Source organism: Ochotona curzoniae, unplaced genomic scaffold, assembly GCF_017591425.1.
Source record: "Ochotona curzoniae isolate NIBS_2020 unplaced genomic scaffold, NIBS_Ocur_1.0 contig_1014, whole genome shotgun sequence".
Classification (NCBI taxonomy): domain Eukaryota; kingdom Metazoa; phylum Chordata; class Mammalia; order Lagomorpha; family Ochotonidae; genus Ochotona; species Ochotona curzoniae.
Genome location: NW_024464920.1, coordinates 2,643,844 through 2,782,823, shown reverse-complemented (window position 1 = coordinate 2,782,823; position 138,980 = coordinate 2,643,844). Strand labels below are relative to the sequence as shown.

At 52.1% G+C, this 138,980-nt stretch overlaps 5 protein-coding genes across 17 annotated transcripts; 4 read left to right on the top strand and 1 right to left on the bottom strand.

The window, feature by feature from the left end:
- The first annotated feature begins 2,700 nt into the window (after positions 1-2,700).
- On the top strand, positions 2,701-40,343 carry GALNT6 (polypeptide N-acetylgalactosaminyltransferase 6). Of its 4 annotated transcripts, none has more exons than XM_040979319.1 (12): positions 2,701-2,752; positions 9,905-10,101; positions 15,452-16,001; positions 17,367-17,539; positions 27,835-27,984; positions 28,422-28,656; positions 32,565-32,682; positions 33,820-34,020; positions 34,334-34,465; positions 35,027-35,128; positions 38,160-38,312; positions 39,021-40,343. In XM_040979319.1, exons 3-12 carry the CDS (start codon positions 15,511-15,513, stop codon positions 39,132-39,134), a joined length of 1,869 nt encoding a protein of 622 aa, XP_040835253.1. In that variant the 5' UTR covers positions 2,701-2,752; positions 9,905-10,101; positions 15,452-15,510; the 3' UTR covers positions 39,135-40,343. The 4 variants fall into 4 exon arrangements, with proteins under 4 accessions (XP_040835253.1, XP_040835239.1, XP_040835232.1 ...); XM_040979305.1 differs by having other exon boundaries at positions 9,905-10,146; XM_040979298.1 differs by having other exon boundaries at positions 9,905-10,180.
- A 4,936-nt stretch (positions 40,344-45,279) lies between these two features.
- CELA1 (chymotrypsin like elastase 1) lies at positions 45,280-56,794 on the top strand. Its single transcript, XM_040988728.1, has 8 exons — positions 45,280-45,328; positions 45,994-46,076; positions 47,640-47,740; positions 48,742-48,867; positions 49,565-49,701; positions 51,115-51,260; positions 55,452-55,601; positions 56,641-56,794. Exons 1-8 carry the CDS (start codon positions 45,289-45,291, stop codon positions 56,656-56,658), a joined length of 801 nt encoding a protein of 266 aa, XP_040844662.1. The 5' UTR covers positions 45,280-45,288; the 3' UTR covers positions 56,659-56,794.
- A 3,089-nt stretch (positions 56,795-59,883) lies between these two features.
- Positions 59,884-97,595, top strand: BIN2 (bridging integrator 2). Of its 5 annotated transcripts, none has more exons than XM_040979283.1 (12): positions 59,884-59,997; positions 69,230-69,310; positions 82,216-82,270; positions 82,495-82,589; positions 83,125-83,220; positions 84,900-85,007; positions 85,310-85,395; positions 87,167-87,242; positions 90,161-90,243; positions 93,262-93,973; positions 96,134-96,205; positions 97,170-97,595. In XM_040979283.1, exons 1-12 carry the CDS (start codon positions 59,917-59,919, stop codon positions 97,197-97,199), a joined length of 1,575 nt encoding a protein of 524 aa, XP_040835217.1. In that variant the 5' UTR covers positions 59,884-59,916; the 3' UTR covers positions 97,200-97,595. The 5 variants fall into 5 exon arrangements, with proteins under 5 accessions (XP_040835217.1, XP_040835193.1, XP_040835183.1 ...); XM_040979259.1 differs by having other exon boundaries at positions 96,134-96,217; XM_040979249.1 differs by having other exon boundaries at positions 59,885-59,997; positions 93,259-93,973; positions 96,134-96,217.
- A 7,651-nt stretch (positions 97,596-105,246) lies between these two features.
- On the top strand, positions 105,247-127,356 carry LOC121155818 (small cell adhesion glycoprotein). Of its 2 annotated transcripts, XM_040979246.1 has the most exons (4): positions 105,247-105,567; positions 106,179-106,246; positions 126,052-126,138; positions 126,697-127,356. In XM_040979246.1, the coding sequence occupies exons 2-4, from the start codon at positions 106,216-106,218 to the stop codon at positions 126,873-126,875; spliced, it is 297 nt and encodes a 98-aa protein (XP_040835180.1). In that variant the 5' UTR covers positions 105,247-105,567; positions 106,179-106,215; the 3' UTR covers positions 126,876-127,356. The 2 variants fall into 2 exon arrangements, with proteins under 2 accessions (XP_040835180.1, XP_040835179.1); XM_040979245.1 differs by lacking the exons at positions 105,247-105,567; positions 106,179-106,246 and having other exon boundaries at positions 125,866-126,138.
- DAZAP2 (DAZ associated protein 2) lies at positions 126,741-132,563 on the bottom strand. 5 transcript variants are annotated; one of them, XM_040979218.1, is made up of 5 exons: positions 132,473-132,563; positions 131,478-131,596; positions 131,035-131,093; positions 130,848-130,968; positions 128,643-130,024 (listed from the first exon to the last, which is right to left on the bottom strand). In XM_040979218.1, exons 1-5 carry the CDS (start codon positions 132,483-132,485, stop codon positions 129,896-129,898), a joined length of 441 nt encoding a protein of 146 aa, XP_040835152.1. In that variant the 5' UTR covers positions 132,486-132,563; the 3' UTR covers positions 128,643-129,895. The 5 variants fall into 5 exon arrangements, with proteins under 5 accessions (XP_040835170.1, XP_040835152.1, XP_040835147.1 ...); XM_040979236.1 differs by lacking the exon at positions 128,643-130,024 and adding an exon at positions 126,741-126,751 and having other exon boundaries at positions 130,844-131,093; XM_040979213.1 differs by having other exon boundaries at positions 130,848-131,093.
- Positions 132,564-138,980: the final 6,417 nt, after the last annotated feature.

The window sequence follows — 138,980 nt, the reverse complement described above, 5'->3', positions numbered from 1 at the left end:
TAAATAAGTGTTTAAAAGATGTATTCATTTTTATTGGAAAGGCAGACTTACAGAGAGAAGGAGAGACAAAGATCTTCCATCCGCTGGTTCACTCCCCAAGTGGGCACAACAGCTGAAGCCAGGAGCCAGGAGCCAGGAGCCAGGAGCTGCTTCCGGGCCTCCCACACAAGGTGCAGGGTCCCAAGGCTTTGGGCCGTCCTTGACTGCTTTCCCAGGCCACAAGCAGGGAGCTGGATGGGAAGTGGAGTAGCCAGGACACAAACCAGCACCCACATGGTATCCTGGAGCTTGCAAGGTGAGGATTTAGCCACTAGGCTACTGTGCCAGGCCCTGAATAAATACATCTTAAAAAGAAAGAAAGAAAACAAACAAACAAAAAGTTGCAAGTTCAGACAGACTGAATAGTCAAATTCTCACATCCGCCCATTCATTCGAGCTCTAACACAATCCTAACTCATTTTACGGCAGCAAGGAGGTTAAAGCGCCTTGCTCAGTTCCTGCAGCAGGAATGGAGTTGTGGGTTGTGGGCTGCAGGCTGTGGGCTGCGGGCTGGGCCCCCTACCCGCCATCCCAGCAAGCTCAAGACCTCCTTCTGTAAACCCCAATTTAGCCAAGTGAAGCCAGCCCCTCGCCCTGTCCCACCCAGCAGCAGTGCGGGGTGAAGGGTCTCCTCCCCAGCGATGGTGTGTGGCCAGAGCAAACGGCACCAGCCCCTGGTTTTCGGTACAACCTTGGCTCACCTGCCTCATCTGATCTGCCCCCCACCACGTTTCCTGCCTTCGGGTGGGGAAACCCCACCCCTCCCCCCTGAAATACACAGATACCAAAAGTCCAACTGGGCACAACTAAAAACAGCCCTGCGATGGGCGGAGACACGAAAGCTCGCCGGGGTGGGGGATGCAAGCCGCAGGACTTCCTGAGAAGGGGCGGCCTGGGTCTTGGCGCCAGAGTCCAAAGCATCTGCAAAGCCCCGAGTGACGTCAGGAGAGGCATGGCTGGGGACGGAAGGTGCCTGCAGGGGGGCAGTGCAGGGGCATCTCTGCACAGTGCCTGTTCCTGTGTACCACGTGTGTGTCTGACTTCTTCACAGAAACCATTTTAAGCGGTCTGCCACCAGAGGTGGCTGGGGCGCGCCCTGGCTCACCCTCCTGAGACCTTCCTTTCTGTGAAGCCAGAACTGCTCAGAACTGGATGACACCCTGGGGCTGGGTGCGCCCTTCCAAGCAGGCAGCTCGCTCTTCTGACGACTCCAAGGCAGGCCGAGAATCAGAGTCAGCAGCTCGAGTGAACCCGGATGAGTCATTTGCTCCCGGAACATACACCACACAGCACAAACGGACCCTCTTCCTGGCAAGAGGGCCGGGGCAGCAGCCTCCTGGGCCGGGGGCCTTTAGCCATCACAGTCCAGTCCTAGCAAAGAACGGAGGCTGCTCAGCTGGGTCAGGACCACCACACACCTGAGGGTCTCGGGACAGATACAGAAGGGCAGGTGGAAGCCGCACAAGGGGCCCCCAGGCGGGGTGACGCAAGGGGCAGCAGCGAGGCGGGCCAAGAGGCTGCATAGGGATCCGAGGGGAAACTTTCCAGAAATTTCTGTGGGGGCGGCTGTTTGGCACAGCTTGGGCCACTTGCATCTCTAATCAGAGTGGCTGGGTTCAAGCCCCAGCTCATTCTTGAATCAAGCTTTCTGCTACAGAGCACCCAGGGAGGGTGCAGGTGATGGCTGCTGAGCTTTGTTTTCTGCTGCACAGACACCCAGATTTGAGCTGCCAGCTCCAGCTGTTGGGCATATTTGGGTGGTAAACCCAACAGATGCAAGATTCTCTCTCCCTCTGCCTTCGAAATAAAATTTAAGAACCAGATGAAAGAAAAACAAATTGGGCAGCTGAAATTCTTTATTATTATTATTATTATTATTATTATTATTATTATCCTAACAAAATTCTTACCAATTACTGGTTGTTGGGAGTCACGCTACTTCTCAAACACCAAGGGCCCCGAAAGTGCCACCTCTGAACTCCAGCACCGCCACAGGCCCCGGCAGGTGATTCAGAACCAGGCTTGGGAACTGAATTCCCCCAGATTCTAATCCCAGCCCTGTCCCTACTTGTTGAGCAGTCCTTCAGGTGGAGCACGCACCAGAATCGCCCGAAGAGCTCGCAAACCCATTCCCAGAGTCTGGGGTTACTCAGGGTCTCAAACTTGGCATGTCTAACAGCTAAGGCGGATGCTGCCGGGTCCGCGGACCACACTTGGAGAAACACTCTCCAGAACGCAAGAGACGATGACAGCAAGTGCCGGCGGAGTTCTGCCTACCAACTCTGGTTGCGTGGGGCTGGAGAGGGACCAGAGCTTTGCTCTAGACCACCTCCCAGCGTGCGCCAAGCAGGACAAACCTGGGGACCCCCGGGGCTCCTCGGGCGCCGTCCAGTGCGCCGAGGCCCGGGGACCCGGAGCGCTCTCGCCGCGCTGGCCCGTGCGCGCGTCGCCGGCGGCCAGCTGCGCTCTCCGGGAGGTGGCGAGGGTGCCCCTCGAGCGTCCCCGGCGCCCAGTGTGCGGCCCCGACGGCGACGGCGTGGCCCGGGGTGGACCGCGGTGGCCCGGGGCCGCACCTGGCGGCGGGCGGGGCGGAGCGGCGGAGCGCGGCCGGCGGTGCAGGGCCCGCCCCGGGGTCCGCCCCCAGCCGTCCCGTCGGGACCTCGGCGCGCGGCCCGCCCGGCGATGAGGGTGCAGCTCGGCCACGGCGTCACAGGTAAGCCCGGGGTCCCTGCCCCGCCTGCGCGCCGGGAGTCCCCTTCCTCGCCCTGGCTCCTCGGGTCTTCCTTGCCGTCCAGCGCGGCGCTGACAAGCCCTCGCGCCCCACCTGCACCCCCAACGGGCCGGCTCCTCCTGCCCCGGCTGCCTGCGGATCGCGGGGGCCTCCAGCTCCTCCTCCTCTGGGCTTCCCCGACCCGGCGCCGGCGCCTTGGAGCTTCTCAGAACTGGGCGATGAATGGGGCAGCCCAGACCTCCGGGATCCGCTGGGAGGAGGGGAGACGATGGCGAGGTGGGAGAGCCGGGGTGGGGGCTGCCCGCCCTTCAGGGCTCACACCCTCTTCCCCTCACTCATCCTGTCTCCTGTCCCCATATACCGTGTGCTCGTGGCTGCGCACGTTGGGTCACCCCCACTCCACGTGCCCTGGGCCACGAAAGTCTTGCTTCCTCTGGGTGCCACGCTGCTCCTGGGCAGAACAGAGCCTGCCAGGAGGAGTCATGGTGCTTGCTTGAGCTGCCTTGCGGGACCGTGGGCCTTTGAGGTACTAGGGCTGCTTGTGCAGCCGTGTGGGGGAGGGAGTCAGATGGGTGTTCCTGAGTGTGACTGTCGCCAACTTCCTGGTTTCTCTCATTTGTTCCAAATCCCAGGCTGACAGAAAAGAGAAACAGCAGGAGGCTGCCCCCCGCCCCAAGGACAGTCACTGAAGACCCAGAGGGTCTGCGCTGAGGGTAGATGCAGGACTAGTGGCCATCTAGCTTGGAGCAGAGCCTGCCATTAGCCAGTGCCCCTGGGCCACCCCTGCCCCGAGGGCAGGTGTGCATCTGGGGCACCCCTCAGGCTCCAAGCCCCTTGTGCTTGGCTGGGTGAGGCTGCTGGCTCCAGACACCAGAGAGCATGAAGACACAGGCTCCCTTTCCCATAAGGTGTGTGTGTGTGTGTGTGTGTGTGTGTGTGTGTGTGTGTGAACACTCTGCACTGCCTGTTCTCTCCAGCCCCCTGAGTTGTGTCTTTGCCCCTCAGACGGCCACCAGGAGGAGACAGACCAACCCCTGTGATGAATGGAGCTAGGTAAGATGTACAGTTTGAACTGCTGTTGGGCCCAAGTTGCCCAAAGTGACAATGTGCATCGCGCAGTGTCCTTGAGGATGCCATAACCCCCGACACACACACACACACACACACACACACACACTTCTTTTTTAAGGTTTATTTATTTAATTCGAAAAAGTTATAGAGAGAGGAGGTGAGAGATCTTCCATCCACTGGCTCACTCCCCAAATGGCTACAATGGTTGGAAGTGAACTGAACCTAAACCAGGAGCCAGGAGCTTCCTTCATGTCTCCCACATGAGTACGGGGGTCCAAAGACTTGAGCCATCCTCCACTCTTTTCCCAGTCCATAAGCAGGGAGCTGGATGGGAAGTGGAGCAGCTGGCACATAACTCAGGGGATGTCAGCGCTGTGGGTGGAGACTTAGCCTTCTATGCTACTGCGCCAGCCCTGATGCCGTACGCTGTAAGGGCACAGTTACAGGAGCCATTTCCAGGGCAGTGGGTGGACAGTGTTGTCAGAGCAAAGAGGGAAGTGTGGGGCTGGTGACATGTGTGGCACGCTGGGCACTGAGGAGTCACTCTGCCACAGCCGGCCTGGCACACAGCTGCCTCCCAGACGGGGTGGAAGGGCTCAGGTCGGAGGAGGGGAGGCACCATGCATGTCGGGTGCCCCCCTAGATCAAAAACACCCTGGCCTGAGACCAACAGGGAGAAGGAATGCGGGCAGAAGACAGAACCACGGGCTTGAGAGCGTGTAGCCATTGCCTGGTACAGTAGTCAGGACCAGGAGCAGCCGCCGACCGCGGAGCAAGCCCATCTGAGTCAGCTCTGTGGCTCGATTAGCAGTGGGGAGCTATGGCCAAATCACATAAACACTCCCTGGGTGGGGAGCAAATGACACGGTGTACATGGGAGTACCTTGGCCCAGCTCCAGGCACCGGCCAGCCGGATGCGAGACAATGAGGTGTCATGGGTAAGCAAGCAGGCTTTGGAGACACCCAGGCTTGAGTGCAAATTCTGCCCCTGCTGTTTCATTGGCCAAGATCTTTAACTGTCCCATCTCCTGGTTGTCTCTGTCTAAAACAGAGAATCCAGCTGGAACTTGCTAGGGTAAGCAGTCCTGTTAAAAAAAAAAATGACCATGGTTTTATGCTAACCCTCCTGGGACTGCCCCCAGCACCTCCTGTCCTGTCAGTGACGCAGAGGCTGGGGTGGAGGCAGGACAGAGAGCCAGGAGATGGCCCGCCTGCCCATAAACTTGGGGGAACTCTGATCTTCCTACTGCTCTCTGCGCCTTTGGGGAAGCCCCAAATGTCAACTGTTGCTGGAGGAGATGTGAGTGAGGAATTGAATAGGCAGGAGGTCAAGTGCGGGGCAGTGCCTGTCTCCGAGCTGAGCTCAATGCTTAATTGTGTGCGAAGGCATGTAACAAGCCGGGCTCAGTCCGAGGTAGAACCCAGGGTTAGCAAGGCTCTTTGATGCCACCTGACAGCCCTAGGGCAGCGAGTGTTTCTCTTGGACCCTGCGCACCTGTTCCGGAGTCCCAGGGAGAGGTATGAAGGAAGGATGAGAGCCAGCGTCCCCGCTCACCTCTGCTTGTGAGGGACAGCTGAGGACAGAGGGCCAGCAGTGACATGGCATGGAGGAGGCTGCAGACACGGGGGGCCTGGCAGCTTGGGTGCGAAGTTGAAGTTCAGAGAACAGGATTTAAGGATCAAGCAGGAGAAGGAATAGAGGAGACAAATGCCTCGGCTTGCTGGTTGGTCCTTCCTCTATAGGATACAAGGAGGAAGCCCCGCCTGGGGAAGCCAGATAAATAGGTCTGGGTGCTGCTTCGCGTGGCCTGCGAGAGCTGATGTCAAAGAGGCAGAAACGGGGCTTGTCCAGCGGTCCCGTAAGGGAGAGGCTTAGAGGAGGAAATGACAGCCGATGCCTAGATGCCTAGCCATCTGCTCAGGCTTGGGGGCAAAGAGCAAACAGGAAGCAGGCCGCCCAGGCCAAAGGAATCCAAATGGGAACAGGCGCTCTCCCGAGATTGTGAAAGGAGGTGCGGGGGAGCCGCCCGCCAACGGCAGCTGCTGCCAGGCCTCTGGATGCGATAAGCAGGAGGTTTCAGACTAGAAAGAGGAGCAGGGCGTGAGTCAGCAGGATTTGGGGGTGGGTGGCGTGTGGAGTGCCCTGCAGTGAGCAGCCGTTCAAGGCCTCCCGCCTGGGAGTGGGGCAGGGACTGTGTGGTTCTGTGCCCTGGCCGGCTGTGGGGAGATGGGGAAGGCTGGCTAGCGAGGGGCTGGGCAGCAGCATCGCGGACTCCCCTGTTTGCAGTGTGACTGTTGCGCAGAAGCCTGTCCGCTCCCCAGCTGTGGCAGGTGTAGCAGCCAGTTGTCCACCTCTGTCCCACCCAGGGCCAGCAGGGCAGCCAGCGAGTACCTGGTGCGCTGATGAACTATGCCTGTTTTGTCGCCTGTTGTTTTGCATCTCAGTGACTTTTCTTTGGGGCAAGTCAACAAATGCTTAGTGAGTGGTTATCTTGATGCCAGTCACTGTGCTCCGTATGCCGTGGAGAGCACAGACAGGTTGATTGTTTTCCACTGGGGAAAGGAGAAAAAAATCCCCGTTCGATTTCAGCCTGACATCTTGCGCACACGTGTACTGAAGCGGGCTGTGTTGCAGTTGAACTTGCACATGGGCTCCGGAAAAAAACCTGCAGGACATCTCCCTGGGAAGAGAAACCACAGAGGATGCAGTTGGCAATCTTGGGGGGGGGGGAAAAAAAACAACTGAGGTGTCTTAGAGGGCAGTTACAGGCAAGGGGCGAGCATCCTGGGGCTCTGTGACCCATGGGGTCAGAGTGGGGTGTGGGGAGGACAGCAGGAACATTCCTGTGTTCGTGGAGTGAGCGCAGAGGTGAGAAGAGGGCTGTGTTTCCTGGGAGCAAGCAGCGGGCCTGCACCTGCAGCCCCGGTGGGAGCTGTGCCAGCCAAGTCACTTTGGGAAGAAACCTGTAATTGAACCGTCGCCTGGGGAACCTGGGGGGGTGGGCTGTTGGCTTCCTGCTGCCACGTGTCCCTCCCGGAGGTAAAAGGCCCTATTGGTAAACAGGAAGAAAGTGGGTTGCTGGGAGGCCACCTGGCCAGGCAGGGAGTGGGCCCTGGGTGGCTGACCCTGACTTTCTCAAAAGCTTGCCTGTACCTCATCTTGAAAGCATCTGTGTCCTTAGGTAGGTGACGGTGGAGGGCGGGGCCTGAGAGTGGGGCGGGGCTGCCCAGGAAAGCAGCGGGGTTCAGCTCAGCCTGGGGATGGGGTTGGTCTGCAAATCAGTCCCCTCTCTGGTTCTCCAGGATGGGAGGCGAGCGTGGTGAACCGCGGGGAAGCCACTAGGTTAAGGTTAGGATCACCTGACCGCACCGGCCTCACCCTGCACCGTGAGGGCACTGGTCTCAGGCACACAGGCCTGGTCAAGATGGCCGGTGAGGAGCGGGCACTTGGCGTAGCAGGTAAACTGCCGATTGGGACCTCAGCATCCTGCATCCAGGTCTCTGATTCAAGTTTCCTCTTTGCAAGGGCACTCTGGGGAGGCAGCAGGTGATGGCTTAAGGGAGACCCAAATTGGACTCTAGGCTCCTGACCTCAGCCCCGCCCTAGCCGTTGTGAGCATTTAAATGCAAAAAAGTGGCAAGCAAATCTGTCACAGCAGACCATCACATAATTCAACTCTTTGTGGGGGGGCGTGTCTTCAGGCGCCGTTAAGGGAAGCCGGTGCTTGCGGTTGAGGTTAAGCCCGCTGACTTCATGTCGTTAGCAAAAGCTTATGTAGCATCTGTGGGGTCCAGATGTGAGCCAAGTGATAAAAAGGTGGAGACAGGCTGGCCTTTCAGCTCCCCATAGGTTGTCTTAGTGGGTGAGGGACCAGTGACACCTCCAACCCAAGGTGAGGCAGGCTGTGAGGCTGGGGAGCAGGCAGGCTGGGCAAGGAGCCTTCTTCCTGCAGGGAAATCTAGGAAAGCTTCCTGGAAAATGCTAGAATTTAACCTGCTGGAATTGAACTGTATCTCTGGCTGTCAGACGGGTGACAGTTAGACCTGCTACCTACATCTGCATCCCAAAACTTCAACATTGCAAGTATTGATCCCACAAACTGCCCCCCCCAAAAAAATCCGTTGACATTTTAATTATTTAAATGTCTTTTTACCTCTAGCCTTATGCATTTTACATCACAAATCTTGAAAGGATTTATTTTATTTTTAAAGATTTATTTTTATTTGAAAGTCAGATAAAGAGAGAAGGAGAGAAAGCTCTCCCATCTGCTGATTGCCCAAATGGCTGCAATGGCCAAAGCTGTGCTGATCAGGAGCCAGGAGCCTCTTCCAGGTCTCCCACACCGGTGCAGGGTCCCAAGGCCTCGACTGCTTTCTCAGGCCACAAGCAGGGAGCTGAATGGGAAGTAGAGCTGCCGGGATTAGAACTGATATCCACACGGGATCCCAGTGCGTGCAAGGTGAGGACTTTAGCCACTCGGTTTTTAACCATTGGGTTTTTAAGTTTTCATTTATTTATTTATTTTCATCCTATTTCGACAGAGTGAAACAAAGAGAGAGAGGACTTTCTTGCACTGGTGTAGCCTTTTCAGTAAAAATAAATAAATCTTATTTTAAAAGATTTATTTTTATTATAGTTGTTGAGGAGACACACAGAGAGATCTTCCATCTGCTGGCTCCTTGCTTACATGGCCATAGCGGCTGGCACTGGACCAATGTGAAGGCAGGAGACAGGAGCTTCTGCCGGGTCTCCCATGGAGAGTACCCGCTGCTCAATTTTGAATAATAATTTTAGTTTCATTTTGTATGAGGCGATGTTTGTCAATGAGCTGAAATAAAAAATGAAGATAAAAATGTGTTCAACATTGACAAAACTACATGAAAGCATAATATATTTAGTAAAACTTGCCTAAAAAACATTTTTTTAGGGACTTACTCAGGTGGCCGCAACGGCCAGAGCTGAGCCGATCTGAAGCCAGGAGCCAGGAACTTCTTCTGGATCTCCCACACAGGTGCGGGCCTCTGCCGCAAGCAGGGAGCTAGATGGGAAGTGTGGCAGCCGGGACATGCACCGGCGCCCATATGGAATTCTGGCATATGCAAGTCAAGGACTTTAGTTACTAGGCTACCGCGCTGGGCCCAACAACATTCTTTAAGTCTATCGCATTTATACGTCTGAAGCTATTCAAGCCCAACGTGCTCTGAGACTTCAGGTATTTTCTCTGCGTGTATAAATAACAACTGAAATCAATACTAAAACTAAAGAATATCTGTCCAGGTGTCCTAAGACAGCTCGTGATGTTTTCTGTTTCATTCTGTTCTATACTAGTCTTAAAGAACTTTTGGGGGGCTGGCGTTGTGGCATAGCGTGCTAAGCCACCACCAGCATCCCGTATGGGTATGGGTTTCGAGAACCGGCTACTCCACTTTGATCCAGCTCCCTGCTAATGTGCTGGGGAAGGCCTTGAGCCCCTGATGCCACATGGGAAGCTCGGAAGAGGCTCCTGGCTGCTGGCTTTGGGCTGGCCGAGCCAAGGCTATTGGGGCCATTTGGGAAAGATTTCTTTGTCTCTCCCTGTGTGTAACTCTGCCTTTCAAATAAATAAATCTTTCTTTTAAAAAAAAATTGTTTTTCATCTGAAAATTTGTAGCACTCTAAATTTATTTTATAGCACCATAATGATTTATAGTCGGCGGTTTGCTGCGGCCGGAAGAGCCAGGATGAGGTCCAACATGTTCAGTCCAGGAGGGCTTCTCAGAGGAAGGGGATTTGTGATAACACCTCAGCATTGGGAGAATGTGGGCTGGCGCATTGCAGGCCCAGGGCTGACTGTGGCCGTAGGGAAAACACTGGGAGTGATGGCTCGGTAGACGCAGGAGGTGAGCGAGGGGGCCGGTAGGCGCCCCAGCCCGAGCGCCCCGCGCTGCAGGAGCACAGAGAACAGGAGCCCGTGGCTTCTTGTGGTCCGTGCCTGTTCCAAGGGACGCTCGCTCGTGGCCCTGTGTGCTGAGCAAACAGTGTCGGGAGCGCGCACACTAATTGCAGATCTCCTTTCTTTCCAGGATGTGTCCTGTAGCTGGAGGTTCTGCAGATTATTCCGGAAAACTGGCTTGAACGCAGCCAGGCTGTAGGCCGGGAAGAGCTCCTCTCAGCTCTTGCCTTTCTCCAGCAAACATCCCAGAGGAACCTCACCGCCTCCGAGAGAAACCTCCCGAGGCAGTGCCCGCTGGCCGAGGATGAGGGAGTAGGGGTGATCCAGGCAAGTGATCTCAGCTGGTCAGTCAGGGAGGCCTTCCTGGAGGAGGTGAGTCTGAGCAGCGTGACAGCGAGTGACTAAGGTACCTGTTCCTTTGTTTGTATCCGGGCTCGCTCTTTCTTGCCAGAGCAGGGGTAGACAGAAAGTTTTCTAGAAAGACCCAGCTGCAGGAGGGTGGGGCGGGCCACGGCAGGCACACACGCCACCTCTCCTGCGTCCCATCCATTCTGCAGTCTGGGCAGAATGGATGCGATGAGCTCAAGTGGAAGCACCTGAGCTGGGGGCCTAGCTGTGAGCTTGACCCCTGGGATAGGAAGCTGCCCCTCGGCCGCGTCCCCTCTGCCTCCTGGAGCCTCCTTTGCAACACGATCCTTCTCCATGGGCCCGAGAGACGGACAGCTTCTCTCCAGGTCTTTTCCTGCCCCGTCTCCTCCCACTTCTACTTCTTGTACTTTTTTTTTTTTTTTAAGATTTATTTATTTTTATTGGAAAGTCAGATATACAGAGAGGAAGATCTTCCGTCCTCTGGTTCACTCCCCAAGTGGCTGCAGTGGCTGGAGCTGAACCGATCTGAAGCCAGGAACCCGGAGCTTTTTCTGTGTCTCCCAAGGCTTTGAGCCGTCCTCGACTGCTTTCCCAGGCCACAGGCAGGGAGCTGGATGGGAAGCGGGGCCGCCTGGACTAGAACTGGCATCCATATGGGATCCTGGGCGTGCACAAAGTGACGACTTTAGCCACTAGGTTACCCCGCCATGCCCGGCCTCCCACTGATTGTTCACTGGTGAGATTTAAAGCTTCTCTAGGGAAAGGAATTGTATGCCAAGCCCCTTTGTTTCCCACTGTGTTCTAAACCGGGGAAGCCGCCTCATCCTGTCACCCACGAGCATCCTGCATGTACCGCCACCTCCTCCACCAGCAGCACCGTGGCTGCTCTCTGACTTCCGGCCCCCGGCCCCACTTTACCAGACCTCGCAGCTTCCACGCAGGCGCAAGCCCTGTGTGCTTGCCCCTACCTACAGCCCCCTTCTACAGGGCCGGCTCTTCCTTTGCTACTCTGCTTACCCGAGGTCAAGGGCAAATTCCTTGGCACAGCGAACAAGGCTCTCATGACTCGCCTTCAGTCGCTCTCCGAGCTCACCGTCTGCTGCTCCCGTGGTCCTGAGCCAGGTGCAGCCTCTGGCTGGCCATGCCAAGTGCCCCCTCTGGCCTCTGCACGTGCCACCCCGGGCTTGGCCTGTACTCACTTCATCCTGCCTAGCCCTGCTCCCCTTGCCACGCTTATCCACACACATCGCCCTCCCCACGTTTGCTTGGTTTGTACCACCCCCATCCTAGAGCACCCAAGGGCGCCTTCCTGGGCTGCCTTCTTGCTGGGTGATCCCTGTTGAAAGTCTGACTTGCCATCGGTGTGTGTGTGTTCCCAGGAGGCTGGACTTGCTCATTGTTGCATTTCTCATGTCTCACCAGGGGCCTGGCACTTAGCAGGTGTCAAATACATGAGCAGGTGCTGGTGGAGTGATCACGTCTTTCCTTCCACCACTCGACAGCGAAAGATGCTCAGAGAGAGCTCTCTTACTTGCCTCGTGCTGTCGATACTGACGGGAGAACGTGCATATCCCACCGCGCCCTCCAGCCAGCCCAGAAGGAGGCCTGCTGTCCACCGAGGTCAAGACCTTAGGGTTGCTGCAATGACTCAACTAGCTAATCCTCCACCGTCAAGCGCCAGCAGCCTATATGGGTGCCGGTTCATGTCCCAGATGCTCCACTTTCCATGCAGCTCCCTGGGAAAGCAGTGGAAGATGACCCAAAGCCTTGGGGCCCTGCGTACCTGAGGGAGACCTGGAAGAGGATCCTGGCTCCCTGTTTTGGATCAGCTCAGTTCTGGCTGTTGCGGCCATGTGGGGAGTGAACCAGTGGGTGGAAGATCTTTTTCTCTCTTTCTGTAAAAATGCCTTTCTAATACAAATAAATAGATCTTAAAAAAAAAAAAAAAGACAGCAGTGTGGTGCCCAGATTCCAGGGCGCCAGCATCAACTTCCCCAACTTGTGCATCTAAGAGCTCCAGCGGAGTTATTGTTGAGCAAAATGTGCAGAAGAGGGTGAGTGGGGTGCCTGGGGAGCCCTGGAGGGCCTCTGAGCAGGGCCTCATCCTTCTAATGGAAACCCTTGCTGCTTGCTCCAGGTTCCCATGTCAGACAGGCACTCTGCCGAGGATTGTACTAATGTTCTCCAATTGGCTCCTTGCCACTGTGAGATAGGTTCTAGTTAAACCCATTTTATAGATAAGGAAATTGAGGCTTAGAGGGATTAAGCTAAGCACCCAGGGATTACCCAGTTACAGATGATAAGGACAGACACCTTCTGAGGACTTGCTTTGTGCCACTGAGCTCTGGGCTGCTTTTCCAAAGTTCGTCCTTGTGACCGTCCCAGGAGGCAGGCCAGCGCTGATACTGTAGGGGGCAGCCCTCTTACCATCAACCCCAGGGCTCACCCAGCATTCTTCTAGAATGTGGTGTAGCCACTTGCCAATAATCCCTTGAACTTGGGCAGCCCAGTGAACACCCCTCCTGGAAGGTATTGTCGTGGAATCTCAGATTTTATAAAAGTTCTCTCAAATTTTTTAAAGATTTATTTACTTTTATTGGAAAGGCAGATTTACAGAGAGAAGGAGAGACAGAGAGGAAGATCTTTCATCCTCTGGTTCGCTCCCCAAGTGGCTGCAACAGCCGAAGATGAGCTGATCTGAAGCCAGGAGCAAGGAGCTCTTCCAGGTCTCCCACACGGGTGCAGGGTCCCAAGGCTTTGGGCTGTCCTCGACTGCTTTCCTAGATCACAAGCAGGGAGCTGGATGGGAAGTGGAGCAGCTGGGACACAGATGCCCATATGGGATCCTAGCACATGCAAGGCAGGGCTTTAACCATTAGGCTATTGTGCTGGGCCTGAGATTTTTAAAATTGTATTTAAAAAGCAGAGTTACTTAGAGAACGAGACATCTCCCAGCTACTGGTTCACTCCCCAAATGATCACAATAGCCAGACCTGAGCCAATCCAAAGCCAGGAGCTAGGAGCTTCCTCTGTGTCTCCCACACAGGTGCAGGGTCCCAAGGACTTGAGCCAGCCTCCAATGCTGTCTCAGGCATGAAGAGAAGCTGAGTCGGAAGTGAAGCAGCCAAGACTCAAAAAACCAGCACCTCTATGGGATGCCAGCAGCACAGGCAGAGGCTTAGTGTGATGTGCCATGGTTCCAGCAAACAAAATTCTGTTTACTAAATGCAAGGAAATGCAGAAGAAGGTGTGTACCGTACACGTGGTACATGAGAACGAAGGACAGCATCAGTAGGCACTGTCCACTGCAAGAAATATGCCTGGGCCCAGCGTAGCAGCCTGGCGGCTAAAAGCCTCGCCTTGCATGCACAGGATCCCATAGGGCCACCAGTTCTAATCCCGACAGCCCTACATCCCATCCAGCTCCCTGCTTGTGGCCTGGGAAGGTAGTAGAGGACTGCCCAAAACCTTGGGACCCTGCACCTGCATTGCAAACCCGAAGGAGGCTCCTGGCTTCTGGTTTCAGTTTGGCTTAGCTCTGGCTGTTGTGATCACTTAGAGAGTGAATCATCAGACGGAAGATCTTCCTCTCTGTCTCTCCTCCTCTGTATATGTGACTTTTCAATAAAAATAAATAAATCATAGTTAAAATATATATATATATATATATGCGCCTTACTTCTAGAACTTTTCCTCACTCTTCAGAGACTTTAGTTGTAGAATTTCTTTAGAGATTGTATTTTTTTTTTTTAATTTTGCCTCACTTGAAAGGCAGACAGAGAGATCTTCCATCACAGGTTCACTCCTCTAGATAAATACCACAGCCAGGACCGCGTCAGGCCAGAGCTGGGAGCCAGGAACTCAGTCCTCATCTCCTGTGTAGGTGTCAGGGACCCAAGGGACGGTCACCCGCTGCCTCCCAGCATGCACATCTTCAGGAAGCCGGACCAGAAGTGGACCTGCATTTCAGCTCAGGCGCTTCACTGTGGGCGGCAGGTGTCACCCGAGCAGCATCTGCACTGGTCAGCTGGTGCGCCAAACACCTGCTCCATCCTCTAGTCTCCTGGCGTGTATGTGCAGTACATTGTTGCACTTCTGCAAGCTTTCCCATTCCCTCTTAAATGAGATCATCCTGTGTATCTTTCTGCAACTTTATTTTTTTTTTCCCTCAGCCAACCTCGGTCTGCATCGCTACAGGGAGAAGTGGCTTGTTGTGTGTCAGGGCTGTAGGGAAACCCAGGGTGCAGCTGTTTCACGCATTCTCCCGCTGGCGGATTTACGTGTGGCCCATCCCCATCCCCTGGTTGCCCGGTGGTGCCACTTCAATCCGCGCTGTCATAGATATTCTTATCTGTGCCTCCTGGTGTACAGGAACCACAGTTTATCTTGGAAATGAAACTTGCATTGGAAATACTGGTTCATCTGACTTTTTACTTGCTAGGACCAGGTTGTTTTCCCAAGTGGCTCTGTCGATTGAATTGCTTCCTGTCGGGGCAGGTGTTTAGCTGAGCCTGCCTTTCTACGCGGAGATAACCCCGGCTCCGGCTCCCAGCTCCAGCTTCCTGCAAGGGCAGATACTGGGAGGCACAGGTGATGCTGTCACCCACATGGGAGACGTGGATGGAGTTTTGACTCCTGGTGGCAGTCCCAGAGCATTTGCAGAATGAATCGGCAGATGGAAGCTCTGTCAAATAAATAATTTTTGTATTATTATTAGAAGAAACTTTTCATGGAGCCAGTGGCTTATCCGGCCTATCTTCTGCCTGTGCACCAGCACCCCATGTGGGCACTGGTTCAAGTCCTGGCTGTTCCACTTCTGATCCAACTGTCTGCTTATGGCCTGGGGAAGCAGCAGAGGATGAAGTCATTGGGACCTTGTGCCCAAATGAAGGATCCAGAAGAAGCGCCTGGCTCCTGGCTTCGGATCAGCTGAGCTCTGGCCATTGTGGCCATTTAGAGAGTGGACCAGCAGATGGAAGATCTCTCTGTCCCCTCCTGTCCCCTGCCTCCTCTCTTCTTTCTCTGGCTTGCAAACTAAATAAATGAGGTTTAAGAAAATGATTATTCACATAGAATTTCAGTGTGCCAGTGATGTAAGTCTATTGCTGTGAGAAATAAAAAACACTGGATCCGGTGTCCTCAATTTATAGAAAAGGATAATTGAGGCCTAGGGTGATTGTGGCTGTGTGAAGCAATGCCACCAGGCAGGCAGTGACAGCTCCTCTGACTGGGGTCCCCGACGACGCAGCACCCCATGGACCCTACCCCGACCTCGGCTCACTGCTGTCTCACTCCGCTCCCTTCTCAGGCTGAGGCCGGCCGGGACAGAGCGCGCCGCTTCCAGGGCCGGACTCCCAGTCCTGCAGCATGAGGCTGCTCCGCAGGCGCCACATGCCACTGCGCCTGGCCGTGGCCGGCAGTGCCTTCCTGCTCTTCCTCTTCATCATGCAACGGGACGTGAGCAGCAGGGAGCAGGCCACCGAGAAGCCGTGGCTGAACTCACTGGTGGGCCAGAAGGGCCACATGCTGGACCTCATGCTGGGCGCCATGAACAACCTCCGGGACTCCATGCCCAAGCTGCAGATCCGGGCTCCGGAGCCCCAGCAGACACAGGCTCCCACCAACCGCTCCTGCCTGCCCGGCTTCTATAGCCCTGCTGAACTGAAGCCCTTCTGGGAGCGGCCGCCGCAGGACCCCAAAAGCCCCGGAGCGGACGGGAAGGCGTTCCACAAGAGCGAGTGGACGCCGCAGGAGAAGCAGGAGAAAGAGGAGGGCTACAAAAAGCACTGCTTCAACGCCTTCGCCAGCGACCGCATCTCCCTGCAGAGGGCCCTGGGCCCAGACACCCGGCCTCCAGAGTGAGTAGCAAGCAGCTGGCATCGGAGCAGGGAGGCCCGTGTGGCAAAGGCCCCGGGCCCAGTGCCAGGCAGAGAGCTGCCAGGCTGAGAACAGAGACAAGGGTTGCTGCTGAGCCCTCATTGCTTTCCTTAAAATATATATATATATTTATTTATATATATATTTATTTATTTATTTGTAAGGCAGGGTTGCAGAGCGAGATGAAGAGACAATGAGAGAGATGTTCTATTCACTGGTTCACTTCCCAGATGGTTGTAATAGCCAGAACTGGATTGGCCCAAAGCCAGGAGCTTTTTCTGGCTCTCCCATGCGGATGCAGGGGCCCAAGCACTTGAGCCATCCTCCACTGCTTTCCCAGGGGCAGGATCAGAAGTGGAGCGACAAGGACTTGAACTAACACCCATATAGTATGCCAGTGCTGCAGACAGAAGCTTAAACTACTATGCCACAGTGTTGACCCCTCTTTTTTTTTATGATTTTATTTTGTTATTTGAAAGACAAAGTTACAGAGAGAGGGAGCAACAGAGAGAAATCCTCCATCTGCTAATTCACTCCCCAAATTGCCACACCAGCTGGAGCTGTGCCAGGCTGAAGACAGAAGCCTAGGATCCCACGTGGGTGGCAGGGCCATCTTCTGCTGTTTTCCCAGGCACATTAGCAGGGAGTTGAGTGTAAAGTGGAGCAGCTGGGACTTGAACCAGAGTCTGTACGAAAGCTTAACCTACTACACTGCAGTGACAGCCCCCATGGGTCTGGAGAGCTTCACACTGGAGTGTTTTTGGGTCTAGAATGAATTGTCCCTTGGTGCCAGCAGGAGGTCTTCACAGAGAAGGGTGCTAGGCAGAGAGGAGGCCCTGGAGCAAGCAGGGGACTCCCTGGGGGGGCCATGAGGGATCTCACGGTCAGCAGAGGAGCCACGTGCTACCTTCAAGTCAGCATTGCTCCTCCTCCCACCCCATGGTGGCAGCATGGCCAAGTGCCCCCCGAGGGATCAAGGAGAGGTCAGAGGAGATAGGTAGCCATTGGTGACTGTACCATCAGAGTGCAGGGAGGTGCTGAGGAAGCGGGGAAGAGCCTCTCCTAGCTCCCCGCCATGAGCAGCGGCCACTCTGCTCAGATGGCCAAGTCTGCCCGCTGGGGCTCGGGGTCGGATCACACTCCGCCATGCATACATCACAGGGCTGCTTGCTCCCTGCAGAGAGCCCATGGGGCAGGGAGGAGCTGGGCCTGGGCAGAGGCCAGGAGCAGGTGCAGATGTGAGGGGAGCTGGGGACAGGGAACAAGGCCCTCCCACGTCCCTGCTACCCCACCTGGACAGGGTTCTGGACAGCTGTGCACATCTGCCCATCCTCTGCTCCTTCCAGATGTGTCGACCAGAAGTTCCGGCGCTGCCCACCCTTGCCCACCACGAGCGTCATCATCGTGTTCCACAACGAAGCGTGGTCCACACTGCTGCGGACGGTGTACAGCGTGCTGCACACCGCCCCTGCCATCCTGCTGCGGGAGATCATCCTGGTGGATGATGCCAGCACAGACGGTGAGGCGAGACGGGCCCCAGGCCAGGGCCTGCCACGGGCGCTCTGGGAAGGTGGCAGCTTCCCTCGAGGGAGCCAGGTGCCGGCTCCTGACCAGGTCCCTGGTGTCACAGCCCACCAGAAGGTCCAGGAGCAGTAAGGAGGCAGGTGGGGGATGGGAGAACAGGCACCTTACATTCCTAGAACAAGCTTGGGTTTTGTTGCACTCCACTTTCGCCTCCAAGCTGGAGACTAGAGGTAAGACCAGAGGGTAGGAGTCTGTGAGACCATATTTCTTGCTTGAAGCTCTTTATATATATATATATATATATTTTTTTTTAAAGATTTATTTTTGTTATTTGAAAGGCAGAATTGTTGAGAGAGAGGTGGAGACAGAGAGAGAAATTTTGCATCTGCTGGTTCACTCCCCAGATAGCCGCAGTGCCTGGGGCTGTACCAGCCCAAAGCCAGGAGCTTCTTCTCGGTCCCCCCATGAGTGCAGGGGTCAAGCACTTGGGCTGTCTTCGACTGCTTCTCCAAGATGCATCAGCAGGGAATTGCATTGGAAATCGAGTGGCCTGGACTCGATCTGCTACCCCTATCGGATGCTGATGCCACAGGTGAAAGTGTCTCGTGCCACGCCACGAGCCGGGCCCTAAGCATTGGTTCTGTTATGTTCCTGGCCATGGCTGGGACTGGTCCACAGGCCTGGTAACCTTGGAGCTGGGCCTTGGATGGGGAGTGCCCCAGAGGGCATTCCCAGAAGAGGAGAGGGCAGAGGCAGGGTGTGAAGGCAGGCATGCTTTGTTGGGGTCTCTGGTGCCGCTGGGGCGTGGGTTTGTCTCAGGAGGCGGGACTAAAAAGAGATTGAGCTGATGTTTGTCCTTCATGCCAGGTTAACGTGCGTACTGAGAGATGAGGGGTTGTGGGAAGGGACTAGGCTGCAGTCACCCCAGCTCAGACTGTGGTGGCTTCGTTCTGTTTGGCTGGTTTACTTATAATTTAAGTATAATTATTTGGTAGATAGAGAAAGATGGATATGCACAAACACCCACACACAGCTTGCAGCATTTCCCAGCTGTCCACACTAGGCCTACGGGGCTTGGCCAAAGTGGGAGCCAAGAACCTAAGGTGCATCTCCCATTGAGTGGCAGGAACCCGACTTCTTGGGCCGCCATCATTGCCTCCCGGGTTTGCCTGAGCATGAGGCTGGAGTCAGGAGCTGGAGCTGGGAATTGAACTTGAGCACTGCGATGTGGGACCTAAGTGTCGTGACCTCTGGACCAAAAGCTGGAGGAAAGGAGATGGGCCAGAACAGAGGCCGAGGACTCAGAGTCCAGAAAGAAAGTTCTTACCAACACTGGGAGCAGGCTGTAGGGGCCATGACTCAAGAAGAGGCTGGGCACAGCGGCTGAGGCAGGAGTAATGTGGGCGTCTTCCTGCAGGTGGCATCTGGTGCCAGCTCTCTCCTGCCCTTGGGCATGCGGTGCTCTGGAAGTGGGGCCGAAGCTGTTAACAGCTGAATGAGAGCCCCATGAAATCCCTGTCCTCAGGGAACCCCCATCTACCCAGGGAAGGAGGCCACTGAGCAGCACTTGCCACGCCAGGGCAGGGATGCAGTGAGAGGGTGTGGTGGACAAGTGGTGCCAGCAGGAGGCCCCCAGAAAGGGGCATGGCCTTCAGGGCATCTTGATGGCCATGGCATAGGGGCAGGTATACCAGTTGTCCCTCCTGTCACACCAAGCCCTTTCACACCCCCACCCCTGGACCACAGGTGCTAAAGGGTTCCAAACTGCTGGCCCTCATCACCCAGAACACCCCGAGGCCACAGGACACAAGTGCCCGACCAGGCAGACAAGAGCCACATGGCAGGCTGGCAGCAGCAGCAGCCTCGGTGGGGCAGGCATTTGATGTCCCTATCAAGATGCCACCCTGCCATAGATCACAGTATCTGGGTTCGGGTCCCCACGCTGCTCTCGTGTCCTGCAAATTCAGGCCCCAGGAGGCAACGGTAATGATTCAAGTAGTTTGGGTGCCTGCTCCCCACGGTGCAGATTGGGACTGAGTTCTTAGCTCACACACAACTTGAGTTCGGGCTCAGCCTCAGCCATTGGGGAGTGAACAAGCACATAGGGGCTCTCTCTGTTTCTGCCTTTGTGTCTCTATGCCTTTGAAATAAATAAATGAACTGTAAAATTTTCACTTAAAAAAAAAAAAGCCAATCTACCCAGAGGAGAGCAGCCTGCCTAGGGTAGACGTGGTGGTGACCCAGAAGCCTGAGATGGTGTGCTGTAGTTTAGGCTTGTCTCTTCCCTGCCTCCCTGGCTTCGCTCGCAAGGGCCGCTTGCAACATCTCAGAAGCACCTGTCTGAACAGGTGTCTCACACACCAAGTTAAGATGCTGGTTAAGAGCAGGCTCTGTGGAACTCCAGGCACCCGTATTCCATGTCAGTGCTGGTTCAAGTCCCGGCTCCTCCACTTCTGATCCTGCTCCCTGCTCATGCACCCAGGAAGGAGGCAGAGGATGGTCCAGCTGCTTGGGTCACTGCCATGCATGTGGGAAGTCTAGTTGGAGCTCCTGGCTCCTCCTGGCTCCTCCTGGCTCCTTCTGGCTCTTCCTGGCTTTGGCCTGCCCAAGCCCTGGCTGTGAACTTGGAAGTAAACCAGCAGACGGAAGGTCCTTTTGTGTCTCTCTTTCAAATTAAAAAATTAATCTTCTTTTTTTAAAAAGAGATTTACGTATTTTTATCGCAAAGTTAGATATACAGAGAGGAGGAAAGACAGGGAGATTTTTCATCAGATGATTCACTCCCTAAGTGACCATGGTGGCTGGAGCTGCGCCTTTCCAAAGCCAGGAGCCCGGAGCTTCTTCCAGGTCTCCCACGCAGATGCAGGGTCCCAAGGTTTCAGGCTGTCCTTGACTGCTTTCCCAGGCCACAAGCAGGGTGCTGGATGGGAAGTCAAGATATGAACCAGCGCCCATGTGGGATCCCAGCACGTGGAAGGTGAGGACTTTGGCTGCTAGGCTACCGTGCCAGGCCCAACAAAGACACTGGTGCAGAACTCCCGGTGTGTCACATTGAAGTGTCTGGGTTGGAATCTCGGCTCTGCTTCTGATTGCGCCTTCCAGCTAATGAGCGCTGAGGAGGGAGCAATGTGGGATGGCCGGATGGAGCTCTGGGCTTCCAACATTGGCTTGGCTTCGGTAGGCCTTTAAGGGAGTGAACCAGCTGATGGAGAACGTGTCTCTAGCTGTCTTTCAAATAAATACGCTTATAAGTAAATGAGTTTCATAAATAAATGTAAATGAACACCTCAAGCAGGCATGCTTTCCTCTTGGGGCCTGGCCTCTGTCTGTGTCTGTTGAAAACGGCACTCCCCAGGCCTAGTGCCATGGCTCAATAGGCTAATCTTCCACTTGCGAGTGTCAAAATCCCATATGGATGCCGTTTCGTATCCCGGCTGCTCCACTTCCCTTCCAGCTCCTTAGTTGCGGCCTGGGAAAGCAATTAAGGGAAGCCCAAAGCTTTGGGAACCTGCACCCACTTGGGAGATCCAGAAGAAGCTCCTGGCTCCTGGTTTCAGATCAGCTCAGCCCTGGCCATTGTGGCCTTTTGGGGAGTTTCCTAGAGCATGGAAGATCTTTCTCTCTGCATCTCCCTCTCTCTGTGATTCTTCTTTGTGATTCCAAGAGTAGTAAATGAATCTTAAGAAAGAAAAAAAGAAGGCTGTATGCCCCTTGCTACAACGGCACACAGCGATCGGCAGCCCCCACGTGTTTGCGGGAATGCCCGGGATTTGTCGACCCTCAGAGAGGCCGTACGTGGATGGCCTGCAAACTGCGAGATGCTTTTATCGCCGTTCAGTGTGAAGGGACAGAAATCCGGGCAGCCCAAGGCAGGATAAAATTTCCCACATCTGACTGTTTGATCAGATTAACCGGCTCTCATTACAACGCACAACAAGTGAGGACTGTGTCCCCGCCAAGATACAATGTCCCCGCTCTCTGTCCACCTGTCAGGGCAGCTGGAGGTGGCCCTGGGACCGTGAGTGTCTGAGCATTTGATCCCATGGTCTGGGGTGGGGCGCAGACCCGTGCCAGGCCCTGGGCCTTGTGTGTCTTTCCTCCGAGTCAGAACCGAGGGCACAGCAGCCAGGAGTCAATCCTGGTCTGGCACATTCTACCGGCTTCTGGAATCAGTCCACGCTGGCCAGAGGAGCGCTTGTGCCCACGGGGATATTCTATGTAAAGCCCTGAGCTGCCCTGGGGAGGCTGTGGAACCTGGAGCCCAGGCCTCCCTCCTGCGGGAATTCAGCAGGTGGATGGGGGCTGGGCGGGGGGCAGGCATACTCCTTAGCTCCAGGAAGAGGAGCAATGTGACCAGGCCCCTTGATACGCAGGCTCCTTGTGGAACAGAGAGGAGGTGGGACTGGTCAGGGGATGGAAGGGAGACAGCCATGAGATCAGAAAGGATGCTGTCTGTGGGCCCTGTGCCGGGGCAGGGGACATGTGGGAACATTTCAGGGTCTCCCTGCTCCGTATCCCCTGGTCAAGACTGGGAGCAGCAGTTCCCCTCAGGGCCTCCTGAGGCTCCCGCGAGGCGTGAGGGGGCAACAGGGCTGCAGGACGTTCTTGAAGAGTTGTGCCTTGCCCCCACTGTTGCGAGGCCCCCCTTTGTGGTCCAGGAGCCGATGAGGGGCTCTGATTCTAGCTGGATCCCAACTTCTCGGGGTCTGTTACACAGGCACAGTGGCCAGCACACCTCTCTTTGTCTCTGTATGGGCTTTGTTTTTCCTTAGTAAGATTTATTATTATTATTATTTGAAACATTTGTAGAGACAGAGAGCGAGAAAGAGAGAGACCTTCCATCCTCAGGTTCACTTCCTAAATGGTTGCACTGACCAGAGCTGGGACAATCTGAAGCCAGAGCCAGGAGCTTCTTCTGGATCTCCCACACAGGTGCAGGGTTCCAAGGCTCTGGGCCGCCCTCGGCTGCTTTCCAGGTCACAAGCAGGGAGCTGGATGGGAAGTGGAGCTGCCAGAACGCGAACCAACAGCTACATGGGATGTCAGCATCATGGACAGAGGCTTGGTGTGCTCTGCCACGGCACCAGCCCTAGCTCTGTGTTTGGGTTATAATACAGGAGACTGCCTCTATTAACCGTGTGTCCTCAATTTAAAAAAAAAAAAAAAGTTTCTTCAACTTATTTACCTTTGCTTTTAAAAAGATTTATTGACTTATTCAAAAGATAAAGTGACAGAAAGAGGGTAAGAGAAAAAGATCTTCCATCTCCTGGTTCACTCCCCAGATAGCGTCAATGGTTGAGGTGCAGCCAGGAGCCTGGAACTCCGCCCGGGTCTCCCGTGTGAGCAGTCTGCTTTTCCAGGGGCATTCTTAGCACGGTGCAGGATCAAAGTGGAGCATCTGGGACTCGAACCGGCGCCCTGATGTGGGATGCTAACATGGGCATCCTAAGCAGCAGCTTCATTCCCATGGCTTAAATTTTATGTAAAAAAAAAAAGTTTCCATTTCCACATTTTTTTTTCACTTCTCCCCATAAAGTCTCCTATTCCAAAATGTCATTTCATCTGCCAGTTTGCTCATGACACTTACAAATGGAGAGTGACCAGGAATGGGTCTGAGACTATGGACCAAGGCCCAACCCCTGAGCCGGGGCCGGCGGATGGTAGATGAACCCCTCTGATGTGTTTGTTCTTTTACCCTTTTGTGGAGATTCGCCAAAAAGTTCCCAATTGCAGTTAGGTTTGAGGCTGGACAAGATACGGCAGGTAGGGACATAAGACGAAAGTAAAAGAAAAATGAGCTGGGAAGTCACCCTGACGAGGAAAGATGCTCTTGTCTCTAGATTTCCAGTGCCAGGGAGGAAGGGGACAGCCCACCACAAAAAGAAAGTCCATGAAGGCAGGCGTGTCTTGATTTGATGCCTCAGCATTTGTTAGCCACCTGCTGCTTCCCTGGGTCGGATCCCGGGAACGCTGTCCTGGTCCGTTTGGGCAAGCAGTCTGTCTTCTTAGAGCAGACATTTATACTTGGGAAGACAGAGTGAATAATCCCAGATGATGATCGGTGTGAAACTCAACAGGGGCGGAAGGAGTACGGAATGCAGGCTGACAGGCCATGAATGGGGAAGGTCTTCCTGAGGTCCACGTAGCCAAGCGAAGCTATTCTGAGTGCCCAGAGGGCAGGCAGTGTGTGCAGAGGCCCCAGGTTCGCTGCCAATGGGGCAGAGAGGCCCGGTGCAGGTGCAAGGGGAGATGAGAGAAGTGCCAGGAAGGGATGGCCCCGCCGTATGGTCTTTACATGTGTCACCAGTTTTACCATTTCCGAATGCTGGCAGCACGGTCCAGTGGCACTAGATAGATTCCTGGGCTTGTCCAGCCATCATAACAACTGTCCTCCGGAGAGATTTCTCCTTTGCAGAGAGGGGAACTCCATGCCTGCTGAACAGGAGCCCTGCCCTGCCTGCAGGCCCTGGTACCCGCTGTCCTCTGCGTCTGACCACCATGGGGCTTCGCACAAGAGGAATCTTGAAGCTTTTGCCCTTTGTTGTGGGGCAAACCCTAAGGGTGATGGCTTTGGGTCAGCCGCGTCGTGGTCTCTGTCACAGTCTGCCTGCTGATTGAGGCTGTGTGACATTCCGTAGTGTGGCTAGAGCAGGGCTTGGGGATGCCCGTGTCCGTTGACGGGCATTTGGGCATTTGGGCTGTTCCCACCCGTGGCTGCCCTGAGCAAGGCTGCCGGACACGTGGCATGCTGCTGGTCCACCCAGGAGTGCAGTTGTTGGACCATGTGGTCATTCTGTTCGATTTTTTTGGTTTGTCTTGTAGGGAACCATCCTACTATTTGGACTGTTTAAATACTTAAATATTTATCTGAAAGGCTGAGTAATAGGCAGGGAGGGAGGGAAAGAGAGAGAGAAAGCGTGGGCACTTTCATCCTCTGGTTCACTCTGCAGATGCCCACAGCAGCCAGGGCTGGACCAGGCCAAAGCCAGGAGCCTGAGACTCCGTCTGCATCTCCCCCATGGGATGGCAGGGGCTCGGGCCCTTTGGTCACCATTCCAGCATCACAGATGGCAGCTTGACTCACTGCGCCACAACACTGGCCACTGATTTTTCTTTATTTTTATTCAGGAGTCAGAGACAGGTGGACCCACACAGACAGAACTTCCATCTGCTGGTTCACTCCCCAGATAGCCACAACAGCCAAAGTTGGGGACTCAATTCAGGTCTCCCACATGGGTGTCAGAGACCCAACTAATGCTTTCCACCAAGGTCTGCATTGACAAGATGCAGAGCTGGAGTCTCCCATGATACTTGGATATAGAACCCAACTGGTCGACCAGATGGCTGCTCCTGGCTTGCCGTGCAATTAGAGACCACTGTGCAGGTGTGGTCTGGTGTGTAGTTCAGATCTGTTCCCTGCAGCAGCCAAGTCAAGAACAGACTGGGCACACTGATGTGGAACTGAGGCCAGGAGGCGAGGGTGACGGTGGGGAGGGGAGAGGACCAGGCGGAGCGGCTGGAGGGAGGAGGGACGCTGCGGAGGGCAGAGCGAGGGCACAGATCTGGGCCGGAAGTCCTGAGTGCGGTGTAGTGCGGACATTGGGTTGTGGTTCTGTTAGTCCAGGAGGAGACCTGGGAGCTACCACATGTCAAACCACTTGGGTGGTGTCGCCCATGTGTCGCCAGAGGGCGGGTGTGTGTGTGTGTGTGTGTGTGTGTTGGGTGGGGGGGTGCTGTTGAATGACTCCCACCTGGCACACGTGTGGAAGGCTCATCCGTGGCTGCCTGCTCAGCTCCGTGGCCCAGCAACGGGTGCAGTAAACCAGCGAGCCAGGCAGGCCTTGGCACTCCGCCTTGCAGGCCCGGGGGCTGGCAGCCTTTGCAAAGCAGCTATGCCACCTGGGGCTGGAGGGAAGGTGTGGGCGGAGGGGCTGTGTCAGGGTTCACAGCATAGTACTTCAGTCTCTCACCACAAAAGCCACTTCCTCCCAGGGTTATCATGGCTGCCGTGAGCTTCCTGTTCTCTGGACAGTCCTGCGGGGGCTGCTCCCTCCGCTCCCTGGGGGAAGAAGCTGAGCTCTTTGCCAGCAGGGGGCTGCAGGCCCTCGGTGCCCAGGGTGCCAATGCATGTACAGATGCATACTGAGACCCCCCCCCCCCAAGATGCAGACGCCTGGTGCTGGGGAAGCTCATTTTAACTCCTTATGTCATGGCCCCCAGAGAGACACAAGACCCCATTCCTGCAGGAAGTGGGGGTATAGGTGACTGCCAGGTCAGTACCCATAAAAACTGAGGAAGACCTGGAGTGCCCTGTTCGGGAGAATTGCATCCCTTGAGGGTACCTGAGCCATTGTTGTCCACTGTTGCGTGCTAGGGTGCAGAGCAGCAGAGCCCAGAGCGGAGGGGTCAGAGCGGGGACTCAGATGTGGGCATTCCAGCTGGTGCCAAATCCCTCCCCTTCCCGAGGTCTCACACGTGGCCAGGTCCCAAGGGCCTGGTGATCGAAGGAGACGGCAGACTGCCTTGAAACCCAAACTCCTTTAGTCCTTGCCAAGGTGACCGCACTTTAAGGAGAAGGTGAAGTCAGAAGCCAGCCTGCAGGCCACCCCGGTTCGGCCCCTGGCACACGGGTGTTTGGAAGCAGTGAGGACACACGCAGGAGCAGGGAGTGAGTGGGATCCCCGAACACGCATGGGATCAACAGTAACCGTGAACTTGAGCTCCAGATCTGCCAGTGTGCAAAACCCTGCGTGTAGCGTAAGACCATGGCTCCCAAAGCAGGTAGCCACGCTGGCCGCCTCCATCCTGTGCCTCTGCAGCCGCAGGCAGCCTGTTCTGCTGCTGCTGCTCCGAGGATTGCACGCTCAACTCCAGGGCCCGTGGGGAGTTCCTGGAGTCAGAGGTGCCAAGAGGGGCTCTCGGGGTGTCCCCCCCAACCGCTGTCCAGGCCCTGGGGCGTGGTGTCCTTATGGGGCAGAAGGCAGGCCAGTGGGGCTGGATGGAAGGGGCTGCAGATCTCAGCAGGGACTCCCCACCACTACCTTCTTCAGCAAGCTTTCTCTGGGGGCCAGCCCTGTGGCACGGCTGCTTAGACCACCCTTGCCGGGTTCGGGACCTCCCTTGCAACCCACATTGGCAGGCCTGCCTGGGTTCAACACCCGGATCTTTGCTCATCTCCTACACGAGCACCGGTTCAAGTCCCACCTGCCCCACATCGCACCCAGCTCTCTGTTGATGTTCCTGGAAAAGCAGCAGAGGATGGGCAAGGGCTTAGGGGATCCAGAGGCTCCCTGGCTCTTGGCTTTGCACTGATCCAGCTCTGGCTGTGGTAGCCCTCTGTCTTGGGTTACCCTGCTTATTCAAATAAATACGTAAATGTTTAAAAAATATTTTATCTTGAAAAAGCTTCCCCTCCCCGACTCAAATGCAGGAAGGTTGGCCTTTTCACAGCCTTGGCTCTGCAGGCCCAGCTGCAAACGGTTCGTTCCTCAGCCTGGCACCCCGATCCCCCTGGGCCGGGCCTGGCTGCAGTAAGCACTTGGGATGCATTCTTGTTTTAAACATCACTGAAGGAGCCGCTTGGCGGGTTTTCATCTTTTTGAAGAATCCCTTAGGCAGAGGGTTAGAGTCAGACTCGCTGCTGCTGGAACCGCCAGCCAGAAGTCAACCCTGGTGTGTGCGTCTTGCTCGTGCAAACCCACACGGAGGAGCCTGGCACACGGGGAGTCACTGTGACATGACTGGCTATGTGGCCACACCTGTGAAGGGTGGTAGAGCCTGAGGGAGGCATCGGAGAGCCTCTGCCAGGCGTCTGCACTTGATTCAAGACCAAAGACAGTTCCAGGGCGCAGTCTGTGAATAGCAGGGGCAGTCCCTGGGGCGCCCAGCCAGGTGGGTGCGGCCCCAGCCCCATGCCCTCAGCTGCAGCGGAATGCCTAGGGCAGTGGAAGTGCCAGAAAGTTGAGGCTGCTGGGTGGGAGCCAAGATGCTAGCCCCCCGCATTGGAGGGCCTGGGTTCAGTACTTGGGCTGCAGTTTCCTGCTGATGGAGACGCCAGGAGACAGGAAGTGAGGACTTGGGTGACTGGTTCTCTGCCACCGTCGTGAGGCCACGATGGAATTCCTTGCTCCTGGTTCTGACTCTAGCCTAACCACAGCTGTTGCAGGAGTGATCCAAAAGATGGAAGCTAGCTTTCTCTCTCTCTCTCTCTCTGCTTCTTATGGGCCTTGTACCCACGGGATGGGGTCTGCCAGCCCACAGCAGCTGCCAATGTGGCCCCTTCCCTTCCAGAGTACTTGAAGGAGGAGCTGGAGCAGTATGTGAAGCAGCTGCAGGTGGTGCGTGTGGTGCGGCAGCCGGAGCGCAAGGGGCTGATCACTGCCCGGCTGCTGGGGGCCAGCGTGGCGCAGGCGGAGGTGCTCACCTTCCTGGATGCCCACTGTGAGTTAGCAGTACCGGGTACAACCTGGGGCGGGGTGGGGGATATCCCCTGGTGGGGCACTGGGTGCTGTGGGCACCACCCTGACAGCCTGACCCTCCCCCTGGGGCGGTGAGGGTAGGGACTTGGGGGGCTGCAGGCACCACTCTGATGGCCTGACCCTCCCCCTGGGGCGGTGAGGGTAGGGACTTGGGGGGCTGCAGGCACCACCCTGACAGCCTGGCCCTCCCCCTGGGGCGGTGAGGGTAGGGACTTGGGGGGCTGCAGGCACCACTCTGATGGCCTGGCCCTCCCCCTGGGGCGGTGAGGGTAGGGACTTGGGGGGCTGCAGGCACCACCCTGACAGCCTGGCCCTCCCCCTGGGGCGGTGAGGGTAGGGACTTGGGGGGCTGCAGGCACCACCCTGATGGCCTGGCCCTCCCCGCCTGGGGCCCCACAGGCGAGTGCTTCAACGGCTGGCTGGAGCCGCTGCTGGCTCGGATCGCTGAGGATGAGACGGCGGTGGTGAGCCCGGACATCGTCACCATCGACCTCAACACCTTCGAGTTTGCCAAGCCCGTGCCGAGGGGCAGAGTCCACAGCCGTGGCAACTTTGACTGGAGCCTGACCTTCGGCTGGGAGGCCGTTCCGACCCACGAGAGGCAGCGGCGCAAGGATGAGACCTACCCCATCAAGTAAGCACCGGGGGTCGAGCAGCCGCCACCTGGGTTTCTGTTCCGGGTCGAACACGTGACTTGTGCTCTTTCTCTCTCGCTGCTGCTGAAGTGGGCGCTGCCATCAGCGCATTTGCCAGGTGAGAACACGTGGTCTTGGTGATAAACAGCTGATGTTAGGCGTGTAGCCGGCACAGGGTGCATCCCAGGCTGGCCCAGAGCACGAGCCGCCCAGCCTGCCACCTGCTCTTTAGCCACTCTTGCTGTGTGCCCATGCTGCGCTGCCAGCCTTGCCTCCTTGGTCTCATGCCCCCTGCACGTAGAAGGACATGGCTACTGCCTGTAGGCACTTATGGGGCACAGTGGCCACAGGACGCTGTTGGATAGCCGTTGTCCTAGGAGAGGGCAGCCTGGGCCAGAGGTCACTGATGTTAGTTGGAAAATAGATCATCATTGAGGGATTTTCAAGTGTGATGTCTGTGGCGGTTGTCCAGAACTACATATATATATATTTTAAGATTTATTTTCTTTTATTTGGAAGGCAGAGTGATGGAGACACTGAACGTGATCTTTTCAACCTGCGGGTTCACTGCTTAGAGGGCCACATGGAGCGTGCTGGGCTAGGCTGAAGCCAGGAGCCTGGAACGCCGTTAGGGTCTCTCTTGTGGGTACAGGGGTCCAAGTGCGGCCCAAGTGTCAGCAGAGGGAAAATCTCTCCTCTCTTTCTCTTTGTCTCTCTGACTTTCAATTACACAGTTAGGGTTCTACAATATGGACATCTCAGAATCCAGGGTGGGCATTTGGGACACTCACATCCTACAGCAGAGAGCCTCGGTTGGTTCCTGCCTCTGCCCCCAGTTCCAGCTTCATGATTGATGCCCCTCCTGAGAGGTAGCATGGTGGCTGAAGTGCCTGGCATCAGCCTAGGCCAGTCCCGGCTGCTGAGGGCATCTGAGGGCGTGAACCAACAGCTGGCCAGGTCCTGCCCTGAGGCTTGAGGGCCCACCTCCCACTGCAGGTGGACAGGTGGCAAGGCAGCCCCTGTCTGATGCCCACGGCTTGCCAGTCCTCTCCCACCCACCCTGTCCTTCCCTCCACTGGCTGCTTGTTGCTGATGTTGCGGGGTTTAACAGCTGTCACCCATGGACTGAGCGGGGCAGTGGCTTTTGGCGCATGCTACACTCTGGCTTCTATGCGCCACAGATTTTTGTTCTGGCCAAGCGCTGTAAAGGTCAAACTGGACCATACATCTGGGATGGGGGACAGCAGAGGTTGGGGATGGAGGGAAAAGCTTGAGATGGGGAGAGGGTTGGCTCTCATGCCCCTCCACTTGCTCGGAGTCCCACAAAATTCCATCCAAAGGGCTCAGGTGTGTGTCCTAGGCAGGAGGGCCCCTGGTCGGCCACCTGCTCTGTCCCTGTTAGCAAGAGAGGGAGAAAAGAGAGGGCAGGAGGAAGCAATGGCACCTCCCTCCTTGTCCTCGGCTGGGTTCATAGATGCCTTTTGTTCAGTGTGGACACTCACAGACCCTGTCCCTGCTCCCAGCGCCAGGCACACAGTGGCACAGCCAGGGCCTCTGTCTCCTCCCCACCACTGACATCCATGGCCTTGGGGAGTCTCTGGATTTATCCTAAGCTCACTGGGCCATGGCTTCCCAGTGTGGGGGAAATGAGCCCAGGGGTGGGCAGGTGGCCTGGGAAGACTCCCACATTCCCCTGGGAGGGAGCTTTATTCCCAGCTCTGGCTCCTGACTGATCTCCTGCTGGGCCATGCCCTGAGAAGCAGAGATGGCGACAGCAGTGGCGGCTCTGGGAGTTGGGTCCCCGCCACCCTGCTGCAGCTCAGATGCGATTCCAAGCTCCTGCCTTCCGCCTTTTGCCTGGTCCACACCTGACTGTGATGGGCATTTGCATGGGGTTGGGGAGGTGAATGAATGAGTGATAAGAACCAGATGTGGAAGGGAACTCCCTCCAGAGGAGGTCGGGGGCTTTGGGGCTCTCATTTGGATACTCAGAACCCCCTTGTCAATCTCTTAGACTCTTCTTGGGCTGCCTTGGGATCCCAGGACAGGGCCACAGCTGAGCAGGGGGACTCACGGCTCCAATTCCTTCCAGCAGGCAGGTGTGTGTGGGGTGTCCTCATGGGGGCCCAGCCCAACCTTCGTCGGCTGCTGTTGGGCATCCAGGGAGTGAGCCATCTACCTTTCCAATAAATAGAATAAATATATACATTTCTCCCAGAAAATGATTGCCCGGAGTAGTGACAGGTGTCCAGAGTCAGGCTCCCAGACGTGGGGACTGGCCACCTCTTTCAGCACCCCGGTGTGTGTGGGGCACCTCTGCGGGTGCTGGGGTGACCCGGTGTGTTGTTGGCTTCTGCTCAGTGGTACCACGTGAAGCCACATGAGGGCAGCAACACGCTGTCCAAGGTGGCTTGGCCTAAGCCCAGAAGCCCAGCAGCCGCCGTTGTGTTCTGCTTGGGTCTCCCCAGCCCTGCTCTCTCTCTCTCAGCTCCACCCCTGCCTTGCATGTTGCATGCATGCACAGTTTTCAGGAAGCTTGTGGAGAATGGAATCCAAAGGCATTTATTTTGATGCCAGAATTTTTGGAAACCCAGGCAGAGGTTTTTCTTCTTTCTGTATTTATTTGCGAGGCACAAAGAGAGATCCCATGTACCTTTTCACCCCTCAAACGCCTCAAGGGACCAGAAGCCGGGACCTCAGTCCAGGTCCCCGACACAGACTGAGATGTTGAGGCATCAAGGCTGCCTGATGAGGTCTGTGTGAGATAGCTGGGGGCCCGGAGCTGGAGCAAAGCGTTGAACCCAGGTACATCTGTGGGGTGCAGATATCTTAGCAGCGAGGCTAAACACCTGTCACCCGTCTTTTCATAAGGTTTTTAAAAAGATTTATTTCTGTATTTTATTTGGAAAGCAGAGTTACAGAGAGACAGAGATCTTGCATGCACAGGTCACCATCCACGTGGCTGCAATGGCCAGAGCTGAGCTGATCCGAAGCCAGGAGCCAGGAGCTTCTTCTGGGCCCCACCGGGTACCGAGTCCCAAGGTTCTAAGCTGCCCTCGACTGCTTTCCCAGGCCACAAGCAGGGAGCTGGATGGGAAGTGGAGCAGCCGAGACTCGAGCCGGCGCCCGTGTGGGATCCCAGCGCTGTAGAAAGTGACTCAGCCTGCTACATGGTTTCAGGGACTTTTTGAAGACTTCTCATGATGTGGATTTCAGCCTTTTTTTTTTTAATTGACATCAGAATAAACTTTCTTTTCCATTTTCCACAAGCATCTTGTGCAGCTGAAATGAGCAACATGGAATCCACCTTCCCGGCATGAGATGCGTCTCTCTGGACCTGAGCCTGCGCCCTCGCCAGCCTCCTGTCCTAGCCTCCAGACTCTATCCTCACCTCACTTTCCACCCTGTTTTGGGGTGTCCTTGCCCTAACCTTTGTCCTTCTCCCTCCCCAAACTTGCAGCACCAGCAGCTCGGCCCACAGACAGGAAGGGGCCAGCCCAGCTGAGACCAGTTATTCTTCCGTGGTTGGAATCCCGCTTACTTTGTGGCAGGCTGCATGGCCCCTGAAGGTCGGGTTCCTGCCACGTTCTCCTTCTTGTTCGGGGCGCTCTGCTGCCCACGCCCCAAGTGCCAGCAGGAGCCTGAGCAAGCCCGCCTTGGGCTTCCTGGCTGCTGGGCCTGCAGCAGGAGCAGGGTACCCGAGATGTCCCTGGATGAGGGCATGAGCGAGCACCTTAGCCAGGACAGGGATGGTTGCCTGGTCCTGGAAGGAGACAGCGGGCACACTAAGTGGGCAGAAGTGGCACTGCGTGTCCCGACGGAGGAAAGAGGACGGGGAGCCCAGCGGAGGGGGGTGGCAGAAGGCAGAAGGCAGAAGGCACACACACGGTCTCCGTCTCTCTCCCAGGTCGCCGACGTTTGCCGGTGGGCTCTTCTCCATCTCCAAGTCCTACTTTGAGCACATCGGTACCTACGATAATCAGATGGAGATCTGGGGAGGGGAGAACGTGGAAATGTCCTTCCGGGTGAGAGTAAAAGGCACTTCCGGGGTGGGGGCAGGGTGGGTGGGGGTCTGGGACGCTGTGCCCATGGGTGTGCATGGTGGCAGCCCAAGCGATGTCAGACACAGAGCTGGTGAGGGTGGGTGTCCATGCCGGCTCCCGCCTCCTCTGCCCCCCGACGGTACTGTGATGTATGCCTTGAACCAAGTCACTGGGCAGAGCTTCTCAGCTGGAAGTGACAGGGGAAGAAGCGGAAGGACGGGACATCGGGACTCCTGTGGCGTGTGTATGCCTGTGTGAAGAGGGTTAGGCTCAAGGTGGATCAGTCCCTGTCCTTCATTTAGGAAAAAAAATGAGGTTCCTCTTTCCAGGTCAGAGGGCACGGCCCTGGGAGCCAGGACAAGCTCCCGTCGTAACTGTGGGAGCAGGTGGTGGCTGCTGGAACTCCGGGGGACTCCGGGCGCAGGCTCCTCTGCAAGGGCTGGAGCTCCACAAATCCTCATGTCCCGGGGATCCTAATGAAGAGGGGTGCTGCCTTGCCCACCCGCCACCCCCAGAGTCCGGCCCCGAGACTCCACCCATGCTGGCTCTCGCTATTCCCATCCTGGGGGCCCTAGGGTGTCTGCTGCTGCTGCAAGGAGCAGCACAGGGCTCCCAGGCAAAGATGCCAGAGGTGACCAGTGCGAGGATGAAGCCATGGAGGGCCCCAGCCCGTTACAGCCACTGCTCATGTTCTGGTTCTGGGCACCACCTCCAAATGCCAGCCTTGGGGGCCTTTACCCTGCGCCCCGCATGCCTCCCCAGGAAGCTTGTGTGCTGAGGGTCCACATACCTGCCACAGGCCACCTGGGGGTTGGCTGGCTGTGCCATAACAGCACATGCTACTCTGCCATTGGCTTTTCAGGAGCATCTGGCTGAGCTCGCCTTGGCAGGCCTACGGGCTAAACGGACACTCGCCTCCAGGATGGGCCCTGCTAAGCTCGGGGCTCTGTCCATCACTGCTGCTTAGGCCGGGGTGAGCCTGCAGGCATCTAGGCACAGCCTGGGCAAGGAGCCCTGGGCATGCTTTTCTCCAGCACCTGCCTGGGTCCCTTGGAAGCCCAGGGGCTGGGAGGACATCTCCCCGCCCTGCTGACGGCTCGTCCTGTGTCCTTGTGGCAGGTGTGGCAGTGTGGCGGCCAGCTGGAGATCATCCCGTGCTCTGTGGTGGGCCATGTGTTCCGGACCAAGAGCCCCCACACCTTCCCCAAGGGCACCAACGTCATCGCCCGCAACCAGGTGCGCCTGGCCGAGGTCTGGATGGACAGCTACAAGATGATTTTCTATAGGAGGAACCAGCAGGCGGCCAAGATGGCCCAGGAGGTAAGAGGAATGATGGGGACCGGGCAGGGAGAGAAAGTTCAGGACCCTGGGCCTCTCCCCGCTCTGGCGTGCCCCCATCCCCCAATCTTGGAGAAAGAGGGGAGGAGTCCTTGTGCCGTCTCCCTGGAGGGCTCCCCAGAGGACAGGGCAGTGAGAGCCCCTTATGGGGGACTGGCCCAAGGGTCTCAGAGGACGGGAACTGGAGAGCAGTAACTGGGTATCTCAGCGGGTGAGGGAGCTGTGTGGTGGCAGGGAGGGGGACAGGAAGGTCAGAGCTGGTGACACTGCCCCTCGGGGACCGGCTTGCCCACAGAAGTCCTTTGGGGACATCTCGGAACGGCTGCGGCTCAGGGAGCAACTGCACTGTCGCAACTTCTCCTGGTTTCTACACAATGTCTATCCCGAGATGTTTGTGCCGGATCTGAACCCCACCTTCTATGGAGCTGTGAGTTTGGGCCAGGGACATTCAAGGCTGCCCACCTGGCGGATGGAGTAGCGGGGCTGACTCTAACCCTGCTGCCCTGTTCCGTCCGGGAGACAGTCCATAAGCAGTGGTTCTCAAACAGTGGTGTGCACCTGACTCACCCAGGGCCGGTGGGCGGGGGGTGGGGGGCGGGAAGAGGGAGGAGGGAAGGAGACAGGGAACGGGTGGTTAATCAGGAGGGGAACAGGATGCTGGCCCCATCCCCAGAGCCTCTGCTTCAGGGCTGGGCTAGGGTCTGGAATTCTGCATTTATGGCAGGTAGTGCCCCGCCCCCATCTGGGATCACACTTAGGACCATGGCTGCCAAGAGGGCTCCCATGTACTGGCTGAGGGCCTTTGTGGGGACCTGCCTCACCCTCCTCTCTAGCCCCCAGCCCCTGGAGGCTGCCCATCCTGGGCTCCCAGCATCCTGGACTCTGTACCCTGTTTGCTCCGGGAACATTCATCCCCTTGGGGGGAATTCATCCTAGGTAGGACGCTGCTGACCATACTAGCCTGGCCCCTCTGCTTGTCCTCCTGCAGATCAAGAACCTCGGCCTTGGTCAGTGCCTGGACGTGGGTGAGAACAACCGAGGAGGGAAGCCCCTCATCATGTACCCGTGCCACGGCCTCGGTGGCAACCAGGTACCTGGTCCTGCCGCGCCAGGCAGGGCAGAGCAGGGGGGCTGTCCTGTGGCCTTCCCTGAGCACCCCTGTTCTCAGGAGGCACCCAGGCTGAGGGGGGAGGACCTGGGGACATCCAGGGGGTGCACAGGCATCAGGGCTAGGTTCCAGAGACAACCAGAGGGAAGCCTGTGCAGCAACAAGGCTGTGTGGAGGAGGCCAGCCCTTGGGTGACTTTGGGGATGAGTGGACGATGGCCGAGCACTTGTCCTCGCCTGCTATCAGCTTCTGCCTTCACTGTGTATACCCTCTGTCCAGGAGTGACCCCAAAGCAACAACCTCCTCCTGACCTGGCACAGCTAAATAATGTCCTAGAGTTCCCCCCAAGCCCCACAGTGTCCGAGCTCTTCCCCAAAGAAGCACTGGCAACCTCCTGTCTCCATCCCTCTGTTTACCCTGGCACCCACAGCGGGATGCAGGGACAGCGGTCGGTGGGGGGAGGGCACGGGAGGCCTGGCAGTTAAGACGCTGGTTAGGATGTTGTAGCCCACGCCATGCCGTAGCATGGCTCCCGCCCCAGCTCCATGCTCATGCAGAACTTGGGACCAGGGGACAGCATTGGGTCCCCGCCACGCAGGTGGGGGACCTCAAGTAAGTTCTGGACTCGAGCTTCAGTTCCACCCTGGGGGTGGCAGATGCTCACAGGGTGAACCGGCAGAAAGCCTCTCTCCCCGTGCCAGCCCTGGCTACCCTCACTTCTCAAATGTCAAAACATATTTTTTTAATAAAATGAAGGGAACAAGTAGACGGCAGATGCCTCCATCTGCAATCAGAGACAGACTCCTTTAGAGCTGCTTCCTTTGGCCGTTGGCCTGCAAGATACTTTCAGGTGATATGTTGATGGGCAGGTTTTTTTTTTAAAGATTTATGTATTTTTATTGGAAAGGCAGATTTACAGAAAGAAAGAGAGACAGAAAGATCCACCATCCACTGGTTCACTCCCCAAGTAGCCTCAATGGCCAGAGCTGTGCCGATCTGAAGCCAGGAGCCAGGGACCTCTTCCGAGTCTCCCACGTGGGTGCAGGGTCCCAAGGCTCTGGGCCATCCTCGACTGCTTTCCCAGGCCACAAGCAGGGAGCTGGATGGGAAGTGGAGCTGCCGGGATTAGAACCGGCGCCCATATGGGATTCTGGCACAAGCAAGACGAGGACTCAGCCACTGAACTGTCATACCATGTTCAATGGATGTTATTTTAAGATTTATTTATTTTTTATTGGAAAGTCAGATATACAAAGAGAAAGAAAGACAGGAAGAAAGATCTTCCATTCGCTGGTTCACTGCCCAAGTGGCCACAACGGCCAGAGTTGAGCTGATCCGAAGCCAGGAGACCAGAGCCTCTTCTAGGTCTCCTACGCATGTGCAGGGTCCCAAGGCTTTGGGCTGTCCTTGACTGCTTTCCCAGGTCACAAACAGGTACCTGGATGGGAAGTGGGGCAGCCGGGGTTAGAACCAGCACCCATATGGGATCCTAGCTTATCCAAGGCAAGGACTTTAGCCACTAGGCTACTATGCTGGGCCCAATGATTTTTATTTATTATTAAAAAAATAGAACTAGTAGAGCAAACACATAGTTTCCCAGATGTTGCTTAAGATGGAACTACAATGAACTTAAAAGAAAATTATTTTTGCCAGTTGGGGGACATTTAAAATTTTTATTCTGTTTATTTTTTTTATCTTATTCAAAAGGTGCCAGGAGAGTCTTCAGCTGTTGTTCCCTTCCCAAGTGGCCGTAATAATCAGGGTCTCAGAACTCCACCCGGGTCTCCCATATGCAAGGAAGGGACCTCAGTGCATGAACCATCAACCCTGACCTGCTGTTTCCCAGGGAGCATGTCAGCAGGAAGCTGCAGACAGAAGCAGAGCCAGGACCAGCCAGGCCAAAGTCAGCATACAGGAAGTTCATGCCAGTCTTCCCGTCTGGGCAGCAGGGGCCCAAGCCTTTGAGGCCACATCTGCTGGTTCCCGAGTGCATGGGCCAGGAGCCAGATCTGAAACAGAACAGCCTGGCGGTCAGCGTCGTAGAGCAGTGGGTTAAACCTCTGCCTGCAACTCCAGCTTCCCACATGAGTAACAGTTCAAGTCCTGGTTGTTCTGCTTGTGATCCAGCTGTCTCTTTGTGCACCTGAGAAAGTAAAAGAGAATGGCCCAAGTGCTTGGATTCCTGAAACCCACGTGGGAAACGCGGATGAACCCAGCCCTGGCCATCACGGTGGTTGGAAGATCTCTATCCTCTCCCCTACTCCATAACTCTGCCTTTCAAATGAGTGAATGAATAATTCTTTCAAAAAGGTGGAGTGTGGGCCCGGCGCGATAGTGTAGTGGTTAAGTGGCACCGAGATCCTATGTGGGCACCGGTTCTAGTCCCAGCAGCTCCACTTCCCATCCAGCTCCCTGCTTGTGGCCTGGGAAAGCAGTCGAGGACGGCCCAGAGTCTTGGGACCCTGCACCCGCATGGGAGACCTGGAAAGAAGTTCCTTGCTCCTGGCTTCAGATCGGCAGCACCGGCTGTTGTGGCCACTTGGGGAGTGAATCACCAGATCAAAGATCTTCCTCTCTGTCTCTCCTCCTCTCTGTACATCTGCCTTTCCAATAAAATAAATAAATCTGAAACAACAACATCAACAACAACAATGGTAGAGTGGCCAGGACCCAAATTGGTACACCAATATGGGGCACGGACACCTCAAGTGGTGCCTTTAACAACCATTCCACAACCCTGTCCTCCCAGATCTTAAACAGATTTCAAGAAGATAATTTAAGGAACTGTTATTCCATTCTGAAGCAGATATGATACTCCTCCTGGGGGTGGAACCCTCGTCATGGATCTTTGAAGGTCCGCTGGGTGGTGTTCTAGGGTCCGGGGTGGGGGGGCGCACCCTAATCACAGAAGCTTTGGAGATCTGACGGGTGGTGTTCTGGGGCAGGTGGCTTGGCCAGGGGTCAGGGATACCTCCACCTGCCACTCAGACTTCCTCTTGTCTCGACTTGTCAGTACTTTGAGTACACTACACAGAAGGACCTACGTCACAACATCGCCAAGCAGCTGTGTCTACACGCCGGCACGGGCACCCTGGGCCTCAGGAGCTGCCACTTTACTGGCAAGAACAGCCAAGTTCCCAAGGACGAGGAGTGGGAACTGACCCAGGTGAGGCCAGGACCCAGCAAGATGAGAGCCCAGGGCGAGCCGACCTGCTGCTCCTGCCATGCATTGCCAGGGGGGCTCAGGTCCCAGCGCGAATGCAGCAAATGTGTGTTGGACCACAGGCAGGGTTCTTGGGGCCTGGGGGATGGCAGGTGCCAACTGATGGGAAGGTAGGCTCATTGTAGGGAAGGGTGGCAGTCCCAGCCAGCCCTGAGATGGCTGAGCATTTGGGGGTTGGAGCCAGATAGAAGAAGGTAAGGAATCCTCTGGGGTTCTTGTCTGCCCCGTGTGCCAGACGCCATGCCAGGCTTGCCCCTGTGTCCAAGTGGGTGCGCCTGCTGAAGCCAGGTTGGCTGTGAGTGGCAGGCATGGGGCACAGAGCTAAACAAGTGGCTGCGTGCACGACACCTCCCTGCTTTAGAATGGGCCCCCGATACCTCCCATCACCCACAGTGCTGAGCCCAAAGCATTGCCCCTCAGGAACCTCCACCTGCAGCCTGTTCTGACCCCCAACTTGAGATAACAAGGGCCTGGAGCCCAGAGGAGTCAGAAATAGGATAGCCAAGGTGGTCCCGGGCCTCCTTTGGGCCTGCTGCTGGCCCTGTAGAGCAGGAGGCAGGCAAGATGTCGCTCTGCCCGGGAGCCCACCTGGACTTCCTTTGTCCCAGCGTGGTGCTCCCCATGCTGACTCTTCATTCCATCGTCTTCCAGGATCAGCTCATCAGGAACTCGGCATCTGGCACCTGCCTGACGTCCAGGGACAAGAAGCCAGCCATGGCTCCCTGCAATCCCACTGACCCCCACCAACTCTGGCTGTTTGTCTAAGCCTCGGATTGGCCCCAGTTGGGACCCCTGCACCCCAAAACCCTGCGAGCCTCTCCAGAAATAAGGTGCTGTTATTCTTGGTTGTGGATGAATTTCTCAACCCAGTCTTGGCAAGGCGGTACCTCCTGGTCCTTGCAGCAAGCCTGGGCCTGTTTGCTCCTCTCCACCTCTGGGGTTAGGAGGTTTGGCTGGGCAACGCAGACAGGGCAGCTGGGAGAGAGCTCAGCTGACCTCAAAAGGGATGCCTGCCCAGCCGCACCCTCCATCCCACTCACCTGCACCAGACAGCAGGGAGCCAGCGTGTTCAGCTGAAGTGGCCCCAGCTCCCGGGACCTGAAGTCTACTGAACCATGCAGACAGAGGGCAACCATATCCTCACTTGCATGGCACACCTGTGAGAAAATCAGAACAGGATGCTGCCAGCCCATTTCACAGATAGGAAAGCTGAGGCTGAAGGACTGTGGGTTTGCGACCACAGCCAGCAGGGGAGCCGGGGCATTTGGGGCTAGCTCTTTCTAGCGCACCACAAGAGAACTAGCCCCCCTGCCTTGCTCCACCTGCCTTGCTGCTCACGGCCTGCCAGCTGGCTCCACAGAGCCTGAGACAGTAGGCCCTGTTGGGGCAATCCTGGGATGTCTGTGTTGCAGAAAAGCTCTTGGGGCCAGTGATTGTCAAGGTGAAGTCCTAGGACCTCCCCCACCCCTTCAACTCCCTTATTTAAAGTTGACAGAAAATAGAGAGATGAGGAAAGGGCAGGGTCCCGCGCAGCCTCTGAACTTCTCATTCGAAGGCCGTCTGCCATATTCTCATGGCGTGAAACCACAGCCACTGGATTTGTCCCATGCCAGCACCAAGAGGTGGGCAGCTGGGACCTCGGGAAGGGCCAAGGAGAGTCCTGGGGGCCTGTATAGAGTGCCCGCATCGGAAGAGCTGTGCCTGCAGCTCTTCCTCAAGCAGTGAGCCTGGCTGTTCAAGAAGTTTCTCCAGGAGGCTGCCTCTGACGTCAGCAGCAGCAGCAGTCTTCGCAAGGGGGGGGGCGCTAGGACCACAGCGGCCCCCTGATGGGGGTGGGGGGAGACACCGCCTCTGCCGTCCCCAGACCAGGGCCCTCAGGATGCTACAGAAGGAAAGGGAACACTGTTCTTGCAAATAAAGGTTTCTGGCGTTGGTGAAGGGAGTTTGTGTCCCTCGGCACCTGCCTTGTGAAGACCCGTGGGTCATCTAGACAGTTCTGTTGTAGCCACTGTTGTCATCTCCACACGTCCCGCAGCCCTATAATCGAGCGTGTGAGCACAGGAGGGGATGGAATAGGACGTCCCTCTGCCCGTGAGATGCCCGCCCAAGGGCATGTGGAAGTTAGGAGCCTGGAAGCATGGAGAATGAGTTAAAGCAGTTGCTCCATCCACATGGGGTTGTCAGGGTGGGTTGCTTGGCAAAGCAGTGAGGTTGGGCCCGAGCCCCCGTAATGCAGGAAGAAGAGATGGCACAGCAGCCACGGACAAAGGGACATTGGGTCATGGGGATGGGGGCGATGGCTGTGGAAGCCACGGAATCCTGGGCCTTCTGCCTTCTTGGGATCCCACGCTCCATGAAGAAGCATCCAAAAAGCTATTTCTCTTACCTCTCCAGGTTTTTAAAGAGGTGAGAACAGTGCTGGAATGCGGGGCATTTGCCCTGAGTTAGAGTGGGCAGGGGCCCGCCTGAGTAGGCCCCCACACCCACACATCCTGGTGTTCATTCCATGCCCAGCAGCAGGCTTCCACACAGGAGCCCTTGTGCCATCTATAGCACCCCCGGCTCAGCTAGCTTGAGAGCCTAGCTGAGGCACCCCAGTGCCAGCAGGTGCCTCCCAAGGGGCTGCCCCAAGCACCATGCATCCCTGGGAGCAGCTGGCTAAGAGCAACTTCCAGGAGAGAGAACGTAGGCCACCCAGTCCAGGAGCAGGGCTGGTCAGCAAGAGGGGAGGGCACAGCAGGGGGCATATCCAGAAACTTGGCCCTACCCTCAGCCAACACCTGTGCCCTACCTTGAAACCCACCCCTCTGGGCTTTGTCGGTGCCAAGTGCCAACCTAGCACCCCCTGTCTTTCCACAACCCAGCCACCAGCCCAGATAACCAGGTCATGGCTCCAGGAACCCCTGAGGGCTGGTCCCCACTTGAAGAGTATTGCCCCTAAATAGCCGTCACCCAGAACTTCCATTTAATTTATTCCAAGTCAGACTGACAGATAGAAGAGCTCCTATCCGCTGACTCACACCCTTTCCCCACCCCATCTCCTTAAAAAAAAAAAGCAGCTGCAAAGACCAGGACCCTGTCTAGGTGTCCCACATGGGCAGCCATGCCCTAAGGTACCACCTGCTGCTTCCGGGGTGCAGGAAGCTGGGTCCGAAGTAAAGGAACCCTGACTCACAGTGGACACTGTGGTAGCGGATGGGACCATCCCACACTGTCTCTTGACTGCTACATCACATGCCTGCCCCTTATTTTTCATCGTAAAAGTGCTTCTGTGAAGAAAAGCCCAAAAATAGAGAAAAATAGGTTTTTTAAACCTCCTAATTCACATCATGATCCCCGTTGGGCCAGGCGCGATAGTGTGGTGGCTAACGTCCTCACCTTGCAAGCGCCAGGATCCCATATGGGTGCCGGTTCTAATCCCGGCAGCTCCACTTCCTATCCAGCTCCCTGCCTGTGACCTGGGAGAGCAGCCGAGGACGGCCCAAAGCCTTGGACCCTGCACCCGTGTGGGAGATGTGGAAGAACTCCTGGCTCCTGGCTTCGGATCGGCGCAGCACTGGCTGTTGCGGTCACTTGGGGAGTGAACCGCTGGATAGAAGATGTTCCTCTCTGTCTCTCCTCCTCTCTGCATATCCTCCTTTCCAATAAAAATAAATAAATCTTAAAAAAAAAAAAATCATGGTCCCTCTTCGTCGTTGCCTCAGCTTGGTGAGGCCCCTTTTGTTCCTTTTCTAATGACCGCCAGAATGAAATCACGCAGTACCACACTGCGGGCAGCTGGCTCGGGTCACTTAATAGCTCCAGGACATGTTTGTATGCCCCTTCATTGAAGTTTAACTCATTAAATTAAAAAAAGAAAATGCCGCATGGTATTCCATAGCAGTGTAAAACCCCATTCAAGTAACCTGCTCTCCTTAATGAATTCCCCAGTTATGGGACAAACTTTCCTATTCTGTATATGGTGTCACAAACTAGACGACTGCCCAGGACCTTGTGCACTTAGAAAAGTCTACATTCCGTGGCGCTGGTGTTGTGGTATAACAGGTGAAGCCATTACCTGCAGGGCTGGCATCCCCTATGGGCACCAGTGTGAGCACCAGCTGCTCTGCTTCTGATCCTGCCCCTTGCTAATGCTCCTGGGAGAGCAGGACAAGATGGTCCAAGTACCTGGACCCCTGGCACACACGTGGGAGACCTGTCCAACCCTGGCCGTTTCAGCCACTTAAGGAGTAAGCTAGCCATGGAAGGTCTGTGTCTCTCCTCTTTATCACTCTGCCTCACATTGGAATCTGAGTCAGAAGAAACAGAAAGAGGCTGACCACCCAGGGAGACTGGGTATGGCTGTGGAGGTCTCAAGGGGCAATCCCAGGGCCTGGGCTCCTGGGGACCCTCACTGTGGAGTGTGTGTCTGCCTGGGCCTCGGGCTATCTGCTTATGCTCCAGAGCAAGCCAGGACGAGGAAGGAGATGAGCCGAGAGGGGCCACAGAGGTGACAGTGTGGGCTCTTTGGGGATGGGGACAGCCTCTCCTGGGCCCACCCACGGGGAAGCTGGGATCCTGGAGCCTCAGCGGACAAAAGCTCCACCAGGGCCATGGCGCAGTAGCCTAGTGGCTAAAGTCCTTGCCTTGCATACGCTGGGGTCCCATATGGGTGCCTGTTCTAATCTTGGCAGTCCCGCTTCCCATCCAGCTCCCTGTTTGTGGCCTGGGAAAGCAGTCCAGGACGGGACCCTGCACTTGCTTGGGAAGAGGCTCCAGGCCCCAGCTCTTCCTGGCTTTGGATCGGCTCAGCTTTGGCTGTTGCGGCCACTTGGGGAGTGAATCAACAGATCTTTTTCTCTGTCTCTCCTCCTCTATGTATATTTGACTTCCCAATTGACAAACAAAACAAAACAAAAACTCCATCAGGCAAATCAGAAGTAAACCTGCTTCGGTCCAAGCACCCTGGCACACCTGCCATTAAAATACCATGGTGCACAATCCGGGAGTGAGAGACCTGGGAGGGAAATAGTGGGTTCCCCCCTCTTGGGTTACCACTGCCACGGGAAGGCACGAGAACTAGGACAGGGGCTGGGGTAGCTAGACAGAGAGGCAACCCAACCACACCCGTGAAGCTGGACTGTATGAGCTGGGTAGATGGATCCAAGTCAATGCATTTGCCTGTACGACAACCGGGGGATGTGGGTCAGATTGGACTGGTCTGCCACCACATATTGAAAACCATGTAGGGGGTTGGCATGGTGGGGCTATTGTGGACGCTCCTCGATCAAGGATGCAGCTCCCACTGGTTAGGGAAGACCAAGTATGTGCTGTACAGAACCGGCTGGACTGCAACACCCATTGGTTCCATAGAAGAGGGGGCTGAAAACAGAACAACCTAGCACTTGCAAATACCAGCTGACCGGGAGATGGACTGTGCTGGCCCGTGCTTGCCTGGTGCATACCAGTATCTGGCCTGGGAACACCTCAGACAAGTTTCTTGTGATCCTGCCCAATTGAAATGCCAGACTCGTAAACAAACCATGAAGGACAAAGATGAACAAGTTAATCACCCACCTCAGCAACAAAATACCGGGCAAAATAGAACGCTATGATGGACATGTAATTAATGGATTTTTCACAACCTCATCGTGTTTGGAGAGGCAAGATTAGCAGCATTTCATAACTGGTGACCTATGGAAACCACTTCAATGAGTTCTCGGAGCATGCCCACAATGCGGGACTTGGGTGGGGGGAAATTCAGGGGGCTCTCCCTCAATATCCCCTCTACCTCAGATATATGAAGGAAACAGTATGGAAATAATAGTCTTATCCACTTGCCTGTAGCCCTTGACCCTTTTTACCCAAATTAACCATGTAAAGATTGTTAAAATAAAAAATATTAAAAAAAAAAAAATACCATGGTGCAGCAGTGTGCCCCCTGCCCTACCCCACACCTCACTGCCCTCTGTTCTGCGCCAGCAGGCAGCTCAGAGCCTGTGACTCTGGCTCCCTGTTCCTCCTCCACTCTCCACAATCACAGCCCTCGGGCTGCCGGCCTTGACTGAGGGCTCTTTCTCCTGACGCCCCAATCCTGAGCCCTGGGCGTCCCCCCAACACTATTTCATAGTATCTTCAGTACAGTCGCACCTTCAAACTCTGCCCCTCCTCCCAGCTGCTCCTGACCATTGCTTCCTGATAATGTACATCTTGGGGAAGAGGTGGGGATGGGAGTGGGGGGCTGCAGGAAATCCCTGCCCCCCCATAATGGAGACCCCCCGGGTTCTTGGCTTCGGACTGGTCCAGCCCTGGCTGCGGCAGGCATCTGAATAGTAAAGTAGTATTATGCAAGTTAATCTTTTAAACATTTAAGGGGGAAAGAATTCCCTCTACTCAACCTTTTGCTTTCATGACGGCGCTGACACCCGTGTCTGAATGCCCTCCCCACGCCCTCCCTCCTCCCCCGGTCGCCCTGTCCAGCCTGGACGCCTCCCTGTTATCTCGCCTCCTCTTGCTGACCGCTGTTCCCGCCTCCTCCACCACCTCCACCTCCTGGTACACACAGAGCCTTGAGGGTGCCACTGAGAAGAGCCCAGTGGTCACAGACGATGTGGGCAGGACAGGGGAGCCCCCCAAAGGCAAAGCAGTCTGGCTTTCCATCCCATTTCTGGAGGGAAAAAAAATGCATGTGCTGGATGCTTTTCAACCAAAAGTGCATGATTAATTCGGCCCTGACCTTTCTGTCTTTGAATAACAGATAAATTGTGTGTACTTGAAAAGAAATCTTTTCATTTGCGTTTCCATGTCACCTGTGCTTTTCCCTGCCTTCCACCGGCAGCCCTGCCAGCTGGCAGGAAGAAGCCAGTGGTGCGGCTGATAAGAGGAGTATAAAGAGGTCCAGGGCTCATGGCTAGGGTATCTTGGGCATTTCACTGGCAACATGCTGCGTGTTCTGGTGCTCGCTACCCTGGTCCTTTACGGTGAGTGGGTCCCTGAGTCTGAGTGCGAGGGAGATGGGAGCAGGAGGGTGGGAAAGCCCTTGCTAAGCCCCCAGCCAGCTCCCCAGCCCTGGGCGAGGAGGGAGGCTCAGCCTCTGAGAGTCCCAGACAGGAAAGGTCAGGGCCACCAGCCACGCAGGCCCCTCTGAGCAGCAGGGCCCTGTGCCAGGATGCAGAGAGAGGCCCCTTCCATGGGGAAAGGGGGCTCTGGCTTGCCTTGCTGCCCTCCCTAACAGCAAGACATCTTCAGCAGGCGACTGGCTGGGATATGCCCTGTGGTCCTTCCTGCACTCCCCACCGGGTGGGGTGGGGGAGCTACCACTCGGATCCAACGGTGGCCCCGGGAGCAGGCTGAGACCACAGGGAGCCCCTGCGACTTGCATCCCAGGGACCTGAGCTGGTCCTGCAGAGCAGGCCGGGCTCTGGAAACAGCCGGGCAAGCAGAAGGCACCTAGGCCCCTTTGTTGCTTTGCCAAAGTGGCTCTGTGCGCTGCCGCTGCCGGATGGGAGAGAGGGGCCTCATCAGTCAGGGAGGAGCTGTGAATTTGCAGACAAGGCCTCAAAGCGCTTGCTGCCAGCCACCCCCCCGCCCCCACGGGGCCTGGCCCTTGCTTAGTCATCACTCACTTTGCTTCTGTCCCACAAAGGACACAGCACCCAGGACATTCCGGAAACCAACGCCCGGGTTGTCGGAGGGACTGAGGCCAAGAAGAATGCCTGGCCTTCTCAGGTGGGTGTGCCTCGCAGCAGAGCTCCTGAGAGCCACCGTGCACTCACACGCTGGCTCGCTCTGCTGCCTGCCTGGGTGGATGGAGCCTGGGGTTAGATGGGCTTTGGAAGAAGGGTTCTGGACAAGGCACACTTTTCCCATACACATTCAGACATGAGCAGCAGCCGTGCTCCCAGCAATGCCACTTGCACCATACTCAACAAGCTAGACGCACACCTCAGACGCTGCCTATACCTGGAAACATATATGCACTGTGCAACACACACACACACACAACAAGCGTGTTCCTTTTTTATAAGATTTATTTATTTATTTAATTTTTATTGGAAAGGCATTTCAGATTCATAGAGAGGAGAAACAGAAAGATCTGGTCCAACGGTTCACTCCCCAAACGGCCACAAAGGCCAGAGTTGAGTCCTATCCAAAGCCAGGAGCTTCTTCTGGATCTCCCACACGGGTGCAGGGTCCCTAGGCTTTGGGCCATCTTCGACTGCTCTCCCAGGCCACAAGCAGGGAGCTGGATGGGAAGTGGAGCAGTCGGGATTAGAACCGGCGCCCATATGGGATGCTGGCGCTTGCAGGTAGAGAACTGGCTCATATGCAACCGGACTCTACTGATGGACATGACCATCCCACTGGGATGCCTGAGCGTCCCCCAGGCGGGCAGCTGGGGCTGACGGGGGAGCTCTGCTTGTGGGGTCTGAGTGAAAGCAACGCCTTAGCTGCATTTACTTTCCAGAGGGAATGGAGGAGGAACCCGGGCTCCGGGCCATAGGTAGTAACCAGCAGCTAGGGTGCCAAGGATGAGGAGGCTCCCAAAAGCTCAAGAAAAGCAGAATTAATTGGGCAGTAAACCTGAGGCCAGCACTGTGACACAGTGGGTTAAGCCATTGTTTCTGATATTGAACTGGTGTCCATGTGGGATTCTGGCATGTGCAAGGCAAGGACTTGAACCACTAGGCCACTGTACTGGGATCAAATAATAAACCATCTTTTTCAATCTGCTGGTTCCTCCCTAAATTCCCACAGCAGCCAGGTCTGGGCCAGGTCAAAGCCTGGAATGCAATGTGTATCTTCCACATGGGGGGCAGGAATCCAGCAGCCGCTGCCTCCCAGGGTGCACGCTAGCAGGAAGCTGGATTGGCAGTGGAGGAGCTGGGACTCAGGCTAGACAATCGTAACACAGAATGCAGGTGCAACTTAACTATCGCATCCAATGCTTGGTCCTGAACTTTTTGCAATCTATGCATGCATTTCCCATGAACTTTGCAAAGACCCTCATACACAACGTGTGTGTGTACTCCTGTTTCATGTTCAGTGTGATCATCACCAAACCAGGTAGCTCTTCCCAGCAGCCCACAGAGATGTGCACCCTACTCTCCAGGCACCCCCCGTAAGCCAAGGCACAACAACCAGCTGGCTGAAGGAAATCTGCTTGCCATGCTAGCCCAGGATCCTGGAGAATGTTTGGAACTTAAATGGTGGGGTGGGGGGAGTGGTAACCAGCCTCGAAATGGGCAGAGGAATGCCTAGGGGAGGTGCCAACCTGTTCTCCCCCTCCAGATTTCCCTCCAGTACCAGTCAGGAGGCTCCTGGTATCACACCTGCGGAGGAACCCTCATCAGACAGAACTGGGTGATGACCGCTGCCCACTGCGTGGACTCGTAAGAAGCCTGTCAGCTTTCCTGGGCCCCGGGAGGGAAGGGGCGGGTGCTTCTGCAGAAGGACCGAGCTCTGAGCTCTCAGAGCAAGACGTGGTGCGATGGGAAATGAGTTGGGGCTCTCCAGGGAGGCAGCACCAGCATGATGAAGAGGACAGATTTTAGAGTCAGGCAGGCGTGGGTTCCAGTCTCATTTCTCAGTCTCTGAGCTGTGCAACTGTGAGCACCTTGGCGTCTTAAAGTTCCCACTCCCTTAGAGGGAATTACCTTCTTGGTAGTTACTGTGAGAACTGAGTAAATATTTATGTGCCTAGTCAATGTCTGGCTGTGGTTATATATATAGTATTCACCATGAACAATGGTTCTCAGTCTGCAATTATATCAGACTAACCCGGAAGGCAGATTGCTGGGCTCAAACTGGCAGAGTTTCTGATGTGGCATGAGAATTTGCCGTCCTTACAAGATTCTGGGTGCTGCTGCCGCTGCTGCATCCAGGCATCGTGCTTTAAGATCTAGGAGTCTGGAGGGTTGAGGGCAGGAGAGTAGGGACAACAGGTGTTTACCTTAGCAGTTAAGTCATCTGCATCCCAAGTTGGAGTACCTGGGTTCGATGGCTGGCTCCAGCTCTTGTCTCCAGCATCCTACTAACAGGAAGGCAGCCCTGATGGTTCAAGTTGTTGAGTCTCTGCCATGCGTGCAGGTGATCTGAACTGAATCCAGGGCTCTCAGTCTTTATTTTTAAAATCCCTCTGAAGCTAGAAGCCTTTACTTCATTTATGCTCGCCAGCCTCTCCTGGCCTTTGATATTTGGTTTAATAAGTGGTGCCTGTGGTGTTGACAGTAGCTTGCTTGTTTTCCCCAAGTTAGGAAACTAGAGAGGCTGCCACTCTATCAGGGATTTCCATGCCTACTTTTCTGGGGCCGGGTGAGGGGGTGTAAGCAGGAACAGGAGGAGGAGGAGGTCTGAGCCCCTCGATCACTCAAGCCTTCTCCTCTCACTCCAGCCAGCTGACCTTCCGTGTGGTGGTCGGGGAACACAACCTGAACCAGAATGATGGCACGGAACAATACGTGAGCGTCCAGAAGATTGTGAAACACCCCAACTGGAACAGTAACAATGTGGCTGCTGGGTAGGGGGCGCGGCCAGGCTGGCCTGGGTCGGGGGGTGGAGGGCGGAGGGGCGTGGGATCCACTGCTTGTGGACCAGTCTTTGGCTGGGAGGCCCAGCGGAGCCTGAGCGCTCCATGCCCTGCAGGGAGCATTGAGCTGTTGGCTCATTCAGCTAGCAAGATTTTTTATGCTAGAGGGCTTGAGAATTTCTGAAGATCTTTGGCATTTGCATGGCATAAGCTGGTTTGCATGATGGGTTTCCTTAAAGCTCCTCTAGGTAAAGTTCGATGTTTCCACTTTTATCGTTGGTTTTTATTGATATTGGTTTTATTGATATTTATTTCTCAACTTATGGAAAAGACCGTATCCCCGAATGTAGATATGCTAAGGTACATCTCCTGTGGGGAAGCCGCAAGGCCGCGGCTGTAAATTTTCAGTCATTGAAATGGTGGTTAGTTCTGCAGAGCGTGGGAGGTCGGGAGTAGGTTCAAGCCGCTGGAACAGTCGCCAGAGCTTTCAGAACCCAGCGGGCTTTGAGAACGCTGTCTCAGAATCACGCCCTTGTCCCAGAACAGACTGCAATATTAGGCTCTCACCAGCAGGTGCTGCTGTTAAACACAGAATGCTCCACCACCCTACTGCACAGGGGACGGCAGAGCTGGGAGGGTCAGGGTACTTGCTCGACTCCCCTCCATCTTTTTTTCTCCCCTCCTGCAGCTATGACATCGCCCTGCTGCGCCTGGCCAACAGCGTGACCCTCAACAGCTACGTCAAGCTGGGTGTCCTGCCCCAGGAGGGCTACATCCTGCCCAACAACAACCCTTGCTACATCACAGGCTGGGGCAGGACCAAGAGTAAGTCGCTCACCTTGGGCGTCACCCCCCTCAGCGACCTTAATTTAGGCAGCTCAGCTTCTGGAACACATACTATTCCCCCACTCCACCTGCCAGGATCCTGGTTGGTTAGAGCAGAGGCCAAAACCGGGAGGACCTGCGGATGAGACAGCTGACTGTGCGGTCATGCTGAGAAGGGGCTCTGGGGGAGTCAGGGAAGGTTGCTAGGCTACTAGAACTAGGACTGACCTCAGAAAAGACTCCATCCCTGGCCCTCATTTTTTAAAATTTATTTATTATTTATTTATTTATGTGAAAGGCAGAGTTACAGAGAGAAACAGGGAGAGAATCTTCTATCCACTGGCTCGTTACAACAGCCAGGGTTAAACCAGCCTGAGTTGAGGAACTTTATCTGGATCAGGGACCCAAGTGGTTGGGCCATCCCCCACTGCATTCCCAGGTGCAGCAGCTGGGATGTGGATCTTAGTAGGAGAGCACCTGGGAGCAGGAATTGACACCAGCGTGGAATGCTGGCATCGGAGGAAGCAGCTTAACCCACTATGCCACGATGCTGGCCCCCACTTTCACCTGAGCACACAGAGGCTCAAAGAAACCCAGAGCCTTGATCACATGGTTTGTTAGCACAAAACAAGCTGGAAGCCGGACATCCCAGCTGTCAGTACCATGGTGCTGCCCCCACAGACAGGCACCAGGCAGTCCAGGGGGTAGCTACAGACCCAGACAATTCAGCCGAGCAGAGGCCTCAGACAGCCTGGAAAGGCAGGAAGCCGTGAACAGGGAGAGTTAAGAAGGAAAGAAGCCGATGAGCTTGACCCAGAAGTCTGTCCAACCCCAGGCAGTATTTGGGCCTCTGGAGGCAAGGCGGAGCCTTGCTGGGAGCAGCCAGTCCCCTGGGAAAAGCTGGAGCAGAGAAGGGTATACGCATCTCTCCTCAGCTCTGCTTTCACCGCATTTGATGTCCCTGTTCTTGATCTACAACATGAAAGGGTCGGCGTGGCCAACCCAAGAAATAACTCCTGTGCAGCGGCTTTGAAAAAGAGCCGAGTCAAGGATAACGGCACCAAACCCTCAGGCAGGGGAAGTGAGTGTGCAGAGCCGCAGCTGTGCCTCCTGGGGCCCACAGTGTGAGGAGAAAGCAGAGAAGCAGGTGTGTTTTCAACAGACATCCTGAAAACACCACGTTGTCCAGCAGCGAAGAGAAGCAAGCGTGGGATTGGCGGTTTGGCGCCTAGGACAGCAGGCTGCGATGCCTGCCTGAAGGAAGGGGGTTGAAGCTGCTGCTTAAAGAGAAGGAGGGCATGGCACGTGACGGGCAGAGAGAAGGAATTCGCCCGAGGTTTAGGGGGTGGTGGTGGTGGTGCAGAAGGCTTCTCCGTGCGACACCACACCGGAGCTGTTGTGTGTCCTGTGCAGCCAATGGGCAGCTGGCCCAGGCCCTGCAGCAGGCCTCCCTGCCCAGCGTGAGCTACTCCACCTGCTCCACCTCTTCATACTGGGGCTCCACCGTGAAGAACACCATGGTGTGTGCTGGCGGAGACGGAGTTCGCGCCGGATGCCAGGTGAGCCCACGCAGGAGGCATTACGGGTCGTCCCCCCCCACCGCCTTCCTCCTCCGTTATCTCATACCCAGCACAGACTCCGTTTGCTATTCTTGGCGTCTGAATGAATGGCCATCTATGCTAGCCACAGAATCTGAAAATTCAAAGGCAGCTCGAAATTCATCTTGCCCCATGCCACCACCTCAAATGCATGTTTTTGGCCCAACAGCTGTGTGTGTGTTGTTGGCGTGTGTGTGCGTGTGTTCCTTGGAAGTTGTTGTGACCCATGTCCTTTATGGGAGCAGTAGTGGTGGTCTGAGGGGTAACTGTAATTGGCTGTAAGGTGATGCCAGTCCCCTTGATTCCCAACTGGTCTCAGAGTTCCTTCACTGCTACCCTTTTCTAGTATTCGGTATTTATAGCAACGTGTCAGTACAGGAAGGGGGAAGTACAGAGAATAAGATGACAACGTTTTATAGATAAGAGAGCAAGTTGTCAATTTAGATGGAATCAATGAATATACTTTCTCACAGACTTCCTAATGCAGTTCAATAAATGTTCGCTGCCTACCTGCTTTCCGCCAGGCACGGTGCTGACTGCTGGGGGCACAGAACGAGCCGGGCAGACAGGGGATGCAGGAGCAGACACACAGGGCAGCCTTGCGACCAGTGAGGCTCTGTGTTAGGATGCAGAAGGCGGAGTGAGAGGACGCCAAACAGCTGCTTCTCTCTCCCTGCTGCGTGAGAAAAGGCACATTCCTTTAGAAAGAGAACTCTGTCCAGAGTCCTAAAGATTAAACGGGAACAGGTCAGGGGGGAAAGGGGCGGGAGGGTCAGAGGGCAAGAGCGTGGAGAAGGCATGCGGCCGACCACCGAGGAAGCCCCCGAGCAGGCGAGGGCAGAGGAGGAGCCCACCAGGCAGGTGCAGCCCACCGCCCGCCACGGGTGCGACCCGTGCGTGAGCCTGCAGTGCTCCGTTTTTCAGTGGTTAGGAGGGGAAAAGTATAAAGATATTTCATCACATGTGACAAATCTTTAGAATGCCAGTGCTCGTAAAATGACATTGTCCTGGAACGCAGCCACTTGTTCACTTACTGTTTATGGCTGCTTTGGCACCATAATACAAAGTCTGTGACAGACCACACGGCCCACAGAGCTTATCGGTACTCTCCGGGCCTTTCCAGTAGTCGGTGCCTGGTCCCGGCCCACAACCTAAACTCTTACCACACTAAGAAACATCAGGATGCGAGGCTAGAGAGGCGGGTGGGAGCCTGGCGGCGTAGGGCTACCAGTGCTGTGTTTAGGACACGCACTTTCTCTGTGAAGCTTTTCAAACACAAGAGTATGACCAGAAGAGAGGCAAGACAGCTGGGCAGGCACTATTGCAATGACCCGGGCAAGGAATCACAAGGCCTCTTGTTGGGGGATCCCAGGTGGCTTCCAGGCAGCTGGCTAAGGCATGTGGATAGCAAGTTTCCGCTTCCACTGAAATCAGAGTCACAGGCTTTGGGGAGGAAGGATGTCAAGCTGGGTCTGAGATCCTAGCAGGTCAGTCACTTACAACTGAATCAGTAACAAGCTAAGAAAACGGAACTTGGAGAAGAGACTTGGGTTAGAAAAGCCGTTGAGAGCAGATGCTCCCTCCCGAGCAGCAGCTGCAGGTGGCAGACCAAGAGCAGTGGGATGGGGAAGAACTGTACAGAACATAAGCGCTTGAGTGCTCAGAGAACAAGGAAGCTCCTAGAATCTAGGATGGAAGGAGTGGAGGTGAGAGAAAAACAGGTAAGAACGGTTTGCGTGAACTCAGAAATACGGCCAGATCATTACACAGCATGCAGTGCAGCCAGGAGCTACTGTGGGCTACAACTCTAAAGGATAGACTGGCAATTGGTGAGTCACTGGTAATTGTGACAGTAGTACTGGTGGTGGAGAGGTGAGGACTGAACCTCGGCTGAAGGTCAAGGAATAAAGAGGCAGTGAGAAATTCGGCAAGGACTGTAAATTCCTCTCTCAAGAACCGTGGATGACAGAGAGGAGCAGAGAAAGGTCTGGAAGCTGTAAGAACAGCAAGTCATGGAAAGGGTAGATTTTATTAAGACAGAAGAAAACACGACATTATCGAGAGGAAAAGATCCTAAGAGTCTGAGAGAAGGACTGCTGGGTGGTGTGAGATCCCCAGAGTTGCCGGGAGAGGGGCGCGGAAGCCGAGTGGGGGGGGGCAGGTAGCAGGCGGGCCCATGGCAGTGAGTCTGCACGCTGGGTCGTTGGCAGGTGCTGTGTGTTGTTGCTCCTAGTTGCTCACGAACTAGGAGGAGTCTGCCTGAATGCAGAAGGGAAGGTGCAAAGGTTATTCAAATCTGGAGCAGCTGGAGTGAACAGGAGGCCTGTCCCCCAAGATGCTGCTGATAGGACCAGGGACCAGGCAATGACCACGTGGGTGTATACGTCAGAGAAGCCAGCTGTAGGGAGGAGTGGTTTGTCTATGGCTGGACTTCCTTGTTTTTTTGTTTTTTTTTAAGTTTTAGTATTATTATTTTCTTAAATTGCAAAGTCAGATATACAGAGAGGAGGAGAGACAGAGTGGAAGATCTTCTGTCCGATGAATCACTCCCCAAGTGGCTACAATGGCCGGAGCTGGGCCAATCTGAAGCCAGGAGCCAGGAGCCTCTTCCGGGTCTCCCATGTGAGTGCAGGGTCCCAAGACTTTGGGCCGTCCTTAACTGCCTTCCCAGGCCATAAGCAGGGAGCTGGATGGGAAGTGGGGTTGCCAGGACATGAACTGGGGCCCATATGGGATCCTGGTTTGAGCAAAGCAAGGACTTTAGCCACTAGGCTACCATGCTAGCCACTTAGGGCTGGGCTTTCTTGCATGACTGGTACAGAAGGACAGGATTACAGGTTCAGGTTAGGTAGAGAAAAAGTCTCTAGGAAGCTGGGAGGCTGCGCAACAGAATTTAAAAAAAAAAAAGTTAAAAGGTTTTTGTAACCCCAAAGAAATAAGATGACTGAGTTTTAACCTTGCGTGGTAAAACTTAAGAATCCTGCATCTCGGGAACTCTACATATATGGGGGTAGGGCAAAAACGAGGGGTGCGGGGAGGAGATAGGCAGATGAATGTCATCACCCCCTCCAGATATTCATCAGCCAGCTCTACCTGTTACCTGCTAAGGTGCAGCCTGAGTTCATTCATGTCCCTCTGGCTTGCTCTCTCGAGACCTTGAACTCCAAACAGCTCGAGCGCTTTCGTTCAGCTGCCACTCTGGAACAGTCATGTCTCGGGACCCCTGCCTATCACAGCTTCCCCGCAGGGTGGGCCCTGTGGGCTTTCAGAGTCTGGGTCCCCCACTCTTCTGTTCAGATTGGAATCACTGGGCCCTTCTTGCACCTGTCAACCTCTTCCCCACTGATTTTGTTCCCATAAAATCTTCAGCCACAGCATCTCTCCAGAGCCTTGGTCTCTTTACAGTGTACACAATGCAATTATATTCCATTCCTCTATTTCTGAAATATTCTCCAATCTCTATTAGGATTTGGGTGGGGGCGTGGTCATACGTTCCACAGAAGTGTCTTCTAATTTCATGTCTGGTGTTACAGATCTGGCATGCTGGGAGCTGTGTAAAAAGTTTGTTAAGTTCAAATTCTATAAACTCAGGGTTCTCCAATTACAAGCCTAAGGATGAAACCACCACCCAATATATCACTTTTTCTTCCTCTGCATTCCAGTTTAAAAGTGTGTTGGCTGCCTGCCCCGAGTCCAAATGCTCGGCCTATTTACACTCATTGGCCTAAATACTGGATTTGAAGAAGTTATTAGAATTCCTACCTACTCAATCCCAAGTTCAATTTAAGCTAATGAAAGCTACTGAATTTAAGATGTTCAAAGTTCTATTGCCAACGTTGTGGAGGGGAAAGATATTCACATGACACAGTTCCTGTCTCAAGAACCTCAAAGAGACATGTGGGAGGTAGAAACAAATTATGAAACCAAAACAGGACTGTGGTGCTGCAAAAGAGAGTAAGAACTGCTTTGGTAGTTAGAAGGAAAACGAGGTTCGTTTTGATTGTAGAGCTAGGCAGGAAGTAGATTTGAATCAGGACTTGCAAACTGTACAGAATTTTACAGGTGGAGGTGGGGGAGTAAGGACTGTAAACAGACGCAAAGGCTCAAAGGGCGAACAACCTGGAGATTTAGGGCTCTGTTCTGCTCTCCTAGGGTGACTCCGGAGGCCCCCTCAATTGCTTGGTGAATGGCCAGTATGCTGTCCACGGAGTGACCAGCTTTGTGTCCAGCCTGGGCTGTAACGTCAGCAGGAAGCCCACAGTCTTCACCCGGGTCTCTGCTTACATCACTTGGATAAATAATGTGAGTGCCCTCAGATAATGGGTCAAAATAGATTCAACTGGGAATCCAGGCACTAACTGGGCTGGGGCAGCCGGCCTCTTCCTTACCACACTGCCACTCCTTCCCCTTCTTTCACAGTGCACTTTCCCCCAGTGACACTGCCACCCCCTAGTTCCTCTTCAGATACCCATTGAGCAAACGTACTGCTTAGGTTAAGATGGTGGCCGCGACAGATCTGGACCAAGCACATATCAGCTTTTATTTTTTAAAGATTTATTTATTTTTATTGCAAAAATTAGATATATACAGAGAGGAGGAGAGACAGGAAGATCTTCTGTCCGCTGATTCACTCCCCAAGTGACCACAATGGCCAGTGCTGTGCCGATCCAAAGCCAGGAGCCAGGAACCTCTTCCAGTCTCCCACACAGGTGCAGGGTCCCAAGGCCTTGGGCCGTCCTCGACTGCCTTCCCAGACCACAAGCAGGGAGCTGGATGGGAAGTGGGGCTGCCAGGACATGAACCGGCACCCATATGGAATCCTAGCACGTTCAAGGGGAGGACTTTAGCTGCTAGGCCACAGGCACTGGGCCCAACGTGTCAGTTTTGTGCTAAGTCAAGGCCAAGGGAAAAAACATCTTCAGAAAGCCTGTAGTCTCCTGGATGATAGAGGATGACTTCCTGCCCACACCACTTGCTGAGGCCATTATGAAAATTGTCTCCAACTTCTGAAAGAAGTTGTCCAGTTCTTCAACAAACCATGCTCGATGGAGCATTAGATGAGACTGCCTACGTTGGCCCAGCGCAAGAGCCACACAGTGTGGCCTCAGACCTCAGTGTGCCCTCCGGTCTTCCTTCACTCTGCCACCTCATGGCGTGACTCCTGGCTCAGAGCTGCTTTCCAAGGTCTGTCCTTGCCACCCTGTGCTGGGTCCCGATAGGCTTGTGGCCTTCTTCCTTCCCTCACTCTCTCTCAACTCCCCGTAAACCCAGTAGCAGGTCATACTTAACTGGGAAAAAGGAGATAGGCAGAAGTTACCATCTGCATCTGTCTCTGCTTTAGGCCATTGCTTCCAACTGAGCCACCCTCCCCAGCAGCCTTCCCAAGATGGCTCTTAGATCTGCAGCAGGATTTGAAGTCAACAAAAAAGAAAACATACAGAGAGACTACTGAGCCACTTTCTCAAAAGCAAATAAAACTGAAAAAAACATCAAAACACGGTGTCTTTCCATTTGTAATTAAGCCTGCTAAAGGAAATTCAGTTATAGGGATGAGGTTGGATTTCACATCTGGGAGCTGGTTCCTTTCAAGGATCGAGTGACTCTGTGTGTGTCTGTGTGTGTCTGTGTGTGTGTGTGTGCGCGCGCGCACACACACTGTGTGAGCTGTGTGTGAGAGAAAGATCTTCCAAATGCTGCTTTACTCTCCAGTGGTTCCAACAGCCAGATCTGGCCCAGGTGCAAGCTAGGAGCCAGGAAATCCATCGGGTCTCCAACATGCACGGCAGGGGGCCAAGGACTTGAGTCATCCTTGGCTGCGTTCCAGGTGCATCAGCAGGGATCCAGATTTAAAGTGGAGCAACTTTGAGGCTTACAAGGTCACACAGAGGCTTAACATGCTACACCACATCACCGGCTCCAGGAGGCCTGCTCTTTTTACTACCAGGGCACAAATTTAGCCCAGTGAGAGTTGTTTTACATAACGCAATTTGGGTTATTTTAGGATCTACCCACCCTTTAATCTGTCCTGCCTACCCTTCTCTCATGTGCCTATTTTTTTGTGGTCAAAGGCACAGAATGCTTCAGAACGACCCCGAGTGACTAAATGTAGACCACAGACACAGCCTTCTTCCGTTTCACTTCAGCGCCTGGACCAAGTGCTTACCCTAGGTTAAGGAGCAATGACCAACCACTAGGATACAGTAGACAATGCAGTCTAAGACTACAAGGTGAGTCAGATGCAGAAAGACTAAGAAATCGACACATCGGAAAGGAGGCTGGGGAGCAAAGAAAAGGGGAATAAAAGGAGCTACAGAGCAAGAGAAGGGGAGAGAGGAAGAGCAGAACAGAAACAAAGAGGCCACGATACGGGGGCCGCAAGTTGAGTGTGAATCAGCACTTCAAGCTGGGACTAAAATAGGCCACCGGATCCGGGCTTCTCTAAACCACAAAGAATTGGGAAGCTGATAATTCTGCTCTATCCTGGCCAGGGCTCTGTCTGTCAGAGTTGTCTACCAGAAAGCCAGCGGGCAGGGGACTGAAGGAAGTCTAAGATGGAAAGCAGCTTTTCCTGAAGAAGAGCCAAGAGGGCTGTCCCAACAGGAGACGCTGCGGAGTGTCGGCGGCAGCTGCCAGCACACTGTGTATGTTGCTGGAGGCTGCTCTGGGGCCAGCAGCCCTGTGTTCCTGTTCCAGTTTCACCCCTGAGAAATGGGGTAATTTCGGACAAACTGCTGGCCCCTTTTAATAACTCTGTTTTCCCATCGTGTGAACTTTATTGCTCCTGCACTAGGACTCCATGATTTGGAGGGCAACACTTTCAGTCCCCAGGATGCTAGTACGAAGAGGGAGGTAGTAGCTGGGATGCACAGACGAGGCAGCTGCCAACCTCTGAGAGGCACAGGTACCGGGGTCTTACCGCTGGAGTCACACTTGTCATCACTGCCATATTCTCTGTTCTTGCCACCATCCTCTGGCTTTCCCAGGTGGGGTTCCCTCCCCACCCAGCATCAATCCTTCCATTTTCTTCATTCTGCCTCTTCCAGGCCATCACCAAAGCTGACATCCAGAATAAAACCATATCACTGATTGCCTGAAAGTTCTGTATCCATTCGTATAAATGAATTAGACAAATCTCTACGTCTAGGCTTTAAGTAACTTGAAGTCAGGGATTATGTTTCACTCGTTCTTGGCTTTCCAGCATCTACCCATGCTTGGCACACATTTGACCCTAAAGGCACTGTATTTGGCGAAAGAACTAGAAAGCAACAGCTGACAGGGGCCTCCCAATTCTGCATTAGGCCTCCATCTGCCCTCTGCACTTCTTAGGAAGTCTATATTTATATCTGTATCTATATCATTTTTATTGGAAAGTCAGATATACAGAGAGGAAGATCTTTCATCCACTGATTCACTGCCCAAGTGGCTGCAATGGCCAGAGCTGAGCTGATCCAAAGCCAGAAGCCAGGAGCCTCTCCCAGGTCTCTCACACGGGTGCAAGGTCACAAGGTTTTAGGACGCCCTCGACTGCTTTCCCAGGCCACAAGCAGGGAGCTGGATGGGAAGTGGGGCTGCCGGGATTAGAACCGCTGCCCATATGGAATTCCAGTGTATTCAAGGTGAGGACTTTAGACGCTAGGTTACCACGCTGGGCCCAGGAAGTGTATTCTGATCATGATGGACTTTGGTCTCTGACATGGTACCACCTCCATTATAACAATTTTAAAAGATGACTGATCTATCTCTATATTTAAGGCATTTTCACAGGGAGCAGAGGAGGGAGGAACGGAGGAAGAAAGAGAAAACATTTCCTTTTGTACTGGGCAAAGCCAGTACACCCAGGTCTTCCACGTTGGTGCATGGGCTCAAGGACTTGGGCCATCCTCACTGCGTTCTCAGGTGCACCAGCGGGGAGCTGGGTTGGAAATGGAGGAGTGGGAACTCCCACAGACGCCGTTGGAGCCTCAGGAGGCCATTTAACCCGCTGAACCAAAAAATGCAGGTCTCCGTAGCCCAGCATAAACATTCCCTCAAACGGGATGCCAGCTAAGTTGCTTTGCCAAATCTTCACCCCATGGCCTTGTTTCTAGGAGGGAATTAACCTAGTACACCATCGCTCAGGAGGTTCTGAATCCAAACCTGTTCCCCTGTCTGCGCTCCACCCAGCCATTCCAGGCTTCCTGTATCTTTGAAGCCACACTGTCCCTTTCCACTAAGACCCTTGCCCAATGGTGGAGCCCACGGTGTCTGCTCCGCGGCTCCTAGGACTTTCCTGGGGCCGAGCCTCACTCTAGAAGTAACGCCCTGGACTGCACCGGGTCCACACCCAGGCCTGGAGCGAGCGTCGCCTGAGGGCAGGCCAGGCCGTCCACGGGAGCCATGTCACGTCCGGCAGGCCTGAGCATTCCCAGGCCGCCACGTCGTGTCCCACAGGCCCGAGCCGGCAGCAGCCGGCCCGGCCGCCCCGAGGGGCCCTGCACACGGCCGGCCGCCCCAGGGGCCCTGCGCGGGGCGGGCTCACGCGCCGCGCACCGGAAGCCGGGCATGCCGGGAGCCGCACTTCCTCCTCAGGGGCCTCAGAAAACCACAGGCCCGCTGCGGCCCCTGGGGAGCCGGCAGGATGGCCGAGGGCAAGGCGGGCGGCGCCGCGGGCCTCTTCGCCAAGCAAGTGCAGAAGAAGTTCAGCAGGGCGCAGGAGAAGGTAAGCGAGGGGGCTCCGTTGGGGCACCATGGAGCCCCAAGTTGGGTTTTCCCTGAAGGAGAATTCTGGAAGGGTCGCCACCGATCCGTGGCCGGGTGGGACGGCAGCTTCTCGGAGGAACCTTCGAGGACCTTCGAAATGGCCAGAGGGTGAGAGGACCAAGACGAGCGGGTGCAGGAGGTGCAGTCCTGGCAGAGGAGCCGCGATGACAGGTTAGAGGTGATCAAGGTCGGGGAGGCATTGCCCGCAGGGACTGAGCGGCCGTGACCAGCGCTGGTGCAGCTGGTGGACTAGGTGGCCACCAAGGACCAGAGCTTCCCCGCGTGGGTCTTTTTTCCAGCTCCGCCGGCAGGCCTGTGGCTGCTATTCGGACTCAGGCAGGCACTCAGTGGGCAGCCCCAGGGGCATGAAGCACTGGGCCAAACATCCGTCCTTGTTCGCACGTATGCACGGCACTTTAATTTCTACCTGTCCAGTGTCTTCTTGATATCTAACCAGAATCTGCTCTCTGCCTACCCACACCCTAGATGGCAAGGTGCGTGGGACGTCTCCTAAGCCAGAAGGAAGAGAGACAGGGAGGCAGAAGTTAAAAAAAAAAAAGGCTTAAAATAGGTTTTGGCTTTCTAAGGGTTCGTGGTCTTTGAATTGTTTGCAGGAACAAAGGCTGCTGAAAGAGTTGAAATGTTTGCGTCTGAACATGGAGAAGTGGTTGGGCCCTGGGAAAAGATACGGGCACTCGGCTCTAATGGAATAAGGACTGATGTGATGTAAATGTGGTCCTTGACTTTAAGAGGCAACGATGTGGGGGCAGGGGTGCGCAGTGTCTTGTATTTTTCACAGGGGAGTTATAGGAAAGGAGGAAAAGATTTTGTGCCAGCATGCTTGGTCATTTTAGTTACCTGAATTTGACCTTGATCATGGATTCAGTCTCTGAAGACTCAGTCACTTCTCTGATGGGTCTGAGAGCAGTGAGTCTGATGAAGGTACCTTGGGGAGGACCAGCATGGGAAAAGAGGTTCTAGACAATTAAGGATACCACTGTGGCTGAGAAAGTAAAGCAGAAGCCCTCAAAAACAAAGTCATAAAGGGTAATAACCTCTTTAAAAAAGATTTATTTGAAAGCAGATTGTCAGAGAGGGAGACAGGCAGATCTCCCTTCTGTTGGTTCGCTTCCCAAATGACTACCATAGCCAGAGCTGAGCCAGGATACAAAGCCAGGAGCCAGGAATTTCATCCTGGTCTCCCACAAGGGTAGCTGGGGCCCTTGTGCTTGGGCCACCTGTCACTGCTTTTTCTGGGGTATTAGCAGGAAGTTGAGTTGGAAGCAGAGGACCAGGGATACCAGCATCACAGGTGGTGGCTTAACCTGCTAATGCAAAACAGAGCCCCTGAATGATAACAATCGCTTTAAAAAAAACTGAGCAGTTGGTTTTGCCTCATTCCCCCTCCCCATGCAGTCATCAACACCATGCTGTTACTTTAGACTTTGTCTGTCCTTTTAAAAAAGATTAGTTTATTTGTATTGGAAGCTCAAATTTACAGAAAGGAGGAGGAAGAGAGAGAGAGAAAGATCTTCCCTCCGATGATTCACTCCCCGAGTGGCCACAATGGCTAGAGCTGAACTGATCCAAAGTCAGGAGCCTGGATCCTCTTCCAGGTCTCCCACACAGGTGCAGGGGCCCAAGGCTTTGGGCTGTCCTGGACTGCTTTTCCAGACTATAAGCAGGGAGCTGGATGGGAAGTGGGGCTGCCAGCACATGAACCGGCGCCCATATGGGATCCCAACAAGTGCAAGGTGAGGACTTCACCTGCTATGCTACCTTGCTGGGCCCATTTTATCTCCTTTTTAAGCATGTACTTTAAACTTGAGATAAGAAGCTAGTGCCATGGTGTGGTAGGCCAAGCTCCTGCCAACAGCACTGCTGTCCTGTATGAACACCAATTCTTTCCCCTACTGCTTCACCTCCAGTCCAGCTCCCTGCTTATGACTTGGAAAAGCAGTGGAGGATGGCTCAAGTCCTTAGGCCCCTGAACCTCCATGGGAGATCTGGAAGAAGTTCCTGGCTCCTGGTTTTGGATCAGCTCACTTCAGCCATTGCAGCCATTTGGAAAATGAACTAGTGGATAGAAGACCTCTCTCTCTGTGTCTCTCCTTCTTTCTGTAGTTCAGCCTTTTAAATAAAACTGAATCTTAAAAAAAAAAAAAACCCTATATAGTAATGTTGTCCTTTGGGGTTCAGATGATGAAGACACCACGTTGAAAGGGAAGAAAACTTCTTGAACCCCAGAAACAAAATTTCCCAAAAGGAGCACTCAGCTGGGTAGCAGCTGAGGTACAGTGAGAGAAACAAGTTCAGATTTGCTCCTGGGGACTCTGAGGCCGGTGCAGCAAGTCACGTGGGGTCAGGGACTCAGGAGCCTGGAGCGGGACAACCAGCACGCAGAAGCAATGGTGCTGCTGCCTAAGGTGGGCATGGCTAATTATTACGGGAGGGAGCTTAGCACAGTCCGTCTGGAACCAGCGGCCTGCAGTCTTGAGAGGGTACTGAAGCTGCTGAGGGCAGGCTATACTGAGGGAGAAAGCTGCACTAAAAGCATTTTGTGGAACGGGTGAGTTGACTTGGATGTAATCCTCAGAGTAACATATAATGGCTAATGTGTCAGGTGTCAAGTGCGGCTTCTGGGCCCGCAGGCTCCACCTGCAGGCTCCCTCCAGCAAGGCCATGCCCATCTCCCGATCTCTTCATCTCTTCGGTCCTCTGAGGGAGCTGTTAGTATCCCAGTTTTAGAAACAAGGAAACGGGTTTCTAAGAGTTTTAAGAGTGGCAGAACTCTTACTGAAACCCAGGTGTTCTGCCTTTGTGTCCTAACCTCAGGCCACTCCCTTTAGCACCGCGCGATAAGCCTCCGACAGCTGGGCCTCCCCACTTCCTGCTGGGCTGAAAAGGAGCTGAGTTAAGAATAGAAAACACCGGGTTCCCCTGAAAAGCTGGAGTGAAGCTCTGGTGACTGTCACACACAGCAAAGATGAAATAGTCTGCTCCTGTTGTCCAGTTCCCACCCAAACGCGGCACGAGGCTGGCTGAGCGGGCTGTACTGTGTTATAGCATTCGATAGCTGCTCTTACACCATCTGTGTGTGATATCTGTGTGACCCACTGTTAGCTGTGTCCTCCCCGCCCCCGCGAGCTCATGGTTTAGCATTCCTGTGTGGGTCTTTTCCACTGTTGACTTTTACTAAATCTGTATTCCAGAAAATTTTATCTAGATAAATAGATATCTAGATATCTATTTAAAAAAAAAAACCTCCTTGTTCAAGGTATTGGGTTGGACACAGGAGGAAAGTTAGAGGCAGTCTTAACTGCCAGAAGCGTTTTGAAGGTAAAGCTAAGTGACCTGAGAAGTGCACGCATCTGTGGGAACTGAAGGGGACATGAGGATAAGGGAGTCCAGGGAGGGGTTTGGTGGGGTCTGAACTTGAACTAGGGGTTAGAGATGATGAGTGCTTCCCTAGGCAAGAGCATTCCCTGCCAGGAGTGGCAGCATGAGCACGGCAAGAGGTGTGGACGCCTTTTCAGGTGTGATAGTGAGGAACAGAGCTGAGAAGACCAAAGCTAAAGATTAGGGCTCTGATAAGGAAATCCCACTGTGGTATATATCCTAAAGATTTTGGGCCTGGTGCCGTAGCCTAGCAGCTAAATTCTTCACCTTAAATGCATTGGGATCCCATATGGGAGTTGGTTCTAATTCCAGCAACTCCGCTTCCCATCCAGCTCCCTGCTTGTGGCCTGGGAAGGCAGTTGAGGACAACCCAAAGCCTTGGGACCCTGCACTGGCATGGGAGACCTGGAGGAGGCTTTGGGTTCCTGGGTTTGGATTGGTGTAGCACTGGCCGTTGTGGTGCTTGGGGAGTGAATCATCAGACAGAAGATCTTCCTCTCTGTGTATCTGACTTTCCAATACAAATAAATAAATATTTTTAAAAACAAAACAAAACAAATACTTAGTAAAAAAAAATGTAGTAAATGGAGGTAAGTCATGCCAAGGGTCTGTAGCACCACACATGTAGGCTGTGATTTTGTTTTGTTTTTAGGGCTTTAGTTTCCCCCATCTCAAACTGAAGGAAAGTTAAAATAATTAATCAAGGCCTGGTGCGATGGCTCAGTAACTAAATCCTTGCCTTGCCTGTGCTAAGACCTCATTTGGGTGTCAGTTCATGTCCCAGCAGCCCCGCTTCCCATCCAGCTCCCTGCCTGTGGCCTGGGAAAGCAGTTGAGGACGGCCCAAGGCTTGGGACCCTGCACCCTCGTGGGAGACCTGGAGGAAGCTCCGCGCTGCTGGCTTCATTCCATCCAGATGTGGCCACTGTGTAAACCAGCAGTTGGAGCTGAAGGTCTCTCTGTAGCTCTCCTCAGAAACTCTGCCTTTCAAATAAAAAGAAAGAAATCTTCCAACAAGCAGACTTGTTGTGCCCTGTTCCCCTGAAAGCCTCCTGTGTCCTTAAGGAGGAACAGCTACAACACCCTGTAAGTACCCTGGCACAGGGACCTGTTGCTTAGGGCCACAAATGGCCGTACCTTTTCAAAGTTAAAGGTGGAAACATTCCCTTGGCACACACCCTCACAGCTTCCAGTCCTTTCCAGCCCCAGCCTTCTGGGGACTGGGTGACCGCTCTGTGCCAGCCACGCCCTACGCTGACTCTAGGCTGCTTTGTCTTTCTCTTTTCTGCCCCCTGCACCCAAGAAGAACCAAGCCCGAAGCAGAGGAAGGGAGGGGCAGCGGAAAGGAAGTAGGAGGTGCAGTTATCACTAAAGAAGGTGGTTTTTGCAACTTTTGGGTGCAGGGCAGTGTTTTGTTAGAGGGGAGAGGAGGGAGCTGGGTAAGGTGGCCAGCTGCACCCTGAGTGAGCGAGGTGGAATTAGAGACAGCTGCTAACACAAAACCAGAAAGGAAATAGGAACACACGTACGCAAGGGAATGAAATTAGACATGGTGATGTGTGCATTCAGTGCTAACTGGACGGCCGCACTGGCAAGCAGCTCACATGCTTGAAATCATTTGATCCTTTCAGCAACTCCAGGAGAGGGATGTGATTTTATTAGGGAAAAGAAGTCTGAAAACTGATACTGTAGAGCTTAAGTGACTTACCCGGAGACTTAGCTGATGGCTGGGAAGGCCAAGGTAAAAGCCAGTATCCCTCTGGTTCCAGTAGCCCTGAATCCTAACCACCACACAGCTCTAAACCGTTCTTAATCTAGGAAGGGAGACACTTGGGGCAGATGTTGTGATATAACTGATAAAGTCGCTGCTTGGGGTGCCCACATCCCATATTGAAATACTGCTTTCGCTTCCTAGCCATCTTCCTGCTAATGTGCCTGCCAACGTAGCAGATGAAGGCCCAGGTGTTTGGGTCTCCGTTACCCACCAAGGAAACTTGGCTAGAGTTCCAGGCTCCCGGCTTCAGCCTGGCTCTTGTGGGCATTTAGGGAGTGAGCCAATAGATGGATCTTTGTCTCTCTATCTCTCCCTCTCTTTCTTTCTCCCCACCCCCTGATTTTAATTTTTTTTTTTTTAATGAAAAACTTGGGTTAGGGTTTTTGTACGGAATCTCCCAAATTTCCCAACTTGAGCACTTTGTGGTAATCCAGCACCCTCCATAAGAAGACTCGGGCTGACACCAAAGTAGAAAAAGTTAAGCCCCTGACTGTGGCATGGGCATCCCTTAGGAGTGCCAGGTTGAGGCCCAGCTGCTCCAGTAGCCCCAGATCTTAACCTGCTGATGGACTGAGAAAGGAGAAGAGGATGACCCAAGCGCCTGGGCCCTTGCACCCACATGGAAGACCCAGCAGGTCCTGGCTCCTGGCTGCGGACCAGCCCAGCTGTAGCTGTTGCAGCCGTTAGCAGAGTTAACCAGCAGATAGAAGATCTCTGTGTCTCCTCTGTGTAGCTCTGCCTTTCAAATAAAAATAAATAAATCTTTTTTAAAAAGAAGACACCAATTTTCCTTTCTAGTTTCAGTCCCCACCATTGCTTGTAACACGCCCTCACCTAGCCACGCCCACCCGTCCCGTGAAGTCTCCTGACAGTTGCATGGCTGGTGCTTTTGCTGATGTCATTGTCGTTGCCTTTAATTGTCCTTTCACCTTTACGCTTTATACTCTAACCACGTTAGTGAAATGCTGCCTGAGGGGCTAGTCTAGGTTCTCCTTCCTGCAACAGCCACTCCTTCCTGGTAAGCATCTGTGCTGGATATTGAAAAATCTTAGCAGGGGAGTCCCGAATGAGCTCACAGTTTGGAGACATAAAAAAAAGAAATAATGAAATAGTGATATTCCTTCATAAGGAATAACTCACTCAGGAGAATGAAATAGATGTGGTTAAGTATCACAAAGGATATGGAGTAGGAACATTTTTTAAAAAATACATAATTGCTTGGAAGACAGGTGGGGAAGAAGATTCTGGAAAGGAAGACCAGCATATATGACAGGCAAATAGTGTGGTATGTGAGGAAACTGGGAAGTATCCAGCAGGGTGCTCTGTAGGGAGGAGGGCTTCATGAAGGGTCGGGTCATAGGACCTGGGTGCAGGCTAGTGTTCAAATTATTACTCACAGGTATGTAACGAAAAATTTTTAAATATTTATGTATTATTATTGGAAAGGCAGATTTAAAGAGAGGACAGACAGAAGGATCTTCCATCTACTGGTTCACTCCCTAAGCCATAGCTAAGGTGATCAGAGGCCAGGAGCCTGGAATCTCCTCCAGGTCTCCCCGTGGATACAGGGTCCCAAGGCTTTGGGCCATCCTCGACTGCTTTCCCAGGCCTCAAACAGGGAGCTGGATGGGAAGCGGAGCAGTTGAGATGTGAGCTGGTGCCCATATGGGATCCCAGGGCATGCAAGGCGAGCATTTAGCAACTGAATCATAGTGCTGGGCCCGATAATGAACATTTAATAGAAATGAGTTGCAGATTAACGGGGAACCATTAGTAGCTTTTAGGCAGAACTATTGTGGCAGGTGGAAAAGAATGAGAGGCAGGACTGAGGGCATGGTGAGAGGAGAGCACAGGTGGTTTCCAAGATAGGCATGAGAGGGCCATAATGAAGAAGGTGAGAGGGGTGGCCTGGCACAACAGTGTAGCAGCTAAAGTCCTCGCCTTGCATGCGCTGGGATCCCATATGGGCGCCAGTTTGTGTCCCAGTGGCCCCGTTCCCATCCAGCTCCCTGCTTGTGGCCTGGGAAAGCAGTCGAGGATGGCCCAAAGCCTTGGGACCCTGCACCCACGTGGGAGACCTGGAAGAGGTTCCTGACTCCTAGCTTTGGATCAGCTCAGCTCTGGCCATTATAGTCACTTGCAGAGTGGTCATTGGATGGAAGATCTTCCTCTCTGTATATCTTCCTTTTCAATAAAAATTAAATAAATCTGGCCCGGTGCGATAGTGTAGTGGTTAAAGTCCTTGCCTCGCACTCCCAGGATCACATATGGACGCCGGTACTCATCCCGGCAGCCCAGCTTCCCATCCAGCTCCCTGCTTGTGGCCTGGGGAAGAGTTGAGGATGGCCCAAAGCCTCGGGACCCTGCACCCATGTGGGAAACCTGGAAGAGCTCCTGGCTCCTGGCTTCGGGTCAGCTCAGCTCCGGCCATTGCAGCCTCTTGGGGAGTGAATTGTCAGACGGAAGATGATCTTCTCTTTCTTTCTCTCTGTATGTCTGACTTACCAATAAAAATAAAATAAATCTTTAAAAAAAATTAAATAAATCTCACCTAAAAGAAAGAAAGAAAATAAACCTTTCAAAAAAAGAAAAGGCGAGAGGGAAGAAGCTGCGGGCAGCTGCAGAGGTTCAGCTTGGCTTGGGGGGAGTTATAGGGAGACACAGGACTGTGTGACCCCCTGCACTGAGCTGCTGCTTGGGGGAGTGTCTGCTCTGAGAAGAACACAGCTCACTTTGTCACCGCAGTCTCTTTATTCGCACCGAGACAAGTGTGGTAGTTGGTGCTCGGGTTACTGAGCTGAGAAGTGATAGACATGGACTAACTCTTATTTCCACCTGAGTTTCAAATGTATTGAATCGAGACCTCTGCTAGTTTTCCAGAGTCATGAGAGAATTCCATGCTTACTGTTTCCCTCCATCTGTTTAGAGGAATCTGTGCCCGGAAGAGGTCTCAAGTGAAATGTCTTCCAGGTTCATGTTTTAGCTTTAAGCTCTACGTATGTTCCATTCTTTTTGTTAGTCATCGTTTTACTATGACCGTGTACACCTACCCCGCACACAGCCCGCCACTTTGACAGCAGAGAGATCCTGGCCAGGCTCGCCCTGCTTCTTCCTGAGATGTGTACCACACTCTCTTCCTTAGCCCGCTGTGTCCCGGAGTTCTCCCAAGAACCGTGAGACTCTTTTAGCAACCCGTTACATTGCCAATTCCACTGAGTGAATAGGAATATGCCCTTAAAAAAAAAAAAAACTTTATTTGTTTATTTAAAAGGTAATGGAAGAGGTTGCTCTTCTGCCTGCCACTTTGCTGTCCAAATGCCCACTGCTGGAACTGGGCCAGGCCCAATCAGGGTTTCCCAGGTGGGTGGCAAGAATCCAAGTACAGAGACAATTGCTTTCTATTTTATATTATTTTTGTTGTAAAGTCATACATACAGAGAGGAGGAGTGTCAGAGAGGAGAATCTTCCATCCGATGATTCATTCGCCAGGTGGCTTTAATGGCCGGAAATGAACCAATCTGAAGCCAGGGGTCCGGAGCCTTTTCCAGGTCTCCCACACAGGTGCAGGGTCCTAAGGCTTTGGGCTGTCCTTGACTGCTTTCCCAGGCCACAAGCAGGGAGCTGGATGGGAAGCAAAGCTCCCGGGATTAGAACCGGCACCCATATAAAATCCCGGCGTGCAAAGTGAGGACTTCAGCGGCTAGGCCACAGCGTCAGGCCCAGTCAGGCCCGAGACAATTGCTTCCTGATGGCTGCATTTCCAGGAAGAGTACCCAAGTTCATGCCTCAGGTCTGCTTCCAATTCCAGCTTCCTGCTAGCGCACCCCGGGGGGCAGCTGGCGGTGGGGTCCTTACACCTAGGTGGGAGAACCAGGTTGGCTTCTCAGTTTATGGGTTCAGCCTGGCCCCACCCTAGCTGCTGCGGGCACTGGGGGAGTCATCCAGGAGGCGAGAGGGCTGTGCTTGGGCGGGAGACACTCGACTGTCACTTGATGGGGCCTTTCTCTCTCGTGCCCCAGGTACTGCAGAAATTGGGGAAGACTGTGGAAACCAGGGATGAACGGTTTGAACAATGTGCCAACAACTTCTACCAACAACAGGTAAGGTGGAAGGTGGGGAAGGGAGGAGAGATGAGCGCTGCACACCCCAGCCAGCGTCCCTGTCGGCTCAGCCTGGCACAGGGCGACCCTGCCCGTCTTTCCTCTGGCTAGCAGACTCGCCTTTCCTGCTCTGTTGACCCTGCCACATGGGGACAGAGGAATGCTCTCCCATCTGAGGCACAGTGACATCACCACGTCCTTAAAACGTGTGAGGGTGGATCTCTGCCCCCTTAGTTTTTATTCTGTTTTGTTTGTGTGTGAATTTTTTTTTTAACATTGAGGGATAATAAGTAATAGACTAACTTACAAAGGTTAAGGCAAAAGATTCTTTTTTTTAAAAAAGATTTATTTATGTGAGGGCCCAGCTTAAGTCCTTACCTTGCATGCATCACGATCCCATATGGGCACCAGTTCTAATTCTGGTGGCCCAGCTTCCCATCCAGCTCCCTGTTTGTGGCCTGGGAAAGCAGTCGAGGACGGCCCAAAGCCTTGGGACCCTATACCTGCATAGCAGATCCGGAAGAGGATCCTGGCTCCTGGCTTCAGATAGGCTCAACTCTGGCTGTTGTGGCCACTTGGGGAGTGAATCAGCAGACAGAAGATCTTCCTCTCTGTCTCTTCTCCTCTCTGTATGTCTAACTTTGCAATAAAAATAAATGAATTTTTAAAAAAAGAGATTTGTTCATTTGAAATGCAGTTACACAAAGAGAAAGGAAGACAGAGATTTTCGACCCACTGGTTCACTTTCCAAATGGAAGCGTCAGGCAGACTGCGCCAGGCAGCAGCCAGGAGCCAGGAGCTTCTTCCAGGTCTTGAACCACTGCTCATATGCTGGCGACGTAGGCGACAGCTTGGCCATTGCACCAGAGCGCTGGCCCCTGTTTTTGTGGGATTTTTTTTTCTCATAAAGGTTATTTGTTTGAAAAATGAGTGACAGAGAAAGAGAGGACCTGTGAGAGCGAGAGAGAGAGTACTTCCATTGTCCTGTGTTTCACTCCCTGGATGGCCACATGGCCAGGTGCAAGCAAAAACAGGAGCCCAGGACTCTAGAATACCATCTGGGTCTCCCCAGTGGGTACAGGGCCCAAGTACTTGTGCCATCTGCCATTGTTTTCCCAGGTGTATTAGTGGGAAGCTGGATGGGAAGTAGGGCAACCAGGACTCAAACTGGCACTCACGGGCGTGGTGCAGTGGCCTCACGGCTAAAGTTCTTGCCTTCAACACACCAGGATCCCATATTACTGGTTCATGTCCCGGCAGCCTTGCTTCCCATCCAGCTCCCTGCCCGTGTCCTGGGAAAGCAGTCGAGGATGGCCCAAAGCCTTGGGATGCTGCAGCCGCATGGGAGACGTGGAGGAAGTTCCTGGCTCCTGGCTCTGGATCAGCGCAGCACTGGCTGCAGTGGTCACTTGGGGAGCGAATCATCGGATGAAAGATCTTCCTCTCTGTTTCTCCTCCTCTCTGTATATCTGACTTTGCAACAAAAATAAATAAATCTTAAAAAAAATAGGGCACTCGTATGACATGCTGGTACCACAAGTAGCAGCCTAATCCACTGTGTTACCATGTCAGCCCAGTTACTTTATTTTTTTTTCACCTTCCCAAGTTGCCTGTCTTCCACCTTTGAGCTCCTCTTATCCCAGTAGTCACATCTTTTCTTTATTTCCTTTTTGTTCATCTATCCTACCTAATCCCTTATCTAAGTCATTTCCACCAATAAATCTGTTCTTACTGTTTTTTCTATGTTAACTGCATTATGGATTATTTAATGTAGAAAATTTACTTTAGGAAGTATGCATCATTGTGCCTGGCATGATAGTGGCTGATGTCCTTACCTTGTATGTGCTGGGATCCCTTGTGGGTGCTCCACTTGCCATGCTGCTCCCTGCCTGTGGCCCGGGAAAGCAGTACGACCCATAGCCTTGAGACCCTGCAGCCACGTCGGAGACCCAGAAGAAGCTCCTGGCTTCGGATCAGCTCACCTCCAGCCATTACATCCGCTTAGGGGAGTGAACCAACAGGCATAAGATCTTTCTCTTTCCTTCTCTCTGTAACTCTGACTTTCCAATAAAAATAAATTAAAATTTTAAATTAACGTATGCATCAGTGACCAGCATTGCAGCATAGTGGGTAACACTGCATCCCAAATGAATGCGTCTTCTTGTCTCAGTGCCGGTTCATGTCCCTGCTCTGTTGTTTCCAAATTTTCTGTGTTTCTTGTTTCGGGCGCGGGGGTTGAGGAGGGATAAGAGAAGCAGCCGTACGCAGCCTCCCAACCCCTCCAGTACCGGAGATTGAGAATGTCTACCCGGTATGAAGCCAGGGTTCCAGTGTGGCGCTTGCTTTGAGGGTTCTCCCCAGGTGATTGCGAAAGATCTGAAATGTTGTCGATCTTGTCGCTCCCGGGAGGAGGGACCCGTTTCAGTTCCATTGGCTGACATAGTTGGCCTCGGAGTCTTCATTTGCCCGGATATTTGCTGTCATCATCTGGCTGGGGTTGCTGTCCAGTTTGTTCTGTCAGACGTCTTATAGGTCCATACCTCCAGGTACCCTAGTGCAACCCAAGGACCCACCAGAGCATCTTGGCCACTGGCAGGGGAAAGGTCGCTGCTCTACACTGCCTCCCCTCCCCACCCCAGCCACTACTGCCTGCTGCTGGTGGGGGATGGAGCTGCTGTTTGGCACACCTTGCACGACCCAAGGACCTCCCAGTGCCTCTGGGCATCTGGCTGGATGTGAGCCTAGGCTGCCTCCCCTCCCCCCAGCCACCCTCACATGCTGCTGGCGGGGGGAGATGTGGATCCTGTTTGGCGTGGCTAATGTGGCCGAGGACCCACTAGTGGCCCATAACTTTGTTTTGCTTCTGGTTATGCTGTGCTTTGCTCCACCTGAACCCCTGAGGAGGCTCTGATTTGCAGGCCGGGGACCTGTCCAGGAAGGTCCCTCAGCAGTCATTCCTCGCCTGGAGGGGGGCCCTCAAGTCCCTGCAGGCCCCCACCAGTGCCTTAACCCAAACCACCTGTGAGTGCAGAACCTCAAGCACTCAGAGGGCACAGCTGGGCAGCCCGTGGGCTTCGCCAGCAGCAAGGTTCCCCGGACCACCTGGGCCCAGGCAAGGGACCCCAGACCCCGCAGAACTGCACATGCTGCTGAAAAGGATCCAGGCGGGGGACCCCAAACCCATCCTGCTCTTATTTCTGATCCAGTTCACACAGCTAATGGCCGTGGAAAAGCAGCAGAAGATGGTCCAAGTACGTGGGCCCCTGTCACCATGTGGAGACCTGATGAAGCTCCTGGCTTTGGCTTTGGCCTGCCTTGCTTTTGTGGCTGTCTGCCAGTGAACCAGCAGTTGGAATGGATTTCTCTATCCCTCCCTCTTCTTTTTAAAAAGATTTATTTACTTTTATTTGAAAAGCAGACTTACAGAGAGAAGGATAAACAGAAAGATCTTCCATCTGCAGTTTACTCCCTAAATGGGTGCAACGGCTGGAGCTGAATTAATCCAGAGCCGGGAGGTTGCTCCAGATCTCCCATATGGGTTCAAGGTCCAAAGACATGAGTCATCCTCCACTGATTGTCTAGGCCATAAGAAGAGAGCTTGATCAGAAGTGGGGCAGCCAGGACACAAAGTGGCGCCATATGGGATGCCAATGCCATAGGTAGGGGGTTGGTGTGCTATGCCACCACACTGGCCACCTCTCCCTCTCCCTGTAACTCTGACCTTCCAATAAATAAATAACTTTTTTTAAAAAAAAGTAGGTAACCAATGGGGCGCCGTGATAGTTCAGCAGGCTAATCCTCGCCTTGCAGCACTGACATCCCATATGAGCTTTGGTTGGTATCCTGGCTGTTCTGTTTCCAGTCCAGTTCCCTTCTCTCTGACGGCCTAGGAGAACAGTGAGGGCCTGGCCTTGGGACCCTGTACCCTGTGGGAGGCCCCTGGTTTCAGATCAGCTCAGCTGTTTCTGCTGTGGCAGTTGCAACCATTTGGGGAGTGAACCAATGGATAGAAGATCTTTCTCTCTGTTAATCTGCCTGAATCTTTAAAAAAGTAGATAACAGATTTAACCTTCGTGGCGCATTTTACTTTAATCTGCCATGTGCAAGACTCTGTGCTGGATGTTTTACATGCATTATTCTATTTAGGATTTTTTTGTTCCTGAGATTTAATTTTTTTTTTTTTTTACTTTTTTATAATACAGTTGCATAGGCTCAGGGATTTCCCCTTGCACCCTCTCCACTTCTCCTACCCCCACTGTTTTCTCCTGTACAACAATAGTCACAAATCCACCATTCTGCTGTTTAAGAACATCAGGACACTGTAGGTATCAACAATGGCAGAAAGTCCAGCATCCTATTGTTGAGATATATTGAACAGTTTCTTTGGGTGTCATTCTTTTATCTGGGAGTAGTGATGCGTACTGCAGCGTATCCACACAGCTCAGTATGCTGGTCTGCATTATACAGCTCCTCTAGGTGAACATATGTGTATCCATGTTTACCTGTGTATCTATTGGTATGTTATACATGGAGGTTGCCTTATTTCAAAAGGAACATATCGTCTTTGTCCTTTGGTGGTTGGCTTGTTTCACTCTATTTTGTTGCAAATGGTAGAAATTCATTCTTTTTTAATGGCTAGTATTCCATAGTAGATGTACCACAGCTCTTTTTTTATCCATTCCTATTTTGATGGGCATCTGGGTTCTCTCCCTTTCTTTGCTATTGTAAATTATGTGACTGTAAAAATAGGATTACAGGTCACCTTCTCATATGTAGACTTTATTTCCTTTGGATATATCCCCAGAAGTGGGATAGCTTTGTCATACTGTGGATTGATTATAGCAAATCAGATAAGAACATCAACTTAGATTCATTAGCTTAGAAAGCAGCAGTGACTTCACACCTTATGTTATAACCATTGTTTTATATCCTTACTATTTTCTTAAATAAAAGGCTGATTGATTTATTTGAAGGTCAGAGTTACAGGGAGAAGGAGACAGACACAGAGAGGTCCTTCATCCTATGGGATACTTCCCAAATGCCGCAATGGTCAGGGCTGGGTCGGCCCTATGCCAAGAGCCTGGAGCTCCATGTGGGTGGCAGGGGTCCAAGTACTTGAGCCATCTTCTGTAGCTTTCCCAAACATGTTATCAGGAATCTGGATTCGAAGTGTAGCAGCCAGGACTCAAACCAGCCCTCACAGGATGCTGACACTGCAGGCTCCCCTAACGCACTGCCCCACAACGCCAACCCCTGCAGTTACTGTGTCATGTATAGATACGATATCTAAATATATTCACAACAAATACATGGAAGGTTTACAGAAGTGAGATTATTCCCTGCATATAGTTTTGCAACTTCCTCCTTTCCCCTGCTTAACATATTACACATGGCCTTTCAGATATTTCAGATGAAATATTGCACTGAGATGTTCCAGTGTCCTCTAAAAAGAATAAAGCATTCCCGGCTGGTGTTGGACACAACAGCTAAAATGCTGCTTGGGGTCAGAGTCCTTGGCTTTGAGTACCAAGTCTGCTTCTGATCCAGCTTCCTTCTGCTGCACACCCTGGGAAACAGCCAATGATGGTTGAAGTCCTTGAGTCCCTGCCATCCATGTAGGAGACCTAGACTGAATTCTGAGCTCCTGGTCTTGGATTAGCACAGCTCTGACTCTTGTGGGCATTTGGGAAGTGAGTCAGTAGATGGAAGATCTCTTTATTAGCATATATCTCTCTGCCAAAGAAAAAAAGAGATGAGGGAGGGAGGGAGGGAAGAAGGAAGGAAAAGGGGCCACTGTTGTGGCATAGTAGATTAAGCTACCACCTGCAACGCCATAGCTGTCTGTACAAGTCCTAGCTGCTCCACTTCCAATCCAGCTGCCTGATACTGTGCCTGGGAAAGCAGAGGAAGATGGCCCATTGCTTGGGCCACTGCACCTACTGGGAGAAACCAAGATGAAGCTGATGGCTCCTGGCTTTGGCCTTGCCCATCCCTGGCCATTGTGAACATGGGGGCAGTGACCCAGCAAAGAGAAGGTCTGTATATACTCCTCTTCCTACCCCTCTCTGTAACTGCATTTCAAATAAAATATTTAAACCAAAAGATAAAAATTAAGACAACACTGTTCTTTAATATCATAAAATATCATTAATGTTCAAATTTCCTTTTTTTTTTTTTTTACAGTTTAAGCAAATAATTTATTTACGTGTTTACATCCCTCAGATTAAGGCTAATTCTTTTAATCTGAAGTTTATTTTAATTAAGATTTATTTATTTTTATTTGAAAAGCACAGTTACAGAAAGAAGGAGAGCTCTTCCATCCACTGGTTCACTCCCAAGATGGCTGCAACGGCCAGAGCAGGGACAGTCCAAAGCCAGAAGTTGGGAGCTTCATCTGTGTCTGCCATGTGGCGTGGACACAAGTACTTGAGCCATCCTCCACTGCTTTCCCAGGCCCTTAGCAAGGAGCTAGAGCAGAAATGAAGTAACCAGGACTCCAACAGACACTCAAGTGGGATGTTGGTTCCACAGAGGGGCTTGACCGGCTAGACCATGGTGCTGGCCCCACCCTGTCGATTTCGAATCTCTCCCTTATTAAATCTTATTTGTTCATACCAGATAGTCTGTCCTGCAGTTTTAGTGGGTTTTTGTTGTGGCTGTTTGTTTTTAGGATTTATTTGTTTTTATTAGAAAGGCAGACTTATAGAGAGGAGAGACAGAAAGATTTGTCTGCTGGCTCACTCCCCAAGTGGCCACAATAGTTGGAGCCACTGAGCCATCGTGCTGGGCCCTGTCCTGCAGTTTACTGCATCTATTTGATTGACTCGTATGGTATTGTTTGGCTTTTCAATTTAAGATAGAGAGAAAGGAAAGTGAAGGAAAAAGGAAAGAACAGGAGAGAAACTTTTTCTTTTTAAATTTTTATATATTTTTATTGCAAAGTCAGATATACAGAGAGGAAGAGAGACAGAGAGGAAGATCTTCTATCCGATGATTCACTCTCCAAGTGACCACAATGGTCAGTGCTATACTGATCAGGAGCCAGGAGCTTCTTTCGGGTATCCCACACAGGTGCAGGGTTCCAAGGCTTTGGGCCGTCCTTGACTGCTTTCCCAGGCCACAAGCAGGGAGCTGGATGGGAAGTGGAGCTGCCGGGATTAGAACTGGGGCCTATATGGGATCCCAGCATGTTCAAGGCGAGGACTTTGGCCACTAGGCCATGGTGCTGGCCCCCAGAGAAACCTTCCATCCTATTCATTTCTCAAATCCCCACAAGAGCTGGGATGAGCCAGGAACTGGGCATTCAGTCCAGATCTTCCATGCATGTAACAGGGACCCAGCTACTTAGCCGTCACCACTAACTTCCAGGGTCTACTGGCAGGGAGTTGGAGTCCAGAACCGGAGCTGGAAGTTGACCCCCGGCACTTGGATAAGGAATGTAGATGTTTTGATTACTGAGCCAGATGCTGACACCGTAATCAAATCATGGTACTCTTTAACATGTTCCTGTGTCTCTTGTATTTTCTGCAAATTGACAGATTTAGGGCTTCATAAGATTCAGATTTTGATTTTTGTTGGTTTTGGTAACAAGGATGCTTTATGGGTGCCATTGTGTTCTTTAGGAGGCAGTTAAGAGGAAAACAACTTAATCAATGAATGCGTAGAAGCTGTGGAGTTGGGACTCAATCTTAGGCCTCACGAAAAAGACTCTGTGGGCCTCTTCTCAGTTCTAGTCACTCTTCTACTTCCAGCTCCAGCATGCAAAGAAGAATCAGTAAGTTGACATCTATTTTGAAAGGCTTGATTCATTCTGTCCTTCAGTCTTTTCTCTGACAGCATGAGAGGGAAAGAGCTGAGGGGAAGGCCTTTAGGAAAAGAGGAGGAATGTTTGGCACAAAAGTTAAGACACTGCTTCAGACACTCGCTTCTCAGCTAGTACGTCTCAGCTCTGCTTCTGATGCAGCGTCCTGCTGATGTGCACCCTGGGAGGCAGCGGGTAATGGCTCAGGAGCTTGGGAATTTTTGGCTGCTGGCATTGGCCTATCCCAGGCCTGGCTGTTGTAGCCATTTGGACAGTGAACCAAAGTATAGAAGATCTCCGTCTGCCCTTCAAATAAATGAATATTTTAAAATTGATTTTAAAGAGTTACAGAGAGAGAGAGAGAGATTCTATCTGCTGATTCACTGCAAAGAGGGCCACAGTGATTGGAGCTGGGTATGGCAGAATCCAGGAGCTTCATCCAGGTCTCCTATGTAGTGCAGGGGCCCAAATGCATCTTCCACTGCGTTTCCCAGACCTTTAACATAGAGCTGGATTGGAAGTGGAGTTCCTGGAACTGGGATTGACACCTGTATTGGTTGATGGTGTCATGGGAAGTAACTTTACCCATTAAACCACAACAGCAGGCCCCCTCCCAGTTTTTTTTTTTTTTAAGATTTATTTATTTTTATTGGAAAGGAAGGTTTACAGAGAGGAGGAGAGAAAGACAGAAAGATCTTCAATCTGCTGTTCACTCTCCAAGTGGCCACAACGGCTGGAGATGAGCCAATCTGAAACCAGGAGCCAGGGACTTCTTCCAAGTCTTCCACGTGGGTGCTGGGTCCTAAGGCTTTGGACCATCCTCTACTGCTTTCCCAGGCCACAAGTCAGGAGCTGGAAGTGAGGGGAGCAACTGGGACATGAACCAGCGCCCATGTGGGATCTTGGTGCATGCAAAGTGAGGATTTAGCCATTAGGCTGTTACACTGCCCCCCCCCCACCATTTTTTAAAAGATTATTTATCTATTTATTTGTTTATTTGAAAGGCAGAGTTAAAAAGAGAGAATCTTCATCCACTGGCTCACTCTCCAGGTATCTATAACAGCTGAGTCTGGACAAGGATGATCAGGAGCCAGGAGCTTCTTCTGAATTTCCCATGTGGGTGCAGTGACCCAGGCATAGGGGTCATTGACCTCTGCTTTCCCAGAAGCATCAGCAGTGAGCTGGATCAGAAATGGAGAAGCTGGCACTCAGACCAGTGTCAGTTAACACAAGCAGAGGCACATTATCACAACCACTGTATGGTTCCAGCAACCCGTGTAGGTGCTGGTTCATGTCTTCTGATCCAGCTCCTTGCTGTAGCTGGGGAAAGCAGCAGAGGACGGCCCAAGAACTTTGGGATTCTGCACCCATTTGGGAGACCTGGAGGAAGCTCCTGGCTTCTAGCTTAGGACTAACCCCTCTAGCTATTGTGGCCATTTAGACAGTGAACCAGTGGATGGAAGATCTTTGTCTCCTTCTCTCACTCTCTGTGTAACTCTGCCTTTCAAATAAAAATTATTCTTGGGTCCAGCTTGATAGCCTAGTGACTAAAACCTCACCTGCAAGCGCCAGCATTCCATATGGGTATCAGTTCATATCCCTGGTGCTCCACTTCCTATCCATCTTGTGTTTATGGCCTGGGAAAGCAGTGGAAGATGGCCCAAAGCCTTGGGACCCTGTAGCTGCATGGGAGACCTGGAAGAGGCTCTTAACTTCTGGCTTCAGATCAGCTCAGCTCTGGCCTTTGCAGCCATTTAGGGAGTGAACCAGAGATCTTTTTTTTTCTGTCTCTCCTTCTCTGTGGATCTGCCTTTCCAATAAAAATAAATAAGTCTTTAAAAAACATACAAGAACAATTGTCAAGCAGGACATTAGCCTTTTATTTCTGGCAGTTCCAGTTCATTGTCTTTATAATCAGGTCTGATGTGACTCCATCTTTCCCACCTGGGTCTCCATAGATGGCCTACTGCTTTGAGCACTTGCTCAGGTCATGCTGTTGATCCTTGTTTTGCTGTGTCTGGGTTTCTCGGAGTCTGTTTTTCACTAGCAATTATAAAGCCCAGGACAGACACCTTCTCCATCCTAGGCACACCAGTCTCCCAGGACCTGGCTCTGACTAACTGTGTGCTTAGGACAAGCTTCCACAGTGAGTGGTTCATTAACTGAGGGCTGGACTGTTTGCATAATGGGTGGGAGAACTGACTCAGACTCTTAATGGCAGTGCCAAGATTTTGGCAAGGATTCAGAGAGCAGAAGTGATAAAAATCTTAAGATTTAAAGCCAGAAACAGCCTTACCCCGCATTTGTAGATGAAGAAACTGAAGCAGGAGAGGTGGATTAACTTGCGAGTTGTGGATGGAGCCAAGTTTCTCCTAGACAAGTGAGAGCCTGAGACTGTGAGAGTCAAATTTCAGGAAAGAAGAAAGATAACTAAGATTATTCAGCCTGGAGCCATTGTAGGGAGCATGCAGCAATGAGAAAAATAAAATGATATCCTGCGATGTCCCATTCCTCTCTATCACTGCCCCCATCTCCACACACGTACCATTCTTCATCTCCTCAGAGGAGCGTGACTAAGGAGCATGGTTCCCCTTGTTTATTTGTTTTAAAGATTTATGTAGAAGACGGAGAGGGAGACAGAAAGCTAGAGACCTCCATCTGCTGCTTCACTCCAAGGTGGCTGCAACAGCCAGCACTGGAGCAGACAAAGCCAGGAGCCAGGAATTCCATCCTGTTCTCCCACATGGATAGTAAGGGTCTGAGTACTGGGGGCCTTGTCCAATGCCTTCCCATACTTTAACAGGAAGCTAGAGCAGAAGCCAAGTACTTGAGATTTCTTTTTAAGATTCCTTCTGGGGCCCGGCGCCATGTCCTAGCAGCCAAGGTCCTCGCCTTGAATGCCCCAGGATCTCATATGGGCGCTGGTTCTAATCCCGGCAGCTCCACTTCCCATCCAGCTCCCTGCTTGTGGTCTGGGAAAGCAGTAGAGGACGGCCCAAAGCCTTGGGACCCTGCACCTGTGTGGGAGACCTGGAGGAAGTTCCTGGCTCCTGGTTCTGGATCGGCGCAGCATCGGCTGTTGCCATCACTCTTGGAGTGAATCAATGGATGGAAGATCTTCCTCTCTGTCTCTCTTCCTCTCTGTATATCTGACTTTGCAATAAAAATAAATAAATCTTAAAATATATATATATTTCTTCTGTTTATTTGAGAGTTAAGGAGAATCTTCTGTCTACTAATTCATTACCTCAAATGGCTGCTGTGGCTGGGACTAGGCCAGCCGGAGCCAGGAGCTACATCGAGGTGTTTCAGATCTGGGCACTCTGGTGTGAGACGCTGGCATTTTACACAATTCCTGCCAAGGTGGAGTTTTAACTTGAAGTATGGCCAAAAGCTTGGACTGGCTTAGAAATGGGTGCTGGAGGCAAGAAGATGGGTAAAATAACCAGTTTAACTTTCTGTTTTTATTTGAGTAAATTGTGTTTTTTGCTGCTGAAATGAAAAATGATCTTTTCCCAAAGAATTCCATTGGGAATACAGTTAGATCATTAGGATGGATTTTTTTTTTCTTTCCTATATATTTAAAAAATATTTTTGGTATGGCTGTCTAGCAGTGAGCCCATTAAATAACATTAACAAGTTCATGACAAGTATTTATGGTATTCTGTATAATGTACATTGGCTTTCAACATACCATCACTTCATTTTAAAATGTTTTTTTAAATTTTTGATGATGTTTACGTAGCTGATCAGGGTGGGAAGGATCGAGGTTTAGGGAAGAGTAGATGTGATGATTGTTTTCAAATTTTCTGTTTCTTCTTCCTGTGTCTGGGGAGAGGGAGATAAAGGGAAAAGCCATACCCATCCTCCCTACCACTCCAGTACCCGGGGATGGGCAACAGCCACCCGCTATCAACCCAGGGGCCCCAGTCAGCGCTTAACCCATGGGCTGTCCCTGAAGAGTACCTTGGAGCTGCACCTTTCAGACCAGTGGTCTTAAGCTTTCTTTCCACTGATCTCCTAGAAATGGATCTTTACAGATAGGAGAAGTTACAGTGAGAAGGAGCTTTAAACAACACCGTGAGGAGCAATTGAGGAATCCTGTGGGGAAGAAAGACTTGCTGAAGGCCTTGTGGAAGTGGTCTTCAAGCCTTTTTTTTTTTTTAAGATGTATTCATTTTTATTGGAAGGCAGATCAGATTTATGAAGAGCAGAAGAGACAGAAAGATCTTGCCCTGGGTCATTCCCCAAGTGGCTACAACAGCTGGAATTGAGCTAATCTGAAGGCAGAAGCCAGGAACTTCCTCCAGTCTCCCAAGTGGGTGCAGGGTCTCAAGGCTTTGGGCCGTCCTCGACTGCTTTCCAAGGTCTTAAGCATGGAGCTAGATAGGAAGTAAAACAGCCAGGATACAAACCAGCTCCAATATGGGATCCCAGTGCTGCAAGGTGAGGATTTAGCTAATTGAGTCATGGTGCTGGGCCCGTCTCTAAACTTTTATGGAAGAGGGAGGAGGTGTATTCTACAGGAAAAGAGCCAACTTCAGACTGGTAGGCCAAGGATCCACAAGAGCTGTTTTGAAAGGGAGCAGTTCTGTCTGGCAGGAGGTTTTATTTTGATTGGAAAGGTAGATCAGATTTATGGAGAGAAGGCAAAACAGAGAAAAAGATCTTTCATCAGCTGGTTCTCTCCCCAGATGGCTACAGTGACCAAAGCTGAGCCAATCCAAAGCCAGCAGCCAGGAGTTTCCTTGGGATCTCCCATGCAGGTGCAGGATCCCAAGGCTTTGGGCCTTGCTCCCCTGCTTTCCTATGCCCCAAGCTGGGAGCTAGATGGAAAGTGGAGCAGCCAGGACACGAACTGGCATCCATATGGGATCCTGGTGCTGACAAGGTGAGGATTTAGCTATTGAGCCATCACAACAGATCCAATAACTAAATCGTTCAAAAAAATAAAAAGAAAAAGCAAACTGAAAACTAATTTATAACAATTGTGAATATTTGAGGAAATTCCGGGAATTGCGCTTTAATATACATTTTGAGTCTCACCTCTGGAGCCATGTCCTGAAATGTTTCCCTGAAGTTACCAAAGCCTCATCCCTTTCAGGCAGAAGGCCACAAGCTCTACAAGGACCTGAAGAGCTTCCTCAGCGCGGTCAAAGGTAGGTGCTGCTGCAGAGAGCTCTAGGCGGTGGGGAAAAGGAGCGTGTCTGCCCTTGGGGTTCCTCCTTGGGAGTGTGTGGCCAAGAAAGTGGCCGTGTCTGTCCCGCTTTCATGCAGCTTCCCTCACTGATAACTGTAACCTGTTGTGATGGCCACTGATTTGGCACTCAGGCGATTACACCAAGCTACTTTTTGGGAACCATGATGAATTGTCTCCTTTCAGTGATGCGGGAAAGTTCCAAGAGAGTGTCCGAAACCCTGCAGGAGATCTACAGCAGCGAGTGGGACGGCCACGAGGAGCTGAAGGCCATCGTGGGGGTAAGGGCAGCCTGGGCTCCAGAGCTCTTGGGCACTCAGGCCTGTTCTCACCTCCAGCACGGCTTAGCTTCTGCGTTCCAGAAGATCGCAAGACAGTTGAGGCTGTCTGCAGTTGACCGTGTGTAACCTCAGTCGCTGGGTAGTAGGAAGAACCTGCAGCTGCTCAGGTAGAGACAGATTTTCTCTAGTCTGGGAACTCTGGTTTTGAACATTTTGTTCTTTAATATTGTGCAGAAGTTTTTACTTCCTGCAGATGTGTTGTGTTTTAAAACTCTCCATGCGTTTTTTCCCAGACTTTCCTGCCCCCAAGCTGAAGAACGCAGGGCTGTATGTTGCTGTTCTTCATTACTAAACAAACATCCAGCCTCTTAGGGAGGGGTTCCTTGGGCCAGCAGTTGTTTTCTTCCTTTGTCTCTGGCACAGAATCCAACATGATACTCTAAATACAGCGCTGCAGGAAAGGTTTTTCGCAGTTAGCAGTTGGGTAGGTGGTTGAGAAGTTGAGCGCTCAACACCCTCTGCTTCTATCCCATAGAATAATGACCTTCTTTGGGAAGATTATGAAGAGAAACTGGCTGACCAGGCTGTGAGGACTATGGAAAACTACGTGGCCCAGTTCGGCGAGATTAAGGTATTTGATTTACAGAATCAAGGGCGCGTTGTGATTGGCCTGTACTGGTGAGAGAATATGTTGGGTTAGGCATGACAAGCAGAGTTAGAGCTCTTGATTAGAAATGAAGTTGGGTAGAGGTTAGAGGGTTAGGCAAGAGGCACTATGCAGGGTAGAGATAATGTGAAGGCTACTTTTTTCTTTTTAAGATTTATTTTTATTGGAAAGGCAAACAGAGAGAAAGATCTTCTATGCAATGATTCACTCCCCAAGCGGCCGCAGTGGCTGGAACTGAGTCAGTCCAAAGCCAGGAGCCAGGAGCCTCTTCTGAGTTTTCCACATAGGTTCCAAAGACGTGGCCCATCCTCCACTGCTTTCCTAGGCCATAAGCAGGGAGCAGCCGGGCTACGAACTAGTATGGGATGCTGGCACTCAAAAATGGAGGATTAGCCTGTTAAGCCACAAAGCCAGCCCACAATAGATTTTCTTACAACACTCATGATAATTTACTATTTACATTGTGCTTTAGTTTTCAAAACACTTTATACTCAGCATTTAATATTTATTTATTTTAAGATTTATTCATTTTTATTGGGAAGGCATTTACAGAGAGAAGGAGAGACAGAGAGAAATATCTTCCATGCTCTGTTTCATTCCCCAAATGGCCACAACAACTGGAACTGAGCTCTTTTGAAGCTCCTAGGAGCCAGGAACTTCTTCCAGGCCTCCCTGGCAGGTGCAGAGTCCCAAGGCTTTGGGCCGTCCTCTTCTGCTTTCCCAGGCCACAAGCAGGGAGCTGGATGGGAAGTGGAGCAGCTGAGATGCAAACCAGTGCCCATGTGGGATGTTTTGCTTAGAGGTGGAAGATTAGCCATTTGAGCCACCATGCCAGCAGTTGATATTAAAATAGCACTTGGGGCAAACTTTTAGCCTAGCAGTTAAGACCCTTGTGTCTCACAGGTTTGCTTTGTGGCTGCACAGCCACTGACTCCAGCTTCCCTTTAATGCAAGCTGGAAGATAGTGGTGAACGCTGAAGTGACTGGGTTCACACTACTCGCATAGGGAGACCTGAATTGTGCTTCTGGCTGCAGCCATTTGGAAAAATAAACCACTGGGTGGGAACGTGCTTTCTCTCTCTCTGCCTTTCAGAATAATTTTCTTAACTAAGCAGTTGGCCGTTTGTTGCCCCTTACTTCATTTCCCACTAAGACTCCCTGCCTTTCCAAGATAGTGAGGACCCCTTTGAACATAAAACACTGGTAGAGGGACTGGCATTATGGCATAGCATGCTACCCCTCTGCCTGTGCACCAGCATTCCACGTAGGCCCTAGTTTGAGTCCCACCTGCTCCACTTGGAGTCTAGCTGCCTGCTGATGTGCGTGGGAGGACAGTAGAGGATACCCAAGGGTTTGGATCCGTGCACACGCTAGGCGACCCAGGAGCTCTTGGCCTCACCTGAGCTATTGAGGCCATTTGAGGAGTAAGCCAGCAGATGAACATTCTCTCAAATCTCTGCCTCTCCTCCTCTTTCTGAAACTCTGCCTTTTAAATACATAAACTATAAATGTGAGGGAAACAAAACTCTATTCGAAAATGAAATTTGATAGTAGAATCCAGGAGTGCTCTGTACTCTGCATGGTCTCTACATTCTAAACCTGAAAAGTGAAGCTGCACACCCTTTCCCATTGCTCTGCGTTAGGAGAGAATCGCCAAGCGGGGTCGGAAGCTTGTGGACTACGACAGCGCCCGACACCATCTGGAGGCAGTGCAGAATGCCAAGAAAAAGGATGAGGTCAAGACCACCAAGGTAAAAGGACCTGAGGAAACGTTCCTCTCTTCCTTTCCCTAGAGCGAAGGCAGGGAGATGGGCTAAGATGGATCCAGGCAGTGATAAATCCAGCATCCAGTGTCCTGAAGAAAACCCCGTTTCCTCCAACACTGGTGCTGCAGACGTGGTCGAGACTTGAGACTGGGGAAGACACGGGTGTGGGGAAGGAGAAGCATGGTTCCAAGTGAGCCTACCCCCTGCAAAAAATGCAGAGGGTAAAGGAGGCAGCCCCTGGCCCCGGGCCGAGGATGGACAGCGGCTTCTTGCCTCCTAACCCCTAGGCCGAGGAAGAGTTCAACAAAGCCCAGAGTGTGTTTGAAGAACTGAACCAGGAACTGCTAGAGGAGCTGCCTGTCCTCTATAACAGGTAATGTTTAAGATTCAGGGGCGGGCTCACCTCCTGCAGCTCCTGGACATCACCTCCAGCCTACCGCTAACCTGCTATGTGGTACCAGGCAAGACACCTGATCCTCTGGACCCTGGCTTCTTCAGCTGCAGTCCAGCTCGCCCTGCCAGAGTTTCTGGGTTTAAAGACAGGATGCTTCTTGGGTGGGAGAGATCCTGGCAAGAAAGCAGGTGTCATCCTTCATGCCATGACTGGCGACTACCCTGCCTCAGTGTGTGTTATTTTCAACAGGCTTGATTCATAAATAACCAGATTTACTTGGGAGGGTAAATTGTGGGGTGCTTGCATGCACTAATGAAGGTGCCTTTGCTTCACAGCAGATCAAAGTATTTTGGAATTTAATTATCTACAGCGGAAGAGAAATTGAACAGAAACTCCATTTGTAAAAAAGAAAAAAAAAACTTCATTTGTATCCTATTTTCTTTTTCTTCTTTTTTTTTTAGTAAAGATTGATTTCATTTTGATTGGAAAGTCAGATTTACAGAGTGAAAGAGAAATAGAAAGTTCTCCCATCCGTTCGTTGTTCACTCCCCAGGTAGCCGCTATGGCTGGAAATGAGTCGATCTGAAGGCAGGAGCCAGGAGCTTCCTCTGGGTCTCAGGCCCAAGTGCAGGGTCCCAAGGCTTTGGGCCGTCCTCTTCTGCTTTCCCAGGCCACAGGCAGGGAGCAGGATGGGAAGCGGGGCCACTGGGGCTAGAACCGGCATCCCTAAGGGATCCTGGTGCGTGCAGGACGAGGACTTTTAGGCTGCTGAGCTACCGTACTGGGCCGTAAATTTGCCTTTCTAATAAAAATAAATAAATCGGCAAAAAAAAAAAAAAAAGAACTTAGAACCTTTATGCAGTTGTAGTCTGAGTATTTTGTGCTATCACTTCATATTAGTCTATGTATGGTGATGTATTTTTTTTTGAAGATTAATTTATTTTTATTGGAAAGTCAGATATACAGAGAGGAGGAGAGACAGAGAGAAACATCTTCTGTCTGCTGGTTCACTCCCCAAATGACCGCAACAACCAGAGCTGCGCTGATCCAAAACCAGGAGTCAGGAACTCCTCTGGGTCTCCCACATGGGTGCAGGGTCCCAAGGCTTTGGGCCGACCTCGACTGCTTTCCCAGGTCACAAGCAGGGAGCTGGATGGGAAACAGGGCCACTTGGATTAGAACCGGCGCTCAAATAGGATCCCGGCGCATGCAAGGCGAGGACTTCAGCCTGTAGGCTACTGCACTGGACCCTGGTGGTGTATTTTGAATAACTACATGTATTCTAAAGAATTAATCACCTGAGTGCTGATTTAAATAGAATTGAGATGTATTACCATTTTCTTTAAACGTCAAGTTCTCCAGTTAATTTATGGGAGAATTCCATTTAGGTGTGCACAGGTATGGAAGCCCTGAATTGCATAAAGAGAAAGGATAACTACTTATTATGGTAGTTATAATTTTATAGCCTTATATTTATACGGCCCTTTAAAAAGTTCTTCAAAGCACTTTCATGTCTATTTCAGTATCTTAAGAGCCTGAATCACACGCCTTCCTGGTGTCGGCCTCAGTGGGTGTTATCTCCTGGGCCTCGTCCTGCTCGCAGCCTGGTGCCCCTCTTGCGGCTCCAGAGCCAGAGCGTCCGGGCCGAGCCTGTCGGCGCCGTCTGCTGCGCGGCCGTGGCTGTGGCTGGTTTTAGCATAAGCTCCAAAGACCTCTTTTCCCTGCGTGTCTGTGTTCTGCTTCCTCCTAGTCGCATTGGCTGTTACGTGACTGTCTTCCAGAACATTTCCAACCTGCGGGATGTCTTCTACAAGGAGATGAGCAAGGTGAGAAGCCTCTGGGCAGCTGAGACCCCTCAGTGGGCTTCCTAGTCAATATGAAGGCAGCCCTTGTTGACATCATTTATGGAAGACTTGGCACCGCAGATTTGGCTTCTGACGTGATGAGACAAAGCACTTGATTATCTGTGTTGATCTCTGTTGAATTGCATAGGTGTAATGTACACACACACACACACACACACACACACACACACACACCCCTCTACCTCAGAGACCTCCCCAGCACCCTTAAGAACCGAGGAAGAGTATCTCAACTTGAACTTCGGCATTTCTAAATGAGGTTGGGCCTTTGGGAGAACAATTGTAATGGGAAACTAAGTGACATATCCGTTGTTCCTGGCAGCAGGGATGCCAGGATCTTAGCACAAGTCAGTTTCTCAGAGTGGTTTTTTAAAAAATTATATATTTATTATTTTTATTGGAAAGTCAGACTTACAGAGAGGAGAGACAAAGAAAAAGATCCTTCATCCACTGGTTTATTCCCCAAGTGGCCGCAATAGCCAGAGCTGAGGCAATCCAAAGCCAGGAGCTTCTTCTGCTTCTCCCACACCGTCACAGGGTCTCAAGGCTTTGGGCCATCCTCGACTGGTTTCCCAGGCCACAAGCAGGGAGCTGGATGGGAAGTGGAACAGCTGGAACACAAACTGGCGCCCACATGGGATCCTGGTGCATGCGAGGCAAGGACTTTAGCCACTAGGCTTCTGCGCAGGTCCCACCTACTTTTTTTTTTAAAGATTTATTCACTCTTATTGGAAAGGCAGATTTACGGAGAGAAAGATCTTCTATCCCCTGCTTCACTCCCCAAATTGCCACAGTGGTCATAGATGAACCGATCTGGAGCCAGGAACCTCTTAAGCCTCCCATGTGGGTACAGGGTTCCAAGGCTTTGGGCCGTATTATACTGCTTTCCCAGGTCACAGGCAGGGAGCTGGACAGGAAGTGGAGCAGCTGTGACATGAACAAACACCCGTATGGGATGCCAGCGCTTGGAGGTGGAGGATTAGCTGGTTGAACCATTGCTCAGGACCTGGGGGTTTGGGCTTTGATTCTATCAGTGGCAGGCAGCCAGATAAACATGACCTGATTAGGTCTTTTCCAGTCCTGGAATTTCAAGATTCTTTGCTGCTGCAATATTAATTATATTCACGCACAACTACACACAATATCCTCCACAGGCTTTTTTTTTTTTTTTGGCTGAATTATGACTTTCCTGGTTAATATAACAAAAGGAGTTTTCATTCCCTGGAGCATTAAGGAAAGCTAGAAGGTCAAACCAGAACACTCAGGCCTGGGGGAATCCCAGAGCCTGTGAAAACACGTCATAAAACAAAACAAAAAAATAAATAAATAAAATTAAATTAAAAATAGGAGCAAGGGGACCGAGCTGCTATGGTCTGTGACCAAGATGCCTCCCTCACCACTGGCAAGATGTTTCTATTTTAATACAATGAAGAGGTGCAAGTGGACAAGGTTTCTTCAGAAAGCCACTAGCTAAATCATATTATAGTTCTGAAATTAAAATGTAGCCGATCAGACCTGTGAGTTGTGATGCCTCATTTTCAAACTTAAATGCATCATGTGCTTCCTGCCAGCACTGCACCTGGCAAATCCTCTTATTAAAGTTCTGAAGGGAAGAGTTTGCTGAGATATTTTAAAAATTACGCTGACATAGTGATAACAGAAAGGAGCACAGTAGGCAGGACCTGATCGTACTGATGTCGGCTTCCTTTAGTACACACTGCTTTTCCCATGAAGCCGATGATAAAATGTCTTCCATAGAAATAAGTCACATGATTTTCGACAAAGTAAAATCTGCTGTATACAGAGACGCTTCTTCCATAGTTCTTCAATATATTTTCTTTTTTATCAGTGTTTTATCATTTAAAATATAAAATTTGTTTCATTTTCTTTTTTTCTTTTAGCAAGTCTGTCTACTTTGATATCTTTAGCAGTTGCTTACAGACGCTTCCATAAGTAATGGGTACAGGGTGAGATTCAGTGAGACTCAGCTTCGGTAGTGCCAGAGCAAAGAGGTCATGTGGATTCTGAGATGTAATCAGTCCTCCTCATCAAGCAAGAGAGATGCGGAGTCAAGATTCAGAGTCGGCATCAGTACTTTTATCTAAGGCCTTAGATACATTTCTATATTATTTTTCTAGAGGCTCAGAAATAATTATATGAAATTATATGAAATCATATGAAATGTTGAAGCTTATAGCGACAAAAAGCTTGCTACATGAGACAATTCAACCTGCTCACACAAAAGAGAGTTACATATATATATATAATACATATGTACATATATTTACATATGCTATATTTATGTTTTTTATATGTATGGAGAGATTCACTGGACTACTATTTTAAATTGTACATGATTATACTAATTATGATAAAAGCAATATACACTGATATTCAGGAAAAAAATAAACATGGAGTATAGGAAAAGTAAAAAAAAAAATCCAAATGTTGAGTGATATATTGTGACCTAAAGTTTTTAAGTTTCTTGTTCAGGTTGTCACGTATGATGTATTATAGACCATGTATTACAGATTCAACAATATTTTAGCTTTTGGGTAACAGAGTGATATATAGATATAGATATAGATATATAGTTATATCTTCTTAACACTATATTGCATTAGGAAATGTCCTCAAAAGAACTTAAAATTAAAATCTGACTTTATTATCATGTTAAAAAAAAAAAAAAAAAACACTTAGGCCTATGCCTTGAGAAAGCTACCAGTCCATTGTGAGAAAACTTAGGAGCTAGAAGACGGGTTGGAGGACAGTGTGCTGGACACTGATTGGAGGGTGAGAGTGCTGTTTTGAGGAGCCATCTGAAGGAGGGGTCAGAGGCAGGGCCCGCCTGACTGTCGGCTTTCCTTTTTCGCTGCCTGCAGCTGAACCACAACCTGTACGAGGTGATGAGCAAACTGGAGAAGCAACATTCCAACAAGGTCTTTGTGGTGAAAGGACTGTCCAGGTGAGAGACCCTGCCACGTCTCCTTGTGGGAGGACATTTCTGTGTCTGAAATTCTTGCCTTTCCTCTCTGCTTGCGCGCATGATGATAATCGTTTTGTGCCGTAATCTTTGTATAAATTATTTTTCTTTTCATTAAATATTTCAAATATAACTAAAGGTAATAATGTAACCAAGAGCCATAAATCTGTTGTCAAGCTGAAGAAACTGGTCATTGTAAATATATTTACATAAGTCCCCAGTGCCCCTTCCCTACTTACTTTCTCTCCTTGCCTCCACCAAAGGTAACCTTTATGTTAAATTTATTATTTATTTTTCCATGCATATTATTTAAAAATTTTATTTATTTTTATTGGAAAGGCAGATATACAGAGAGAAGGGGAGATAGAGAGGAAGATCTTCTGCCTGATAATTTACTCTCCAAGTGGTTGCAATGGTGGGAACTGAGCCAATCTGAAGCCAGGAGCCAGGAGCTTCTTCCAGGTCTCCCACACAGGTGCAGGGTCCCAAGGCTCTAGGCCGTCCTCTACTGCTTTCCCAGGCCACAAGCAGGGAGCTGGATGGGAAGTGGAGCATCCAGGACATGAAGTGGCACCCCTACAGAGGGATGGCACCACAGGCAGCAGCTCTGCCTCCTGTGCCACAGCACCATGTTCTAAATGTTGAGATAAATGCACTCACACTGAGCCTGTTCTTGTGTAACTTCGTGTTCTTAGTACTGTTTGTGCGGTGTGTCCTTGTTGCTGTATTTGCTCACTGTGCCCTTTCCATAACTGTGATGGATGTTATTGCGTGCCTCATCCTTGGGCATTCCACTTGGTTTGCAAGTGTTTGCTGCTGTAATGATGTAGTGTTTGCTGTTGTGATGAACATGTTTTATATTCCTCCTTGTAAATATGAGCAGGATTTTCCTCAGGGTCTGTGAAATTGCTGAGTCACAGGTCACTGGGCCTTCTTCAGCCTTTCCAGAAATTCTGAAGTGATTGCTCAAGTGTGCAAGCCACTAGCAGTGAATAAGAAGCCCCGTGGCTTCACATTCGTGTTACATGTGAACTTCTTAATTCTTCCAAGTTCATGGCTTTAACAAGGGAATATATGTATTTTTTTGCAGTTTTAAACCACAGTAGCCAGTTATCATGAACACATCTTCATGTTATTAAGCATTCAAAATTGCTCTTCTGTGTGAATTTATCTTTTTCCCACCTTTCTGTTGAGTTAACTTTTTTCTGTTTGTTTTTGTTTTGTTTCCTCTTTAGTTATTTCATAATGAAATCATTAATTTTTAGTGTTCCTTACAGAGGTGAGGGGATGGGGATTGCAGACAGCCTCTGGCAGGGAGGGAGAGTGTCAGAGAACGGAAAGGGTGAGAGATGTGCCTGTCGCAGGGGTGGGACGGGAGATGGGGTGGGGCGGGGGGAGAAATGGTCTTTTGATGTTGCCTCAGAGGCCTCCATTAAGGGGCTCGGGTTGGGAGGATATCTCCCTGACCTCACACTCATGTGCATCAACAGGTGCTGCGGCCTGGTGCAGCCGTCTTCATCCAAACCCAGCTCTCATGGGCACTGGAGGGTACAGTGGCGCAGTTGGGGAGACCCTGTGAACCCCACCAGGCTGCACCCCAGATCTGGTTTCCAAGGGGTGCCTCAGTCTGGCCCAGCCTACCCCATCCTGTGCTGCAGTTAAATCTTGCCAACCCACAGCCCTGGCTTTCATTTTTATCAGCAAGCATAGCTGTCTAATCAGCTGGAATCCTGTGGACTCCTACCAGACCAATCCCCAGACCAGGCTCTCCTGTGGTGGCTGTTGCAGTGGTGACCCAACCCTCTCTCTCTACGCCTGCCCTGAACTTTGATTTTACTGATAGGTGCAGTAGACCTGGCCCTGTTCACCCTCAGACCCAGCTCTTACACTTCCCAGAAAATACCTTGGCATGGACAGGGAAACCTCCAGAAACCCTACCAAGCTGACTCTCCAATCTGGCATTTGTTCACCACGGTGGGTGCTGCTTCAGGCCTGGCCCACTCTCCTGACATGCATGTGCCTGTTCTGTGGAAGTCTCCAGCAGCTATGTCAGGTATCTCAGTAACCCTCAGTGGCCTCCCCTGACCTGTTGCTGGCTTGGTGCGCAGCCGTGGGACTTGGGGCTGAGCACCCTTGCATAGCCCTTGTCCAGTGGCACACACAGCCTTGGCAGGCTCCCCCAGCCCTGCCTATGCACAGCCATAATTTTTTTGTTTTGTCTTTTAAATTTCAAAGGTAGAGTGACAGACAAACAAGGAAATAGATTTTCCTTCTATTGGTTCACTCCTCAAATGCCTGCAACATGCAAGGGCTGGCCAGGCCGAAACCAGGGGCTTGAATTCCATCTGGGTCTCCTATGCTGAGGGCAGGAACCCAACTACTTGAGCCAGTATCTGCTGCCTCCCAGGGTGCACTGTAACAGGAAACTGGAATCAGAAACAAAGGCAGAACTGAAACCCAGGCACTCGTATGGGATGTGAGCATCCCATGCAGGGCTTTGACCACTGTCCCAAATGCCCACTCCACCTTTACATACTTGTACATAAAGTCAGGAAAATCAGGCTGTGGTTAAATAGTATAGCTCTTTTTAAACTTTGTAACAGAAGTGTAATTGCCAATTATACAAACTTTCCAGAATCATTTTTAAAGATGTATTTATTGGGAAGATTTTCAGTGAGAGAGAAACATACTCACCAGGTGGTCACATGACTGGGATTAGACCGGGCCCCCAGGAGCTTCCTCACAGTCCCCCATGTGGGTGTCAGGGACCCTACCACTTGGGCCGTCTACAGAGAGTTGGCTTAGAAGTGTAACAGCCAGAACACAAACTGGTGGCTCTGTGGGATACTGGCATCTGTGCTATACTGCCAGCCCCTTAAGTCATTTTATGTTGGCTTATTCTGTTTTATTGTTTAGCACATGCTCAATAATGCATTTTGGATATTTCAGTTACTTCCAGTCTTTAGCTCTTCTGAGTTTGAATCCTTCCTCTTTTAGTAGCAGCAGGCGCTCTTTGGTCATCTCGGCGCCAGTTCGAACATCTACAGCCTCCAGCCCTCTCACCCCACCTACCAGCCCCTCTGCGTGTTCCTTGACTGGAGAGACGGAATCTGTCTCATCCAGTGAAGAGGAGCTGGCAGCTGATGCAGGCCAAGAGGAAGACAACAAAGATGAGGAAGTGGCTGAGGAAGGGTTTGAAGTAAGCTCTTCGAAGGAGGAAGAGCCTCCGCCAGCCTGCAATGGTCCAGCTGAGGCCCAGCCCTCTGCCACCGCTGAGTGTGGCCAGGAGGAGGTTCTCCCTGCCTCCCCAGCTGCATCACCAGACACAGCCCAGACCCCTTCCGGGCAGCCTTCATCCTCAGTCCCAGAGGTTGTCCTCCGAACCCGCGCCTCAAGTGAAGGAGCTGAACAGCCAAAGAAGAGAGGTTCTATTCAGAGGACCTCCGCACCGCCAAGCAGGCCACCTCCTCCCCGAGCCACTGCCAGCTCCAGGCCCTCCTCAGGGAACGTTCCAGCCTCTGGAGGGGCTTCACCCACTAGCCCCAGAGCCTCCTTGGGGACTGGGGCTCCAAGTCCTAGGGCCTCCTTAGAGGCCTCTCCTCACCCAGAGCCGCCAGAGAAGCCAACCAGAGTTCCTGAGGCCAAAGAAAAGGAAGATGCCCAAATTCCAAACCCAGAGAAACTCTGTGCTTCCCCCAGCCTGGTCTCTCAGGTAAGGATTGGTGTGGTCGGGTCCTTATTCCTCTCGTAACCTTCACGTAGCCCACCTTCTCGTGGTCAGGATGCCCATTGAGAAGATGTTGCTGTATTGTAGTCGCAACACTCTTGGATGCCTCATTTTGGTGCTAGGGATTTTTTCATGTCTTCTTAACAGCTACTTTAGTATTCTACCTTGGAATGACTGACTTCTGCAAAGGGCTGATCTCTAGTATCATTATAGCATATTGTTACTAGTATAAATAAATGACATTCTGAGCTTTACTTTTAGTATAGGGTCGTGTGTGTATGTGTGCGTGTGTGTGTGCATGTGTGTGTGTGTGTGTGTGTGTGTTAGGGTGGTGGGGGGAGTTCTTACTTCTGTTTATCATACCTGTGGCTATGACAAGCAGATCCTAAAAAATGACAGCAGTTTTGCAAGGTGTATCTTTTTTGATGAGAGGAACCTAGACATAGAAACACTGAGGAAGAATGGCTTTAAAAAAAAACTTAAAAAAAAAAAAAAGATAGAAGATTTATTTTATTTGAAAGGCACACGAGGGGCATGGGAATGACAGAGAGGCCTTCCAGTCACTGGTTCACTCCCCCAAATGGCTGTGATAGGTAGGACTGGGATCGGTCAGAGCCAGGAGCCTCTTCCAGGTCTCCACATGGGCTGTCCTCCACTGCTTTTCTGGGTACGTTGGCAGGAAGCTGGATCAGAGGTGGAGCAGCTGGGACTCAAGGCAGTGCCCATAGGGAATGCTGGTGCCACTGGTAGCAGCTTTATTCATTGTGCCACAGTGCCAGTTCCCTGCTTGCTTTGATCCATGTTTTTTTCCAAGGAAAGGAAAGGCAAGGAGAGGCAAGGAACCTAGAACTGAAAATTTTTCCAAAAGAACCTCTTACGCCCCTGTCCCTCCGACTGCCTGTCATGTGTTAGGGTCACCTAAGGGTGGGAGCTGCCATGCATTTCTTCTCCTTCTTTCTTTTTTTGAAAGGCAGATATAAGATCTTCATTTTCTGGTTCATTCCCCAAATGCCCACAGCAGCTAGGGCTAGGCCAAACTGAAGCTCAGAGTCCAGAACTCCCAAGTGAGTGGCAAGGATCCAAGTCCTTGAGCCGTCATCCACTGCCTTCCAGGCAGGAAGCTGCGTGAGGAGCAGAGCGGCTGCAGCCGGGCACTCTGATATGGACATCCTAGGGCCTGCTCCTGCAGCACATCCGTGAGGAAGGTTTATCTCAAAGTAGTGAACTGCAGGCTTTAAAACTTTAATTCCCAATGCCTGGGACGGGACTAGGTCATAAACTCAGTCTAGATCTCCCAGGTGAGAGCCGCCACCACTGCCTGCAGAGGTCTGCATCAGCAGGAAGTTGCAGTCAGTGGCTGGAGCTGGGAATTGAACTCAGGGACTCCAGCGTGGGACGTGGGCATTGTTAACCTCTGGGCCAGATGCCTGCTCCAAATAGTGCTTTGAAGACCTCACAGGAGCAGGCACTTAGCATAGACGCTAAGATAGCACCTGCTACTTGAGATACCATAGCAAATACCTCATATGTGGGAGACATGGATTGAGTGCTGGCTCGTGGCTTGAGCTGGGCCCAGCTCTGGCTATTCTGGGCATTTGGAGCGTGAACAAGCAGGTAGAGTATCTCCCATTGTCTTTCTTTGTCTCTGCCTTTCAAATAAAATGAAAAAAAAAATTTTTTTTTTAAGATGTGTGTATCACAGAAACCACACGGAGTCTGATAATGGAAGCAACTCTGGAGTCTGAATCTGGTTTGTTGTCCCAGCAAGTCACTTTGCCCTTTAAGCCTTGGCTTGTTTATTTATTTAAGATTTATTTAGTTTTTATTTGGAGGCAGATTCACAGAGATAAGGAGACACAGAGATATCTTCCATCTGCTGGTTCACTCCCGAAAAGGCTACAATGGCTGAGGCAGAGCCGATCTGAAGCCAGGAGCTGGGAGCTTCCAGTGGGTCCTGCGGACTTGAGCTGTCCTTTGCTGTTTTCCCAGTCCATAAGCAGGCAGCTGGGAGCCCACATGGGATGCCAGCACTGCAAGATGAAGGGTTAACCTATTAGGTCACCACTGTGTAGACAAGTGTAAGACACAAAGACTTGTAAGGCAAGAGGCTAGGAATGTTGAGCCCTCTCACTATTCTTGTTCTAGGATCAAGACCTTGAGCTTCAGGCTTCTGCAGGTCCAGAAGAAAACAGCACAGCACCTGAACCTCAGCAGGAGGTAAGGCACCAGGTATGCCGAGAGCAGACAGGGCAGTAGCACTGGGCCTGGTGGTCAGGGTTTTGGTTCCCAGCTGCTCCCTCACTGCTGGCTACACTGGGAAGAGAAACCCAGCAGAGAACAGAATTCCAGGTGGGAGCCAAAGAGAACAGAATGAACTGGGGCTCCGTGGTACCAATGTGCCCATTTCCTAACACTGAACCTTAAACTAACCCTGTCTGCTCGGTGTGTGTGTAACTGCAGCTGTGCTTAAGTTCATGTGTGAGTGAAGAAGTAGGAGAACATGCAGAAAGGCCGTGCGCATGTCACATGCTTTGTACACAGGGAGTTTCCAAAGTGTGTGTGGAAAATGTGCATATGTTATGAAAAAACTAGATTTTAAATTTTTTTGCACCAAAATAAACTTACCTCTTAATTCTCTCTTCCATGAACTTCTAGAAGTTCTCATATGCATAATATCTTTATACACACAGATATACACATATACACACATACACACAGACATACACAGACACACACAGAGACACACACTATAGCAAAGTAATACAGAACAGGAACATAAAGTGGAGCCTGGAATTAGGCAAATATACAAAAATGTATTCTAGAAAATAAATTTACTAAACATGAACCACAAATTGGCTCCAGACTTCCCAGCATCCAACATGAGAAAAACTTGGTAAGCTCACCCAGTTTGTAGTGGCAGATGCTCATGAGAACACCATTCCTGCTACAAAGTCGCAGAGGCTCTTGTGGCCTTGCATCAGGAGATGACAGATGACATAGTGAAGGCTGCCAGCCACAAGTGTCCGGTGATCCCAGCCCGTTTCATGTTGCCCCCCCCCAGTCCATGGAAGCCAGGAGCATTCCGTGAAGTACAGCCCAGAAGCAGTTTGGGTGTTTACACTCCTTGGGTGAGTGGTGGGAGGACAGATCAGCATGTGATGTGATCATGTTTCCTTTCCAGGTGTCCACAAGTCAGAATGCAGAGCCCTGAGAGAAGCTGCCAGGACGCCCAGTGCACGCGCGCCTCCCCGGAGCTGCTCCTCGGCCAGAGGGGCAGAGAGCCAGCACACAGCTCTAGGCTCTCAGCGTGGCAGCTGGTGGCCTCTGTCGACCTGGCACTAGGGAAGGCTAAGCAGCAGGCAGCCTAAGCAAAGACAATGTTAGATTCCAGGAGTATTTAATGTACGTTTTAGCATTGTTCAAAGAAAAAGGTTTTATCAGTTAAAATATGGCTAATGTGACTATAAAAAGTCACAAAATCTATACACAGACACGTCATGATATGCACACTCAGAGGCTAGTGAACAAATCTTTCACTTACCACTCATTTTGCAGGACTTAAAAGGACAGATGTTCAGGTTCTTAAATAAAGTAGGATTTGGCTCTGTTTGGACACTTTGTTTGACCCAGTGCGGTATGCTGTTTTCACTCAGGCAAGGTTACACATTCTGCCCCAGGCTAAAAAGGTTTTAGTCGCTTCCCTGACTCCGCTTCCCTGACTCCGCTTGCCAGACCTCCTGGCTACAATTTCTTCTGTTTGTTTGTTTCATTTGTTTGTTTGTTTTTAATTTCAGAGAGAGAAAGAGCTTCTATGTGCTGGTTTCCTCCCCAAATGGCTGCAGTGGCCAGGTCAGAGCCAGGAAACAGGATCCAATTGTGGTCTCCTGAGAGGGTGGCAGAGGCACAAGCCATCCCGACTGCCTCCCTCGAGGCTCCCGGTGGCTCCAGAGCCAGGTCTCACACCCAGCTGCTCTGGTGGTAACCACCAGGCACACGTGCCCCTGAAGGAGCCACAGACTCCTCTCCATCCACATCTGTTTCTAGTGAGCACACTGGCTGGGCAAAGCGGTCAATGTGTATTTTAGACCCATTTATAGTGCCAACAACCTAGTACTTGGTGTATCAGTAGGGATCTGGGCTGGATGAAGGAAGATATGAAATTCAAAGGAAAAGGATGCCAAGTATAGTAATAACATAGTAGGACTAGCATGGAATTTGGAGTCAAAAGTCCCAAGATTTGGGCCCAGCGCAATGCTTCAGTGGCTAAATCCTTGTCTTGCATGTGCCGGAATCCCATATGGGCACTGGTTCATGTCCCAGGTGCTCCGCTGCCTATTTAGCTCACTGCTTGTGGCCTGGGAAAGCAGGTGAGGGCGGCCCAAAGCCTTGGGACCCTGCACCCATGTAGGAGATCCAGAAGGGGTTCCTGGCTCCTGGCTTCAGATCGTCTCCGCTCTAGCCAGTGTGGCCATTTGAGGAGTGAACCAGCTGAGAGAAGATCCTTCTGCCTCTCCTTCTCTCTGCAAATCTGTCTTTGAAATGAAAATAAAATAAATCTTAAAAAAAAAAAGTCCTAACGTGCACAACCTGCCATTTATTTCCTATGAAATACTTTGTGAAAACATTAAAAATTGTGCCTGCTGCCCTGACACTGATACAACCACATGAACCCTCTTCTGTTTTGCTTGTTTTGCAGAGCAATGGTGTCATTGTTCCTTCAGTCATTGGCAAGCCTTCATTGGGCACTTACTCTGGCAGACGCAGTGAGAGGTTCGGGAGGATCCTTGAGCGAGGAAATGAGATCTTTCAGGACAGGCTCTTGGGCGGGGTGTGGGATGGACAGGCGACAGGCTCTTGGGCGGGGTGTGGGATGGACAGGCGACAGGCTCTTGGGCGGGGTGTGGGATGGATAGGACTGAGTGACATGAGAGAAGCAGACATGTGGTGAACACTGAGGTTCCCAGGAATTCTGGGTTGAGTTTGAGAAATTGCAATTTGGTGGTGCCATTTCCTGAAACAGTGACTATAAGAGGAAATGCATTTTTTGTGGGTTCTTGCAAGCAACCAACTGACAAAATGAAGCAATCGAGTTTATGTTAGGACATGGGAGCGTATAGAACAGAAGAGCCGTGCTGTCGGAAGGACAAGCAGCAGGAGACTCAGCATCAGCCCCTCTGCCACTCTGTCCTCTTCAGACACAGGGCCCCTGGACACGGTACCTGGCTCGTTGGCACGATGTGCGTGCCCATCCCGTGGCAAGGGAGACTGTGAGCTGTGGCTGGCACTGTCAGAGAAGAGACAGGAAGGCCAGGGGTGAGGAGGGTGAATTACAAAATGGTATTCTTTGGGGATGACAGAGGTTCTTAGTCCTGATCCCAGTGATAACTGAGTGGTACATACCTGTGTCAAAACTCATTAAGTGATGTACACTTGGTCCAGTGTATTGCGCCCAATTATGTCTTATCCTATGAAAACAAGCCTGGAGTGGCCTGTGGCAGGGCCTGGAGGTCTTCACTTGGAACATCTGTATCCCATATTAGGAAGTCTGATTGGAGCCTGCACTCCTCACATTTTAACTTTTAACTGGCTTTTAACAGAGTCAGTGTGATTTGTAGGTACAATTTTATTTTTTCTAAAGATTTACTTTTCATGGCAAAGTCAGAAAAACAGGAGGAAAGACAAAAAGGAAGATCTTTTTCCATTGATTCACTCCCCAAGTGACCACAACAGTCGGAGCTATGCCAATCTGAAGCCAGGAGCCCGGAGCCCAGAGCTGCTTCTGCGTCTCCCACACAGGTGCAGGGTCCCAAGGCTTTGGGCCGTCCTTGGCTGCTTTCCCAGGCCACAAGCAGGGAGAGGGATGGGAAGTGGGGCTGCTGGAATTAGAACCTGTGTCCATATGGGATCCTGGCTGGTTCAAAGTGGGGACTTTAGTCGCTAGGCTACCACTCTGGGCTCTCTAGGCACCAGTTCTAATCCCAGCAGCCCCATTTCCCATCCAGCTCCTTGCTTGTGTCCTGGGAAAGCAGTAGAGGACGGCCCAGAGCCTTGGGACCCTGCACCTGTGTGGGAGACCTGGAAGAGCTCCTGGCTTCAGATTGGCACAACGCCAGCCGTTGCAGCCATTTGGGGAGTGAATCAGTTGATGGAAGATCTTCCTCTCTGTATATCTGACTTTCTGCTAAAAATAAAAAAGACAAAACAAAACAAAACAAAAACAGTGCCTATACGGGATCCTGGCACGTGCAAAGCAAGGACTTTAGCTGCTAGGCTACTGTGCTGGGCCTGCAGATAACAATTTTAAAACAATGATATTCCAACCCTTCTTCCTTCTCCCCCCCACCCCCCGCTTTTTTAAAAATTTGTTGAGATAACATCTACAGTAAAAATGATTAATGCTTTAACAAATAAGACATTAAAAAAAAAAGGACCCTAGCTTAGTGGGAATTCAGATAATGGCTATAAATAATAATTCGATGGAAAATTATGTCACCAATAAGCAGTAAATATTTGAGTAATCAGAGATCATTGAAGCTGCTGTAGGATATCATTCTTGACCCTCCCAGGCTGGTTCTTGCTCTTCCTAAAACACGGCTATTCTTTCAGCTCTGTAAGCTTCTTAATGTCCTTCTAACATAAACTTGATTGCTTAATTTTGTCAGAGAACCACAAGTCATAAAAGTTTTACAAAACTGTATTTCACCAGTACTGATACACAGAGACCCTTCTTTTTTCCTTTCCTCTTGTTTAAATTTTAACTTCCCCACATAAGGGAGAACGTGTGGTGTTTTTCTTTCTGGATCTGGCTCATGTCACTTGCCATGATGCTTCCGGTTACATTCACTTTGCCACAGATGATAGAATTCCATTCTCTATTTTACAGGTGGATAACACTCCATTATATATATATGCTACATTCTCTTTATCCCCTCATCAGATAATGAACACCTCGGCTGATTACAGAGTTTGGCTGTTGTGCTGCTATTAGCATGGCGGCGCAGGTATCTGACTCATTGTGTTCCTGTCTTGGGTATATAGCCAGTTGGCACTCCTTATCCTCACCCAGCTTCCTGCTAATGTGCATTGTGCAACGTGCCAGGTGGCAGCCCAAGTGCTTGGGTCTCTGTCACCCATGCGGGAGACCCGGATGGAGTTCTTGCCTAGCCCAGACCAGCTGTTCTGCATATCTGGGGAATGAAACAGTGGAGGGAAATCTATCTCCAACTTTCAAATAAAATATAATGCACACATCCTAGAGTCCCCTGTAAGCCACCGTACACCAGGAGTTTGAAATATCAGATTTCCCAATGGATGTCTCTAATACCAGGAAATGGAAATAATGTGTTTATATTTGTGAGTCCTTCTAAAATCTAATCCTGTTACTCTTCAAAGAGTCGCCATCGGAGACTCTTGGCTATGCTCAAAAATACAGGCACCCTTAGAACTGTTGTTTTTAATCTCTTAGGATGCCTTTTAAGGATTTTATTTCTTTTTATTGAAAAGGCAGATTTGGACCCGGCACGGTGGCGCAGTGGTTAAGGTCCTCGCCTTGCACGCCTGGGCTCCCATATGGGCGCCGGTTCTAATCCCAGCGACCCCGCTTCCCATCCAGCTCCCTGCCTGTGGCCCGGGAAAGCAGTTGAGGACGGCCCAAAGCTTTGGGACCCTGCACCCGCGTGGGAGACCCAGAAGAGGCTCCTGGCTTCGGATCAGCATAGCATCGGCCGTTGTGCTCACTTGGGGAGTGAATCATCGGACGGAAGATCTTCCTCTCTGTATATCTGCCTTTCCAATAAAAATAAAAAGAAATCTTAAAAAAAAAAAAAAAGGCAGATTTACGGGCCCGGCGCGGTGGCACAGTGGTTAAGGTCCTCGCCTTGCACGCCCAGGATCCCATATGGACGCCGGTTCTATCCCGGCAGCTCCACTTCCCATCCAGCTCCCTGCCAGTGGCCCGGGAAAGCAGTCGAGGACGGCCCAAAGCTTTGGGAGCCTGCACCCACGTGGGAGACCCAGAAGAGGCTCCTGGCTTCGGATTGGCATAGCACTGGCAGTTGCGCTCACTTGGGGAGTGAATCATTGGACGGAAGATCTTCCTCTCTGTCTCTACTCTTTGTATATCCGCCTTTCCAATAAAAAAAATAATAAAAATAAATCTTTATTTTAAAAAAAGGCAGATTTACAGAGAGCAGAAATGAGAAAGAGCTCTCTGTTGGGTCACTCCCTTGGCTGCCACTGCTGAAGCGGGGCTGATCCAAAGCTTGGGGCCTCTTCCAGGCCTTTCACGCGGGTGCAGGGTCCCAAGGCTGTGGGCCATCCTCCCTAGCTTTCCCAGGCCACAAGCAGGGAGCTGAATGGGCAGTGCAGCAGCCAGGATTCCACATGGGACCCAGCACTTGCAGGCAGATAATTAACCAATCGAGCTATTGTGTGTTCCCCTCCTCCCCCAGGGATGCCTTCTATAACCTTTTCATTCAGAATCCCTGCTGGGAATGACAATCCAGGCTACTGGAAGAGTAGGGAAAATGCTGGCGACACAGATCACTTTTTTCCATGGACCTTAGTAATCTGCTTGGAACACCCCACCCCTGTTCCTCAACAAAAACCAGTTCCAACCTTTCGTCTCCAGGGCTTTCCCTGACCCTCATCTCCCAGGAAACAACCTCTTTGGGGAGTATGTCAGACAGGACTTCGGGGATTCATGATCCACTGGGTGAGGGAAGTACTAACTGCTACAACTGGAGCAGAGCTGACCTGAAAACCTCACGAAACTGGGAGATGGGCATGTCATTTGCACACAAGTCTACTGAACGATCCAGAAGGCAAGGGGAAGGGCCCCTGTGCTTACCGAGGGCACACACTCTCAGCTGGGAACCTGACTGTGCACTGTGGTTTGCTAAGGTTGTCGAGGCTAGGACTGAGAAGACGGCTGCAGCTCCAGGTGGGGGGCTCAAAGGCAATCCTGTGAGGCAGGGAGATGTGAGTACCTCTTCTCCCTGGGGCCCCAAAGACAGGCCTGCTGCAGCATCAGAGCTTCAGCGTTTCATCCTTGGAGAGCACCGGCAGCTCAGCATCAACTCACATACACATATCCATGTGTAATTCATTGGCAACCTTGACAGATGAGGCAAGCCACACAGAAAACTCTAGAAGCATGACATATCCAGGGTAAGCCAAAGAGTCCCCAGAAGATGCTGCTACAGCCAGCATGACGTGGCTTACGATGACAGTGTTCGTTCAAGTCCCAGCTGCTCTGCTTGCGACCCAGTATCCCTGCTAATGCACCTGGGAAGGCAGCACCCACTGGTCCATGCGGGGCCCCTGCCATGCGGGTGGCAGATGGAGTTCTGTCTCCTAGCTTTGGCCTGGCCCAGACTTGCCTATGGTAGCCATTAAGACACTGAACTGGGGCTGGCGTGGTAACCTAGCGGCTAAAGTCCTCGCCTTGAATGCGCCAGGATCCCATATGGATGCCGGTTCTAATCCTGGCAACCCCTTCCCAACCAGCTCCCTGCTTGTGCCCTGGGAAAGCAGTCAAGGATGGCCCAAAGTCTTGGGACCCTGCACCCATGTGGGAAACCTGGAGGAGGGTCCTGGCTCCCAGCTTTGGATGGCGCAACACCGGTCATTGCACTCACTTGGGGAGTGAATCAGCAGACGAAGATCTTCCTCTCTGTCTCCTCCTCTCTGTATATCTGACTTTCCAACAAAAATAAATAAACCTTAAAAGAAAATGATTTTCAAATGTTGTGAAGAGAGTGGGGATTTCACACAGTGGTAGATTTCACCTCGGGATGCTGAATCCCCTGCCAGAATGCCTGGTTCCAGTCTCACTGTCTCGGCCTCCTATCCGTCCACACCCTCGGAGGCAGCACGTGACAGCGCAAACCCTTGGATCTCAGTCAACAAAGTGGCCGTTGAGTGACAGGCTCCTGGATTGGGCCTGACCCAGCCCTGATGTTGTGGGCATCTGAGAAGTTCCAGTAGGTACAACATTTTTCTGTTTCAAGTAAAATGAAAATAAACTGAGAAACTGTTAAGGGTTGGCATGGCATAGCAGATAAAGTTGTTGCCTCTGATGCTGGCCTTCCGTATAAGCACTTATGTGAGTTCTGGCTGTTTCACTTCTGATGTAGCTTCCTGCTTGCGTGCCTGGGAAAGCAGAGGGCGATGGCTCAAGTTCCTGGGCCCTGCAGCCCATGTGGGAAACCAGAAGCTCTAGGCCACCCGCTTCCATTGTGGTCATTTGGGGAGTGAACCCATGGAAGAGCTCTAACTCTGCCTTTCAAATAAATGCATCTTTTTAAAGAGCAAAATAAAACCTTTTAAAGTTTGCAGGAAATGGAATTAAAAGATAAAGTTTAAAGCCATGCTAATGAGGGGTCTTGAAAGAGCTCACAGAAAATGTGTATTATAAAAAAAACTACACATGGAGGTCCGGTATTTTGCCACAAAACAAACGTTCCCTTCCACGTCATTTTCCACCTGCCTACTAATTCATTGCAGCGACACAGCGACACAGTGACCAGGCAGGTCCTGCCCCCAGGTGAGAGAAACAGCAGTGGCTTGTCCAAGATGACGCAGCAGGGACCATGGCAGAGCCTGTGTCCCACACATCCTCTTAGTCACTCAGTTCCTCTGATTCATCCGGGAACACTTCCTGCCCCCACAGAAGTGAGTCAAGAGGGACTGCGAATATGACACTAATTCGTAGTTAAGTGGCAGTACTCAGCCTGGGCTGGAATGGCGCGCGGGGGAGGGGTCGTCACGAAACGTCCTCACAGGCTTTGCCCTCCGGCAGCCCCACGTCCCAAAGCCAACCTCGGAAATGTGTGATGTGCAGTCACGCAGATGCCAGGTGCAGGGCTGGGGGGTTCCGAGTACCGCCTCAGGTGGCGTGAGGGACGGGCGGCCCACCGCACGGCCGCCGACGGCCGGGATGCATCACTTGAGGGAACCACCGGCACTGCCCGTTTGCCGCGACTCAAATCCCGGCAACCCTGGAAAGCCAGCCCGGGGCTCCGATCTCACTGGAAAGCCAGCCCGGGGCTCCGATCTCAGCCCCTCTGGTGGAGCCTCCGCGCCAGGGAGGAAGCGACTCCGGATGGAGAGCAAAGCGGCGGCCGCGGAGGGCAGGCGGCCCTTCCTCCCGGGGGAGCGCGGCGGCGGCCGGGCGGCCAGGGCGAACCTGGCAGAGGGCGGGCGGTTCGCTCCTCTTTTCCTGTCCCACCCCGCCGGCCCGGCCCCCCACCCCATCCCCACCCCTCGGCCCGCCTCGGCGGGAGAGCGACGCGCGTCCCTCGGCCCGCTCGGCCCCGCTCGGCCTCTCCCCGGCCCCGCGCGCTCGGCCGTGCCCGCCCCGGGTCGAGTTCAAAAGGACGCGCGGGGCGCCGTCGCCCTTCCCCGAGGCTCGTCTGACTGGAAAGGTGAGCACGCGGAGGAGGGGACTGAGGGCGGGCCGGCCCGGTCGCCCACACGCACACGACAGGAACTGAAACCGAGAGCGGCCGCGGCTCGGCGGCTCGGCAGGCGAAGGGCGCCCCGGGACGCACGGCCACGCGTTCTCTCCGGGCGCGCGGGTAACGCGGGAGCGCCTCGAGGGGGCGGCGCGCGCGGACGGCCGTCGGGGGGCTCGCGGGGCGGCGGGGCCGCGGGCTGGGGGCGGCGCGCGCGGCGCCGGGACCCCCGCCGGAGGGGCGGCGGGGCCGCGTGTCGGGGGCAGGCCCGGGGTGCGTGGCCCGGCTGCCGAGCCCCGGCGCGGGTCCCGACCTCTGGGCCTCTCCTGACACCTAGTGGATGGCTCCACCCAGCTCCGCGCGCTCGGAGCCCGGGGTACCGGTGGGCGGCGGCGCGCCGGGGAAGCCGCGGACGGGCTTGCCCGCCTTTGCCTGACTTTTCTCGGGCTTTGGTGCGTGTCGAGGGGGCAGAACGGGGAGGAGGGGGCTCCTCTTAGGTGAATGTGGGGGGGTCCGCTGGAAAGATCCCAAAGGGGACGCATCCTAAAGAACGTGCGATCCCCGGTGGGCTCTTGGGGAGAGCTTGGGCAGGTACTGGGTGGGGGGGCACTCAGGAGGCATAGGACTGCCCAGGAGGGGGTGGAGAGGGACCGTGGCTCCCCAGGGCTGTCTTGGGCTTTGGGACTGCTGCCCAGGGCCCCACCCGCCTCATTCAGGTCTTTGTCTTCCTTCAGATCCGCCCCTCCCTCCAGTGCCTGACCTTTAGCCACGATGACCAGCTTCCCAGCCACACCTCCTCCTCCTCCAGGTAGGTGAAGGCCTTTCCTAAGCCCGGTGCAACAGCGTTATTCAGCACCCGCACCCAAACCAGCCCCGCGATTCCGAGGACTTCTTTGGGCCCTGGGAGCTCGCGGCCGCCGGCTGTCCCTGCTGCCCCACAAAGAGGAAGCAGGGGACATTGGAGCGTGTAGTTTTCCTACGAAGGCCCACGGACCTGGGCTAGTTCCTAGCCCTCCGCTTCAACCTTTGTGGCCTTGGTTTATGCAATTCTTTTGTAAGCCCAAAGCAAGGGCATTGCTTGGTGATTGCACCTGTATGGATGGAAGATTTCATTCTCTTTCTGTCTCCCAATCCCCGAGTCTCTGTAACTCTTTCAAATAGATAACATCTTAAAAAAAACAAAAAAACAACAACAAAAAAGAAACTTAAGCTTGGTGCAAGGAAAGTTGAAATACCTGCAGCCTTTCTTCATATTGTATGTTTTGCGTGAGCTTCCTGCATGAATCCCCACGTTTCTTACACCGTATAAAAACAAAGCCATAGCATTTTGTTAACAGATTGAATAATCCCTAGCTGTGGCAGCACCCTTCACCACACACACACACACACACACACACACACACACACACGATTAAATACGGAAAGGGAATCTTCCAGAGATAACGGAAATACAACTTGTGGAAAACATGCTAAAGATAGCTAAGCCGATTTCCTCAAATTGTACGGTAGGGAAAATCGGGTCTGCCTGAAGAGGCTCTTGGTGGGGATGAGATGCAGTAAGCCATCGAAGGCCCCATAGCTGGAAGACACCAGGGAACGTGGCGATTGTTGCTAGATACTTGTTAGAAATCCACCTTTTACCGAAAAACAGCATCCTGCCAGCTTTCTGCTTCCACTCTGATGCTGCGGGCCCAGGGGGGTTCTACGCTTATCCCCGCCCCACCCCCCATGGGGTTCTCACCATTCAGCTCAGAAACAGGCAGGGTGGGGCTGGCTGTCTCTCCCACAGTCTTTGGCTTTGGCCACTCTTGTTTCTTGTTTGGGTCTTAATTGTTTGTTTGAGAGGTTCATTGTTCATTCCCAGTTGCCTGCAGTGGCTGGCTCTGAACCCCCGGGCCATAGCCAGGAGATGGAACTGCAGTGCAGGTCTCCCGTGTGGGTGTTAGGGACTTGAAGCAGCTTGTCTGCCTGGCTCCCAGGGTCTGCACTGGCAGAGCAGGAGTTAAACCCGGGCCCCCCAGTGTGGGGCTGTGAGTGAGTGAACCACCTGGCTAGACCCCCAATCTTAAGCCGTGGCTCCTGTATACGCACTCTGGCTTGTCATTGGAACAGATGTTCCCAGCTTTGGCCAACGTGGAAATGGAAGGGACAGCCCAGCAGGAGCCCACCCAGGGCATCTCTGACCAGCTCTGACCAGTGCACACTGGCCGGACTTTTTGTGGTGAGATGGGCTCGGCAGAGGGAGAGAGATGTTCCTGCTCTGGAAGGGACCCCTGTGAGGTCACACACACTGGGTTTGCCCCGGAGGGTCTTCAGGAGGGGAGGGCAGAGGACGCCAGAAGAAACCTGTCCCCGCGGGAGAAGAGGTGGTGCTTTGGCAGCCAGCAAGGGTTAGGACTTACACCAAAGGGAGCCATAGTGTGTGTGTGTGTGTGTGTGTGTGAAATCTGACAAAATACACATAAAACTACTGTTACTGCTGGAGCCATTTGTGTACTGTTACGGACATTTGTGGCTGTGCAACCCTCACCACCTTCCAGCTGCAGAATTTTCCCATTGCCCCAAAGCGACGCCCCACACGGGTTAAACACGGGCTCCGCATCCCGCTCCCCTAGGCTCCTAACGGCCTCCTGTCCCTGTCCTGTGTGCGTGAACCCGGCTGCTCTGGGACCTCAGGAAGACAGTGCGACACGCTGTGTGTCCTTCTGTGCTTGGCTTGTTTCGTCAGCTCCAGCCTGCGTGATGGGGCATGTCAGGATCTCCATCCTGCACAAGGCTGACCGGTATTCGCGGCCTCTGCCTGTGGCGTCGTGTTTACCCATTCACCTGTTGAGAGGCATGTCTATGGCTTCCACCTTTTGGCTCTCGGAAGGCTGTTGTGAAGATGCTAAGCGAGCACCTGTTGCAGTCTCAGCTTTCGGTTCCTTTGAGTGCGTACCTGAAGCTGAATCGCTGATCATGCGGTGCCTCTCTGTTTATTTTGAGGAGCTGTGAGACTGTTTTCCATGGCACCTGCACTCGCTCGCTCTCCTCCCAGCAACACACAAAGCCCCTGAGTCTCGTTGTCTGTGCCAGCGCCTGTTTTCCTCAGCGTTGGTGGGTGATGGCAGTCGTCGTGTGTGAAGTGCTGTCTCCTTGGAGTTTTAACTTGCATCTTCCTGATGGCGGGTGACCAGGATGGAGTATCTTTGTGTGTGCTTGTAGGCTGCCTGTGTGTCTTGGGAGAGGAATGTCCACTCAGTTCCTTGCCCATTTTTTTTTTTGACCCACAGGGTGACGTGGTCAGTAGGACACTTACAGTGCCCTACCCGCTGGATGGAAGCAGGTGTCAGTTCAGGGTTAGGAATGGAAGAAAGAACAGAATTTGCAGCTGTAGGAGAGAAGTGATTCCTTGAAGGGTGAGCCTGAAGGAGGATGAGCCCTTCTCCCACACCTGCAGGGCGCGTCCTGCCCGCCACCTCCCATCTCCCTAAAGCACGTAGCCTCAGGAACCTTTGCCATGAGGGCTGCACTGGGACTTTCCAGGCCCTTGGCACCTCTGCATTCTGGGCTCCCGCCTCCAATAAAAAAAAAAAAAAATTAGGAGTCAGACTTTACAAGTGCATTTCATAAGGAAGAGTGTGGCTATTGCCATAATACAATTAATATACTTTTGTAATTAATAACTGACCTAACAGTCATAGTATTTGTCACCGAAAAGTTAATCTTCTTTCAAAAGAAAGGAAAATCTTTCAGAATATTTGGCAGCAGTTGCTCCAACCGCTCCCTGCCCCCGCTTGCCTGCTGCCTCTTATTGCTCCCCCCTTCTCCCCCACCCCCGTGTAGAAATGAGCGCTGTGGGGGGTAAGCTCGGCAAGGACCTTGCCCTCTGCCACCCAACCAGGCAGAGCAGGCCTGTGCCCCCAGCTTGTCCTCGCTTAGCTTTTAACCTTACACCCATTCCTCCCCACAGCCCTGTTTTATTTTTAATTTTTTTCTCATTTTATATCAGCAAAACCTGAGGTTCTGGAGAGTCCAGAAGTCTTTTGGTGGGGTGAGGGCGGGGGTGGTAAGAAAGATTTCCAAGGTCAGGGACTAATCATGGTGCAGACAGGATTCTGTGCCCAGTCTGATTGCCTCCAAAACCTGTGTCCGTCCTGATATGGTCCACTGCCTGTGTCGCTCTGTCCCCACCCCCCGCCAGGGCACATGAAAGAGAAGGAGGGCGAAAGGGGGCAGAATTGCAGGGCGGGTTCCCACAGCAAGGAGAATGAGGGGAGCCACCCTTTGTTGGGCAGGTCTAGAGCAAATAAGTAGGTTGGCAGACTCAGTGGCAACGGATCTGATGCCTTAGTGATAAGGGATTCAGTTTAACCTGGGAACAAGGGCCACAATGAAACCAACCAGTATCTAGGTTAACAAACAAACAAAAAAAAAAAAAAAAAAAAGGAGGAGGGGGAGTGAAGGAGTAGAATAGGTCCTGGGGGGCCCTTGCTGCTGCTTGGGATTGGGGTGGATCCTTGGGTCTTACTGTAGTCCCCTGCCCTGGATTCCCACCTACAATAAAAATCAGTGCCATTGTCTTACCAAAGGGAGAAGGGAAGATAGAGAGTAACAGGCCCATTCCTTCCTGTGGGCAAAGAGGCAGGGAAGCCGTGCGGGGATGGGGGGTGGAAAGAGGAGGCAAGGGGGAACCCTATAAGCTGCTTGCCCTGCTTGCATGTCAGGCTTCCTGTGCTTGGTTCACTTTTTCACTTCCTTTTTTAGAGATTTACTTGTTTGGGCCTGGCACGGTAGCCTAGTGGCTAAAGTCCTCGCCTTGCATGCGCTGGGATCCCGTATGGGTACCGGTTCACGTCCCGGCTGCTCCTCTTCCCATCCAGCTCGGTGCTGATGCACTTAGAGAAGCAGTGCAGGAAGGACGTCCCAAATGCTTGGACCTCTGCACCCAGGAGGGAGACCTGGAAGAGGCTCCTGGCTCCTGGCTTTCAGTCTGGCCCAGTTCTAGCCACTTGGAGAGTGAACCAGCGAATAGGAACTCTCTCTCTCTCTCTGTCTCCTTCTCTCTCTGTCATTCGGCCTTTTAAATCAATAAATAAGCCTTTTTTTAAAAAAAAAAAATCACAAAAATGTAATCAAAACCTAAGCTTATTTTGGTGTTTCCAGTTCCCTTTTAAAAAGATGTAACCACACGACCTGTGCCACCTGTGAATTGTGTTTCCCCCCAAGCCTGTGCCAGTCACGCTGCAGTGTGCCACATTCAGCTCCTGGTGGGGTGAATGTGTGTCATCGTTCAGATCTGTGCCACTCTTGCCAACAGTGCGTGAGTGAACACCGTGTCCACTCTGCAGCAAAGCTCAGAGACCCAGCCGCCCAGACACCGGTACAGCATCGACCTGCAAGGAAGGCAGGTGGTGTGCAGAGCTCGGAGAGCTGGTAGCGTGTGCTGGTGCTGTGTGTGGCTGTGGTTGGAGTGTATCCCTCAGGCCGCGTGTGCCAGAAGCTTGGTCCCCGTGGGCGGATGTAAGCAGCTGGGGTCTGCCTTCGGGAGCCATTCATGCAGTCCTCACAAGAATGGGTTGTTAACAAAGCGGGGTTGCTCGCTCTGCTTGCTTCGTCTGCGTGTGGATTCTTTCTTCCCACTTCTCCGATGTGTGCTGGCCCGGCCAGAGTGGCCGTCACCAGAAGCCCACCAGATGGGGCTGCCTGACCCTAGGGTTTCAGCCTCCCAAAGTGTGAGCTATGTATACTTCATTCATTCATTCATTCATTCATTCATTCGAAAGACAGAATGACCGAGAGAGGGAGGAGAAACGGAGATCTTCCACCTGTCAATCCGCTAGCCACACGGCCGCAGTGGCCAACACTGGATTTCTCACTTGGGTCTCAAGCACCCAGGCCGCTGTTGGCCGCCTTCCCAGGCACATTAACAGAGACCCGGATCAAACCAGCACACCAGTGTGGGATGAGGGCAGCCCGCACGGTGGCTTAACCTCCTACTCCACACCGTTAACCCTAACCTGTTTTCTTTCCCTTATGAAATTCTCAGCCTCAAGTACCTGGGCAGCCAAAAGTGGACTAAAGTGGGAAGAACTGTAGTGTGAGATGCGGAACCCAGCTCACCAAACCGCTGGTGGCCTGGCTGTGATTGTTCAGCTTCTCTGGCCTGTTCAGCATGAGAACGCTGCCCTGCCTACAGCGCATGCGTGAGGGAGAGAGCATAGGGGCTGGGGTGGTGGGGCAGCGGGTTAAGCCCCAGCTAGTGACAACAGCATCGTGCATCGGAGTTCCATTTTGAATTCCAGTTGCTCCACTTCTGGCCCAGCTTCCTGATAGCGTGCCTGAGAGAGCAGCAATGATGGCCAAGTAGTTGGGCCGCTGCCAGCCATGGGAAAGACACAGTAGAATCCTAGAATCCTGGCTTTGGCCTGGCCCAGCCCTGACTGTTATGGCCATATGGGAGGGGACTATTAGAAACTTGCTTTCTCTCTCTGTTAGTCTGTTTTTCAAATAAGAAAAGCCCCTTGATTTTTTAAGACAGAGTTGCAGAGAGGAAAGACAAAAAAGTCTTTCATCTGCTGGTTCACTACCCAGTAGCTGGAAGTGAGCCAACGTGAAGCCAAGGAGCCTGGAATTTCTGGCTCTCTTACATGGATGCAGGGCCCCAAGCACCTGGCTCCTCTGTTGCTTTCCCAGACACTTTGGCAGGTAATTGGATTGGAAGTGGAGCAGCTGAGTCACAAACCTGAACTTATATGGGATGCCAGTGCTGTAGGTGAAAGCTTGGCTTATTACGTCCTGGTATATGGTAAGCTGGCCCCTTTTATTTATTTATTTATTTTAAAGGGAGAGCGCGAGAGAGACAGAGGGAGATTTTCCATTCACTGGTTCATGCCCCAAATGGTTACAAACGCTGGAGGTAGGCCGGGTGGAAGCCAAGAGTTTATAATTCTATCTAGATCTCCCACCTGGGTGACAAGTACTCAAGTACTCGGAGCCTCTTTCACTGCTTTCCCAGGCGCACTAGCAGGGAGCTGGATTAGAAGTGGAGCAGCCGGGACTTGAACTCATCTTTTATAAACATGGAATGCCAGTGTCACAGGTCGCTTTACCCACTGTACCAAGTCAGCCCAATCAGTCAGCCTCTAAAAAAAAAAAAACCTCGATAAATATAATAAGGTTATTTATTGATGTCAGTTGTAATTTTGATGATCCTGTGTACCCTAGCTCATTAGCTAGCAGTTTATTTTGGAGGACACACTATGACCTTTCAATTCTTTTATTAATTTGGGAAGCCGAGAGACGGACAAGATCTCTGGTCCACTGGTTCTCTCCTCAGAAGGCCGCAGCAGCCGGGTCTGGGGCCAGGCCCAGGCCAGGAGCTCAATTCAGAATCTACGCTGGTGGGAAGCTAGAGTCAGGAGCCATTTGTGGGCATCCAAGCCTGGCTCTGTATGGCAGGAGATGGGCATCTCAGTCAGCATCTTTACTGCCAGACCAGATGCCCACCCATCAATAATGTTAGGTTTTAAAGAATAGTTGCAGAATAGTACAGAGTTCCCAAAGACCCCTCAGCCAGTTTCCCCTAATCTCACCAACTTATGGGACACATGGTTCATGGAAACCAGGAAACACATTATTACTTACAGCCTTTACGGGCATTTAATCCGTTTGAAAATTTGGTTTTGAAGAGGGTTCTGATAGACCCCCTTCAGTTGATGAAATTAAAATTAGGCTGACAGGCGTCCCGACAGTCATTAAGTTCGGCCCCTTCTTCCATGCCTGAATTCTACTGACAGCCCGTGAGGCATCTGTCCGTGTCGTGTTTCCGCCTCCCTGTGGCTCCTACAATCCGCCCTCGCACACACACCGTCCTTGACCTACTACAGGACAGAATTCAGGTCCGAGGCCCCACCGCAGTTCTCTCTTGGGCTTGCTTTATCTGATGCATGTTGCCTGCTCACTTCAAAGCACCTGGGGCACGTATTTGCCGTAACTGTGAGAAGACTGCTTGGGAGACACCAGCATCCCACGTCCGAGTGAATGGCGTCCAGCCCCAGCTCTGCTGCTGCTGGCAGCTTCCTGCAAAGGCAGGCGCTGGACGCAGAGGTGAGGGCTCGCAGGGCTGGCTCGGTGCCACCCAGGTGAGAGACCTGTGTTGGGTTCCAGGCTCCGCACTTGAGCACGGTACAGCCTGGCCCTCGCAGGTATGTGGAGAGTGAACCAGTGGGTTCCATGTGTGCGTGTCCTCTGTCTTTCATTCTTTTTTTAAGATTTGTTTATTCTTATTGGAAAGTCTGATATACAGAGAGAAGGAGAGACAGAGGGGAACATCTTCCATCCAATGATTCACTCCCCAAGTGAGTGCAACGGCTGATGCTATGTCAATCCGAAGCCAGGATCCTGGAGCTTCTCCCAGGTCTCCCACATGGGTGCAAGGTCCTAAAGTTTTGGGCCGTCCTCCACTGCTTTTCCAGGCCACAAGCAGGGAGCAGGATGGGAAGTGGAGCTGCCGGGATTGGAACCGACACCCATATGGGATCCTGGCGCATCCAAGGTGAAGACTTTAGCCACTAGGCCACCACACTGGGCCCGTGGGTGTGTTTATTATTATAAAACCTCACTTTAGGAAATTTGTAACATGTAGGAAAGTATATAGAAAGGAATTTAAAAAAAAAAAGGATCATTGGCCCAATGCGGTAGCCTAGTGGCTAAAGTGCCAGGACCCCATATAGGCACCAGTTCTAACCCCTGCTGTTCCACTTCCCTTCCAATTCCCTGCTTGTGGCCTGGGAAAGCAGTAAGGGATAGCTCAAAACCTTGGGACCCTGGAAAAAGCTCCTGGCTTCAGATCGGCATAGCATCGGCCGTTGCGCTCACTTGGGGAGTGAATCATCGGACAGAGGATCTTCCTCTCTGTCTCTCCTCTCTGTATATCCGCCTTTCCAATAAAAAAATAATAAAAATAAATCTTTTTTTAAAAAAAGAAAACAAAGGAAGGACTGAGGAAAGTCAAATCGCTGTGGAGGAGCCCCTGATTGGACTAGCATTGTCCCATTCTCACTGCCCACTCAGAGCCGGGCCGCCTTTGTGTGATCCAACAGTCTGGCCCAGTGTCGGGGGACAAGGGCCTGTCTGTGCCACATCTGTAGCTGTGTCTGAGCCCCTGGTTGGCCAGGCAGAAGAGAGCTCCCACCTCTGTCTCCCTGCGGCTGCTGTAACACGCAGACAACCATCCTGCTTCCTGCCAGCCAAGCCGGCTGTGTAGGTACCAATCCCATCCCTGCCAGGCCATGGCTCCAGCCCCTCTGCCCTCCTGAGCCGTGTCGCTTGCTCCCTCCTGTCTGACCATTCCAGGCTGTACAGTCAGTCCTCTCACCCCGGCCTCCCCCTGTTCTAGAACCCCTCCCGGCATGTCCTCCTCTCACTGCTTACCTTTACGGCAAAACATCTTGGAGCAGTTTCTTTATATTCTGCCACAGTTTCTCTCCTTGTGTTTCTACCGTGAATCCGGCCCAAACCACAGGTTTATACTCAGCACTGTGCCCAGAACTTCTCTAGCACCCATGGCCCTCAGCTAGGCCTCTGGCTCCTCAAATGCTAATGATTTTTTCTTTCTCTCCCTCTCTCTCTCTTTTTTTTTTAGATTTATTTTATTTTTATTGGAAAGGCAGATATACAGAGAGGAGAGACAGAGAGCAAGATCTTCCGTCCGATGATTCATTCCCCAAATGAGCGCAACGGCCGATACTATGCCGATCCGAAGCCAGGAACCTCTGGGTCCCAAAGCTTTGGGCCGTCCTCGACTGCTTTCCCAGACCACAAGTGGGGAGCTGGATGGGAAGTGGGGCCGCCGGGATTAGAACCGGCGCCCATGTGGGATCCCAGGCGTGCAAGGCGAGGACCTTAACCACTGCGCCACCATGCCGGGCCCTCTCTCTCTCTCTTTTTTAATTTAAGCAGAAATCGAGAAACAGAGTTCCCACCATTAGATCCATTTCTTAGAGGCTGTGTCTACTTGTTGCCTGGCTCCAGCCTGAGCCAGGCTGAAGCCAGGAGCCAACTTACGGTTCCCTCGAATCTCCACATGGGTGGCAGGGGCCCAGGCACATGAGCTACATCCCGCTGCTTTTCCAGGCTCATCAGCAGGGAGCTGGATTGGAAGTGGAACAGCCAGGACTTGGAACCAGTGCTCGTGTAGAATGCTGGTATTACCCGCTATGCCACAGCCCTGACCCCTCCACGGCCTCTGCGTAGCATCGTGGGCTCGGGGCATTGATAGTGTGATCTTGGGAATTTGAGTCTCTGCTGAATGAGGATTGGTATTGAACAAGCTCGCCAGGGGATGATTGGATACAACAGAGTTTGAGAAGCATTGCTTCAAAATACACCTCCAACCAGGCTCGGCCCCCTCACTCGCTGGAATGCTACAGACACATAGGCCCCACTGTGCAGCCCCCTGGACCGTCTCCCCTCCTGCCCTCCTTGCTGTCTGCAGTGCCATCTTGCTGCACCGTTAACGTGCCAAGCGTGGCCGGCCACAGGTGCTTTCACTTCAGCCGTTAGTTGAACTTGCTTTGCTTTCTGTCTGGGAAGTTCCTCAGCTGTGTATGCCTTTACTCAGTCACTTCAATAGTGATCTTCTCAAAGTTATAACTTTCCGGGGCCAGCTTGGTGGTCCAGCTCGTTCAGCTGCTACTCGCTGTGTCTGTGTGCCAAACGGATTCCTGGATGCTCCACTTCTGTTCCAGCTCCTTGCTCATGTAGCTAGGGAGGTAGCAGATGTTGGCTAGCCGGAGCCAGGAGCCAAGAGCTTCATCTGGGTCTCCTACATGGGTGGCAGGGCCCAAGCACATAGTGCCATCTTCCCTCTGCTTTCTGAGGTGCATTAGCAGTAAGCTGGACCAGAAGTGGAGCAGCTCGGCACAGATAGTGGCTTCATTAGAATACAACACCAGCCCCAAATCCATCTTTGTTTAAAAGGGGCCATCATAGGGCCCGGCAAGATAGCCTAATGGCAAAGCCTAATGGCCTTGCATGCCCAGGATCCCATATGGGCACTGGTTTATGTCCCGGCAGCTCCACTTCCCATCCAGCTCCCTGCTTGTGGCCTGGGAAAGCAGTGGAGGACAGCCCAAAGCCTTGGGACCTTGCACCGGTGTGGGAGACCTGGAAAGAAGTTCCTGGCTCCTGGCTTCAGATTGGCTCAGCTCTGGCCATTGTGGCCACTGGGGGAGTGAAACAGCAGACAGAATATCTTTCTCTCTGTCTCCCTTTCTCTGTATATCTGCCTTTCCAATAAGAATTAATTGATTTTTTTAAAGTAGGGGGCATCACTTGAAATACTGGTATCCAAATGGGCACTGGTTCCAGTCCCAACTACTCCGCCTCTGATCCAGCTCCCTGCTGCTGTGCCTGGAAAAGCAGCAGAGGATGGCTCACGCGCCTGGGTCCTGCACCTGTGAGTGAAACTCGAAAGAAGTTCCCGCTTCCTGATTCGGCCTGGCTCAGCTCAGGCCATTGCAGCCGCTTGGGGAGTGAACTAGTGAATGGAATATCGCTATCCTGGTTTCCCTATCTCTGTTTTAAGTGAACTCTGAGTTCACTGCATCAATTAAATAAATAAACAGCTCTTTGAAAAACAATTGCAACTCATCCATGTTCCAACTCCCTATCCACTTCCTGTTTGCTTTTCCACCCAGCTCTAACATATATCTTTTCCTTATGTATTTTGTTACTGGTCTATCTTCATCCTCTAAGTTTACTAGTTGTGTGGAGAAAGGACCTTTTTGGTCCAGCTTCGTGTGCCCTCAGCTCTGGCTCTCACATTCACCAGTGGGAGTTGCAGCCTAGCAGAGAAAAGTTCCCTTACTAGGCCCACTCCCAGCCCTGGATCTTACATGGATTGGTGGGTGCTTTAACCTAACCTGGCATAGCCCACTTAGTCTCAGCTCTTACTGGTGGGTGTTGCAGCCTAGCCCAGCCAGGCACTGCCCATATCCTGTCCTGGCTTTCGTGTGCTAGCAGGTACTGCAGCCTGGCCCAGCCAGGCTTGCCCCTAGAGATCCAGGTCTGTCCCGAGGGTGACAGGAACCTAAGAACTTGAACCAACACCTTCTGCTACCTGGGTGTGGCTTAGCAGGAAGCTGGATCTGAAGTAGAGAAGCTGGGACTTGAACCGGGCACTCCCTCGTGACATGCACGAGGTATTCCAAATGCACCAAGCACATACCCGTGTACCTTTCTGGGTTTTTTTTTTGTTTGTTTGTTTGGTTGGTTGTTTTTTTTTGGTGTGTAAAGACTGAAATCACATCCTGAAAAGGAGGTGCCTTGCAGAATAAACAGGATTGGAAGAAAGCACTAAAAATGTACAAAACTCTGTAGCCAGAACCCTCATAAAGTAACAACCCCAGTGAAAGAATCCTGGCAGAAAAACAGGCAATGAGGGACAGTCTGTGTAATTCCCACTTCCGTCCTGAGTTGGGCTGCCAGTTCTGCTTCCAGTTCCTGCTTCCTGCTAATGTTCATCGTGGAAGGCAGCAGGTGATGGCTCAGTACCTGGCTTCCTGCCCCCCATGTACAGCATTTGGCTTCAGCCTGGCTCCGCCCCAACTGTTTATCAGACATTTGGGAAGTGAAAATGAGCAGGTAGGAGATCTCTCTCATCTCTGATGCTCTGCCTTCCAAATAAATAAAATAATAAATTTATTTCTTTTTGTTTAAGTATTTATTTTTGTTTGAAGGGCAGAGTTATATAGAAAAGGACAGGGATCTTCCATCTGCTCTGATCTCTCCAAATGGCCACAAGGGCAGGAACTGGGCTGAGAGCCAGGAGATTCTTCCAGGTCTCCCACATGGTACAGAGGTCCAAGGACTTGGGCCATTCTCTGCTGCCTTCCCAGGCCGTAGGCGGTAAGTTGCATTTATTTATTTTTACTGGAAAAGCAGATTTAGAGAGAGAAGGAGAAACTTAGAAAAAGATCTTCCATCTGCTGATTCACTCCCCAAATGACCGCAGTGGCCAGAGCTGAGCCAATCCAGAGCCAGGAGCTTCCTCCAGGTCTCCCACATGTGTGCAGGGTCCCAAGACTTTGGGCCATGTTCCACTGCTTTCCCAGGCCACAAGCAGGGAGCTGGATGGGAAGTGGAGTAGTCAGGACATGAACCAGCACCCATATGGGACCTGGCACTTGCAAGGGGAGGATTAGTTAGTTGAGCCAATGTGCTGGCCCCCATCTTTATAACTTAAATTTGAATGTTTGAGAAAAGTTGTTGGGTTGCCTCAGTTCCCTTCATTATTGCCTCTTTCTCCCTATTGGAAAAGAGCAATGATGGGAAGGCTTAGGATAAAAGTCTTGCTCGGACTGGGGAGTCCTGGATCTGGCCGTGGCTCCAGCCACTGTTAGGTGCTCGTGTGGGATCTGTTCCTCAGTTCTCCTTGGACCCCAGGGGCCAGGTCAGCAAACAGGAAGTCCTACTGTGAAGGTACCAATCCTTGTGTGTATGAGACACTCACCATGAGGCAGAGTGGGTCAAGGGCGAGTGTTAGGGTTCGGATCGTTTGCAGTCTCCCAGCTGGGGGGATCTTCTTCCCTCCCAGATACTATTTCCAGAGTCTCCTCTGTTTTCCAAACCAGGAGGCTACTTCAATTGGCTTGTGAGAAAATGGAATTGAAAGATAAGTTTAGGTTAGTGTAAAAGAAAACATTTTTTTTCTTTTTTTCTTTTTAAATTTGAGAGAGAAAGAGAAACGTGTTAAGAGAGATCTTCCATCAGATTCACTTCCCAAATGGCTTCAATGGCTGCAACTGGACATCCCCCAACACCCCACCCCGTGACCCAAGAACTCCCTCTGGTCTCCTGTGTAAGTGGTCGGGGTCCAGGCATTTCTGCTTTTCCTGGCAACACTAGCAGGGAGCTGGATTGGAAGAGGAGCAGCCAGGACTTGACCTGGTGCTTCTGTGTGGAATATGGGGGGTTGCAACTAGTAGGTTAATACACTATACCACAACACTGGTTGGTGGCAAAAACTTAAAATCTGTTTCTAGCTTTTTCTTGGAATGTGTTTTCCATGAATGTTTTGAACATGCCAGGGCACTATAATTCAGTTCTGTGTAAGGTCTTGGGTATGTCCTTTATCCATGACACTGCCCCATGAATGGCAGGTGCAAAGTAAGTCATCGGTTGAGTGAACTGAAATGACTCGTCTTTGGGTTTCCACTTCTGACTTCCATTGATCTTCTCAAGGCCCTGTGAGTCTTAAATTCAAAGAAGGCAAAACGGCGTGTCTATACAGAATTCCCATTGAGTGGCAGGGAGGAGAGCAGCCTGGGGTCTCTCTGGGAGGACAGTGTACTTGGAAGAGGAGGCCAGCAGGGGTAGGGGACCCACAAGGAACACCAGGGCTTCCCCTTGATGGAAGGCACAGTGTGGGGTACCTGAACTCAGAAATGACTTCCATCGACCCAGCCCACACACCAGGGCTGGCCGTGCAGGTGCAAGGTGTCAACCCGGGAGGCCAGGATCATCGAGTGTCACCTTAGATGCTTCCCACCACAGGCTGGCTTTAACAGATCAAGAAGCCAAGCTTCCAGGAGGGCAGGATTCATTCAAAGCATCTGGCAAAGCCACTTGAAGAGTAATTTGAGTAGTAAATTAACTGTAGTGCGCCTGCATCGTTTGCCAGTTTGCTGAAGTGGAGGCAGGGAGATCTCCAGTTCACTAGTCACTCCCCAGTATGTCCAGTCCAGGTCTCCGGTGATGGGACTGGGGGGAACTACTATGACCTTTGATGTGGGATGCAGCATCCTACATCACATTTTTGTTAAGATTTATTTATTTTTCTTGGGAGGCAATATACAAAGAGAAGGAGAGACAGAGAGGAAGATCCTCTCTCTGCTGATTCACTCCCCAAATGACCACAATGGCTGAAGTTGAGAACTGATCTGAAGCCAGGAGCATCTTCCAGGTCTCCCAGGCAGGTGCAGGGTGCCAAGGCTTTGGGTCATCCTCGCCTGCTTTCCCAGGCCACAAGCAGGGAGTTGGATGGGAAGCGGAGCTGCCGGGATTAGAACTGGCACACATATGGGATTCCTGCGTGTGTGAGGCAAGGACTTTAGCCGCTAGGCCACCATGCCAGGACCCAACATCACATCTTAACCGCTGTGCGAGAGTGCCGGAGTCCAGCTCCAGCTGAGTTCGGAGCTCGAGAAGGGTGCGTGAAGTAGGCGTAGAAAGAAGAGACGGACCACTACAATTCCAACATCATTGTGGACCACGCGAGAAAGCTGTCCGCTTTATTTATACAGAAGCAATACACAGTCTTTTTTTTTTTTTAGGGCATTTTGACATAGCTTCAAGGGGGGCACAATTTACAAACGCTTGAGAGGCGAGTGAGGGAGGATCCCACATTCTTTGCTTATCTTGGCTTGCCAGCCCCTACTTACTTCCCTCAAGTCTGGGTCCCATCCTTGGCGCTGTCTGTGACAACCAGACCCCTACCTTGAATTATGCATGGGAAAAGGGCTGAGACCTTGGTTTATGGGGATTAGGGTATTGGCACCAAAGGTCATTAGGTCTGCAGGCCCACACAGTTTGCTAACTAAGCAAGAGTTACAACGACGGAAGGAACTGCAATTAGCAATGAGCCATGTTTACTCTATTTAGGTTTCTGCTCTACAATGGGCAAGTAAATGTTTCCAAAGATAACTCTACAGATAGTTTCACCTTAAGACAGGACATTATCCATTCTGATGTTGCAGCCAACATTTTCTCAGTAGACGACACATCTTATTCAGTAATACATTCCTACTACAATTCTTATTCTATAACTTATCCATCACTTAATGAGAGAAATACATTAAAAGAGAAGAAATATAAAAATCTAAGGCAAAAGTTTCAAACATTAAATCCCTCTACAACTGTAGGCTTTACAACCTCATAAATGATCAAACAATAATCAAAAGTATACATGATGTTAGTAAAGTCACCCTATTTCCTCTAGTTAAAAATTATGAAGGCAGCCAAAGCAACTACATTTACTATGTTCTAAAGAGTTGAGAGTTGCAAGGACAGGCTAACCTTTAAGGTCACAGTAGCTATATTTTGCCATAGCAGGATAGCCTTTAGGATCACAGTAACTATACTTTTGCCATAGCAGGATGGCCTTTTGGGGTCACAGTAATTATAACAGGATAACCTTTAGGGTCCCAGTAACAGGATAGCTATATTTTTTGTCATAGCAATTTCAACCCATACTCCCATCACTTCCATTAGTTTGTGAAACTCTTATCAGGCCATTTCCCAGAAAGCATGCTAAATATTTGGGCCAGATCTCAGAGCAATGGTTAGGCACACAATAAGGTGTCTGGAAACAGCATGGGCTTAATTGTACTCCCATGCGCAGTTAAAGGCCCACTCACCAAGACACTATCAGTAACATTAACTTTTAAGCTCATGTTGGTTGTAAAAGCCATCTCACAGGGGCAAACTATGCCTAATAGATTGCAGAATTCTTAGTGGGGTGGTTGAGTGTCCATGCAAACAGGGGGTGAGACTGCGTCAAGGTGGTCAGAGAGAAATCCGCCGGGCCCTGCCAAACAGCTGTAAGCTCCCCCAGGCCCTGCCAAGCAGGGGAGCTGTTCTCTTCACACCTTCGTGTCATCCATACCTACTGCACAGACCCCAGCACGAGAGGCCACCCCTGATGATGCCTTTTATCTTCACTGTAACTGCAGCCTTGATTTAAAACAGTAAATGTGAGTAACAGGTGATGATGGATGCATGAATCAAGGCCTCAAAGCAACTCAGTGGACTGCCAGTTTAATGAAAGAGCGGTGGGCAGGCCCAGCACAATGGCCTAGCAGCTAAAGTGCTCACCTTGCTTGTGCTGGGGTCACATATGGGCTCCTGTTCTAATCCCATCAGCTCCACTTCCCATCCAGTTCCCTGCTTGTGGCTTGGGAAAGCTGTCGAGGAAGGCCTTGGGACCCTGCACCCGTGTGGGAGACCCAAAGGAAAATCCAGGCTCCTGGCTTCAGATCAGCTCAGCTCCCGCCATTGTGGTCACTTGGGGAGTGAACCATCGGATGGAAAATCTTTCTCTATGTCTTTCCTCCTTTCTGTATATCTGACTTTGCAATAAAAATACAGCTTTTTTTTTCTTTTTTAATTAACATAGTATTGAGTGACCAACACTTTAGAAAATGCAAGTTCTTAACCACATCCTGTAACTACTTCCTTGGTATCTCAATTTTAGTATATACACAACCAGCTGCTATAAACCTTTTCTTTTTCCCCAAGCTAACATGTTTTTGAGTTTAACCTAAATCAGAGTGGCACAGGAACAGTGGAAGGATCAACATTAACATCATATATATAACAGCTGAGTACAAACTTAACATCAGAGTTTCTATGCAGTTACATCTTGTTTAGCATTAACAGTCATAAATTGATAGTTTTTGGGGAGGAAGAAAATTAAGCGATTAAGCATGGTTTTACAGCACTTTGCATTTTAACAATTGAATAATAGTAAAGTTTTAGGTAGGTGAGAAGGGAAATCCCCTACAACCCAGTGAGTGAGGAAGAATTTAACTCTACGTCCTACCTACTAAAGTCCAGGAGACGCAAATAGGGAGCCTGACCAGTAAGTACTGAGCGATTACAGGCTTGCTGGCCCTTTCCCTGGCTGTTCTATGTCTCTCTCTGTCTATCTGAAAAGCCAGATGGGAAGCCTGATCAGCGAGGTCCAAGCTGTGTTATTATCAACTAGCTGACTTTTATTAGCCTATCTGAACTAATTTTGGGGCTCACAAGCAACCCTAATGGTCGGTGTAAGAGAGGCCTGGGAGCCAAGGCTTGAACTAGCTAAGGACCAGAGAAAGCTCTCCTGAGCCCAAAAGGAGATTTACAACCCTTTTATCTCTGAGTGCCACCCAGGGCTCCTGGCTGTAGTTCCAATGTCACCAGACTCTATGAGAGAGTTTGGGGCTGCTACCATCCCGTGTGGGAAATGCAATAGGAAATGAGTGACCTCAGAGCGCTCAGCCTCCGAGGGCATTCACGTTCCCTGTGATCTCCTGGGCAGTCGGGATGCGGTTCTCCGTGTCCATACTGACAATCCTCAACGAAATACCCATTGCTTCTGTGGCGAAAGCACTTGGGAGGCCTGCGGGGGGCTCCGGGACTAGGACACAGACCTCCTCTTAGCCTCCTGTTCCACCCTGAGATCCCCTCCTGCTCTGTACACAGTCTCCTTTTAAGAGGGTGTCAGGGTTGTTCTTGGATCCCGCCACAAACTTCTATGGCTTTTCTAATGTCCAAGGCCGTTTAGAATTTGCTATCTATAAATAATAAGTTACACTTAAAGTCTTCCTCTAACATCCTAAGAAGGTGGAGAATTTCTCTGCACTCCTGACCTGTAGTGGAACAAGAAGAATATTAAACAAATTTAATTTTTCAGTTCTTAGAGGCAGTTCCACTGCGGGTTCCATCTTCTCCAGGGGCAGCGCTGTATTCAAGGGAGTTGCTGCACTTGCGAGGTCAGATGAGCCACAGGGAAACCACAGTTTTGAGGATCCATCAGGGAATTCTAGGGACAAGAGCATAACCTTTCCCCCAGGTTAAAAAAACCGGAATGGTGGGGAAGGGTTTGGCCTTGGAGGGGGAAGTGATGTCGAGAGCCCACCTCCGCTCTGCTTTCTCTGTTTTTGTTTGGGGTGTGTGTGTGTGATGAGGATTGATTTGTTCAAAAGGCAGAAACATAGAGAAGAGAAAGAAATTTTCCATCCAAACACCTACAGCAGCCAGGACAGGGCCAGGCTGAAGCCAGGAGCCACGAACTTCATCTGGCCTCCCACACTGGGTGGCAGGGGTGCCAGTACTGGGCCTCACCTGCTACCTTCAGGTGCAACTGGCAGGCAGTTGGATCCAAAGTGGAGCAGCCCGGCAGCCCAAGTGTGTAATCTGGGTACAAGATCCTGGCGGCAATTCCACCCACTGCACCACCACCCTGGCCCATGTGTTTTTCCGCAGACTACCACCATTCATGATGGAGTGTCTCTAGTTCTGGATGGAGACCTGTGCGAGGCACTGCCCAAACTTACACTCCACTCTGTGCTCTGGCCACAACGAGCCTTTGTGCCTCCTTGTCTCCCATATAGTCCCACATTGGACCCGGCACGGTAGCCTAGCAGCTAAAGTCCTTGCCTTGCACATACTGGGATCCCCTGTGGGTGCCTGTTCGTGTCCCCACAGCCCTGCTTCCCATCCAGCTTCTGACCTGGAAAAGCAGTGGCGGATGGCCCAAAGCCTTGGGACCCTGCACCTGCGTGGGAGACCCAGAAGCAGCTCTTGGCTCCTGGCTTTGGATTGGCTCAGCTCCAGCTGTTGTGGCCACTTGGGGAATTAGTGGACAGAAGCTCTTTCTCTCCTCTCTATATCAGACTTTCCAATGAAAATAAAGAAATATTTTTTTAAAAGAAAAAGAATACACCCCATCTTTGCACTGTAGCCTCCTGGCTCGCAGCGCTCCCTGGGGTGGCCACTCCCAGGGGGGCAGGGTCCCCGGCCAGCCAGCTGCGGGTGACCAGTTTGCCTCCAGGGCTGGTCCCCTGCTCTGCCAGCCTGTTTTTCCCCCCCAAGATACCTTTACCCTCCCCAGTAACCTCTACTTAATTGTTACCTTTTGTAACCACTTGGTGAAAATGCTAATTAGGGAAGAATTGAAGGGCTTCCTGTGCAAACATTTCCAGGGACTTTGGGAGAACTCCAGTTTCTGAACGTCTGGACTTTAGTAGTGGATGGCTTGGGGGAGGCGGAGGGGAGCGTTCAGGCTGTCAAGAAGGGAAAAGCCCAGAATAGGAGGGGGCAGGGCGGGATATGTTTTCTGGAAGGGGAGGCCTTGTTTGGGGACCTTTGAAGCAGCCACACCTGTCTTGGGGCACCAGAAAGTCAGTGGGAGAGAAGTTTGTTTACTTGAGCAGTGCTTACAGTGTCTGTAAGGACATTGGAGACAGTGCACCCACCCTGCTCCGTCACGTACGAGTACAGGCTTGTCATCGATTCCATTTTGTAGCGATACGCGTTCCTGCTAAAGGCGCATCCCTCCGATGGCCTGGAGCATGTCTGACTCCGGAAGGACTTGCTTTCTGTTTGGCCAGAGACAAAGCTCATGTCTCTTAGGGTCAGACTCTGACAGAGCTGAGATTGCAAACCTGCCATCAGGACCATTCTGAGTCCACGCTTTTGCTTTCCTTTTTTTTTTTTTTTTTTTTTTTTTTTAAGATTAATTTATCTTAGAGAGAGACAGCTCTTCCATCTGCCCATTCACTCCCCAAGTGCCTGCCAAGGCCAGGGTTAGACCAGGCCAAAGCCAGGGGCCAGTAACTCCATCTGTCTCCCGCATGGGGTGCCTGGGACCCAAGCCCTTAGGACCGTCTTCTGCTGACTTCCCAGGTGTAGAGCAGAGAGCGGGGCTGGAAGCAGGGCAGCACTCGCATGTGGGATGTGGTATCAAAGCAGTGGCTTAATCCCCTGCTCCACCAGGACAACCCAAAGACAAACTTCTGAATAGGGAAGAATATGGTAACATGAACAAAGGATTCACCCCGTTTTCCTTCCCTAACTTTCCAGAAGGACTGCTGACAACCCCAATTCTGCAGGGCCCCGGGGCCCTATCCCCAGAAGCCGAAGAAGCCAGCACAGCACTCATTGCAGGTAACTCGGGCTCTGAGCCGAAGCTGGGAACCTGGCAGACTGAAACTCCCCTGTGATGAAGACTGTCCCTGTTCTAGAAGGGAGCGCAGCCATTAATGGGCTCACTCCTGCATGTAGGTTATCAGACACACGCAGACACAGGTGCCTGTAGATGCTACACTGGGGTATGTGCTGGGAATGGGGACATGCGTGGTTTTGAGTGTGGAAGAGGTGGATGATGAGAGAAATCTTAACAGGAGTTTGTGGGCTGTTCAAAATGCCTTCCATTTGGGGGAGCTATTGTTCCTCTCCTGCCTGTGTGCTGTCACAGGCACTGGGTCGGGAGGGAGTTGTGTAGGAAATCCAACGCAGCATGATCCTAGCTCAAGCACCGACAGACTCTGGGGCTCACGTCCCATGGAGAGTGGGCTTGGTGAGGCCGCCCATGGGGGGATGGAAATGGCCATGGACTTGTTAAGTGGATCCTTGCTGACTAAACAAGATGATCCTCAAGAAAAAAGTGAGGCAATCATGTGAGCTGGGTGGCTCGGTCCTGAACCATCTCTCTCTTTTTCCAAGTTGTCATCACCGTGGTCTTCCTCACCCTGCTCTCAGTCGTGATCTTAATCTTCTTCTACCTGTACAAGAACAAAGGCACCTACGTCACCTATGAGCCCGCAGAAGGCGAGCCCAGCGCCACAGTCCAGATGGAGAGTGAATCGGCCAAAGGCACAGAGAAGGAAGAGTATTTCATCTAAATGACTCCTGGGCCCTGGGCAGGATGATCCTGCCTCCGGCTGTTTTCTCTGGAGCCAGGGGAAAGCACTGATGGACGTGGGCAAAATCAGGCTCCTTCCGGGACACGGGCCCAAGTGCCGACTTCGATGAATCCAGGGACGTGGAGGAAGCTGCCTGTGCTGTGTTTACTCTAGCACCTGTGTCACCCGAGTGGTCCAAATGGGGGCCGTTGGAGCAGCTGCACGGTCTTTGCTTTTCTCACAGGTTGAAGAGAGGGCCAAGTCAGGGCCACTGGCTGCTCCCTGCAGTGCCCTCATCTTCCTGAAGGCCGGCTCCCACGGTGCGGCCTGGCCAGGGGCGCACGAAACTATGGAGAGCTCAGTGAGCTTCGTCCTGACTAGCGCCCTCCCATCCCTTCGTCTGCGCTCTTCCTTCCCTCATTCCTGACAGCCTCAAACTGAAGGCCATTTGTATCTTAATTAAACTTTTCAATAACTCAGACTCTCACTTTAAGTGACAACCTTTGCATTTTTACTCATCCTTGCTTAAATGTTTTTGACATTTTTTTTAAAGATTTATTTATTTTATTGGAAAGGCAGATGTACAGAGAGGAGGAGAGACAGAAAGGAAGATCTTCCATCCAATGATTCACTCCCTAAGTGGCCACAATGGCCGGTGCTGCGCCAATCTGAAGCCAGGAGCCAGGAACTTCCTCCAGGTCTCCCACACGGGTGCAGGAACCCAAGGCTTTGGACCGTCCTCAACTGCTTTCCCAGGCCACAAGCGGGGAGCTGGATGGGAAGTGGAGCTCCCGGGATTAAAACCGGGGCCCTTGACATGTTCTTTTGCAACAAGCAGTTCCTAAAACCATCTCGGGAGTTTGAGGTAACAGTCATTCCAGAAAGCTTAACCCCAAGGAGCAGCATCAGAAAGCCTGGTGGATGAGCGGGCCTAACCCCGTCCCTCCAGCCTCCCAGCAGAACTAGGCACCGCTCAACCTGCCACCTGTTCCCTCCAGGCCGCAAAATTGGCCAAGTCTAAAAAACTCACTGTGCCAGATCACCGGCTCCCATCTCCCCAAAACACTGTGGCCTTCGGAGCTGAGGTGTACACGTTGTGCCTCCACTGTCCAAGTCCAACTCAAGCCCGCCAGGGGTGAGCCCGAGACGGGTGTGGTGGCCCAGGATACTGACAGCTTTTCCCGTGTCTCCACACAGCACTTTGGAGAAACACAAACTGCTATGCTAAAATGTTCTCCTGAAAGCGTATCTCAAAGCAAGTTCAAAGAATCAACCCTCTTATTTCTAAATTTAGGTTCTGGACTCCAGGTTCTTAAAAAGATTTTAAGAAGTGTTAGAATATGGGTTGATATGACGTGGCAGTTCCTCATCCCTGGGCACTGGGACATGTGGAAAGTTGTGTGTGTTTTCTCCCTTTGTCTCTCCCCCTTCCCCAGAAACAAGAAGAAATAGCAAATTTGGAAGCAATTAGTTCACCCAATTTTCCCTAAAACTCAATCCTTACCACCATGATTCACCATGTAATCATTATGAAAAATAAGAAGTGTGTAGTGTGTGTGTGTATATATATATATATATAGAGAGAGAGAGAGAGAAGGTTAGAGTAGAACTCATGGAAAAATGGACAAATGTTCACCTTCTCCTCCATGTGTTTCAAAGGCTTCATTAAACAGAACAGACCAAACCACAGGAGTCAGCAAATGATAGGTGGGATATCAAAAATAAATGGAGAAAACTAAAGACAAGCTAAGTAAAGAATCCTTGGAGTGAGGTGTAATGCAACTTCATCACTTTATTCAAATCTTCAAAATAGTCTTTATTCTACATTTTTAGTATAAAAAATCCACAAGTTAAGTGCACCACAGTGTAGAGAGAGACATACAACGCTGAACTTCCATAACAGTCGATGGTACAGTCAAACATCACATGTACAGAACAAAAATTTAGATGAACTGAAATTATAAAATAAAATCCAATTTCAGAAAACAAAAATCAGAATATTAAGGATCCCTGAAATAGTCTTAACCCTAATGAGATTTCACTGGACTCAAGTCATTTTACAGTGAGGCATTCACAATGTGACCCATTAACCTGGTTTGGGAATTCTGGGGAGCCAGGAGTGGCTGCATCAGACACTCCCACAATAGTGGTAACCAATTCTGCATCTGAAATCTCCCTTGAATTTGGCTCTAAGGATGTCAATTGGGCTTTTGAATGGCATCCTCCTTGCCACTCCCGTCTTAAACGAACTCACTTCTGGTTTCCCCGGCACCAGAGCAAATCTGGGCTGGGGCTGTGTACGCAGAGAAGCTCTGAGGAGGCCAGAAGACATCCCTGACTCTGCCTGGGGAGACACGGGAGTCCTGGGGTCTGCACCTGAAGCTCCAACAGGGCTCAGAGGGTCCTTGCCAAAGACTGGTGAAAGGGTGACGAGCAGGGGATGTGCAAGCAGAGAAGGAAGCCAATCCAACTGCTTTCTGTCCTGCACCACTGGGTCAATGGAGACTGGCGCGAGGAAGACTAGCCCTCCAGTGAGATGTGGGGCAAGGGACAGAAAGGGGAAGGCAGACAACTAATGCGATTTGTTTATAACAAGTAATAGAAATTAAAGACTTAAAGGAGATTAAAGACCAATCAGAATAATTTGGCAACTTTAATTCTCAGGAAGATCAAAGTTCCCTCCAAACCTAATTTGATGTTTTATTACTAAAAGCAAAGACCAGTATGGTACAGTATTACTCCAGAGGAATAAAGGGAAGGTCCTCAGGGCTGCTGCACCCGCATTCATTTTATGAATGGATACCCACCCCCCGACCTCAAAATGCTTTAGGGAGGTACTGCTACCATTGCATGGTTCCTTATTAAATTGGAAAAGTGCCTGAACATTTGGGCACCAGAAAGACACCCCAACAACATGTGTCTAAACTGCAACTTCAGGTTAATATGACTAAAGCAGTTACATTGTGAGAAGTGCTGAAGGTATGTGATGTCTTTCCCGGCACAGGGGAGGCCTTGGTTCCTCACCAGATGGTATAGCCACCGTCCGAGCCACCCATGAAGAAGTTTCCCTTCCGCTGAGTTACCAGGACGTTGGCCCCCTGCATGACTGCAAGCTGAGCGGCATTAGGAGGACATCCAGGAGGAGGCGGCTAAAAGAAACGACAGGGTGACTGGGCTCAGGGCAGCGGCACAGGGACAATGACCCGGGGGGAAGCAGAGTGCCTACCAGGCAGCACTGGAAGGAGCTGCTTCTGCCAGCGATCCGACTTCTAAAGCAGGCCTGTGCTCTCCGTGAGCCCAGCAAAACCTGCCACCCATCCCCAGGGCTGCGGCTCCACCGGGACTGCAGGGTGTCATCTGAACAGACCCACTCGTGTTCAGGGAAGGAAATCTACCATGAACACTCCTGGACAGACCAGTCAGAGGTGCCTGGGTGGTTAGCCAACAAATCAAGGATAACCTGAGGGTTTGGTGGTGACACCCTTCCTGCCTCACCTCTGGGAGCTGGTAACTGAGCAATCACTTGGCCTGTCAATTCCACACACCGGACCAAAGCAGGGGGCAGTGGCAACTAAAATCCTCCATCTGACTGAAGCCTACATCCCAGGAATTCCACACACCGGACCAAAGTAGGAGGCAGCGGCAACTAAAATCCTCCATCTGACTGAATCCTACATCCCAGGAATTAGCCATTCCTTTTTCATCAGACTTCCTGGTACCACACCTGGAGAGCACCGTCCTAGTTCACTATTCCAAAATGAACTGGGACCTGTGGGAATCAGAACTCATGTGACAGGGAACCCAGGGAGCAGGCACTCACTTGCCAAGGCCGCGCCCCCCTCACCCCTCTTTCTGCCTGACTACAGGATGTCAATGGTCCACCAACACGGGCAGCTGTCATCGAGACCAGAAAGCCAGCTCCCAGGGCTCCTGCTCCCAGGGCTGGGCCTCCCCTGATGGGCTCATACTCACAGGGATGCTGCCAGCAGTAGCCCCGGCTCCAAATCTGGCACCTGCATCGTAGCCTCCTTCCACCAGCACTGCTGAACCCGGCGGGTAGATGGGACCGACTGGATAGTAAGCCATGGGGATAGTGGAACCCAAAGGCCCAACGGCCACGGACTGGGCCATAGGAAGATACAGAGAGGCCCCAGGAAATGCAGCCGACATGGTGGGCACCGTGGCAGCTCCTGGGTGCACAAAGCTCGGACGATAGAGCTACAAAAGGCAGAAGAGAAAGCAAAAGGTTACTTCATGGCATGCCTGCTGCAGTCCTCCTTCCCAAGCCGCTTGTTAATTCTCTGGGTGGAGAAGATGCTTTTCATGCGTCACACGGGCTGCCTTTCCACTGCATTCAACATTTACTGCCGGGCTCAAGGAGGGCCAACCCATCATCACCTCCCAACAACAGAAAATCATCACACAGGACATGTTCTCCGCGGCACAAGCTGCTGTTGAGCTCTGCAGGGCTTCACCTCATTCGTGTGAGGTCTCTGGGTGTTTGGGAAAGGTCAACAGGCCCAGGCAGAGCTAGCTAAGGACTGAGACTGCCCCCACGTGCTCCCAGCTCGTTCCCGTTCACGCGGGGTCAGCTGGGCGCACCTCTGAGTAGGCGGGCGGAGCATCCGTGTAGGGTGGGGCCTGGGGGAGGTGCAAGGTCTGAGGGTACACGGGGTTCCCGGGAGGCTGCACCGGGTAGGTCTGCTGCGTCGGATATTGGCCTGCAAGACAAAACAAAACACAGGCACGTTGCCGACCACGGAGAGCCAGTGACAGAGGAGGCAGGAGGGGCTGGGGAGCGAGGGGATCTGGGGATGGATGAGCAGCCCCCCGGAGGGCGTGGTTGCTGGAGCTAACGGGCGCTACCTGAGTACCCCTCTGCTACCAAGTGCTGAGATGCCACTGCACAGGAAGGGCGCCGCTGTTCCCGCCAGTGCAGTGACGTGAGGGCAAGGAGCGAGCCGCACCCAGGCTCCCTCCGGGATGCACGGCACGTCTGAGTCCCGCTCCTGACCCGCTGACGCATCAGGCTAGGCTGCTTCTGTTCTGGGGGCCCGCGGCTCTTGTCTGAGTTAGCACAGGGGGTTCTGACTCTCTGCCTCGCAGGTTGCTAGGGCAAGGTCAACTTCCTCAACGAAGCGAGCTCGTGAGTGGTGGACGCGACCCGAGAGGCCTCGGCCGGGGCTGAGGGGCACGGAGGGCCTCCCGGAGGGCGGGTGGGGGTCCGGGCGGGGGTCCCGCTCGGTCATGGGCAGGGGGCACCTGCCGGCCGCCGGCGCCGCACTGGTTAAGCCGGCGGCCCGGCCTGTTGTTCCGAGCGCGGCGCCCCGCCTCCGCACGGCCGCCATTGGCCTCCCCGGATTCCTGCCCGAGCGCCTCATTCGCTCCCGCACACGCCCGTCAGGACGAGCCCCCCCACTCCGCCCCGCCAGCCCCGGACCCGGAGCCGCAGCCCCGAACTGCGCCACACGGAGAGCCGGGGGGCAGGCCGTCCCGGAGACGGCGACCGCGGCCCGGCAGCTCCGCGGCCCCGAGCCCGGGCTCCCCGCGGCCCGGCAGCGCCGCCCGCCCCGGCCCCCGCCGCCCCGAGCGCTCGCCTTTGCTGTTCATGGTGGCTGCAGGTCCGCTTCGGCTCGGCGTCGCGGACGGTTATTTTTTTTCGTCCTCTTCCTGTTCGGAGTCACTTCCGTGTCACGTGACGGCCCGTCCGGCTCGCGTCAGCCGCCGCCCGAGCGCCGCCGCCGCCGGAAACCCCGCCCCTTGGCGCGGCCCTGCCGGCCGGGGCCCCGCCCACTCGCCCTCCCTTCCGGGTCTCGATGCTACCCCGGGAGGAAAGCCCGGCGCACGGGCTGGTTCCCTGAGGAAAGGGGCGCTTCCCCGGCGGCGCGTCCGCGGACGGAGGATGGAGCGCGAAAGCTTCCCCCGCCACACACACACGTCACTCCAGGTCAACACACACACACACACACACACACACGTCACTCCAGGTCAACACACACACACACACATCACTCCAGGTCACCTCACACAAACATCACTCCAGATCACTTCATACACCCACACACATCACTCCCGGTCACCTCACATACACACGTCACTTGAGGTCGACTCCCACACGTGTCATTCCAGGTCACCTCACACACGTGTCATTCCAGGTCACCTCACACACGTGTCACTCCAGATCACCACACACACACACACACACACACACCACTCCAGGTCACCTCACACACACACACACACACACACATCACTCCACGTCACCTCACACACACACATCACTCCAGGTCACGTTTCCCAGCTGCCAAGCCCAGCTTCCGCCCCAGTGCTGTGCGGGCCCTTCTCGCTGTCATGGCCCCCTAGAGCCTCAGCTGGTCCTCGGCAGTGTCAGGCTGCTCTGTCATCACAGTGTCACAGAAGTTAGTACTAGAGCACCCTGCCCTTTGGGGGTTGTCACTGTACCTCAAGAGCATCCTTAAGGATAAAAATATCATCCTTTGGGGCAGCCATTGAGTAACCCACCCTCTTAAACATCTGATAAATTTCTTCATGTTAAAGTGACATTAATACAAATAGAAGACATTCACAGTTCATTGATGTGATTCTAAAAATATAATAATATCTGCTTTCTCACTTTCTCCTTTTCTGTTTAATTTTTTTTTTCTTCCTTCTTTCCTTCATCTTGCAGATAGCATTTTTGGTTTCCAATCAAGCGCTTGCTTCATTCCAAAACACCTTCTGAATGCACTCTATGGGCAAAGTACAGGAATAGAACAGAACCGAACAGACCTCTGCTGTTTTCTCACCAAGTTCACATTCTTTACTTGCAGTAACAGTAATTGGGAAAGCTTCCAAAAAGAGGAAGAAGAAGAGCTTTGGGGAGAAAAAAAGCCCCGTAAAACATTAGGAGCCTGATCAGTATTTGCTGATGATTCATCGAACCACGGGACAGTGCTCACTTCGCCCGCAAAGGGAGTTGAGTAAGGAGGTCTGTCCAGGTCACTGTTAGAAGGTGTGGCTCCCAGGTTTCCAAGTCGGTGTTTCTGTTTAGTTTTTCTAACACTGCCTGTCATGAGTGAGACACAAAGTCTGATAGTCTGAGAGTACTCCATCTGCAATTCTTTCTGTATTTGTCCCACTCTGAATGTATTGCTTTCATTTGGACTGAGATAGACTATAATATTTGCCTTGTCTTGCTTCCCACTCTAATCACTTTTTTAAAGTAAACATTTTTTAATTTGGAAATCAGATTTACAAAGAGAAGAAGAGACAGAGAAAATCTTCCATTTACTGGCTCACTCCCCAAGTGGCCACAATGGCTAAAGTTGAACTGATCTAAAGCCAGGAGCCAGATACTTCTTCCATGTCTCCCATGCAGGTGCAGGGTCCCAAGGCTTTGGGGCATCCTCGACTGCTTTCCCAGGCCACAAGCAGGGAGCTGGAAAGAAAGTAGAGCAGTTAGGATACAAACCAGCGCCCAAATGGGATGTAGACACTTGTACTAGGCTACTGTACCGGGCCCACTCTGATCAGGTTTTTACAAAGATTTATATTAAAGAATTACAAGGATTAAGGGGGAAACAGAAACAGGTCTCCCATCACTGTTACATTTCCCAAATGGGCACAACAGCCAGGGCGTGGCCAGGCAGAAACCAGGAGCTTCTTCCAGGTATCCCTAGAAGGGACCCAGGTACTCGGGCCATCTTCTGCTGCTTTTCCAGACCATAATCTAGCAGCTGGATTGGAAATGAAGCAGCCAGACATGAGTCAGCACTCATTTGGTGGCTTTACCCACTGTGCCGAAACACTGGCCACCATTCTAATCTCCTGAAGGGCAGGCAGGGTTAGACGTTCACCAACTGCTTATATAGGACATGTCTGTATTACAGATTGTCTAAAACATAGCCTTCACTTTCCTGAAGTTTACGTTCCAATTCAGGGGCTTGAAAACTCTTAGTTGATTGATTGATACTTCTTTTAAAATAACATTTATTATTTATTATTAAAATAATATTTATTTCCACAAAAAAAGAGGTGGAAGATGGGAATGGCTGCCATTTCCTGGTTCACTTTTCAAATGCCTACAACAGCCGGGGCTGGGCCAGAGCAAAGCCAGGGAGCCAGGAATTCAATCCAGGTGTCCTACATGGGTGATAGGGACCCAGCTACTTGAGCCTTTATTAATGCCTTCCAGGGTCTGCGTTAGCAGGAAGCTGGAATCTGTACTTGAACCCAAACAAAATGGCTGTGTGGTGATCCTTCTGTGCAGACTGCATCGTGGAATTTCCTGCTTGCTCACCCTTTTAGATTCTGGTGGTCCACGGTTTCCAAATCTGGTTGTGAACCCCACTAACCAGTGGGGCCCATGTGATCTGAAACCTACTGTTTCTAGTGGACGGTCATCCCCTGTGCTCTTATTCATTTGTTTTATAAGGCAAATATACAGAAGAAACACAAAGATCTGTCCACTGCTTCATTCCCCAAGTGGCCACAACAGCCGGAGCTGAGCTAATCTGAAGCCAGGCACCAGGAGCTCCCTCCAGGTTTCCCAAACAGGTGCAGGGTCCCCAGGTCTTGGGCTGTCCTCGGCTGCTTTCCCAGGCCAGGTATTAGGAGAAACGTGCTCTGTGTAAAATTTAGCACTTACTAGCCACTGTGGGCCACTTGTAATGCTGTCATCTCACACCCAAGCGCTGGTTCAAGTCCCAGTTACACTGTTTCCAACCTGACTGTTCTGTTAGTGCGCCAGGGGCTGGCATCGGGACATGGCCCAAGTACATGGGCACCTACTTCTTATGTGGGAGATCAGGATGGATCTTGCATCTGCCAGGATCCCATATAGGTGCCAGTTCATTTTCCAGCTGCTCAACTTCCTTTTCAGCTCCCTGCGTGTGCCCTGGCAAGGCAGTAGAGGATGGCCAAAAGCCTTGGCTCCCTGCACCTGCGTGGGAGACATGGAAGAAGTTCCAGGCTTCGGATCAGCTCAATTCCAGCTGTTGCAGCCACTTGGGATATTAAACTAACAGATGAAGACCTTCCTCTCTGTATCTCGTTTTCTCTGTATATAGGCATTTCCAATAAAAATAAAATAAAACAAATCTTTTTTTAAAAATTAGATGAACTTTTGGACCCAGCGCCGTGGCCCAGCAGCTAAAGTCCTCACATTGAATGTGCGGGGATCACATATGGGCGCTGGTTCTAATCCCAGCAGCTCCACTTCCCTTCCAGCTCCCTGCTTCTGGCCTAGGAAAGCAGTCGAGGATGGTCCAAGACCTTGGGACCCTGCACCCACGTGGGAGACCCAGAAGAGCTTCTGGCTCCTGGCTTTGGATCAGCACAGCACCGGCCATTGCGGTCCCTTGGGGAGTGAATCATCAGATGGAAGAACTTCCTCTCTGTCTCTCCTCCTGTCTGTATATCTGCCTTTGCAATAAAAATAAAATCTTTTTAAAAAATTATGTGAACTTTAAAAAGAAAAAAGAAGGCAGTGTTACGGCACAGTAGACTGAGCCTCTTCCTGTGGTGCCAGCATCCCATATGGATACCTGTTCTTGTCACAGTGTCTGCTCCACTACTGATCCAGCTCCCTGCTTATGGCCTGGGAAAGCAGCAGAGGTGGCTTAAAATGTTGGGCTCCTGCATTCGCCCAAGTGGGAGACCTAGATGAAACTCTTTACTCCTGGCTTTGAATCAACTCAGCTTAGACTGGGTCATGGCCATTTGGGGAGTGAGCCAGTGAATGGTCCCAAGTAAATTGAGTCATCCTCTGCTGCTTTCCCAGGCCACAAGTGGGAGCTGGATGAGAAGTGGAGCAAGCAGGACATGAACTGGTACCTATATGGAATGCTGGCCCATGCAAGGTGAGGATTGAGCCACTGAGCCACCCTGCCGGTCCCCTGAGGCTGTTCTGCATGAGCTCAGTGCCTCTGACTCCCTCCCGATTTGTGGAGTTTGCTGTCTGTAGTTTGGGAGGTCCCTGGGCTGTGAGCCCGCTCTCCACAGCTGGCTGTAAAGGACTTTCAGGTCAGCGAGTGCTGCCCCTGTGTACTGGCTCGCTTGGGTAGAGCAGCGCTGTCAGGAGGAGGTGGAGCCCCGTGGGAGGCGCATACTAGGAAGCTGTTCTGTGACCTGAGTGTTCTAGATGAAAGGTTGTTACAAAAGCCCGAGTGTGAGCCAACCTCTCTGGGCTTCCTGGCAGGCCACATGACCTTTCCTCTGTCTCTCATTGTGATGCTTTGTGTCATCCTGGTGACTTCGCTAGTGAGTCAGCCGTCATCTGCGGAATGGGCGGGGCCCGATCTTATACTGTGAACCTCTGGAACCGAGAGCTGACATAATCCTCCGCCCTTTTATAAGATTAGGCTGCTTGGAGTGAGAAATATGTAATCTAAGAAAGCTTTCCTTACGTCTCTTTCTGGGATCTCAGAGACCTAGAAATTGTGCTGATGGGATAGTCTGTCTCAAGGAGAGCTTAGGACAAGGACTTGACATCAATAAACTTCTTCTGGTCCTAGTTCTGTGACTCATTACCTGGCGCTCACGTCCACTGATTCCACTTCTACCTAATCCTGGCTAAGTGAGATGCAGACACAGCAGACCCTGAGCACGGTCCAGGCAGGGCATTGCTCTAGCTGTGTGACCTGCTCAGCTGCGGAACTGGCGTTCATGCCCAGCCAACTCCAACATCACCAGTGTGTGTTGTTTTTAATCTGTGGCCCCTCTGAAGAGTCTCCATTCCATCAGCTGAAGCCAGTGAGGTCACACCATCCGCTGCCAGCTCTGAGCTGGATGCTGACAAGAAACTAGCAGCCAGGAGCCTGAGAAGACACGAGCGGCAAGCACAGAGATGACCCGGACAGCTGAGCTTTGAGCTCCTAGCTGACAATGAGTTAGCAATACTGAAAGCTCCGGTCCTCCCACTAGACGGCCCTTGCCCAGCCTCTTGAGGGAAAGCTAACACTTGGCACCTGTGGACCCTGCAGGCTCTAGCTCGACCATTTGGAAGAGTCAGGTAGACAGGTGCTGTAGCCCTGCCCGGCCTGCTCTGCCCCAATTCCAGCTCTAATGCCCAGCGGTGGGAATAGTGGTCCAGCAGGGGAGCTCCCTGTAACCCTCCTACTGGGTTCGCATGTTCCTCCAGGTATCTCACATGTGCTGGTTAAATGCTGTGTTCCAGTCTGTCATGGCCCACCTCTCCTCGGCATTTGCCAGTGGGTGCTGTAGCCTGGCTGGGCCTGGCCTGCCCCACTTCCAACTCACGCTGGTGGGGACTACAGCTCAGCCAGCCCAGCCAGCCCCTAGTCCTGGCCCTAATGTGAACTGGCTGGTACTGCAACCCATCCTGGCATGACCCACACACCATTCTGGCTCTCAGATTTACCAGCAGATGATACAAACTGGCCCAGCCCAGCTCGCTCCAGACCTGAGCCAAAAATAAGCCCTTGGGTGCCATTCCCTGGCCTGATTTGGGCTGTTCCCTATTGTGGTTCTTGCACTCACCTGCAGGGGCTGTGTCCCGACAGAGGAGTTCCCCAGACTCCTCCATCAGAACCTCTCCCAGTGCCAGATCTTGCGCTCAATGGCGGGTCCATGGGTCAGTCCTACTTAGTCCACCTCCTGTCCCAGCAGAAACAGTGGCCTTTCCTGACCAGCTTTCACCCATTTCTGTTGTTACTGTTGGGTACCACAGCCCAGTCAAGCCTGGGCCACAATGACACAGCTCGCACATGGTTCAGCAGGAGCAGAGACCTAGCCTAACCTACCCTGGTTCTCATGATCAGCAGTGGGTGCTAGAATCTGGCCTAGTGCAGCACACCGCAGATCCAATCCACACCCATGCGAGGGACACTGCAGCCATATCCAGACCAAGTAGCAGCCCCTCTCTGGCCTTCACACTTACCAATAGGAACCACAATCCAGCCAGGGCATACCTTTTGCTCCCCAACCAAGCCTGATTCCAGCCATAGATCTTGTGTGTTCCAGTTATTGCTCTGACCCAGCTTGGTATAGCATCTCCCCTGTCTTGGTCATTGCCTTTGGAGGCTGTAGCCTGGCCTGACCTGGTATGCCCCGAGTCCCAACTGTCACTGGTGGGTGCTGCAACCA

Bases quoted from the DNA above. Each gene is read 5' to 3' on its own strand.
- GALNT6 (XM_040979319.1), top strand. From the start codon at position 15,511: ATGAGGCTGCTCCGCAGGCGCCACATGCCACTGCGCCTGGCCGTGGCC. The intron at 17,540-27,834 runs GTGAGGCGAGAC...CTTCCCTTCCAG, and splicing joins GGATGATGCCAGCACAGACG to AGTACTTGAAGGAGGAGCTG. The intron at 35,129-38,159 runs GTACCTGGTCCT...TCGACTTGTCAG, and splicing joins ACGGCCTCGGTGGCAACCAG to TACTTTGAGTACACTACACA.
- CELA1 (XM_040988728.1), top strand. From the start codon at position 45,289: ATGCTGCGTGTTCTGGTGCTCGCTACCCTGGTCCTTTACG. The intron at 49,702-51,114 runs GTAAGTCGCTCA...TGTCCTGTGCAG, and splicing joins AGGCTGGGGCAGGACCAAGA to CCAATGGGCAGCTGGCCCAG. The intron at 51,261-55,451 runs GTGAGCCCACGC...CTGCTCTCCTAG, and splicing joins GAGTTCGCGCCGGATGCCAG to GGTGACTCCGGAGGCCCCCT.
- BIN2 (XM_040979249.1), top strand. From the start codon at position 59,917: ATGGCCGAGGGCAAGGCGGGCGGCGCCGCGGGCCTCTTCGCCAAGCAA. The intron at 69,311-82,215 runs GTAAGGTGGAAG...CATCCCTTTCAG, and splicing joins ACAACTTCTACCAACAACAG to GCAGAAGGCCACAAGCTCTA. The intron at 83,221-84,899 runs GTATTTGATTTA...GCTCTGCGTTAG, and splicing joins CCCAGTTCGGCGAGATTAAG to GAGAGAATCGCCAAGCGGGG.
- LOC121155818 (XM_040979245.1), top strand. From the start codon at position 126,012: ATGAACAAAGGATTCACCCCGTTTTCCTTCCCTAACTTTCCAGAAGGA. The intron at 126,139-126,696 runs GTAACTCGGGCT...TCTTTTTCCAAG, and splicing joins CAGCACAGCACTCATTGCAG to TTGTCATCACCGTGGTCTTC.
- DAZAP2 (XM_040979213.1), bottom strand. The intron at 131,094-131,477 runs GTGCGCCCAGCT...TGCCTTTTGTAG, and splicing joins CTCCGCCCGCCTACTCAGAG to CTCTATCGTCCGAGCTTTGT. The intron at 130,025-130,847 runs GTGAGTATGAGC...CGTTTCTTTTAG, and splicing joins CTACTGCTGGCAGCATCCCT to CCGCCTCCTCCTGGATGTCC.